At 46.3% G+C, this 141,843-nt stretch overlaps 6 protein-coding genes across 8 annotated transcripts in view; 4 read left to right on the top strand and 2 right to left on the bottom strand.

Moving 5' to 3' along the window:
* The window catches only part of RHEB (Ras homolog, mTORC1 binding), a 29,511-nt gene extending 16,662 nt beyond the window's left edge, over positions 1 to 12,849 (top strand). The window contains exons 4-8 of the mRNA XM_044424718.1: positions 2,585 to 2,667; positions 6,992 to 7,048; positions 7,160 to 7,207; positions 9,196 to 9,277; positions 12,362 to 12,849. Coding sequence (XP_044280653.1) covers positions 2,585 to 2,667; positions 6,992 to 7,048; positions 7,160 to 7,207; positions 9,196 to 9,277; positions 12,362 to 12,454 — 363 coding nt within the window. The 3' untranslated portion in view covers positions 12,455 to 12,849. The remainder of the gene's footprint in view (positions 1 to 2,584; positions 2,668 to 6,991; positions 7,049 to 7,159; positions 7,208 to 9,195; positions 9,278 to 12,361) is intronic.
* A 5,649-nt stretch (positions 12,850 to 18,498) lies between these two features.
* Positions 18,499 to 30,815, top strand: CRYGN (crystallin gamma N). The gene is made up of 4 exons (XM_044425207.1): positions 18,499 to 18,519; positions 19,005 to 19,253; positions 26,940 to 27,085; positions 30,680 to 30,815. The coding sequence occupies exons 1-4, from the start codon at positions 18,499 to 18,501 to the stop codon at positions 30,813 to 30,815; spliced, it is 552 nt and encodes a 183-aa protein (XP_044281142.1).
* Positions 30,816 to 51,798: 20,983 nt separating this feature from the next.
* On the top strand, positions 51,799 to 77,192 carry WDR86 (WD repeat domain 86). The gene is made up of 7 exons (XM_044425316.1): positions 51,799 to 51,820; positions 55,481 to 55,793; positions 58,502 to 58,643; positions 60,254 to 60,686; positions 68,467 to 68,602; positions 72,013 to 72,116; positions 76,945 to 77,192. The coding sequence occupies exons 2-7, from the start codon at positions 55,589 to 55,591 to the stop codon at positions 77,161 to 77,163; spliced, it is 1,239 nt and encodes a 412-aa protein (XP_044281251.1). The 5' UTR covers positions 51,799 to 51,820; positions 55,481 to 55,588; the 3' UTR covers positions 77,164 to 77,192.
* Positions 77,193 to 87,192: 10,000 nt separating this feature from the next.
* NUB1 (negative regulator of ubiquitin like proteins 1) lies at positions 87,193 to 111,920 on the bottom strand. Of its 2 annotated transcripts, XM_044424855.1 has the most exons (16): positions 111,764 to 111,920; positions 107,027 to 107,144; positions 106,764 to 106,931; positions 106,203 to 106,261; positions 105,621 to 105,691; positions 105,259 to 105,453; positions 102,906 to 102,994; positions 102,668 to 102,774; positions 100,840 to 101,026; positions 98,119 to 98,226; positions 97,856 to 98,008; positions 97,155 to 97,301; positions 93,988 to 94,080; positions 92,436 to 92,628; positions 89,525 to 89,578; positions 87,193 to 88,006 (listed from the first exon to the last, which is right to left on the bottom strand). In XM_044424855.1, exons 2-16 carry the CDS (start codon positions 107,141 to 107,143, stop codon positions 87,840 to 87,842), a joined length of 1,908 nt encoding a protein of 635 aa, XP_044280790.1. In that variant the 5' UTR covers position 107,144; positions 111,764 to 111,920; the 3' UTR covers positions 87,193 to 87,839. The 2 variants fall into 2 exon arrangements, with proteins under 2 accessions (XP_044280790.1, XP_044280791.1); XM_044424856.1 differs by lacking the exon at positions 89,525 to 89,578.
* Positions 111,921 to 116,191: 4,271 nt separating this feature from the next.
* Positions 116,192 to 127,799, bottom strand: CUNH9orf152 (chromosome unknown C9orf152 homolog). Its single transcript, XM_044425125.1, has 3 exons — positions 127,685 to 127,799; positions 124,624 to 124,761; positions 116,192 to 118,336 (listed from the first exon to the last, which is right to left on the bottom strand). The coding sequence occupies exons 2-3, from the start codon at positions 124,745 to 124,747 to the stop codon at positions 117,798 to 117,800; spliced, it is 663 nt and encodes a 220-aa protein (XP_044281060.1). The 5' UTR covers positions 124,748 to 124,761; positions 127,685 to 127,799; the 3' UTR covers positions 116,192 to 117,797.
* Positions 127,594 to 141,843, top strand: part of XYLB (xylulokinase) — a 99,793-nt gene continuing 85,543 nt past the window's right edge. For both annotated transcript variants that reach the window (XM_044425123.1, XM_044425124.1), the window contains exons 1-6: positions 127,594 to 127,680; positions 130,590 to 130,672; positions 130,817 to 130,886; positions 137,197 to 137,277; positions 138,997 to 139,083; positions 140,263 to 140,391. In XM_044425123.1, the coding sequence (XP_044281058.1) occupies positions 127,627 to 127,680; positions 130,590 to 130,672; positions 130,817 to 130,886; positions 137,197 to 137,277; positions 138,997 to 139,083; positions 140,263 to 140,391 (504 nt within the window). In that variant the 5' untranslated portion in view covers positions 127,594 to 127,626. The remainder of the gene's footprint in view (positions 127,681 to 130,589; positions 130,673 to 130,816; positions 130,887 to 137,196; positions 137,278 to 138,996; positions 139,084 to 140,262; positions 140,392 to 141,843) is intronic.

The raw sequence follows: 141,843 nt of genomic DNA, 5'->3' as shown, positions 1-141,843 counted from the left end.
TCCTTGCCATTTTGGTGTTTCCAGTGTTGATATCTTAAAACTGCTGTGATGTGGTTAAAGGCACTAGAAACTATTCTTTACCCAGTATGGTCTATTTTTAGATAGCATGAACTCTGCTAAGAAATGGAACATTAGAAGCCTTCTTTTACAGTAATGCAAACACTCGTACAAATGCACTAAAGACTTATATACCTGTTAAATGAATAACATAGACCTTTAAAAATATTTTTAACATGTATTACTTTATTTGCTAAAAGCCGATTGAGATAGCATACAGTTTAAACAATAAGAACAAGAACATTGAAACAGTGTATCATTATTATTATGTTTGTTTATATACTACCTGTTCCCAATGATTGCATCTCAAGGCTGCTCAAAACATTAAAAACTTAAATAATTCATAAAAAATACAAAAGTTTAAAATATATTTAATTAGTTAAGTATTAAAATTATACAAAATACCCAAATTAGAAACTCTAAGACCAATTTAGAAAACTAAAACTAGTTCAGTGCAAACTCACCAGCCTGGACCATTCCCAAATGCCTGCCAGAGCAAACATGTTTCTAAAACAGATAATAATATGGGAAATCTTTTAAAAGATAACTTATGATACAACACTAACACAAGGAAGTTCACAGAACAAAAGTTTCTGTTCCTCTCCTCTCAGCTCCTGGTGCATCCCATATTGTTCAGGAAAGCCATTTCCACTCCTCAGCCTGTCAGAGAAGAATTTTGGGCACAGAAGTGACAGGGGAAGAAAATAGAATGCTTCCCTTCCTTAAGCCTCAGTGAATTAACTTATGGAATCCAAGCCATAGCAAAGATGGAGGAAGTCAAGTCTGGTTTAATGATTTTATTGCGTTGCATAAAACAAAACAATCATTTTTAAATAGTTGGGTATGCTGTTGAAACTGGCCAATTCATTGATCTTTAATCAACACTTTATAATGCCAATGATTATGTGTTAAGTCAGTATTCAGTTTTCAACCTTTTTACAACTGGGGATGGACAAAAATAGGAAAAAAAAATTTCGGGGACTGCAGACTCAGAAATAAAAGCATTATATATATAATATATTATTTTATGTATTAGTTTTTAAATATAATACCAAAAATGATTATTTTTTACCAAAAATGATAATTCTCTAAAATAACCAGAAACCAAGCAGTAAAAATGCTAATAAAAGAATAAAATATTGAAATTAAATGTAATCAAATACAACTGAAAATTTTAGAGAGCAATATTTAATTCAAATAAGGCTAAAGTGAAATCTGCTCCTGCTTCTTTTCAAGAATACTTGATAGTCATGGCTGCAGTGTTGTTTCCGAGAGATGAAGCATTGCGCTGACATCCGTTCTGTTTCTCTGTTTGGTTTTTATCAATGAGAGGCCTGAAAATCTCCTTTCACAAAAATGTTGCAGAAAATACAAGTAACGATTTAATTGCTCTATAACTTAGAGGCAGATATTCTTGCTCCAGTGATATCCAAAATTGCAACAATCGTTGTATTTTATGTTTGGACACCAGAGCGAGGTCAGAGCTCTTTCCCGCCTCCCGCTACCGTCAGCTGGGTTCCCCTGGTGACAGCAGCGGCACTGAGCGAGTGGGAAGAGCAGGCTGAGCGCGGGTTGCTGCCCTGCTGTGTAGCTCTGAGAATGCTCCTGCCCCCTCGGCGCACCGTGCGTGTGGCCCCAAGCTCCCCGGCTCTGGCCTTGCGCTGCCGACAAGGAGCTGCGATCAGCAGCACAGCCTGGGAGAGGGCTGCACCGCTCGCCTTGTCAGACGGTGCGAGACCAGCACCAGGCAGCGTGGAGCCACCCACACAGCACGCCGAGGGGGTAGCGGCAGCGGTGGCATTCTCAGAACTGCATATAAGGGCAGCACCGCCCGCTCAGCCCACCCGCTCACCTGGGGAGCTGAGCTGATCATGGCAAGAGGAGGGAAAGTGCTGCCGTGGATCAGTTCCCCTGGCGACGGCAGCCGTCCTGAGCAAGCAGGGAGAGTGGGCTGAGCTCAGGTCGCTGTTCTTATGTGCTGCCCCTCTGCAGCTCCTCCTCAGGGCTTTTTCGCAGACCGGCGGTTGAAAACCACTGTTTTAAATTATGTAAGCAGGTGGTATGATTTCCTGTTGTTTACAGAAATACAATTGTGATCTATTTAAATACAGGAATAGTCTGTTTTGGCGTAATGTATCAAGTTGGAGAACAGCTTTCAATGACACTGCATTGGAATGATAAATTAACCGTTCTCACATTTCCCAGGAGTCCTACATTAAAGCTGCTACTTACAAACTTACTGAATGCATGGACACATCATGCCAGTAAAATGTCAGCCTTCCTGTATTTTCAGCTGGGTCATTGGTGCTCTTCTAGAGCTTTGTATAGGAAGTGTAATCCTTTAACTATGCAAAGTATCCAGTGGAGTGCAAGACAGAGCCCTGAAAAGTTGTTGGTACGTGCGCATTCGTGCTGGGCATTCTACCAATGTGAGAATTCCATGTGTTTACCCCAACCCATTTCTTCTGACTTATCAATCGGTTTGTGCAGCTACAGAACATTAAAATGTAATCTTATCTTTCAACAGGATGAATACTCCATATTTCCTCAAACGTATTCCATAGACATTAATGGTTACATTCTTGTTTACTCAGTCACGTCAATAAAAAGGTATGTCATTCCACATATTTTGCTGTAAAGACAATATTGTCTTTTTAACATTGAATTATTTCAGTGGAAAACAATGCAGTTATTGATCTGGGTTGCACAATTAAAACAGCCCACTTTGGTGAGCTGTGGCCCGTATGTGCCTGGAGGATATACATATTTACTACCTGACCGCCACTTGTTGTATCATGTAAACCCCTGTTCATTTAACCTTTGCATAACCCATGGTCCCTGGGTTCACATGACATGACAGGCTGCGGGCAGCTGTTCAGTGTTCAAAACAGCCACCTACGTGCATCATAGTGAGCTGTTCGATGACGGAAACTGGCCCAACATGCAACTTCTGTGCAGTTTTAGGAGTCACAAAGCATGGCCTAAATCAACATGTATTATAAAGTATTGCTCCCCATGAATCATAAAACATTAAAACAGGAAGGCCTGGAATGCAAAGGGACTAAATAATATTTCAGGCAGTTTTTGTCCTTTCCCCTGCTTTGCCTTCAGTAGACTAGTAAGCAGCTGGTGGCATGCCATTCTCACAAGCAGTGCAGAGCTATCGGTAGGTTAGTGGTCAGAAAATACATACATTTCTTAGATTATAACCACAACTGTACTCTCCATTACATTTATTTATTACATTTATATCCTGCCTTTTTTCCTGCAAGGAACCCAAGGCAGCTTACATAATCTTCCTCTCCATTTTATTTTCACAACCGCCCTGTGCGCTAGGTTAGCTTGAGAGTCAGAGGCCAGCCCAAAATCATCCAGTGAGCTTCATGGCCAGCTAGAATCTTGATCTTTAGGCCTCCAGTCCAGCTCCAATCACTATTGCACAAAATTCTTACCTTGCCACAAAATTAGAATATAATATGGTACGGCTTGAATAGGGACTTGGCATGACAATAATGGAATGACTTTTTTTCAGTTTCAATTTGTGGCACCTGCCGGTATCACTTTGCCCGCCTGTGCATGGATAGACACCTGTCAGATCTATATTCCTGAAGCATAGGCACCTGCTATTTCTGTAACCAGTATGCAGGTGACCCTCACCTGTTAATGTGCAAGTATGAAGCATTCTGGTGGCTATCCGTTACCTTAATTTCTGAAGTACAGAGCATTTACCTATTGAAAGAGAGTAACGTTCCAATGTGGAACAGGACTTTTTAAACAAAAAACGTTCATGCCTGATAGCTTCTTAAGACTAATACCATTGAGAGGGTATTAAAAGTGGGAGACTAAGGATTTGTTTCAAAGGGGAATTGTCCACTAATTTGATATTGGCTCTTCCTGCCTGCTGCAAGAGAAGCCTTGGCACCATCACAGAGCAATTAGTGCTTGATAACCTAAAGCCTATTACTGTGGGTAGCATATCACCAAAGAGATACAGACTGTTTCACCTTTAGTTTGCTTACATGAGGTTGTCTTTTGGCATTACTAACCTACAACTGTCCATCGGCCTGTGTAAAGTGAGACGGTAGCCTTGTTTAATTTGCAGTACACTATTAGCGCTCAGACAGATCTCTTTACAAGAGGGCAGTACATATGGACACACTGTACAGGGCAGAAGAGGGCAAGATTTTAATGGACTGGGTAACCTTCACTTGGTACTGAGGCATTTTTTTTCTTCATTGGAAATTTCCTTTGCCCGAGCTCCACTTTCTGTGATGGAGTTCAATTATCACTTTCTCATATGTGTGCATTCTTGGCTGCAGGGCGGATAGAAGATCATTTGCTTTTGTTAAAAGGATTTTAAAATAGATGTTATGTATAGCAGGCTTAATAAAAGCATTGATGTTATTTTAAAAGTTTCCAAATTAGTATGCCAAAAACTTTCAGGTACTCTTCTCTTGTACAAATTTCTCATACGTAGATGTCTTTTTTCTGTCTTAGTCTAACTTGATTTTGAGACCGTGTACTATAAACCTCATACCATGCTGATTTTCGTGAACTCTGTTTATGGGTTCTGGAGATTAGCATCGTTAGGATCTCTTGCTAAGCAAGAATGGTTTCCTTTGATCAGCCTGCTGTTCTGTAACTTTACCTTTAAGCTGTCAGAAACAAATTAAATTTCTTCATGGATTTCTTGCTCAGCTTTGCTGAGTTGGCAGCCCTTGAATTTGCTGTGTCATACTCCTAAGTCCAAAGAGGAATGGGAGGAGAGCAAGGTTGTATTCCTCCATTCAAAGTAATTACATGAACTCAGGACTAAGGATGGGGCTATACCAAATGTTATGCGCATTAATGTGGCCCCTTCACCCAGGCACCTGCATGTACAGCATGAACATCTACAATGTACAGTTCTGTTCCCATCTGTTGAGATGACTAGTTTGAATCTCACTCAGATACAACTTATGTAAAATCTATGTTGTGTACAGGGTCTTGGTCACTTGCTTTGAAATGTGGAAATGCTGCTTTTACCCCCCCCCCCCCCCGGCATTCTTAGCATTATTATGTGTAACTTTAGGGACATTAACTTTCCATCTTGTATCTAAAAGGTGGATGAAAAGGGACACAATAATGGGCTGGGGCATGCTGGGAGCTGTAGGCCTTTTTCTATCTAAAAGTGCATAGATTGCACGTTAACGTACTAATACAGCCTCTTATGAAGCAAGCAGTCTTTTTCTATCTTATCTCATCTTGTTCCAGTTTAAGGTCACTGAAGTGTCATAATTTAAAATCAATGACAGTGCAAAGGACCATATATGCAGCTTTGTATACCGTCTCTGCCAAGGGCTTTGGCAGATGAACTGAGCCTTTGCTGGGCTTTACTTCTTGGCTGTGACCCCCAGTTTGGTGTAGGGTGCTGCCTCAGTGAATTTCTCCCCATGTCCAAACCTTCAAGAGTGGGAGTGAGGTTAGGTCTGTAGCCAAGAAGAGACTAAAAAAAATATGGTGGACTTAGGCAAGTTTCCAGATAGCCCTCTGCAGCCTTCCTAGTTTTTCTGAGTAAGCCATGTTTTCACACCAAGGAAAAACATTGATACAAGTTCAAGTTTTATTTGAGCCATACAGTTTCCTGCACATTGATTTTTTGAAGACTGTAGAGAAGGAAATGCATTTTTTCCACTCTGCCCTGTCGAGTCTGACATCCATGTTTCAGACATGGCAGTTGTGCAGGTTGTCACCCTAGAATCAGTCTACAAAATTATTTTACCTTGGTTTCCTTTCTATGTATAAAAGTGTGTATTGGCTGTGAACAAGTTGAGCCTTGCAGGGTGGGGCAGGAATACCCTGAAGCACAGTAACTGGGGAGGAAAGATGACAGGAGATGCAGTTAACATGTTTCCTAGGCCACATCAATGTGGGAAGCGGTGGAAATGGCAGCAAACTGGCTGGTGCAGAGCTGCACACAGCCCAGTTTGGCTGAGAAGGCATAGGACATGTAGGTGAGGGTGCAGTCAGTTAGCTGCCCCTATGCTGTTAGCTCCGGATGTAGATTATGAGTAGGGACTTCAGGGCTCTGTGATATCAAATGCAGAGATTGCGGTGCATATGTAGAAGGCGGGATGACATGAACTTGGCCCATGGATGGGGAGTGAAGGAGTAGGGTGGGTGCAGGAGCTGGCGTGAACATCTCCTTTTTTGGTCAGTGACTGTTTCTTTAGATTGTACCGTCCTGTTTTGGAATTCCACCATTTGTGTTTTATGGGTTGTCTTCCATTTCCATGAATGATCCAACATCGCAGTAGCAGTTCTGCCCTTCTCTGTTTCCGTTTGTCTGTGTCAAAAAGAAGCCTTCCCCTCGTTGACCCAGTGGACTTGCTTTTATCCTTCGTGCTCAAGGCCACACTGTTGGAAATGTCTCTTTCATAAACTCTCCTGTGGTTGTGTAGCTTGCCTTCATTTCAATGAGCCTTGTGCAAGAGAATTTCCCAGTGAATTAGGCCAGTAATTTGCATTGAACGCAACTACTTTGGACATGACCTGGCATGCATTTATTTATTTATAGTGATACTGAGCTCACATCTCATTAGAACAGCCTTCTTACCCCAATTTTGCAATCTTAAATATATAGTTGTCCTTAGAGTTAATGCTCAGCTGGGTCAGTGTTACCTGAAAGAAATATTATTCACATGCAGTTGAGCTGTTTCTCTTGTCATGGATAAGCTGGGAGCTGGGCTTTAATTTCTCGTTTTCAGTTTGAATAAACATGATGAAGAACCATTGGCATTGGGTTTTCACTTACGTTTTCTAGGCAAATAGACTCCCTAAGTGTTAGATAAAATGATGTGGCTTTAATCTATGAAGAATTATTTGTGGGCTGGCTCGAAATGTTAGGGGGTTCAACGTTGGAGGGCGTGTATGATTTCATCCTTTTATTTTGCAGTTTTGAAGTGATTAAAGTTATCCATGGCAAGTTATTGGATATGGTGGGAAAAGTCCAGTAAGTAGTAACACGCTCATTTCATTCCATGTTTCATTTTGCTATCGTATTACCCTAGACATTCTCTCCTGATCTGAAAATGGTTTGTGTGTTGTTTTTTTTCTTCCATAGGATCCCCATTATGTTGGTTGGAAATAAAAAAGACCTGCATATGGAACGGTATGGAATACCTCTGAAAGACAATGACAGTTCTGTTAAAATTAAAATAACTGCAGCACTTACAGAATCATAGTTTACAGACGGCCAATTCAGTTGCATGTACCTTTAAATTACCATCTTCCCCTCTGATGCATCACCCCAAATTCTAGAGTTGGCACCTGTCTAATTCCTATTTCTGACTCTTGTTCGCCTCTGCATGCAAATTCAGCTAAGGCTGGAATCCTGGGCAGTTGGTGACCTACTTAACTGCAGACAAGTATTGCAGGAAGCCAAGAATATACTGCATTTATCACGCTGGTGTCCTACCCTTCTTCTGAGGCTTTCAGGGCAGCCTACATGGGTTATCCCAACAGTCCTGTGAGGACAATTAGATTAGTAGGAGAGGAGGCAACTGGCTCATGGTGAAAGATTTTGTAAATGTTTTTTCCAGGGCATGCCACGTGCGCCCATCAACTTCATTTAGAATCAGGCGAGAGCTGTACCAACCCCTGTAATTTCATAGCTGCAAACTTACTTTAAAATTGAATGGTTATGGTGTGTGTTTAAGCAAATATTTGCAACTGTTTGGGCTGTCCCCAGAGCTCCAGGATAAGAGCCAAGAACAGTTACATGCATTTTCTATTTGCATAACACTTACTATAAATAATACTTGCATAACAGCCAGTGAAGTTATTTTTTAATTAGCATATATTTCTTTGTTGCAGTCATAGTGAATGACTGCCTTAAATGTTTGACTGTTTAATAGCTACTTGATCCAGTAAGCAAGCAATCTTAAATTCACTTTCCTATTTGCACTTCTCCTGGATGTCATAAGAGTTCTGCTGCCTTTAGCTTCTGGCTCTCTTTGCACCATCCCTTTCCTGGTTTTACCCCTTAATGCCCTCTCTGCTCTGCCTCAGTCCCTTGAGGGCCAACCCCGAAGCCTCTTCTCAAGAGCGTACTAAGCCGCCACAGCCTTCTGCGTCTGTTGACCAGGCATGCAGGCCTCCTAAATCCTGAACCCATCCCTAGTCTCAGAGGAGAGGCTGGAAGGCTGCTGGTGAAAGACAGATGTGTAGCTTGCAGACCTGCTTGGGCACAGTGTTTCAAGCATTGCCGTTACTGCAATTTTGGAATTCCGAAAGCTTTCTGATTGTTCATGTAGGGGTGACTTACCGCCCAGCTATTTCTGTGACTAGGTTCATGGTTCTCACTGTCGTCAGGAGCACAGAATGTGGCTTAATTTGGCTAATGTGTTCCCAGGAACAATAAAATTCACCAAACCTTCTAGAAGTCTTATTGCCTAATTGGAAAACAGGAACTTTCTGTCAAAGCATTTCTACTGGAACTCTTAATTGTGGTAATAGACAAAATACTTATATTGGTACACTTTATGAAATGATACTCTTGAAAGAAAGACTTTTCAAATAATAGTCCCTTTCTAGAGTGGTCAGCCATGAGATGCTTTCTAGTCTGTGAATGGAAATGGCCTTTACCTAGTTATTATTCCAAGTGGCTGTACCCAGAATAATACACAGCAGAGTGCTTGTTCAGCTGCTGTAGTGTGTAGTGTAACTGGAGGCACTGGAGCTTGTTCAGCTGCTGTAGTGTGTAACTGGAGGCACTGCTAAGTGCCATGGCCGGGCAGATGTGTTCATTCGTGGGGCTTTAATGTCACTGTGCGGTCTGAATAAGCTTTAGCTTTCATTATGCATCTTCTAGCAATATATTCAGCACCTGTTCCTTCAAAGCTGGGTGTCGGCTGTTTATTTCTCTAATGACGGCAAATGCAAAGCTTTCTCTGTGAAAGAAAGTAATTTGAAATGGTAAAAATGGCATATGTCAAACTTTCATGGTCTGCTGCGCAAGTTCTCATAATGCTGACATGTTGAGCAGTCTGGTGAGTTTTGAGCAGTCAGATTGCTCGAGTCTTGAATTGATTCAGAGATTCTTGCTTGAAGTGTAACTATAGCTTTCTGTGTTGATTGCTCTGCTCTCCCACTCCCCAGGGTGATCAGCTATGAAGAAGGGAAAGCTTTAGCAGAATCCTGGAATGCAGCTTTCTTGGAATCTTCTGCTAAAGAAAACCAGGTAACAAATTCTCTTTAAGTCCTGCTATTGAAACATGTCATTGTTTAACAGTATTTTTGTTCAGAAACATGTGATAGCTAGATAGCTGTGCCCCAGAATTCTGCGCATTTCACAGAATATTTAAACGTTTTCCTCAGCCCCTTGCTGAGTCAGTTTAGCTTTAACTTGCAGCAAAAAGGTGCAACCAGATTGGGGGCTTTTTAACTTTTTGCAAAGACAAGCATTAATTAAAAAGATAAACAGTGGTTTTAGATGTTGACTTATCCTTATCCAGATACAAGCAAAGTTTTCAGAATTCCAGAGAGGATATCAGAATATTTCTCCTTTCCTTTTCAAGTAAAGAAACAGAAACGTGAAGGCCGTTGTTCTGAACAAACAACAGGGACTGGCAACAAATTGTGGGTTAATTAACTCAGAAATTGCAGGGATGTGAGCTATACAAGTGCCTCTTCCTTTTTCCATTAACTCAGAGGTTATTTCTGCAATATTCAAACAGGTACATTTGGAGTTGACCTCATGTTAAACCCAAGAATAAGCCATGGGTTAACGTGGGGTCATTTGACTCATGAATAGCCCCAAGTGTTTACATATCTGCAAAACCACACTTGAATTGAGGCATTTGGAGGTTGCTAATAGAATCAGGAAGTGACTCATGTGTAGCCCTGCAATTAGTCCATGGGTTAATTAACCCACAGTATACCACTGGACAACTGCTGTTACATTTGAATAAAATCAAAGAGGTTAAACATCTGTAGAAGAAGCTGTTGATTGGTTCTCAGTGCTAGAAGGGACTGCGGTAAAACATAATTTGCACAGAGAATATATACTAAGTAGAATAGCTGCTTGGGGGACAATTTGTCCATAGAAAACTGCATTTAACTGGTAAATACCTATTTGATTTGATGTTTAAATATCACGGGAGACACTGTGCACATCTGGTATTAAACAAGACACTGTTCAATTAACTGTCATTGCAGTTTTTAACATGCTGAAGGGACCATTTTTGAGTCCAGTGGCACAGTTTTGGAAATGAGTGCATTTCAGAATTGTACCTTACTGGCAAATAACTCTTGCTAAGCAGAACAAATAAAGAGACAAGCATTGGATTCTCCAGTGTGCCAACCAAAAAATATCATTCTGCACAAATGATCTGGGTCAGTGTCATTAGTGCAGTCAGTATTTTAGTAAATTTTCTATGCAGTTGTTCCTTTTGAAGTCACAAGATATTAGCAGGTTTCAGCGGAAGGGCTTAAAAGCGAAAAATAGAGGATGAACAAGTGAGCTACAACACGCTGACAGTGCTAAGAGACAAAATACTGCAAGGTGCTGAAGAGCAGTGTTTTGGGGGCGTGCTGCCCCCTTGGCCACGGGCAGTTCTCCCTGTTCAGGTCTTAAGTAAGTCTTTCTCTGCTACCTTTTAGCCCAGCAAACAGGCCAGGTGCTCCCAAATAAGCACTGTACCCCCAGTAGCACTATATGTATTTAGGCTAGATTTTCAGAGCACATTTTTTTCAGAGCCATTCTTAGCTCTTCACAGAGGAACGTCCATATCGGAACCATACAAATTTCATGCGATAGAAATCCAATATAAAGCAGGGATAATAAACATACGACCAAAGTAAAGCTGCAAAAGGAATCTAGAAAACCCAAACAAAACAGCAAGGGGGAAAAAGTCTTGCTGCAAAAGAGAAGCCCAAGTGTTGGTGAAGGATGAGGAAAGAGGGCCTAATCCAAGCACTTGGAGCAGTCACGCCCCTATAAACACAGTGCCCTTAAAGGAAAAAGGTCCTATTGTATGTTTCCACCAACCACACTTGAAAAGGCAACGGCACGTGTAAGAGTGCTGGGAGGGATGCTCCTTGTAAGACTCACAGGGAAGGATTCCCCTAGTAAGTTGGCCACAAGCCAGAAAGACCTTCAAAAGTAACCAGAACCTTGAACATCAGTCTGAAGTTAACTGGCAGCTACACCACTGGTTCAGTAAACGCGGCCATATAATACTGATGCCTGGGCATCAGTCAGTATTTGAGCAGCTAAAGTCAGTGTTTGTGTGGGGGGGGTTGTTTTTGTTTTTTTTCTCGAAAGGCAGCCTGCCACCCCACCCAATAACCCCCCATTCCCATTCTACTATCACAATGTAAGTAACGTGTGTGATCACAACCGGGTGTGTCTGTGCCTGGCACTCCAGCCAAAGCTGAATAAAACCAGTCTGAAGTGCAACCAGCACCTCAATATCTCGCAGCAGGTCTTGGTCCAGAAATACCCTAAGCTGCGAAACCTCCTGCTGGAAAGGTGCTTCCTTCTGCTCCGTGGTGCTTGGCCCAGATTTAGTTTTAATTTGGACTTCCAGAGTTTCCTTGGCCCATTGATGCTGCCATCTCTATTTCTCAGAAAGCAGCGTCCATCCAGCATCCACCTCTGGCATCTGCCTTGATCAACTGTGGCTCACATCTCTGAAATCAGCAGGCTGCTTTGCTTTTTTAAATACAGGCACCGAGCGGCACAGTGTGCAGGGAAATAGGGCATTCACACGATGTATAATCCAGCCCGTTGTACCATTCCGCCATAGGAATTCTACCATACAATGAAATATCCGTTTTATTAAGGAAGAGATCTTAGCTGTAGCTTGAAGAGCCGTCTGATTCAGACATCACCTTGAGCTTGGAAGAACATTATGGATCATAAGGGTCTAAGGCAGCTCCGTAAAAGGTGTTAGGCCAGTCTGGGAGCAAGGTAGGCGCCTGGGAAGCTGGTGCTGGTGTGCACGATCTGCCCTTTATGAGCCGAGTATGGACTTGCAAGACTACGCTAGAGAGGGAAGCAGCTTGCTTGGCAGCGAGGGCCAGATAAGAAATGCACCTGGAGCTTGAACATGAGCTTAATTCGGTTTGGGTTTTCTTTGGTTTTTACATGGCATGTAACGAGCACAACATCCCTCTCTCAGCCTCGAGCTCTGGTGGTGCAGGTCCAGAGACAGACATCTTGTTCTTCTCCTTGATTATTGTTCTGAAACAATTGCAGCAGCTGCTGCTGCTGCATGTGCCATGCTTGAGATTCTCGACAGCCCTTCTCTTTTTTTTCCAGACTGCTGTGGATGTTTTCAGGAGGATAATTTTGGAGGCAGAGAAAATTGATGGGGCCTCTTCACAAGGGAAGTCTTCGTGCTCGGTTATGTGATTGCACAGCGGAGGCTGAGCGCTGGGAATCTGTGGTTCTACCTAAAGAAGCAAACTGCCTGTTCCCCTCACAGTGAAACTGCACTGCTTCTTCTGTTAACCTGAACAAGACACAGTCAGTTGGAAACTTTCCCTTTCAGATTATGTTAAACTCTGACTCCTTGGCAAAAAAGGCTTCACTTCCATTTTCAAATTTTAAGCAATCATATTTTCAATTTATATATTGTATTTCTTAATATTATGACCAAGAATTTTATTGGCATTAATTTTTCAGTGTAGTTGGGTTAGAATAATCATTCAGATGATGCATATTGTTACACTACTATTAACTAGGCTTGAATATCAGTGTTTCTTTGTGTTAAATGTATACTTGTAAATAAAATAGCTGCAACCCTTTGTGTGCCATCTGCTTATGTGGGGTTCTTTAATATTGTTCTCCATATCATATTAACAATTTCAGGTTTCCAGAAATATATAAATCTGCACACCATTTCTGAGCTATGTGGTGGTGTGTTTGCATTGAGCAATTCTCAAGGATAGTTCTCAGAAGAGGCTGCAGCATTTGAATTTTAACACGTTTTGGTTGTACTTTACAGGGCTTGAAGAAAAGTGTTATGATTATCCTTGCACTCTGAGCAGTGTACTCTTTGGCTGTAATCATGTTGCTTTAGTAGTTCAGCAATTGAGGTGAACAGAATACCTATTTATTTGTAAATTCAATTTGGAAATTGGATTTTTCCTCCAATATGTCTCAACTCTGGAATAAAAAATGACAAAACCGAAGCTGTGATACTTTGGGCACATCATAAGAGGGCGAGACTCCCTGGAGACAACGATGATGCTAGGGAACCTCGAAGGAAGAAGAGAAGGAAAATCGAATATGAGACGGATGGACTCCATAAGGGAAGCCACAGTCTTGAGTTTGCAGGAGTGGGAGTTCCTTGCTTTCAAACACCGAAATTCGGTTCTGCTCTGACAACAACTTGGACATCACCTCCTCTTGATGCCAGAAGGCAGGGTTGTGTAATCGATAGACTCCAAGTGACATTGGTTCAAACCACAACCTGGCCACGAAGCCTGATCCAGCCACTGTCCTGACAGGCTGGTGGGATAAGATAATGCGGGTAAGGTATCCAGAGCTCCTGGAGAAGGGTGGGCTAAGAATGCATCATGCAGCGTCCTCACACCCTTTTGATACTTAATTTTGGGAGGATATACTAATGCCTTTTCTCACAGGGTTGCTTTCAAGTGAGGAGTTTTTATAACTACAGGCATATTTGAGGTTGCATTTGGTTTGGTTTGTCCTTGTGCTTCACAAATGAAAGTGTGACCCTAGATATTTCTAACAGTTGAGTTTGCTTGCTGTGTTATAATGTAACATTCCCTTTGTTGCCTGTTCACAAGACAGCCGTTGACACCAACCCTGTGCGACTCATGTTGTGCACGGCCTTTGTGTGAGCCTCGCAATCCCCATCACCCCAAACAGAAGCCGAACAGAAACACTAGGAAGTGGGACTGTTGAGGAATGGCGATCAGAGCTCAGCCAGAACCCAGACAATTTTGCCAGTGCCACAACATGTTGCCGTACCACACGCTTTCTCAAGATCCGAACAAGGAGAACCAGCACCCTGAGCAAGCTAATTGCCACCCAGCACTGGAGAGCCCGATTGCAAAGTCTGGGTTTGCCCGACTCCCCACAAGGTCTGGAGCTTCCTGTTGGCCCAATTTCCCCATCTGTGGAAAAGGGATGGCTGTTGCCAACTTCTTCCCCAGTGGGTAATACGAAGATTTAATTAGTTATGTCTCTAGAGTGCACCAAACATATAAAATGTTCTTGCTAATAAATTGTGTGCTAGTGTGAAAATAGCACTTGCTGAGCTGGTTTGATCTCATTCCGTATCTGCTGGTGAACCCTGTAGAATATTTTATGTGTGTGACAGAACTGAAGGTGTGTACAAGCCACGTGGAAGCAAATTTTAAGCTTGACCCTAGGTATGTGTGTATGGATTATTTATTTATTTATTTAGAAAATTTCTATGCTGCCCCATTCGCCAAAGCCTCAGGGTGGCTCACAAACATAAATAACTTTGATAAAATAATATAAATTAACAGTATTATCTTACTCCATTCCAGTGTTCTATCATGAAATTGGCTATATAGCGCAGGACCCTGCAATGAAGTGCTTCTCCAACGATACCAATTCAGTCTTTTACTAGGCCAGGGGGACTTCTTGCTAATGGGACTAAATTGGATGTAGCTGACCAGAAACAGAGGAGCTTGCTGTTCGGAATCTCCTTTAGGAGGCTTCATCTATGTTCATTGCTTCTGGGCTGAAGCTATGGCCCAGTTCAGATACAATGTTAAATCATCGTTTTGCATCATATAAAATATCCTTTCGTGTTCTTGCTGCATTTCAGTGGTAGGTTCAAGAAGGCAGAGCACAAAATAGCGAAAGTGCCAGCATATTTTAGCATAAAAGTCCTATCTGCCAGAAAGGAGATGCATTTCGACCTTTTAGAACAGGGAAAACTGCAAAAGACTAAAAATCTGCAAATAATAGACTGTTGGGAAAAGGGGGTTGGACCCATCTGGTGGGGCCCCTTGGGGCAGATTAGGACTCCAGACTGGATTTAGGTGGTTTTGCACCCCTAATTTATAGGAACAAGCCAGGATTAAATCATTTGTTTCACATTCTGGATTGTTTCAGCAAACTAGCTGAAATTTCCAAAGCAGGCATAACAATACACTGGTTTCTTAGAACTAGGAAGCAGAAGCTTTTACTCTCCTGGCAGCTGAGCCGAAAGAGGGAGTATGTGAGTCCCAGGGTCATTTTGCAGCACTGATTTATGGTCCAACTGTGACCTCCAATCTGGGTCATTCAGTAATGAGCATCACCGCTCTGTGTTCACTTGAGTGCATTGTTACATTATTTGGTTGCTTTCGAAATCCATGAGCACTCGTGCCAGAAGCTGCACACTCAGCAGCACCATTGCGTTGCTGCTGCACCGTTTCGGTTGCAGAATCCTGCTTTTTTCTCAGTGCAGAGTCCCAGGGGTTACTTCTAGCAGGCAAGTATACATGGCAAATCATCCACGAGGTATGTCAAGGTGGTTTCATTTTTAAGCAAAAATTCCCTTTCAGATCAAGTTCCTGAAGATGGGAGTATTTATTTTTTCCTAAGATGAGTTTTGAAAAACGGCCTGACTGTGGGAGTTGGCTGTTTATTATCCTTGCATGGACTAGCCTAAACAATCCCCACATAAATTGCTTAGTGTAGACCAGCCATTGGTGCAAATTTCTCCACTAACACGCAGCAGTTCTTCAGAGTTTGGGGCAGGAACATGTGGAGGTTGAAACAGCTCCAATACTAAGGTACGGCTGCTAAATTCATGCCATTTGTTTTGTGTTGCTTCTTGGGTGTCATCTACTGCTTGAGAGAAGCTGATTCCTTTTACCAGAATTTCATTCTACTTGTGTTAATTCACATTAGCACTAAATAGAATGAAATTCTGGCTAAAGTGGCAGCGGGACAGGTGGGAGTGATTCTGTCAATGACTGGAAGAAGGTAGGAAGAAAGACACCTGGTACTTGTGCTATTTTGCAGTTGTGCAAGTGTGTATTAACATGAATGCAGTTTGTGTGGATGCAAATTAATGTCACACCACCCCCACCACCCCACCCCTGGGAAAGTGGGAAAAAATAAAGTCTGCAGAATTCATGTGGCTCAGAAAAAGCCAGTCCTTGGTGGTATCTGCAGGCTGGATTCATAGAAATTTAGTCTAGGGTGTGACAGTCTTAAGTTCTGAGGAATGATCCTTCTTGGTCACCAGGCCAAGCCTCAAGCTTGAAATGATACAACAGGTTGTTCCTTCTGCTCCTGCCCACACAACAGAAAGGAGTCAAAGCCATCGCTGAAGTCTTGTTGGGGAGCAGAACACCTGCTAAAGATACCTTTGGGAAGAAGGTATTTTTTGACTACCTTGCAGCTACCAAAAAGCAAAGGCTGGGTACCTGTTCAGTAATTCCTTTAGCTTTGCATTCTGGGCTATGAAATTGACCCTGAACAAAGGACACGATCCTATGCAAGATGGCTGGGGGTGAGCTGGGAGATTGTAGGACTTTGTTGGTCTAAGTGGGACTCTGTCCCAATGTAACATAATTCATTAGATGCTGAGAGACCTGCAATTAACGGTATAATCCTGTAAGTGTCTATTCAGGTCCGGTCTGTTTAATTGATACTGGATTGCCTCATGAGTCTGTGCTCTTTCATCTGTCGGTAAACTCCACGGAGTACTTCTGAAGAGGGGAAATTCCACATGGGTCGTAGCTGTTTTATCTTTGTAGAAGCGGTAACTTTGATTTTCCCTGGACAACTATTTCTTCCCCTTTCCGCCTTTTTAACCAGGGACTTGGGCAGTAGAATCTTTGCCACAATATCAAAACTAGGAAAACCAAGGGCATTGTTGGATGTGACCTTTCTTCCACAGTCCATGAAAGTTGGATAGGGAAGAAAGCTGAGAGGAAGAAAATGGATGTGCTTGAAACATGGCACTAGAGGAGAGCTTTGTGAATACCCTGGACCAACCGAAAGACAGATTAGTGGGTTCTAGATCAAATCAAGCTGGAGCTTTCCCTCCAAAAACAAACATGACAAAACTGAGGGCGTGTCATGAGAAGGCAAGACTCCCTCGAGAAGACAACCCTGCTAGGGAAAGTCAAAGGTGGAAGGAGAAGAGGAAGATCAAGCATGGGATGGATTGACTCCATCAAGGAAGTCACAGCCTTGCATTTGGAAGAGCTGAGCAGGGCTGTCCAGGATAGGAAGAGAGCTTTCATTCATAGGGTCACCACAAGTCGGAGTTGACTTGTCAGGACGTAACAACAAGGACTCACTATCAGTTACGGCAGAACATAGCAAGATGGTGTCCTTGTGCTCATGTCCTGCTGGTGGACTTCCCATGGGCAACTGTTGGCCACTGGCTGTCCACAGAATGCTGACAACATAGGCTTTCTTCTGATGTTTTGAGGTCTGGTTGTAGCAGCCGTGTTTTGAACACACCCCATAGAAAAAGAGGTTTGAAAGGTCAAACAACTTCTGTTAAAATTCTGCAACTCATAGATTCTTTGTCCTGCAGGTTTTTTCCCATGTGGCCAGACCGATAGGATGATCTTGTGCAGCCAAGTAGTCTCTGAGGGCAAATTTGGGTTCCCACAGACCGTGCGTGTATGTAGCCTTGGTGCCTCCACTTAAGCTGGATCGGGTGGCACCAGTCCTCTGAGGAAGGACTTCAGGATAATATGTCTCACATGAAGTCATGGGTCAAGTTCGCAGTATCTCAGACAGCAGATACAGGATGGGATTCCACCAGAAGTCCTGCAGTACATCAGTCTGAGGAGTCAGTCCTGAGGTAGACAGACCCATGACCTGACTTGATGCAAATCGACGGTAGATGTTCTAAGGCAACATTTCTCAGTTTGGTGACCAGTGGGCTGGACAGCAGCTTCCATCATTTCTAGGCAGCATCCTTGGCTATGTGGGTTGGGGATGATGGGCCTTTCCATCCGGCAGTTCCAGAGGGCAGCAAATCGGGAAAGGCTACCTCAGAATGTATAAAGCTGTCTAAAATCAAAGGTATCATCTGGGATGCTTCATTGCAAACTTCAGAAAGAGGGCCTTGGACGGAAAATGTGTGATATGACATGGGAAAAACAGATGAAAAGCAGGACATTCCAAGAACTTTCTTACCACCTCTTTTAAATGTAGCTTATCGAAAGGGAGCCATCTATGTACAGCACTCATTGCTCAATTCCCCATCCAGTGATTCTTTTGTTAAAGTGTCTGGATTAAATTAAAACTCCCGTATCAGCAGAGACTGAGCGGCATGCAGTTCTTGCCAGCTAAGCATGAATCGTTCCTGGCGTGTATTGTTTGGCAGGCCTGACAACCCTGACCTGGGCTCCCCATTTGCGATATATAGCAGAACGTCCAGCAAAGGGTTCTGCAAAGCCCACTTGGGAGTCAGCTTCAGCTTTAGCCAGCCAAACATGCCCCAATATTCGGGAAAGGTAAGTAACGTCTTCATTATTATTTGTAACTTCACTGATATTCTAGCTCAGATGTTCTTTTGAAAGATGAGGTTGCATGATGGAAAATGAAACCTCTGTATGCCAGCGGGGGAGAGCATGGTTTACTGTGAGCTTGCGTTGTCTCACAGGGTGGGGTCACACAGCCGGGGTGGTCTGGAATAATGGGACATTTCCTTAAAGTGCAAGAATCTGGCAACTCAAGAGAAGGGATTGGGAAATACGACGATGGAGTGTTTCCTAATCAATCTAAACACACAGTTGCGAACGCCCGAGGGGTGTTTGCAGTGCTGCTCGCTGGGACCAAGCTGCAATATCTCGCCAAGGGTCCTCTTCCCACTTCCACTGCTCCTCTCGTGGGGCACAAATGGAAACCTGCTGCACGTGGCGCTGGATGCCACGGGACTGGGCAGGGACTCCGGCGTGGTGGGCATCCATTGCTCAGCGCAAGGTTCTCTTCGTTCCAGATTGTCTTCTACGAGGGCAAATGCTTCACAGGCAGGAAGCTGCAGCTGAGCGGTCTCTGCGATAACTTCCAGGACTGGGGCTTCCTGAACCGAGTCAATTCCATCTGTGTGCAGAGCGGAGCCTGGGTCTGCTTCAGTCACGTGGACTTCCGCGGCCAGCAGTACGTCCTGGAGCGGGGCGAGTATCCTGGATTCTTCCTCTGGAACGCGCACAGCGACCGGATGGGGTCCTGCAAGCCCATTGGAATGGTTAGTGCTCCCTTTTGCTGGCGGCTGTGCAGGCTGCCTCGCCGGGTGAGGATGGCCTTCGTGTCTCCCCACGTTGCCATGCGGGGAAGTGCCAAGAGCGCCACAAGCAGCCCTGGCGCACGCCTCTTGGGCACGCCTCCGTGTCTCCTGGCTCCAGGGCTTCACTCCCTCGAGGGAATTAAGGCAGCTGCAGTCCAGCCCAGCTGAGGGCACCGGCGGGGGGAAGGCGGCTCTGGGATGGACATCCTAGGGAGGCCTTTTGCCTGCCCCACGCTTGCACATGGGGCAGGCACAAGGGTACCGGACGCTGCTGCCGGCTCCTCTGCCTCCCCTTTGCTTCGCAAATGCCTGCCTTGACTGTCAGCGCAGCCGCTCGGCGTGGGGCACATTCCATGGCGCGATTATTGTACATTTGTAGCGTTTTGTAAAGTGCCATGAAGTAGACCACTCCTACATGTCTGCTCAGGGGGCTTGCTGCGTCTGCCTCCTAGGAAGCTGATCCCCAGCATGCATGTGACCGGCAGCTTAACTCTGCTTCAGAGATCCCTTCTGGACAGGCGCTTGCAAAGTTCGGGGATGCAGCGGGTGGAGGGGAGTGGAGAGTAATATGGCAGGGGTCGGGTGCTTGGACTGGCCCCCAGTCTGGGAGCAGGGTTCTCAGGACTGCCCCAAAGTGTCCCCATTTCTGTCTGTGAAATGGGCATCCCCTCCTTGACCTGCAAGGCTGACTCAGCTTTGCCAGTGCTAGAATTGCAGAATCATACCTTATGGGCTGCCCTAACCTCCTTTTAAGGCAGAAGTGGGGAACCACTGGTCCGTCAAACTCTGGGCTGCTGGCCATGTTTGCCCCCCCGCCCCTTGAGATCGGCAGCAGGGGCTCTCCTCCAGGAGAGGCATCAGGAAGCAAAGTGCCCGGAGGAGGGCCTTCTCTGCGGTGGCGCCCCATCTGTGGAATGCGCTCCCCAGAGAGGTCTGCCTGGCACCGTCGCTATTTGTTTTTCAGCCCCAGGCCAAGACCTTTTTATTCAAAGAGTATTTTAATAAACTTTAGTATTTATAGTTTTAATTGTGCAGCCAGTGTGTTTCCAAGTTGTAATTGTATTGTTTTATTTATTTGTTGATGTGAGCCATCCCGAGGCTATGTAGCAATGGGGACGGCATATAAAAACTTTAAATAAATAACTAATAACCTGGCCGTTGGCCAAGCTGGATGGTGGCTGATGGGAGCTGTAAGCAAGCAAACCTTTGGAGGGTCGCAGGTTCCTCACCATTGTTATAGGTGATCAAACTTCACTGAAGCCATGAGCTCACCAATGGCTGTCAGCCGTGTTGAGTCAGTGCAGCGGTGTGGATGACCTTGGCTTTGGTCTCCAGCAAAGAGCTCTGCATGTGATGATCCTTTCTCGTTACTCCGTTACTGCTCTTCCTAGTATCACTCTTCCTCGAATGTCTTGGCTGCACTCTCCCTTTGAATTGATGACTGAGCCAAGGTATACAAATTCTTTCACAATTCCAATATCCTCACTGTTATTAAAGTTGTGTAATTCTCCCCTAGTCATGATGTTCCCCTTCATGTTCAGCTGCAGTTCAGGGTTTGCGCTTTCATCCGGTGTCGCTTCAAGTCATTGCTTCTTTCTGCCAGTAGCATGGTATCATCTGCATATCTTCAATTATTGATGTGTCTTCCAGCAATTTTCACACTTCCTTCGCCTGATCTTAATCCAGTTCTCCTTATGGTACAGACTGAGGACACAGGGAGATAAGATGCACACCAGCCCGACACTTTGCCCATAGGAAACCGTTCTGTCCCTCCACGTTCTGTCCTAACAGCAGCTTCTTGTCCGTGATGCAGGTTCTTCATCAGGACAATCACAGGATGAGCCGCACTCATTTCTTTCAGGACCATCCAGAGCTTTTTGCGGTCCACACAGCTTTGCCGTAGTCTGTGAAGCAAAGACCGATCTTCTTCTAAAATTCTTTGGTGCCCTCCAGTAAAGCAATCATCCTTCCCAATGTAATCCGGAGTGCGTCTTCCTTTTCGGAATCCAGCATTTGTCGCTCCTTATAAGGGAAAAGTCTGTTGCAACACCCTGAGCATAATTTTGGTTGCATGGGAACTGAATGCCGGGGTCCTATGTTTGGTGCATCCCTCAGCATCTCCTTCCCTGGTTATTGGAGTGTGTATTGGACATTTCTGTGGGCCACTGTTTTGTTTTCCATATTTGTCGGCATATTCTCATTAGGATTTGGATTTCAATCTCTGCGGTTGTTTTGGTTCCCTTTCTCCTCGGATTGCTTTATTCCTTCCAAGTGCCTTCAGAGCAGCTTTCGCTTCACTTTCTAATATCGCAGATTCTACCTCGTAGGATTTCTCATCAAAGGAACCTGTCATCCTTTATTCTCTTTTGTATAGTTCTTTCAAATATTGTTTCTACTTCTCTTTGTCTTCTGATCTGATGATAGTGTTCCCCTGTTGGTCTTTCAGCATTCCTAGCCTAAGACTGAATTTCCTTTTGATTTCTTGTCTCTCTGGAAGAGGTCTTTTGTTTTTCCAATTTTGTTGTTCTTTTCTATTTCTTTGTACTGGCAATTATCATAGTTCTTTTTATCTCTACATGATAATTCATGCAAAGTTACATCCAGGATCCTGTCCCTATTTCTGTCAGCTTTTGCTTTTGCTTCTTACACTGCAACTGTGATCATTTCTTCTGTCATCCATCTAGGATTTTTCTTTCTTTTTGCTACAGGAATGGTATTTTTGCATTCATCTCTAAGATTGTCTCTGTTTTTAGTCCACAGTTCTTCCTGTTTATGGTCAGTTGAGTTCAGCAAAGCTAGTCTGTTCTTTATGTGTACCTTAATTTACTCAGAAATGCTATTTAAGTTGTATTTTGGCACTGTGCTTCTGCTGATCTTTTTCAGCTTTAGTCTGTTTTTTTATATTAAAAGTTCATAGTCACCTCCACAATCTGCTGCCAGGCTTATTTTGGCAGTGAAAATATAGTTTCTTGGTCTTTCCCTTCCAATTATGTAGTTTATTTGACCTTGACATTGGCTATCTGATGATATCTAGCTGTACAGTCATCTGATCGATTGCTTGAAATATATATTTGCAAAAAACATACGGTTGGTATCACAGAATTCTATGAGAGATTTTCCTGTCTCGTTTCATACCCCAAGGCCAAATTCTCCAACAACATTCAGTTTTGCTTTGTTCCATTCTTTTGCATCTGATTCAAATATGATTATCAGCATGTCTTGGTGTTTGTGCATTATCACTTTCCTCTTGCATGCTTGTATAATAGTTTTCAACTTCTTCTTCAGTATCATTGGCGCCTAGTCCTGAATGATGGTTATGTTGATAGGTTTTCCCGACAATTCTGATTTACATGATTCAATCGGATTTGCCTTACAGCCTTGTGCTACAGCTTGACTCATATTAGAACCACTCCTATTCTGCTGAGTTTGTTGGTTTCAGGGTACAACACTTTGTATTTGTCTCACTGAAAATGTCCCGTTCCAGGCCACGTCAAGTTGTTGTTGTTAGTCGCAAAGTTGTGCCCAACCCTTCACGACCCCACAGACAACACTCTTCCAGGCTCTCCTGTCCTCCAGCATCCCTTGGAGTCCACCCAAGCCCACACCCACCACCCCAGTGACCCCATCCAGCCCACTTCAAGAACCACTTTACAATGTGCAGTTTGCCTTGACTTTTATTTCTCACTTTTCTTGTTGCAATTGTATGTGCTGTGCAGCATTGGATTTTCCTTTCACCTCCATGCATGTCAGCACTTCCTTTCTGCTTTGATCTGGTTGCATCATCAGCAACAGTGCTATCTGCTCTTCCCCAGTAGCTCACTGAAGGCCCTCCAACCTGGGGGCATCTCATCTTCTGGCACGATCTCCTTTCTAATTCTGGGTTGTTCCATCATGGAGTTTTCAGGTCAAGAAGATTCAGAAGTGATCTTCCATTGCTTTCTTCTGTGCAATATTAACCAGAGTTAGCTTGAGCATTACTGCTGTTGTCTGTGAAAGATCCAACACCAATATCACCTTCAGCTGCCACTGCCACCCAGCAGCTGCCCCTCAGGAGTTCCTCGCTCCCATCACTGTTGGGCACTTCCAGTCTCTTCTGCTGCTGAAGAGGGTGAAGGCAACTTAGCTGATCTGGTGTCTCTGCTTTGCCCACCTTGGGTGACCTGCGGGGGACCATCCTGGTGAGAGACCCTGGTCTCCTGGCAGGTTTGCTCTCGGCTTCTCTGACACTCAGAGCCCCTCACCACATCAAGAGGGGGGTATTTCAAGCAGGATTTTCGTGCATAGTTCCTGCTGCTTTTAAAAGCAGCTCAATTTATGCTTTTCACAGCTGGTGGCTGTGTGTGTGTGCGTGTGTGTGTGTAAGTCTGTGGTTTTAATACCGTATGTTCTTTCCAGCTGAATCCTACACATGAGTACTGAGTCATAAATCATGTTTTCTATGGGATTTGCTCCCAGATAGCAAACTATATAGGAAGACACACTGACAGTGCAATCCTGCACAATTACCTGGAAATTCAGCCCATTGAAGCCCATGGAGCTGTCTTCTGAAGAGAAATGCCTAGGACTGCATTGCTCTATTTTCCCTTTTTTGTAAGCCACTCTGGTTTTTTATCCGTAGATATGTAGTATGTAAATATTTGTAAGAATATTGCATGTGTATGCCACAAGAACGGGTGCTTTAAGTATTTTCACCTCTTTTACAACAGAGTCATTTCAAAGAGGAACTCCCTCTCTCATTCAAGACTAACTGTGCAGTCTCTTTCTCATTCTCTCTCTCTCTCATTCTCAATCACCTTCTTTCTCTGTGTGTGTGTGTGTGTGTGCGCGCGCGCGCGTGCATGCACACAATCTGGTGCTTCCCCAATCTGGTGCTTTCAAAATCTTATGGGACTCCATCCAATGGTGTCATTTTAACAGAGCTCCACTAAATCTGTCCATTCTGCAAGCTGATTGTGTGTTATGCTTGTGCGACCAATTGCATAAGTGGAACGCTTGGTTGCACAAGTCCATCACGTTGCATCACAAGTTGCTCAATGGCTTTCCCGTTGTGTGCCTGCAGCTGCATTTGCACAACGGCCACTTCAGTTGGATCGGCTCTTGCGTAAAGTTTGGAACATAGGTTCTGCTAGCGCAGCGTCGTTGGCACTGGGGGAATGAAGCAGCTGGATGCTGCCCTTGGATTACAATTCCCAGCGTTCCTGACCATCTAGCTAGGGTTGATGGAAGTTAGAACCCAGAACATCTGGAGGGCACCTGGTTGGGAAAGGCTGTTGTCTATACACATATGCACATGGTTCTTTCTTTCTTTCTTTCTTTCTTTCTTTCTTTCTTTCTTTCTTTCTTTTACCACCGGCAGCTGTTTCAGGCATATCTGAGATTCCACAGGCAAAAGAATGCCGCAAGTTCTCTGGTACTTCAGCCAAGTTTTCTCATGTATAATTCCATTTATAAATATATCAACTGTCCTGTAGCTTATGGGGTTTTAAAGAAGGAGAAAGAATACCTGTCGGCAAACTCCACGCAAAACAAAAGTTAGGCGGGAGGGTATTCTAAAAGTTTACCTCAGTTCACCCTCTGAGATTGTGTATCCAAGCTGCCAGAAACCCAAAAAGGGGGAAAGGGAGGGGCTCTCCCCCCCATTATTAAATAAAGTCACAACATTTCCCTGTGTAAATAACCACAGACTTGACTGAAAACTAAAGGAAAATGTGATTTTGGGTTTGAAGGTTTGTGTATCTTGGAAGGTCTTCGTAATGCTTCATTCCCTCGTGGGGCCCTTAATTAATTCCCCATGTCTGGATGGCTGGACCATCTGCAGATGTCAGAGGTGGCCCCTGTGGTCTTGCTCTGGCTTTGCCTGCGGCCATCGGGTGCCGTGGGCTCCTGCCGAGGGGTCGCGGGAGAAAGGCCAGTCCGTGGTGCCTTCACACTGGGCATTGACCACAGTGTGGCCTTCGTCTCCATCCATTCCCCATCCCACTGAAGTGGGAATGCTGAGTGTGCATTGCACACGGTGATCCAGTGCCTCTCGGGTGCCTCAGGTGGGGGAAAGCTGCCACAAACATCCCATTAACTTGCAGTGTGCAGTCACAAGAGTTTTCCACCCCAGGGGGTCATCCACTGCATCTTCTCTTGGATTTAGCACAGAATTAAGATCTGGGCACTGCACAAAGAGCATTTCCTTTCCTGCTTTTCTGTGCCATAACCTCTAGATGGCACTGTGGTTTGGCAAAGTAGTGCAAACACAGGCAAGGAAAACGAGTTTCTTTCGCTTGTACAATTAAATGCTGCATCCCCCTGCATTCTAAAACAAGTCACTGAAAGAGCTGATTGCGAACAGGAGTGAAACTGGAGGGCTGTGACAGCCTCTGCACAAGGCAGTTCTTGTGACGACTGTGCAGCAGGTGCCTCACACAGAGAAGCTCACAGGCCTCTTTCCCCTCACCTGCCCGGAAGACCATAGTCATTATGCCCATTTTGCAGACTGTGGGGGGCAGGTGAAAACATGTAGATCTGGTTCTTCTTGGGTGGCCCCCTAGATGCTATTGGACTGCAACTCCCATTATTCCTCACCATTGACTATGCTGGCTAAGGCTAATGGGCCTTGCCGTGCAGCAACATTTGAAGGACTACATGTTCCCCTTCGCTGTCTGGGGGCCGTTCAGTGAGTCCTGGCTGAGGGAACTGTGAACCCAGCATCCCTGGTGGACAGCAGCCAATTGTGTGGGCGAGTCTCTCGTTTCCTGCCTTTTCTCCGAGTAGTGCAGAGTCGGGCATGTGGTTCTGCCCCACTGGGTCCTCACAACAAGCCTGCGAGGCAGGTTAGAGGAGGGCACGGCGGGGCCAAGGTTCCCCAGTGAGCGTCATGGCTGAGCACAGATTTGCACCCATGCCTCCGCTGCTCCAGCCTGACACGCTGACCCAGCCCTTCTGTCCCGCTGTCCTCCAGATGTCTTGGACCAAAGCCTATGAGTCCCAGCCAGCACAGCCTGTGGTCAGAAATGATGGCAACTGTACTTGCAAAATCCCTGGAAGGCACTTGGATGAGGAAGACAACTAAGCCCTGCACTGCACTGACATGTTTATATAGCGCCTGGGAGTGGGAGAAGGCCTCGCTTTCAGGTGCTATCCCTGATTAAAAGTTCTGTTTACCTCCGTTCGTGGCCAGTTGTGGAGCCTCTGAAAGCGGGCAGGGAGGCAGGGATCTCAATATCCAGCTCACTTATATGCCAAAGGCCAACTTGAAGAAAACCATCTGTTCTTCCAGAAAAGAACCTTTCCCCCCAAGAAAGGCATCCTGGAGCCTCAAAAACCATTCATGATGTGGCCACCAAGCCATGGGACCTAATGAAGGGCCCCTCCCACAGGACTTGGGAGCTTGACAGGTTCATATGGGAAAAGCTGGGTAGGTGGGTCCAGAAGAAAGTGTTGCCCCACTGATAAAACTGGATAATGTCTACATAACTTGCATAGCCTGTATAACTCCTGTACAGTCTGGCATTTTGGGGGTAGAAGTCAGGCGTGCAAATGTGATCAATAAACACATTTCACTACTTTGTACCACAGGATTCCTTTCTCTCTTGCGTTGGCAAAAGTGATGTGCATTGTTTGGTTCCGTTAAATCTAATTGGGGCTTCTTGTTAACAGCATGGAGAACATTACCGCATTGAAGTGTTCGAGGGGAGGCATTTTAGTGGTCGGAGTCAGGAATTCACGGAGGACTGTGCTTTCCTGAATACTCGCGGCTGCCCCAAGCGCTGGGTTAACTCCATGAGAGTCTACGGGGACGGCGCGTAAGTAGCACAGCCATTCCCTCCCCTCCGGCCTCCACAGGCGGCTCGCTCGCTCTCTGTGGCTTTCACGGGCTCCTGTCCTTCTCTCGAATGTATGAAGCAGAAACCGGTCAGCATCCTCTTCAACAGGCCAGTCCGCACTGCAGCTTCCAGGGAAGCAGAACAACCCTTCCCCTCTTTCAGGAGGGCAGGAACTCGAATTGCTCAACCAAATATGAATAAGGAGATTGCCCAGGGAACCTTCTGTTATGGAGGGGCCTTCAAATGTTGTAAATGCATTAATTAACGAAATCAAAAGACACAGCCTCCAGCAATCCAAGCAACAGAGAACACGGGGACTGGTTATTTATTGAAGTTCCATCCCACCTTTAGCAGAAAGTGCTTCGAGGCACCTCGGAGCATCCTATTATTCAAACAGGAAAGGATTATAGGGTGGGGTGAGAGATGCATGTCTTTGGGTCAGCTGAACAGATGATTGTTATTCTTATTTTTTATTATGCAGTGCCTATTTTTTCTAGAGAGGTTAAAAAACAAGGCAGTCCCTGCCCTGTCCCTGCAACAGAAAAGGGAAGGGAAGATGGGAACTCGTGGACATGCAGAGCTCAGTTTTGAAAGTTCCATGCCTGGTCTTACCAGTGGGATCTGCAACAAAATGTTGCAGTGTGTGTGTGTGAGGGGCTTCTATTCAGAATTCTAGCCTGCCATGCCCTGTTCCATACCCCACTCCATTCTGTTCTCTCCCCATGATTTCCTCATCCTGGAGCAGTCTGCTCAGCCAGACCATACGAACTCCAACTTCCATTTTCAGGACTAAAGAGAAGACTCCTCTGTGGTACCAGCAATTGAGGCTCTCCACTAAAAACAGGAGAGAGACGGATTGCTGCGTGGCGGGTGCTGGGTGCCGGCGTTAAGGTGCACGTGCTCTGGCGGAGGCATCTCGAGGCCCAGGGCCCCGCTTCGGAAACCGATGGACTGGCAAACTGCCCAGGGGCCAAACAAAGAGGACTCTTCCAAAACTCTTGTCTGGCCAAGGCTGGGCTTGCTCCAGCCAGACTGAAACAGCTGGTTCTTCCAGGAATGTCCCCTGGGCAGGGGATGGGGCCACACAGTGGATGTCCCCTCCTGGGGAAGGAAATGCGAGTCCTTTCCTCTGTGCAGGTGCTGGAGTGCGGCCTCCCAGAAAGAGAGGGAGGGCCTGGCACAGGCACGAGAGGAATCCGTGCCTTTTTGCCCCAGTCATGAATAAATCATTTTTTCACCCTGTTTTCAGCAAAAGCCAGACTGCATGGCTTGGGGGCGAAGGCAGAGAGGCTCACACAGGGCGCTGTGTTATTTCAAGCCCGGCTTGCACGCAACGGGCTGAGCACAGCTGTGACTGAAGCAGTGAGGCCTTACGGGGGCTGCCGAGAAGCTCGGGCACAAGTGATGGGAATCTTTGCCAGTCGACCGCAAGGGCCCCAGAGCACGTGTGAGATGGGCTCCTTCTCCTCTCGGTGGAGGCAGCTGGTATCTGCAGGCCCCAGGTGGCCACCCCCACCGGTCTTTCCTTAAACCCCCTCAGCAGGCTCAGTCCGCGGTGGAATCTGTTTTGTCTCTCATCCTTTGAAGGTTTTCCCGTCAATATTTTGTGCACCAGTGTGGGTAGCCCTCTGTGTGTGTGCACCTTTTGACTAGCTCTGGATGCAGGCTCAGGCAGGAGCTCTCCATGGGCGTATCGCACACACGGCGCCCTGGAGTGGCCTCCGGGGTCATAGCCCTGGGAGGGCAGGCGCCAGCGGGACGCTGTGCTTGGGCTGTGCTTCGCTCTCTCCAGCAGGCACAACCAGCCGGCCTGGCAACAGCTGCCGATGGAGCCAAGGACTGAGTTCTGACAACACTCAGAGGTTGGGTGCGAGTTGTCCTGGAACTGTGAGTTGTGACTGAACTGTAGGTTATTGTGTTTTCAGAACCCAGCTGTGGTAATAAGCCATGGTTGTTAACCACAAACAGCCCATAGTTGCTATGAGTTGTGGTTTGTTCATCATGGTGTCTGCTTCTGGCTGGGTTTAGGCTGTTCATTAAGCCATACTGAGCCCTTGGATGACTTACTGCACTGTCTGAACCCAGGCATCCGGACTGGGAGCAACGGGTGCCTTAAACCAGCCTGTCCCAGCTGGTTGAGAGATGTTACGACTTCATTCCCCAACACCACTCAGCCAGCACAGGCTGGCAGCCTCCTGCAGTCCCCGTGGCCATACAGGACTGGGGAGGTGGCTTATTGTTAGCCTGGCTCATGCGAGGCAAAACTCAGCAGGGCATGTGGCAGGATGCAGTCGGCTGAATAAGGGTCGCTTTTTTAACGCCTCCTCCTGCAACGTTGCGTTCTTGCTTTGTGTCCACGTGCGCAGATGAAGGAGCTTCGTTCCAGCCCCTTCTCTCCCTGAAATCTCTCGCTTGACAATGGAGGCTCACGCAGGGCTGCCCTTCCATCATCCCTTTGACCTGAAATGAATGTTCTCAGCATTTGTATCTCTTGTGCTTTTCTGTTTGTACAATGGATGGAGTTGCAGAGCCGATGATGTCATGGGCGAGTCGCTGGTTTCCTCGTACCATGCACTGCCTGTGGAGGAACGAGGCATGCGTGGGGAGAGTGGGCCTGAGACCGAGCGGGGCAGCGAGGAGTGGGGCAGGGAGCTCCGCTGGAGCCAGGGCGTGCTTGGCTTGTGGAAGGCACAGCTGGAGCACAGCCTCGGACATCCTGCTTCTGTGCCAAGGCAGCATTTCTCCAAGGAGTGCAAAAGGCGAAACTTCTAGGCACTCTGGACGAGAGGTCAAGAATGCCTGCCAAGCACCCGTCTGTGGCTAGGGAGGATCCCTCTCTTCTGATGAATTAGCAAAAAGCCATGATGTAGATTTAATTAAAAGCAGAGGGTCGTTGTTGGGTTTTTTAAAAAACGAGGCAGGACGAGGCTTGGAGGTAGAACACGTGCTTTGACGCAGAACGCGCCAAATGCACACTGAGCCGAACCCAGTCGTCGCTGCTGCTTGAATCGGGCGGCTTCCACCTGAGACCCTGGAGGTTCAAAGCATTTGAAATGCCCTCAGAACCACCCGGTGAAAGCAGCAAAGAGCCTTGCAGAGTAGAGCGCGTTCACTCTGGCAATGGGGTTCACGGATGATAGTTCGCTTTATCAGAAACAGGAGTTTCACAGTGGGCAGGTATATGTGGGTGCAGTGGAAGGTGACTCTTTGGAGAATGAGTAAAATTCCACACAGGTCCTCCTGAGGATAGACCCATTTACAGGAATGGGACTTGTTAGTCATGACCAACAGGTCCCTTCCAGGGGTCCAATTTAAGGGCTGTATTCAGGGGGCCACACACCCACAAAATGCAACATCTACAGGCTGGATCACTCTTTATGCCGGTTCAACAGCGCCGATGAAGCGCATGTCCCTGCTCCCCTCCTTCCCACAGCAGCCCCTCAGAAAGGCTACCAGAAGTCCCTGCTGGACATTCCAGCCCCTTGCAGGAAGGAGACTACGCTGGTGTCATACACAACTGGGAATATCACTTGGCATTGTTGGCTACAAACCACCGTTGCGTTTCTGTTTCAGATGGGTGTTGTTTGAGGAGCCCAATTACCGTGGTCCGATGTACGTGGTCGAGCGAGGCGATTACGGTTGCTGCGATGAGTGGCAGGCTCCGGGGGCAAACGTCCAGTCATTGAGAAGAATCATCAATTACTTCTAAGCTGCTTCTCTCGAGCCTTTCTGGGCTCCAGAATGTGGAATAAAGGCTTTGAATCCTGCGCGTTGCACTGGCGTTTCCTCATCTTGGGCAGGCGGATCCTCGGCCCCAGGAAGCCGCATGCATGGCTGCCACACACCAAACCCCTGGTGGTGCTCAGCTGTGGGGCCGATTCTGCTGGTGCTGGTAATGAGGTGCTCTGAGGGCTCCCCATAAATGCAGAGGGAAAAGGCACCTCTCTGGTGGCGTTTTTGAACTCACACAATGTCAAGGTGATTCTGGATGGGGGACCAGTGTTCCTCTGCGCTCTGCATTGTTTCCATCCGCCTTCCTCGATATTGTAACCTCCTGATGAATTGGAGTATGGCTTCTGGCATTTCTGGCCATTGGCCACGGTGGGCACCATGTTGAGACATGCTTGTGTATGCTGAGCCTTTGCTAAGGTTCCGTTTTGAACTGCAGAAACATTGCCACGCTACCTCTACCTGCAAATGTGCAGAATCGCTTTACACCTGCTCTTAGGACAGGATGGTGATTTATTTGGACTGGTAAAAATCGGTGTGAATGGCTATAAGTGACCGTGCGCCTTTCGAAACACCCAACACACCCATGATGTGGAGAGCCCAACTAGAGAATAAGAAGATGTCGAGGTCGTGGGCATGCCACACGCCTCCGTGGCAGGAAAAGCAAGCCCCTCATCCTGAGCAAGAGCAGGGACATACAGTAGCTGCTTTGGAGCACAACTTGGCAAGGCTCACGGGGGCTTGACTCGCGGGAGGGCTGCCCTCTTCCCACCCCTGCCCTACAGCACTTGACTGGCAGGTCCTGTTCGCCAAGGCTCTGCATTCTCTTCCTGCTGCGCCCCCCCCCCCAGGTGAGAGAGCGGCTCGCTGTCCACGGACAGACGCCCGTGGGTGCTGGGGGGTTCCTGCCCTGCTGTACCTTTGGGTGGCTCTGCTCCAAACCACGGCTGAACAAGCACCTTTGAGCTGCCAGTTTACAGGCATCTCCTTACCTAGTCGGCGCTTTGGCTGCTCAGGGCCAGGGCATCTCTGTCCATGTGCCGCTGCCCTGGACTCCACCTCTGTGCGATCACCTGGGAAGGTGGGAGGAGGGTCTGCCTTGGCAGTCTGACTTAAATCAGGAGGCTGGGTGGAAATCCCATCATGCTGCGAATGAAGGGCATGATCCTCACGATGTTTATACAGCAAAGGGAAAAAAGACCTGTAACTCCCAGCAACAGATATGGAGTGTGAGAAGGATGCTGATCTGGGACCGGGGAGAGCCGGGTTCTAGTATTCACACAGCCATGAAACTCACTGGGTGGCTTTGGACCAGTCCCTCCCTCTTAGGGCAGCCTACCTCACAGGGTTGTTGTGAGGAGAAAATGGAGTGTCGTAAGCTGCCTTGGGTTCCTCACAAGAGGAAAAAGCTGGGATATAAATGCACAGTGATGAAGAGGAAGAGGATGGAGTGATATTAATGGTGCAGAAAACGCTAATCTGAACCCAACAGGCCTGGGATGTTCCAGCTGGAAACTGCAAGTGGCATCCCATGGGCTACTTTAAGTAGACCCATTGACATGATTTGGGCATGACTGAGCCATGAGTAACTCAAGTGCCATTGGCTTCAATGGGCCTACTCTACGTAGGACTGACCCTGGCTAGAACCTTAGCAGCTGTTTCTCCTGTCTTCTCTCTGACTGGGTCACTTGGCCTCAGCTAACGGAAAGCAAGTCGGAGCAGCCCTCCTTCTTCGTCTGAGAAGGGAACTCCTTCGTAAAGGAGGAGGCGAATCTGTTGTGGGAAGTGGCTGGGGGAAGAGGAAAGTGACTCATAACCCCGACTGGCGCTGCAGCAATCCAGCACCAGCACTTATCCGGTGGCCTTTTTGTTCTGTGCTATCAAAACAGCTTTCTACGTTTTCTACGGCATTGTGCTGCGGTTCTCTGTGGGCCAGCATTGCCCTTTCCATGAGACATTCGCCTTCTGCAAAGTGCCATTAAGTATTAGCCTCTCAAACTGAATATTCCACCTCTGCCATGACCTCACATCTTGCTAATCTGTCTCCGCATCACAGTTTTGTTTTCAACAAACATGATTTCAATGGAACGGTGACCTTTTCTTTAAAAAAAGGAAGAAAAGAAAAAGAGATTGTCTCTCGAGACTACGAGCAATAACACTGGAGGGACAGTGATTTAAAACGGGAACAATTTGCTCTGAGCTGTTCAAAAACAAACAGTAGTACGCATATTCCGGGTGTTTCACTTAATCGGAGGCATGCATGTCCAGCCCGTTTTGGAATAGGGTCTGTTTCGTCCATCCTGGTTCATCTTAGATTGATTCAGCCTTGCAAGTGAATTCATTACTTGTTGGTATGGTGCAATTGGATAAATTTGGACCCTGGGCATAAGGTACAATCCTGTGCATGTTTACCCACAAAAACCCCTACTGCTCTCAGGCGCCTGAACATGCTCAGGATTGTGGTCATAATGATCTTTTGGGGTGGGGAGTAAGTTTTAAATTGACTCCAATCAAAGCACCAGTGTGACTGTGGGACTACGAGCACAATTGCATTGTGCCCCAAGAGCTTTGGCTATGGGTGGTATAGAAATGAACAACAACAACTTCTGCTGCCTTGATGGGAAATGCATTTACTTGGGCATAAGCAGCCCTTTTTGTAGAAAAGGATACTCAACGGTAATAAATTGTGCACCTGTACCCCTTCACATGCCTGCGAGCTGCCCCTTGCTGCTCCCCCCCTCTCTCATCGCATGGCCCTCATATGGAAGGCCCATCCTCGCCCCAGCGGTGCTGCCAGGTCTTCCTGCTGCTGCCCAGGCACCCGCCACCCTCTGGGGGTCCACAGGAGCTCGCGGGTGTGGTTTGCAAATCAGGTGCCTGACTGATTGCAAGCCCGGTTGCCTTCCTCTGCTCCGTACTTGCATTTTCCCATCAGGAGGCCACTTGGCAGGACCCTGGGAAGCCTCCTCTGAGGGACGGGTGTGGGACCCTGTGGAGAATGTCCTGGAAGAAGCTGCCACACAGTCCCAAGCTGACCCAAAGGACCAGGCCGCATGGGCATACTAGGGAGCCTCCTGACCAATTTGGGCCACATCCTGACCCTTGCCTCGCTGTCCAGTTGCCTCCCTTCAGCCCCTGTGGGGGCAAGTGACCTTGTGGGAAGCCCAATGTTGCTGCAGAAGTGGTTGTTTTGGTCGCCTGGGGTCATTATCACCGGGGTGTTCATCAGAGGAAGACGGGCAGACTCAGCAGGTAGCCAGGAATGGGGCAGGGGTGGGAGACTGACAGTGCGAAGCCAGACCTTCATCTCTTCTGCATCTCTGTGGGCACAAAGATCCTTCATCCAGCTCCTCTTCAAAGACAGAATGCCCGTCATTTCTAAATGAGCCAAATATGGGGAACATGCTTTACCTCTCTGATGCTTTCTCATGCAAACACCCCCCAAAGCCTGAATAGGACAGCTTCTGGGACTTCTCTCCACTCAGAGAAATGGAAAATGTACCAGTGTATGTACACACACACACACACACACACACACACACAGAGGAGAAAACACAATGGTTAATGAGTCATCTTCCGACAATAAAAATGTCATTTTCAGATGCAAACAGAAGAAAAGGAACAGCATTTGAGACTTCGGCTGATAAAAACAAGATCTATAGAGCACAAAAGCCCCTTGAGTTCTGCTGTGATTGCTATTATTACAGGTTCAGATGACCCCATTGTTATTATTCCCTCTTGCCGGCCAAGATAACCATGTCCCACTGTGCGAGAATCAGCACTTTTTGCTCCCCGCTTACTTATATTTCGGAGAAATTGCCATGCTGGAAACTCCAGTCACGTGGTCAAATAGTTCAGTGTTGCATTATAAACAAGACCAGTCTAGGTTAAAAGCGGTTTTCAAAGGAGTTATGTTTTTCCTTTCGTCTTTCTGAAATTAGAATACGTGGGGGATGAACAAAGATGGGGTTCACCACTATCTACCTTTTGAAGAATTAGGTATCTGACCTAGAAAATAACATTATTTCAGAAGGAAACTCGAAATACTTTTGTCAGTTGTTTAGAGCAGGCTGAGAACGGGAAGAGAAAGCTCTTGTATAGCTGTTGGATCGCTAGAATAGCAAGGAACATGAGAACCACCCCAGATCAGACCATGCCTGTCCAAGCCAGTCTTCCGCTCCATAGCAGCCACACACAGGCAGAACATGAGCACGACACCAGCCTCCTACCCATAATCCCCATCAATTGGTGTATGTAGACATACCACCTCCAAAACAGGAGCTGGCACATGGCCATCGGACCAGGAGCCATTGACAACCTTCTCCACAAATTTGTCCAGTTCCCTTTGAAAGCTGTCCAAGCTGGTGGAGATTCATGAGGGGTCTGTCTTGAGGTGTGCATGAAAAACGGATGGATTTTCACAACTGGGTCCCCAGTTCCAGCTCATTAGCCCCCACTGGCAACGATTCACGGTAGTGCAAGCTGCTCCAGCTGTCTCTGGAGAATCAAGCTATCAATGGCAAACACCCATCTGGATTAATAGGCTTCCCCCGCCCCACGAATATGTCTCACCCCCATTTAAAGCCATCATAACACCTTGTGAGGCTGAACCCCATAGTTTAACCACATGCTGTCTGAAGAATTCCCTCCTTTTATCTGACTTGAATTTCCCAACCATTAGCTTCATGGAATCAACGTCCGTGCAGTCCCTGGAGGGTTTTCTCTCTGAGGTGCCTCATTAAAAGACAAATGTATGAAACTGGTGGATTGCCACTAAGTTATTCCCAGAAGAAGAGTGCATTTTTCTGCTCCGTACTTTCCCATTTTGTCCAAATTAATTTAAATTAGTTTTCTGTAGAAACAGGTGGAAGTCTCTGTGGTTCTCTGCTTCGTCCCCATTGTTATTAACTTCAATTTGTGACATTGCATAACCATACGAAGTGCGGCTACCGAACTGTCTGAATCCCAAACAAAACCAATTTACAAGAGGGAACTTTTGCATCCGCTGGCTTGTGTTCACCCCTTGGACAGTATTCTTGGCATTGTCTAGTGAGTTTCACCCCAAATGGAATTCAGCAGCAGCTCGTTTGAGTTGATGTCCTTGAGGATGGATTTCTGGTATGAGGCCACTGAAAACTGGCCATAGTTCTGATGAACTCTGGCACAGAGGTTTATGAGATCTCTGTGTCTAGACCACGATACAAGGCTCGCAAGAGCAGTTTGATCTCAGGAAGAGGAGGTGCGCTGCCCCTTAAGCTAGCCAAGAGGTGACTGCATGGATTTGCCAGAATCTTCAAGATCACACTGCTCCTGAAATGGAGAAGTCATATGGTGAAATGGCATGCAGGGACCGATTTCATGCATCTTTTTGGCATATATCTGTACTGTCTCAGCTTTTTCACTATCCTTGCAATTGTTGCTCTGGGGAAGAAGCTAGGAAATTCTGACATCCAGTCCTGGACACCCTTGCCAAACCAGGGTCATGGCTCTGACAGAATACATGATTGGAATGCAGAAAATCTCAAATCCAGTCCGTGGCAACTCTAAATTGAGCTGGGACAACCAGAGTCACCTCTGTCTGAAGCCTTGAAATGGTGTTTCCAAGTAGCGTTGATAATACAGAGGTAGATCGGCAGATGATCTAAATTTCCCAAGCTCCAGTGGACCTTCAAACCTATGTAAGAAAGATCTACAAACCTTTCCTAACCATAAGCCCCCACTGAGAAACCATCAACTAGCCATGCTGGGCCATTAGCCTAATGAGAGGACTAGCCAGCCATTAAGATGCAGGAGCACAACTAGTGCCAGTGAAAGCTCAGAGAGATCTGAATCCACTCCAGGTTGAACTTTGAAAGAGTTATTGAGAGGCACCCGATGTCGTTGGCTGATTCGCACTGTTTGGTTCTACTTTCCAAAACTCCAGTCATACTCTCGCCCTGGGCAAAGCCTTACTGATTGAGAAGCCCCTGTTTTTAAGAGCTGGGGTCGCCAGCAGCCCTGATTCTGGATGGGAGAAATCTTGGTGGGAGGAATCAGCCATGGTGAAGCAGGGCCTCTCTGCTTGCAGCACAGGGTTTGCAGATATACACCATCCTCCACTGGGGTTCTTGCAGTATACAAGCCCTCCTGGACAGATCTACCAGCCATCAGGATGATTGTCAGGATCTGGGCAGTGCTGGGGCTTCACCTGATGGCCAGGACCTTAGTATTTTCAGGACTGGTCCCAGGCCAGCTGAGAGACCTGGGGAAAGAGCTGCATGCAAGTGAGCCTCAGCTATGCAGGGCTTCCGGTTTCCCGCACTGCTTGCATCCTGCCTTGCTGGCTGTGATGTGGTTCAGCTCCCATTCCTTGCCTGAGCCTTGCTGCACTGGGCCCCTGTTGTGTCCTTCCTTGCTTATTGCCTTGCCTTACTGTGTGCCTGTAATCCTACAGGTAATCCTGTACCAGTGCTTCTGTTTGTCTTCCTGACTGTGACCCTTGGCTTGTTCATGGCCCATCCTTGTTCTGCCCCGATACATATTTCTGGCTCCTGGCCCTGGCTTGCTCTCCGGCTATGACCTGGACTTGCCATTAAACCTTGCTTCTGGACTTCGGACGCTGTTGCCCTGGTCCCAGTGCCTCTGTCTTGTCTCCTGGTGTGCACTTCCTGGCCCAGACAATGATGGACCTATGTGGAAACTGGATCAACACTCCAGAGAGCTTATCAACCTGCTGTACTGAGGAATCCTTGCAATTCCACCAAGAACAGAAACAGGCAAGCTGTTGGCCTCACTCTGTCTCTCATGCTTCAGATAAGGCCTCCCGCCTTCATTAAAATAAAAAAAATAAAATCATGCCACCTCTTTGAATATACTTAGCAAACCCTTTCCCTTGTTTGATTTTCTTGCAATGTTTACAGTTGAGATGAAAGAGATGTTAAAGGCACATGACAACTGGCACCATCCAGAGCCAGCCGATGTTCTACAGAATTTCATCTACCGTCCATGAAGCTGTCATGTCAACATGATGCAAAATTTTTAAATACAGTTTAAACCATGAGATCAAGGATGCTGGCGAATGAGGGTCCCCAACTCAACTCATTGCTTACCGTGTACGCAGTTGTCCTTAAGTTGGTAGGAGTGGCCTGCTATTTCTTGTCTTCGCAAAGAAGTCAGGGGCAGCTGGTGCCCACCGGGCCGATTAGACGGAGAGCAGGGCAGCTCCTCAGTATCCCAGCAAAAGTGCAGCTGGAGGACAAAAGAAGGCCATGCATGGTATTTGCCGCCCGTGTGCTGGGCAATGGGGAAAAATCTTCCTTCTCTGGCACAAGTTGCTTATTGCCCTGTTTGCCCTGGAAGGATGTAAATGATTTGCAGACAAATTTTAATCCATCGATCATCTGTTACTCCAGTGCTTGATCCTGGAGGGGAAAAGGTACTTTGGTATTTAATATGGGGAGGCCATTTCCCATCTACAGCCCTACAAAGCCTTTATTTATGAACAAATGGGCTGAGAGAGAACTGACAGACTGACAGAATGCTTGGACGGGCTGCGGTTCCAAAACATCACTGGCCACCCCAGAATAAGCAACGTTGCTCAGAACTAGAAGGAAAGTTCACTGTGTTATTGAAGTCAGAGTACTTAGTGCCAGAGGTTTTTAACTGTGGAGACAACTTCACCAGGCAGATCAGCAGAGGCGAAGCATGCCGCTCTGGAAAAATGGAAACATCAGGTGCTGAATGTTTGTTCACACCTCCGACGGTTTAGAGCAGAGCTGGAAGGAAGAGTTTGTTCCGGTAGAAATCTGCACACTCTAACAGCCTCGGCTGGTGCTGTTTCTGGGATCAGCAGATTGCTACCATTTTGTGCCTGAAATTTAGTACCAGCCACAATTGCCCTTCTTTCCACTTCATTCCAGTTAGAGCGACCAGGGAACAGGCAAAATCTTTGAACTTGTGTTTCTTATGAATATTGCGTGAGGCTGCCCATGAGCCTGTAGTTTGGCAAGGATCAGATGAGCATCAAATACCTCCTCTAAGGGGGTTGTGTGTAGTCATGGCCGCTCAGAGAACTGCAATTTTGCAGATGCTGTCCTGAACAACACGGCTCAGCTCTGTGCCACATCCTTTACTAAAGGGTTCAGGGTAGATGTTCTGACATTCATCGTGATAGCTTCCAAAACGAGACCCCCAAACAGAGGCCAAAAACTCAGCCAGCAGTGTAGCCCGGTGCTAACAGGAGCCTGGTCACCAGGAATGGGTCTTTTGAAAAACAAAGGGGTCTTAATTGCCCATTTGATACCCCCCACCCCCAAATACTTTGCATTTTAGCAGGAGCAATATATTGTTGCTGGGAACATGTTTCCCCCAGCTAAGCTCAGAGGGAGCAGGGAAAGCTGAGCAGGGTGGCGGATGGTGATTAGCCGCTCTGCTAAGAAGGACTTGGTAGTTATAGGCAGCCTATAAAGACACGTATCAATCAATCAATCAATCAATCTTAAAAAGCACTGGCTCATGAGTCCAAGCTCTGCCACACCAGCCTGGTGCCTTCCAGCTGTTACAGCCCCATCATCCGTGAACATTCAAGCTATGGCTGATGGGATTTGCACTGTACAAGGGCTGGAAGATACCAGGTTGGGGAATGCGGCCGCAAAGATGCGTCCCTGCGTCTTCACTGCCTCTTTTTCTTGTCGTGTTCAAAGAGCACTCGAACATCTGGAGCCCTTGCCCCTCTGAGCTGCCAGAACCTGTGCTTCATGCCTGCGCTCCAAGCATTTCAAAAAAGGAAACCCAGAAGGCCACCCTTTTGCTCGAAAGCATGACCCGGCCTGGAGACTTCCCACAGGAAATGTAAAGTGGCCGCAGAGCTTCATTTCCCAACATCCTGCTGTGTAAAGTGGTACTTGCAGCTTGCTGAGCCATGGAAACGACGCTGCTGTTCCAACGGGCTGGGCTGCAAACTGGCTCATTCAAGTTCGTGTATATCATGAAAACTGGATGCAGGTCACCCACGGCAGTTCTGCAAGCCTATGATAATCTTGCTTCATTTACTTGGCTGGACTTTCAAAATGCCCAATGCCCAAAGACCTCTGAGCAGTGAGCACTGCATAAAACAAGCGCGCGGTGATTAAAGCAAGCAAATAATGCAAACAGTGCAGGCTCAAACCACAGCAGAACCAGCAGGAAAGACTAAAACCGTTGCAGCATCATGATCCGAAATTAAAGCCAGCAATAGAAGGTGCTAAAACAGCTCTTACAGAGCCTGGGAGAATGAAATGATGGACATACTGTCACGTAGGCGCCAGGCATGCCTGTCTGGGGAGAAAGTTCTGCATGCAGGTGTGCCGTCACCAAAAAGGTCCTTTCTGCTTGGCCTCCTTGAACAGAAGAGAACCTCAGGTGAAGATTTTAACGTTCAGGTAGAGACGATGTTCCTTCAAGTAACATGGCCTCAAGACATCGAGGTCTTTAAAGGTTAAAACCAACACTTTGAGTGGGACTAGTGCTGATGGAGAATTACTGGCATAATATGAACACATCCACTAGTCCCAGTTAGCAGTTTTGCTGCAACTCTGCTTGGACTAACTGGGCCATTTCTGGAGAAAGTTTCTGGACCGTTTGCAAGGGCAGGACTACATATAATGAACTGCAGTAATCCCAAAGGGGCATTACCAGAGTGCGAATGTCGCCTGGCCATCGCTGCCCAGGTACAGCTCGTCTATCAGTCTAAGTTGATAAAAAGTGCTCCAAGCGTCTTGTCATTCCCCTTCTTTGCTTTCTCTACTTTCAGTAAAGGAGGGATGCTGCACACATTTTCGTGCACTCCCTTTCCTCCTAAATTAATCATGCCACTGATTGGAAAACCTCAGACTATACTTTGGCTTAGCACAGCTCCCAGCGATGGAGATGACCTGCATCCTCCAAGCAACTAGGGTTCCCCCGGGCTTGCAGTCGGCGGTTTTCACAGATCATTTCAGAGTGGAATTTCCCCATCCGAGAGGCACCCAGGCACCTTCCCGCCCTCCCTGGCCTTAGTAACCCCCACCTCCCCCAAGCCCTCAGGTGACTCGGACACTAGTTGTGGCTGGCTGTCGACTGGACTCCCTGGCAACAAGGTTTGCTTTTGGATCTGCTCTTGGCCTCTCATGTGGCCACCCTGGAAGCTGAAACAGCCGTGGGACGGCTTGCACAGGCCAGGTCGGGGATGCCTCGTGTGGGTTCACCCAGCCCCTTCTGCCCATCTACTCGACGAGATGGAAGGAGCACCAAACGTCATTCGCACGATGCCTTGTGGTGCAGACGGTTCAACCCCAAACTATGCCACCCAGTTCGCTGCACATCTGTCTGGGGTGTGTGGTACAGCCGTGCCTGCCACTAGACAGAAGTGTGTGCGTGCATTTATTTAAAGCATTTCTAACCCGTCCACCACTGGCATCTTGGGGCAGCTCACAATAAAAGGACAAATAAAACCCCATGGACTGCAGTACGTCCGGCTCCCATCTTCCACTGCCCCCCGAGACTCCCCCAGCCTCACTCGCCACACCAGTGACTCCGGCCATCCTCTGCCACCCCCTTCTCCTTTTGTCTCCAAGCATCCCCAGCGTGAGGGGCTTTGCAAGGCGTCCTTGCAACCAAAGCTGCCTTGGGTGAAGAGGAGGCCCGTGTTCAGGACGCCTTATCTGTGCAAACTCTCGCAGGTGGAGAGGGCAGCCTAGTAGCCCAGGGTGCAGCAGCTCAGCTCCAGGGGCCAAATCTGGCCCTTCGACTTCCCCGTCTGGCTTTCCAGGATCGCTGAGATGGCCCTGCACTTTTGTCTGAGCTTTGGGAGGTGTCTGGGCTTTTGCTCAGTTTCCTCCCCCGTTCCCCAAGAAATTGGGGAACCAGCGTGGCATAATGGTTAAGAACACAGGTCTGGGACTCGGGGAATCTGGGTTCTAGTCCCTGCTCAGCCATGGATCCAGCTAGGTGACTTTGGGCCAGTCAGAGACTCTCAGCCCTACCTCACAGGGCTGTTGTTAAGATTGAGAGCAAGAGGAAAATTATGTAAACCAGTCAGAGATCCTTTCAGCTATTGGGCAGTATAGAAGTGGAATAAATAAACCTTCTCCTAAGGTTTGGCTACTGGAAGTAGGAGCTTTGAGCTAAAATAGGCTGATATTACCCTCTCATTATTGTTGCATCATGTCTATAGCCTTCCTTTTTCTTCCTCTTGCCAGGAACCCAAGGCAGGTTCCATAGATCCGTTTCATCTTCACAACAACCATCAGGCTGAGAGCAGGTGACTGGCCCAAGGTCACCCAGTGAGCTTCATGGCTGAGTGGGGATGAGAACCCGGATTTCTCAGGTCCTTAGTCCAGTGCTCTAACCATTGGGCCATGCTGCCTCCCAACCTTTCACCCTTGGCTCTACCACCTTTGCCTTTGTCCAGTCACCACGGGAAGGCAGAGCCACCACTCCAAAATGGAACTCAGACCCGGAGTGAAAGAGTGTCAAGACAGTGTTTCCACATAGGAGAGTTTGAGCTGCCCTAAATGAACACTGTCACGCTGGAAGAATTTGGCTCAGTCATCCACCACATGCAAAGGAGTAAGCAAGCAAACGGCAAGAATTGGTTACCAGGATGTGTTAAATTACAGATTATGAGCACTTTTTCTGCAACAGTTTAGTTAGTGCTGCAGCGGTTTAGAGCTGTACAGAACCCCAAAGCTTAAATATTGTTCCTACCTCGGTTGAACACGTCCCGTGAACGGTATCCTTCCATCTGCAACCGCAGACCCTTCCCTCTTTCTCCTATGGAATACTTTGCGTTGAAATGCTGATCTTGCTATGGGAGGTGGGGGGGGGGTGCTATGGAATTGTGTGATAGTCAAGCTTCAGAATTGGGTGATAGTCAAGGTGCTCATTCCCCATAACGGCAACTTTACAGGATCGGGGCCAAAATAATACCACTGAGAAACAAGAGGGAAGTTTCAGGATACTAGGAAGAACCCTGTGCTTTGTAAAGGATGCATACAAAACGATAATAAGGGGGACCTTCCCCCACCCAAATGCAGCTCAATGAGGTTCGCGCAATCTTTGTAGCCATGGGATACTCAGCTTTGTTTGGGAAAAGAACATTGTAAAAGCAGTTGGAGGTGATGGAGTGGAGTCTCCTGGAAGAAGAGGTGAGCTCCAGTGCAGGAAACGAAATAGGAGCATTCCTACTTTTTAGAAGATAAAAGACACCAGGCTGTGCAACTTTGGGCAGGTTCACACAGCTGGCCAGAGCATGCTGGGAGTTGTAGGCCCTCTTTCTCCCTAAACTCGCATGGGATGGCACCCAAAGGCACATCACCATATTCTGTGGCAGGCCCAACCTGCTGGATATAAAACCAGGTTTCGGGGGATATATGTGGAAGAGTTATACTAAGTGCTCTGCGTTTGAATCGATTTTGCTCAGCGGATCCCGCTAGAACAAGGTGGCTGCTTGTGTACGCACAATAAAGCACACCTATTAAATGTGCAGATTTTGTTGGTGATATTTATGGGGTTTTCCTCTGGCCCAGGCACTCAAATTTCAGAGTTTTGCTTAAATTATAGACTGTACGTTCTGAAGGTGAAGGAATGTCATGGACAAAATGTAGGCAACTGTGACGATCCATTCTAGATACACAAAGTGTATGTATATTCCAAAGTTTAGCAGTACACAGTGTAATGCCCAATTTATTAGGATCAGCAGGATAAGGAAACTGGTGCTTTGCTCTCCACCGCCATTCCTGCTTTACAACTGGTTATTGACATGAATAATATATATTTCTGAGGAAAATATGCACAGAAAAGCTCACTTTCTCCATCTGAAACATGCACTTTTTCTGCTCAAACCAGCTGAAGAACAGGTCAAAAGTGAAAATGGAAGTGAGCCAAAACGAGCTCTAAAGCCAATTTCAGATCATTTTGGCAAGCGCAAAAGCCTTCAGTCCTTCGAGTTAGCCCCTGTGTCTTCTGGGAAGCTGGAGCCATATTCTCGCTTCGCCTTCCTGGCTTTCTGCCCTCCAGATGTTAGACTACAATGCCTACTATCCCCGTCCAGCAAACTAACACATCAGAAGGGCACGAGGCTGGGGGAGACTACGGCTGGCCATCTGCATGGAGGAGGAAACCACGGTCAAGGTTTCGAGAAGGGGCACCGACTACTTGGTCAGAGAAAAGCAGTGACTCTATTTCACTTGGAACAAGAATGGACGGATGCACAGTCTGTTGCCAAAGCAAACCCACTGATCATAATGAGTAAGCGGAGTCGGAGGACTGTCTGTAAAAGCCAATGAGCAAAGGAAGTTCGTACAGGGCTCTTTCCCTCATTCATCCATATTATTCTGACCAAGTCATCCTGGGTGTGTGTATACACACACCACATTTCGCAAAAAAAACCACTCCTTGGCCCCCTAGTCTGTGCTGGAAAAGAATCGAGCAGTGTCAAGGCCTGCAGTCAGGAATGAATGGAAACAGATGGTTGTGAATCAGGGAACTGCAATTCTTCACCAGAGAAAGGAATGATCATTTTTCACATTGACACATTCTACTTTTTCTCCCTCGTTTTTGCACACGAGCTTCTGTGGCAGGTTGTTATGATACATATTTCTGTGGGACGGTGGCCCAAGGATGAGGTGAGATGATCTGATGAAAGCTATTCAGCAAGTCAGTAGAGATGAACTCGACTCAAGGTCTTGCTCAACCACTGTGCCAACCCGCAAGACCACATGAACGCTCGCTGAGAAGAATTCAATTTAATAGAAGAATCTGACTTTTAATCTCTCATTGATCCTCCTTTAAAACTAAAGGCCAAACAGCTCATGCCACCAGGAATGACTTCCTATTGCTGCACCAACCTTCCTCTCTGTTGTCATTTGAACACCTTTGCTCGGGTCTGGCATTCTGGAGAGGTGGAGAAGAAATTTGCTCCATCAGCCATGCGGCAGCCCCTCAAATGGTTGAAGGTGGTTGTTGTATTGCCTCTTAATTATCTCTTGTCCAGACAAGGCATGTCCAGCCCATTGAGGGCATGCTGGGAGATTGAAGCCCTTTTCTGCCTCAGCTTGAACAGGACTGCATCCTAAAAGGCCTTATAATAATGGGTATTATGGGTTAGGTTTATGAGTAAGTTTGTTGGATCACAACTCAGACACTTGCTCTTTCCTTAAAAAATCCACCGATAATCTAGGCAAGATTTTTTATCAATATTTTTTGCTCACATTTCTTTTCCAAAAGACCCAAGACAACTGGCAAAAAATCATTAAGGCATGCTATTTCAGAAGAGGCTAAACATATTTCCATTAATAAGACCAGAACACAACAAAACAACTCAATCTTTGTTCAGGCCATACAAAAACAACCGACATATTAGAGCCCATTCTATGCTTCTAAGTCTTTGCCAGGCACCAAAAAGAGAGCAACATTGGCACCGAGCAGGCTTCACTGGGGGAAATATTGGATTTTTGGGGCCACCCCATTTCAAGAGCTGCTGTATACAATGCTGGGATTTCTAAACAGGAGGTGGCATGTACATATTCCAAAATAAATGTCAATTTAAAATCATTGTCCAGAATGTCTGTTTGAAAATGCCTCCTTCCATAGCGGACTCAAGATATTTTGCCGCTCACGACAAAAATGGAAAGGCGCATATCTCCCATTCCAGGTCCAAAAGCTGGCCAGACAAGCAGATGAATTTCCTTTCAACACCGACAGTGGGACAACATCCTCTCCCACACCCTAGGACAAAAGCCAGCTCAGGAGGCAACGAGAAGGCTACATAGCAAGCTGTTCTCTCCCCCAGTTCCTCCTGCCGCTTCCCAGCACCTGCTGCCTGAGAGGGGCACCTCATTCTGCCTCTGGGAAGGGCTGGCTTTTCCCTTTCCCTTCTTGAAGAAAGAGCACGTGCTAACATAAAGCTCGTAATAGGGGTTGAACTGTGATGCAAACACTGCATCTGAAAATACCCTCCAATATAAATGTGGTGACATGAAAAACTTCTCAATGTAATTGATTTTTATTCAGGAATGCAATTCAGTGGATGCAAATCTGAACATATCTGATTTCTTCATGTAACATCCATTTCCTGGCTAAAGTTGCACAGGTGGGGCTTTGGGATTTCACAGTCGGAAGGCAAGTTTCTCATTTCTGGATTTTCAAAAATTGACAGGTATGTTAATAAGAGCCATCTGTCTTGCAAAGATTTAGGGTGCAATCCAGTTCAGGTTTTCAGAGAAAAACAGTCTATTACTCTCAGCCAACATACCAGAACATAGAGTTGTAGGCCTTTTGTCTGCGTAAAGTTGCATAGGATTGCACCATTAAGTTTCCCTCCTCTTCATGAATGCAAGAAGCTAAGCTGCGATTGCTCAGATGGGGGTTAAGACAATTTTTCAGAGGTTTTCTTGAGTTTGTTACAAGGCTTTAGAATCTTCCTTGAATTAGTTTGCAGGATTCAGAGGCTAGGCAAGACTGCATTTAGAGAAGGGAAAGATCACCACTGGTTTCATTCATTGGTTCCTTCATTCTGTTTCAAATTTCACAACAGTAGGGCCCATTTCTCCATTTCTCCCTGGTGCAACTAGGAGTGATCTATTTATACTGGTGTGTGTGGGTGTGTGGTGCCTCTGCTACACTTCCGAGTGGTGAAAGGTTTCAGGAATCCCTGCTTACCCAGGATTCTATTTCCTTAGAAGGAATTCACTGGAGATTGAGTTCATTGATTTATATTTACACACATATATAGGCTGAACCAAAGAAGGTTCACAGTATTAACAGGCCTACAAATTCCTGTTCTCCACCAGCTTTCTAGGACAAATTTCCGGGGCTGCAGGGTTCCTGCAGAGAGCAAAGATTAGCTCTCTGCCTCCTTTCAAGGCCTGTTCCTGCATCGACTAGCTTCTTGGTACATCCAATGACCTTACTTATCCCCTCTTCTTGTCTGGTGTGGGATAAGAATTAGGAGGAAGGAGTGAAGTGGCCAAGTCTGCTGATGCCACTAAACTATTTGGGATGGGTAAGAACAAGGGTTTGCAAGGAGCTCCAAAGGGATCTTTCCAAGCTGGGAGAATAGGCATCAAAATGGCAAATGCAGCTAAATGTAAGTAAATGTAAAGAAATACATGTTGGGGCAAAATATCCCAACTTCAAGTACCGTATTTTTTGCTCTATAAGATGCGCTCCCCCCCCCCCAAAAGGGGAAATGTCTGTGCGTCTTATAGAGCGAATGTGTGTGTGCAGTAAGTCTGTCAGATGTGCAGCCCATGGGGAACTGATGGGGAATGTGCCTGTGATTATGTGCCCATTTGATTCAGAATATTTTTTTTCTTGTTTTCCTTCTCTAAAAACTAGGTGCGTCTTAAGGTCAGGCGCGTCTCATGGAGCAAAAAATACGGTATACACTGATGAGATCCGAGCTGGCAATGACTGCGCAAGAAAGGGATCTTGGAGTGGGAGTGGACAGGTCAGTGAAAAGGTCAGCCCAGTGCACAGCTGCTGTGAAAAAGGCAAACTCCATGCTAGGCATAATTAGGAGGCACAGAAAATAGAACTGTTAACATCTTACTTCCCTTATACAAATCTTCCGTATGCCCCGCTTAGAATATGGGTGTTCAGTTCTGCTTGCCTTACCTGGAAAAGGACATTAATGAGTTGGAAAAGGTACTGAGAAATCAACAAAATTGATCAGGGGGTTGAAGCCGCTCTCCATGAGGAAGCAGTGGCTATGATAATTGGGATTGTTCAGCTTAGAAAAAAGGCAAGCAAGGCGAGTCACAATAAGGTTAAAGGTAAAGGTTTCCCCTTGGTGTTGAGTCCAGCCATGCCTGACTCTAGGGGCGGTGCTCATCTCCATTTCCTAGTCGAGGGAGCCACCGTTTGTCCGCAGACAGTCTCCGTGCTCATGTGGCCGGCATGGCTAAACACCGAAGTGCACGGGACGCTGTTACCTGCCCACTGAAGTGGTACCTTTTTATCTACTTGTATTTGCATGCTTTCGAACTGCAAGATTGGCAGGAGCTGGGACGGAGCAACGGGAACTTGCCCCGTTGTGCAGATTCGAACCGGTGACCTTTCGATCAACCAGCCCAGCTGCAGAGATTTAAACAACTGCGCCACCTGCAGTCCCTTGAGTCACAATAGAAGGGTCTAAAATAATTCATGATGTGGAGAATCTGGGATCATCCAATGAAGCTGATTGCTGATTTAGAACAGATAAAAGTACTTCTTCATACAATGTATAAAAACTATGGAATTAGTTGTGACAGGAAGTGATGATGAGACCCATTTGGATGGCCTTCAAAGGGGGCTGGACAGATTCATGGAGGAGAAGGAGGTGGCTCTCCGTGGCTACTAGCCTTGCTGGCCATATGCTAGCTCAGAGTTGGCATGTGTGCCCACCAGCTGCTGAGGAATCTATGCAGGCAGAGATCTTGCATCCATCCTGCTTGAGGGATCCTGTGGGCAGCTGGTTGGCCACTGTGTGTCTGGAGTGCTTGACTGGATAGACCTTTGGTTCGGCATGGCTTTTCTTATTCTTAATAAAAATGGGTTGCCTCTGTTCTCTTGGACCATGTCAGCTCCCATGGAAATACATCACCAGAATGTTACCAGTGATCCATGGTCTTTAAAGAGAACCAAAATATCTTCAGAGGGATCCTGGATCTCTTTGAAATCTTACTGGGTTAGAAGGAACGCCTGAAGTCATTTCAACATATCATTTTACACATTTCCTTGAGCCCTTGCTTAGAGTTAGCCCTTCGGGAATACATGGCAAAGATATACAAGTTGGGAAAGAAGTCAAGTCACTGTTTGGAAATGAAGGAAGGGCTTCTGCCGAGTAGGGAGCGGGTTAGAGAATGAGAGTGTGCTTAATCCCAACTGTACAACAGCATCCAAGCAACATTTGCTGACTTGACTGCTGTACAACAGCTGCTGCGGCAGCAATGCTCGTCTTGCTGAAAAGGGTGCCTTCCAAGGGGGAGGTGCCAAATGCCTTCTCCCAGCCCAGTGAGGAAGATGCAGGCACTGAAAGCAGCTGCCGCTTTGTGACGGACACACCATTAGATGCTCCTGAGAACAAGAACCCTCGTGCCCGTGACTCTATCTGGGGTTCTCTAACCCAGTCACTGCTTCGTTAAAGAGCCAGTGAATGCTGCTTGCTGACAACATAGTTAGGCCTGCAAGGTGCCGATAGTTTAATAGGAACAGTGGGGATTGGGATCACGCTTGATCATGGCTTTTGGCCATTTAAGGCGCTTCCTGAACACAGGGAAGCAGTTGTGTACTAAAGGGGGCTCTGTCTAGATCAGCCAACCTGGTACCGTCCAGGTGTGCTGGTCTGCAATTCCCATCATTCCCCGCTGGCATGGAATAGAATGAGGCAGCACAGAAGACGAATCCTCAAGGACAGTGGATTTATATGGTTGGACATACCTTTTTTTCATTTGGTCAAGAAAGGTCTTCAGCTTGAACAACCAAGCCTTCAGTGTTGGAGCTTTCCTAATTCCACTTCCCAGAAAGAACAAGAGAGACTTTCTTGTCCTCAGCAGGCCACAAATCCCACTCATTTCGGATTTGGCCCCATAAAACAAAAGTCAGAAACAGTTTTATCTCTCTGTTTTAAACTAATACAGTTTCACTTGCTATTAAATATAAACTTTGTTCAAAATCTTTTGCTGAAGAACAAAACAACATAGGATCAAATGCCCCCCACCCTCTTTTGCTTTTCTTTTATTTCGTTCCAATCCAAATTGAAACTTGCTGTGGGAATCTGAATGCTTATTTGACCAGTTAAAGAGAAGCCAGATGCGCCAGCAGTAAGGTTTGCTCCATCAAAACTTCAGATACAAGCACACTGCTCTTTATATTGTTATGGCTGTCAAGTGAGGGATAACATCTCAAGGCTTTTTAACATCAGTTGCTAAACATGTTTCTGTGCAGAGTACTGTTGCCTGGAACCTGCTTGTTGAAATGAGTATCAATGGCCTTCTATAACTGGTGGCTACAAGCTAGAGTAATGTTATATTTTTTGGAGCAGAAATTCAAGCAAAATTGTTTAGAAGCTGGATTGTGACCAGCAAAGGAGGCCAGAAAATAGCTTTGGTTTTTGTCTGTGTCTTGCAGCTACGTGGAAGAAAATCCTTGTGGTTGTGAAATGGGTTCACAGGGTATTTTTATTTATTTATTTATTTATTTATTTATCAAAACATTTCTATGCCGCCCCTTGCCGAAGCCTCGGGGCGGCTTACAACATCTAATAAATGTATTCCTTACTTTGTTTTGTAGGAAATTAATATGAAGTTTATGAATAGCACTCTCAGGTTCTTGCCTTCTATTTCTCCCTGTGCCAAATGGAATTCTGCACTAGGACAGACTCACGCTACCTATGAACAGGTTGGAGGCAGAGGAACCATCAGAAATTGATCATAATTCTTAGCATGAACCAATAGGGCTCCAAGCAAGCAAAATGGAACACAGAAGTCGCGGCCAGGGCTTTGCTTACCAGGAGCTTAAATCCTAAGAATAACTCACTAAAATAGCCTCCAGTGTTAGCATCCTGGGGCTCCACTTCATGGAGGAATCAGTGCATTACTTCCCAGTCCAAGGAAGGAGAACAAGCTGCACCTACGTTGGAACCTCACCTAAAAGTTCAGGATTACAACATGTGTGGATTGTAAGTCTTTCATAGGCCCAGACACAAACATTCTGCTCCCAGCTGAGTTTACAGTAACTGGTGCATTTTGCTCAAGTTGTAAGCAGCACGCATCTTTCCACCGAAGTTGCTTTCCTGCTCTTCTCAGTCTTGCCTGTTTATTGGCCGCCCTCGGGCTTGGGGCTTAGCTCAGTGGCAGAAAGCCCGCTGCCAGCATGGGAGAGGTCTTCAGTTTACTCCCCAGAAATTCCCGGAGAGCCATGTACATTCAATGCTGATAGTATGGAACTCAATGGGCAAATACACTGCCATATTAGGTTAACTTCCCAGGCCAAGGCACAATCCTGACCTGCCTCTACTCAGGGTTAGAGTCTTTGTGCACCAGCTGCCGTGGGCCTGAACTGGCCTCAGGTTGCCCTCTGAGAGGCCCCTGCGACGGTGCAGGCAGACAGTCCAAGCACAGTCCCTTCGCCCTTCGGTTACGACATTTTTGTATCCTAGAACCACCATGCGGCTTAAAGTCTTTTTGCTGTTTAATTCTGCCTTCTTTAGGACCTTGTAGAAATTTGATCCCCCGCAGAGCGTGAATAGACGGACAAGTTATGCTCAGCACAACTCTATTAATGTACGAAGCAATGGAAAAAAGTTTTGGGAGAGAACTGGGGAAGGAGAGGCTTGGATTCCTGCAGAGCTCTCCGCGTGCTCTGTAGATGAATCTCCTCCAGGCAGAGCCGAAGGGGGTAAAAGCAGGAGACAAAGGCTGCAACCCTCTCTAAACAGGAAGACTTTAAAATCCAGCTTCTTTCCTGCGGTGCTGCAACAGCCACCACAGTGACTTCCACAAAACTCCGGCTGGAGATCAATATCAGCATCTTTTGGGGGATGCAAAAACCGCTGGAGAAAGTTACGCTTTCCGAACTGCAGAGAGCGGAGGTGTTTTGCTCAGGCTACCCAGCAAAGCGCGGTGTCCCCCGCTCACTCTTGCATCTTTTCCTTGCCCCTTATCATGGAAGGAAATGAGATCTGCCTGGAAGCGAATCCTGCCGTTACGAGATTGGTTTCCTCTCAGCAGTTTGTGCCCTTGAGGATTTTCCTTCCCCCAACCACGCGCAGCAATGCGAGGAAGAGCCCTGAGCTTACCATGTGGATCTCCGCACTTTCTCCTTTTTAATTTTTGGTGCGCCAGGACGAAGTTCGTGCTATCGCTCGCAGATGCTTCTTGGAAGGCGAGAGGGGGTGCGTGTCGCGGGTCTGGCGCTCTGCAACGACGGCTGCCCCCCGCCCCACCCCAGCAGAGCCCGTGAGCAGCAGCGGAGCCCCCTCCCTCGGGATGGGGGGGCTGCAGTGAAGTAAGCAACTGCGTGTGGCTTGCGCTCATGTTAACATCGGAGGGATTGCTGTGGAGGCGACGTGGGAATTGCGTGCTTGCTGGCTGGCGGGGCGCGGGGGGGCATGGAGGTTTACAGGCATGGAGGTTTTTGTTGCAACTGTGTTGTAAACCGCACAGCGAGCTTCGGCTCTTGGACGGTACAGGAATAGTAATCAACTAATAATGCTTATACCTATTTGGCGATGCAAGAGAAAAGTGCAGGCGAGCAACCGTGGGTGCCTCTCTGGGGATAAGGCAGCACCCGCACGTGCCACCCTGGCCGGGGAGCAGGAGCGGAGGAGCGCGGTTGTCGAGGGGGAAATTCTGCGGGACGAAGGCTGGGGCGGGCACGTCGTGGGGATGGCGCGCGTCTGGCAATGCTGCCTCGTGGAGGTCGACCCGTGGAGAACGCGGGAGATGGGCCGGGATCCCCTGCTTGGCCCCATCCCAGGGCGCGGGGATCGGACGCCAGAGGGTCGTGGGTAAAGGGAGTGGGGTCCCCGCTCCCTCCTTAGGGGGTTTCCGCGTGGAAGCAAAGCAGACGCGCGTTGGGGGAGGGGAGGCTCGCGGAGCCGTCGAGCAGAGCACGGGGCGGCTTCGCTGCGCGGGGGGCGTCCGCGTGGCCGGGCGGCAGGCGAGGACTGCGCTCGGCTCTGCGCGCGGGTGGCGGCGGGCGAGGCTTCGGCTGTGGGGAAGGAAGCGTGAGGCACCCGCTGGGTGCGTGTGGGCGCGCTGGAGAAAGCAGGAATGTGGGGGGCGAGCAGACAAAGCGGGGGCCGCGGCTGTGCGCGGGGCGCTCCATTGTGCGCGCTGGAAGGAAGCGGGAGAGACGTGGGGGGCGGAGGGGGAGGCGGCGGCGCGAGGGGGGCGCGGGGAGGGGGCTGCTCCTCTGGGGCGGGCGGGAAGCGGCGGGGGCTTCCCACACGCCCCGGGGGGGGGGCGGGGCGGGGCGGAGGCCTGTCTGCTGGAGGGAAGGGGCAGCGGAGGCGAGGCGGGCGAGGCATGGCTCGCCAGACGTGGGGGGTGGGCGGGCCGGCGAGCGGCGGCGCGAGGGAAGCGGTGCAGACACGGGGGCAGGGCGGGCCCGGCGCTGCCTTCCCGGTTGGAGGCCCCCCCGGCCTTCCCCGCCCCTGCTCGCCCCCTCACGCCTCCGGGAGAGGACTCGGAAGCGCGGGGCGCGCCGGCTCCCTCCGCGCGCCTCCCCGTTGCGCTTTGTGGCGCCGTCCCGCACTGCCCTGCTCGCCTCGGCTGCAGAGGTGCTCTGCACACCTGGGGTCCGACTGGAACCCGTCTTTCCCCCAGATGTGCTGGCCGGGGACAGCGTCGCAGTCCGGCACACGGGCGGGCGCCGGGTTGGCGGGAAGCGGTTGCAGCCCACTTGCCTAGGTCGCGAGCGCCATGGGGTAGCCCCACGGATGAAGCTCTGTTGTTAAACCTGCTGGGGGGGGGCGGGCGGGTGAGTATTTCCTGGCTTGCAACGTGATAACAACACGTTGCACTGGCGTTCCAGGATTTTTGCCGATTCTTGCCATGATTTCGCTCATTTCTATGCCACCCAGTAGCTGGTGCTCCATGGGCAGTCCGCAGCAACAAGGGAAACCATAAAATGCAACGTGAAATACACCGGAAGAGTTTCGATCTTTGGCGAGAAATAGAAGGAAAGTCAAAGTGAGCAGAAATACAAGCACTTAATGTAGGGTGAGGGTGCTTATCCTGGCCTCCACCCGCACCACAGCCCTGGAGATCCGCACTGTGCCACATACCTTGTGCTGGATGCATGCAACCCTCTGAGTTGAGACCTTTACGTGCATGAAGAGGTGGCAACATAGGACAGTCCTGTGCATATTTACTAATGGGGAATTGTAGGGCTTTTTTCCTGCCTGAACTTGCATGGGATTTCACCTTCAAGGATTTAAAATAAATACTTTTATTTTTTAAAAAGTGTGACGTAGATTTAGATTTGGGGTCATTTCTTTGCCTGTCTTGGGAAAACAACTGTCCTTCTGCTGGTCAGTCTGTATGACTGTTGCTGCTTCACTTGCCTCACAGGAGGATAAAATCAGATACCCACTGTGGTGGAAATGGACACACACACACACACACACGGAGCATGAAAGGGAAAGAATTATGGCAGTGCACGTGAAAATGCTGTTCAAATATGAATATTTTCCCAGTTTCTGTTTCAATGCCGACTACAGGATCCAGTGATGAGAAGAATTAGAGACAGGCTATAGTTTAGATTTTTGGGGTGTATAAATTTGGAACAGCTTTAACGTATTACTATAAATTATCTTGTGGGTTGCTTCATTAACAAAAAAGCATGCTATAACTGAGTTATAAGCGTGCAATCCTATGCAGGCTGTGCTGGCTGGGGCATGCTGGGAGTTGGAGGCCTTTTTCCTGTCTAAACTTGCATAGGATTGTGCCTTAAGTAAATGAGAACAATATAAAACCTCTCACTCCATTTCCGTCTCTGCAACATATTCCACTCGTCTTGGGATTCCTTCCTCGCTGTACATGGAGCTTTGCATTGGCAGTAACAGAGCCCACTCCTATCCATTTCTACTTCTGGGTCATTTCCTGCAGATCCCTTTGGATCTCTTTATCTCCTGTGATTCTTCCTGGAGCTGATGTGGCTTCCAGTGGCCATTCTTGTCCCTCATTTGAGTGTGTTGCTGGCCTGAGAGAGACCACACAGATATTAACATGTAGTTCATAGCACGTACATTGACTCAGGCTGCGTTTCCTCATGACAGAGTAAGCTGTTCACTCCTGTGGTAAGGAAAGAAAGACATACCATATGTGGGAAGGGGAAAACAGACCACGGTTGCTTTCACACAACAGTAAGCAACCCTGTATGGTATACAGGGTTGTTTTCCACCTTGATCTACCTGACAGACAACCAAGTAGTCCCTACTTTAGCATGGTTTCCATTCTCCCTGCTCAGTCCTCCCACCATCAGTCACTGTGCCTGAAAGTCAATCCCAAAGTGTATCACTGCCTGCCTCTTTCTCATTGGTCCACCCATAGAGGAGGATGGCTAGAGTGGCTGCTGCAGTGGCTGTGCTTTCCAGGTGGCTCTGTGGTAGTAGCATACCAGCACAGTGGAAACCACGATTCTGGGTCTAGGCAATATGACAAGCCGCAGTGGTAGAGAGAAACCACAGAACAAACTGGTTTGTTATCACACAGATAGTAGATACCATCTGCATATGGAGAAATATAGGAATATTTGGTTTGCCTTTGTTGAAACTTATGCAGAACTACTTATCCTGATAGTGCAGTATTTCCTTATATGCAGGTGATACACAGGCATATAATTTCCATATAAATTTATTGCAACTGTTATACCTAGCCTTTCCGCAAAGTAAATGTTCTTCATTTTTGGTTTTGTTACAACCATAGAAAATTCCCAATAGCACATTTTTAAAAAGTATTTTTCTGAACCATCCAGAGAGTTTTGGTTGAATGGCAATATAGAAATGCAAGAAATGACTACAATGTGTAATTAGTTGCATTCATCAGAAGGCACAGGAACTGGCAAACTCAATGACAGAGCTTTGGCCTGGTGCAATACAGCAGCGCGCTGGTGTATTCTGGGAATCACATGGCATTGCTTCGCTCTTCTTCTTTTGCAAAGGTCAGCTGACCTCGGCTGTTTGTCTGCACTACAGATGATGGCTGAAATTAGCACGATGCAGCCTGCCTTCTCCAGGCCTCCTCTCAGGCCCAGCGTGGCCCGGGGTTTATGAGCCGTCTCGTCCAAGCTCTGCCTCGTGGACACTGCAGAATGGGGAGCAGCGGCTCAGCACTGAAAGTTTGCGCGGAACACCAGGGAGGCATTAACTGGCTCAGCCTCAGTCCCGACGGGCAGTGGCTTCTGACAGGCAGCGAGGATGGCACTGCTCGGCTCTGGAGCACTGCCGACAGCCAGTGCCGGGCCCACTTTCAAGGTACGTAGCCAGCCTTTCGCCAGGACTGGTGTCAAGGGAAGACACGGGGGGACCTGGCAAGAATTCAGCCAGAAGTCAGTCTGCCCCAGGCAATGGTGGCCGTGGGAAGGTGGCGTAGGAGATGCTGTGGCCGACTTGTTCACAGGCTTCTGCCTCTCAGGCAATGAAGGGGTTATAATAACGTGAAGAAAGACGAGAAGCAAGAGCAGCTGGTGTCAATAGCCGTGAGAAGGTGCACACAAGGACCCAGGGGGCCTGTTGTGGTCTCTTGCCTGAGGGACCTCAAAAATCTGGACATGGCCTTCTCCTCCAGTGCTAATGCTGCGATACAGCCCCTTCCGAGTCCCGGTTAAATTTTATTGATCTCTGTATGGTGGTGGAAGCTGCATCATAGAATATAGCCTGTTGCACCCCTTTGTCAGAATCCTAAGACTAATGCTCGGATCAGTGGAAGTTTCTGCCCTTCTTAAATTCCTGCAAGTTGCCTTCTAATAGTTGAGGCTCAGAAATTGAGGCATTGCAGGTACAGAAGGGAAAAGGATAATGATAAACTTGAAAGTTTTTGAAAGCAGGCATGGTGCAAAAGCTAAGCGTGCATTTTAACAGAATATAAGATCTACCAGTGGGGAGGCAGGGCTGGTCCATCAGGAAAAGTTGGAGTGAAAAGGTGTCGAAAACAGGTGTGTGAATGTGGTCATGGAAAATAATACATGGATCCTGGATGAAGAACATTCCAGTAGGAGGGAGAAGCAAGGGCAAAGAGGTTCGGGAGGGTACCAGGTTCCAGACAGGTGTGGCCTTCATACAAGGTCTACTTAGCAATGCTATGAAGAGCAGGATCATAGACCTGGATCAGATTTCTCTTAGGCTCGGGATGGGCAACTTAGGCTCTCTAAATTTCGTGTCCACCTTTGGCAAGGTCAGCAGAAGAGCGAACAGGAAGAGTTTGGAGGTAGGACTGCACTGAAAGGTTAGTTCAATGTGCCTGAACTACACAGAGAGAACAGAGCAGCCTTGGAGATGGGTCTCCGAAAAGAAAGACGTACAAGTGTTTTGGAGGCATGAGACCATGGAGGTGATGCTGCTGCCCTGCACAGATTCTTGTCCTGTGACTTTACACAGTGGGTCAGTTCTGTGATGTCATCGTTTGCATGTTTCCCACCTTCCATAGGTTAATCTGGACATTAGAATGCACATACATGAGTAGCCCGTCATGAGTAACACAAGCATTTCTCTTTGTAAAATTCCAGGGAATATTAATGTGGGGTTTCAGACAGTGGCCATCCAAGTTCCTATGGGGTGCCTGTAAGCTGAAAATAATGACGGCAGCCATTCACAGTGGTGGGAATTTTCCTCCTCCTGCAAATAGGAAGTATGCCAGAGAGGGGCTACTCTGATTAGAACCACCATAGGAGCAACAGCTTACAGCCCCCTCCCTTCACGTGGCAGTCCCAATCCAACTATTTGCTAAAGAAAAATCAATTACATATGGGCAGACTAAATGCCAAAGAACGTGTCTTGTTTGGCTCTTAGAAGGAGCTAAGAAGTTGACTGATCTTAGAAGGCCAGGAGAACGTGGGGGAGAGAAATGCAGCCAGATGCTTGCTGCGACCATCAGTTTGCCCTGGGACATTGTGACTTGCTCCAGATTGAAAATGTGCAAATGCAAATTGAGCTATGTGGAAATGCTGCCAGAGGTAGCAGCGTCTTTCCCTGCACGGCTGCATGGTTTTCATCTGAAGTATCTTTTTCATTGCCCTCCTGGAGTCTCTTCGTACCTCAGTCCATCAGATAAACTGTTCTACTGAACAACAGAAGTTTATGCAGCTGAGTAAATACAACCCCACTGAGCTGGCACAGCCACTTAACTGCTGACTCTCAGGTTGTTTTCATCTTTAGAATAATAAATGTTGCTTTAAATACAATCCCCATACAGTTTAACCTCAAAATCATTTAAGAATGAAGAGGCCTTCATCTTTGCACAGAAGGAAATGCCCATTAAACAAGGAGCTTGTGGGCTTGAAAAGAAAAATCATAATGGAAGCAACGAAAGCGTTCCTTTCCTTGATTCTGAAAAAGCTTGAATTTCTGAAGTGTTAGTCATCTTTCACATAGCATGTGTTCTTCCCACCCACCTGTTAAATATAGAGAATAAGTATAGGAGAATTTAATCCATACCTCTTTTTAGCAGCTAAAGAGCGTTTAGCTTCTACTGATCTCTGTAAGGCTTATTCTCAAAAATACATAGGTTATGCTTATGTGTCAATTCTGAGATACAGGTTTGTGGTGAGTTTATGTTAGACAGTAGGAAAAATGTTCTCAGAGCAGCGATTTTATGACTCCTTCCTTTAAGAAGAAGCTAAATAAATGTATAAATGTAGACAAGCTTTAAGCAGAATTAGTAATGCCTTCCCCTTTCTGGTACACTGCCGTTCTTTGAGTTAAATTGGATGTTTAGGGAACGGAAGAGAATTTCAAACACCCACCATTAACTACAGTTTCTAGGGATGCATGGATGGAAACTGTGACAGACAGGCTGTTGGAGAATTGATATACCCTTTTGGTGTATCTCTGAGAACCCTTTGAGTTCTGTGACAGTCATGAGGCTTTAAACCCCCTTTTTTGGATAGGTCACCAAACGAAGAATTCTGATTTGTAATGTTCAGCAACTCGTACTGACCATTTTCAGTTCTGTGTATTCTTCCTAGGGCACGAAAGCTACATTACCTTTTGCCACTTAGAAAATGAAGTAGCGTTCACATGCAGTGCAGATCACACCATCAGAAAATGGGATGTGATGACAGGTCAGTGCCTCACTGTTTATAGAGGTCACACATCCATTGTGAATAGGTAAGTACTCCGGAACCTCTGCTCAGAGCTGCCGAGCTTCTCTCCCTCTATCCATCCCATCAGCAGCTGACTTCCTGACCCTCCTTCACCATTTATTGTTGTTTTAAAACTGTTCGTATGCCCTGCGTTGTATTGCACAAGCAGATTGTCTGAATTTCTGCTACACGTGCTTCTTGGCTGCCTGGTTAGCTTATTCTAGCAACATGCTGACACAGCTCCAGTCTGGGGACAAGAGACCGGCAGAAAAGCAAAGAGGAACTGAACCAAATCCACTGCTGGAAATTCCAGCTCAATTGGTAACAGATGCACCTGATAAAGAGATCAAAAGGAGTTGTGTTAAGCATAGTCTTAGTAGTAAAAAAAGAGAAAAGAAAAGATACAGACATGGGTTTGTTTAAAGAGTTGGAGTCTTGCCTTTCTGCTGATTACCCCCAGAGAAGCTTAAAGCTGGAAGCTGTTTTCATTACACTGAATGTGCGCTTTATTCATAAGCTGTAGGAGATCCTTTCTGGGGGCTGTTGCCAAATGTATTTCAAAGAAACAAATTATCTAGATAAATTAGTGACATTTGCTGGATACAGATGATCACTGCTGTGTGATGACCACCTATCAGCTCACCCCGGGCTTCTGTAAAAATTTTGAGGGGTTTGGTCACCTGCAAGCAGTGGAACATTAGTGGAACTGGAACCGCATGATTCAGCTTGCTTTGCTCTGTGGTGAAGGGCTTGGGCTAAGCAACCGCCTGCAGCCACGGGTATTGGGGATGGTGTCCTTCCCCCACTCCTGGAAATATGGCAAATGCTCTACTGAAAAAGGACAAATTCCAGGAACTAGTACGAATTTCCTGTGGAACCCTGTATTTTGTCAGGCATACTATAAATCAGTTAAAAAGTCTGAGAAGAAAACTACAGTGGTGATTAAGACTGCAATTCCCTACATGCTTACCTGAGAGTAAGCCTCATTTAATTCAGACTTCTGAGTGTCCTGCATGGTAATGCACTGAAAGGGTCTAAAAAGCAAATCCTGTAAGATAGGCTTAAGGAGCTGAAAAACACTCTGAAAAGAGATCACTGTGTGTCTGGGCACCCATTGGCAATATTATTATTTTATACCACTATTATAAAACATTAACTAATGTTATAATACTAAAATATTCTAAACTGTTTCAAAAAATTGAAGCATCTGATTATAATTATCATCACCCTATGCAGAGAGGCTGTGTCTTTGGACTCACAGGTAGCTGAGTCAGGTGAAACATCACAAAGAGAAGCTAATGGTAAAAGCAATTTGGCAGTGGAAAAGCAGTCTCAGGGGGCTGCAGGTGGGCTCAGCAGTCCTGCTTGCGTGATCAGTTTATCTGGCGACATGCTGACGCAGGCGCAGCCTATGTGCCTCCCCTTGTTAAGTTCTTCTGGACCAGCGGAGACTCTAATTGGGACTTCAGAGGGGCTGTGGAGGGGGCTGAACCCTGAGCCCCGATGGGGCAGCGCCATGGAGAGTTCCTTAAAGTTCAGCCGCCACCCGGAATGGCTGCACAGCCGGCTCAGTGGAGATGCTCAGAACCCCCTTCCTTAGGGCACCATGTGGACATGTGGCTGTTTTCCCAACAGGATCCTGGTGTCCAAGGATTATCTCTTCAGTGGCTCTTATGACAGGACCGCGCGTTGCTGGAGCGTGGATAAGGAGAAGCCCCTGCAGGAGTTCCGGGGCCATCGCAACTGCGTTGTGACGTTGGCGCTCTACTCCTCGCGGGATGTCCTTGAAGATTCGGAAGAGGAAGAATCGGAGGAGGAGAGGCTCAGCAGGGACTTCCTGGTGACCGGGAGCACAGACTGCACGGTCAAGGTCTGGTGGGTGTCCAGTGGGCGCTGCCACCAGACCCTCTTGGGGCACACGGGGGCCGTCTTATGCCTTATCCTTGATGCTCCGAACAGGGAGCTCTTTTCCGGCAGCACGGATTACACCATCCGGACATGGAACATTGTGACGGGCGAGCAACTGAGGGTGTTCCGGGAGCATCAAGGATCTGTCATTTGCCTGGAGGTAAGACGTCGATCGTGTTTCTGTGGGAGGTGCCTTGCTGCTTAAAGCGCTTGAGCAACTGCCCGGACCAGCTTTGCTGGGAAGAGAAAAGCAGGAGGAGAAAACAACGTAGATAAGAAACCGCTGTATGAAGGGGAGTCAGAGATGAGCTGGTGGGTGGTCACAGCTGAGAAGGCATGTGGAAATGTCTGTGTTTTTGGGAGAAGACTGCCAGTATGAACGCCATGCCGCTGTATTATATCCATCATAAGACAGAAGAGTTGAGAGTTACCACTTCTGCAGTTTGCATTCAGCAGATTCCAGGACAGGTAATAAGTTGTGGTCAAAGTCAGGGACAGGGATAAGACAACAGGTTGAAAGTGCATTGCTGTTGAATGGCAGGTTCTTGTTCAAATGCAGGTTCTCGTGTTGTTAGAGCCCAGCCAAGATAACAAGCCATGGTGAGCAACCCACGTTCTATAACCCAAGAATACACCATGGGTTCCCTTCAAAGGCTGTTTGTGGTTAAGAAACCTAGTCCCCGCTAGTTCAGACAGCATGATTTGTTGTTGTTAGTTGCGAAGTTGCGTCCGACCCATCACAACCCCATGGACAACATGACCTGTCCGTCTTGGGTGGCCCTGCTCGACATAGCTCATAGTTTCATTGAGCTACACAAGCCCCTTCGCCACGACAAGGCAGTGATCCATGAAGGAGGACAGCATGATAACCCACAACAATTCACACTTTAGCAGCAATCTGCACTAACTCACATTCTTGTGTTGACTGAACCCAGCCGATATGAGGCAGGGCCTGGAAGAAGCAAAGCTCGCTTAGTCGTCTGGTGGGCAGAATGAAGGACTGCAAACATTGATTTCTTGATGTCATTTCACTGCATTCCATTATTGTTGTCATTAATGCATTGTTTGATAGATTCAAAGCCCAAATACCTCCTCTGGTAGAAAGAAGGAGCAGGTGCTCTCTGGTGAGGAATCTGAAAGATAAAATAAATCCTAGCCTATTTTTCTGCGGAGAATGTATTGCAGCCTCCCGCTCAGGAAAAGAAGGGATGGTGAGCAGTCTTGGCCAGACTGAGGGAACTTTCTCTTAGCTGAGGACTTTCCTGCCTTTTCTAGGGATTTGGGGGAGGTGTTTCTTCTTCTGGCCCTTTGATGCCGCTGAAACATCTTCACAGGTTTGCCAAAAGGAGCACCTGCCAAAGACTTGAAATGTATGCTCCATATCCATGTTAGTCTGATCACATCTGCTTGCAGAAAAAGTGCATCGCTTCTAAGCTGGTAGCTGCCAGCCTGGCTAGAAACCTTGCACAGCTTTCCCAGACTACACAGAGGACTGAATTCCACCGTGCTAATGCTCCAGATGTTCCCTAGCCAGAGGAAGAAACAGTGGGAGAACATGGGCAGCTTGCAAGTGGAAGACAAAGTTGTGTGTACCTGCTGTGAAGGAGCAGGACAGCTGCACAACAGAGGCTTTGTCTGGGCAGCAAAAGACATACAGCCTGACTTAAATCCACAGTTTTGAAACCAGAATGGCAGGATAATGTCACTGTCCATTAGGGCAGGGGTGAGGGTGAAGTCGCTAGACTACAGCTCCCATCTTTCCCGCTCATTGGCCATGCTGGTTGGGGCTGATAGGGCATGGAGTCCAATTTCTGGAGGGAGGCTGTGAGCACCAGCTAGGGAAGCCACATAAGCCAGAGGTAAGGAAAGGAATGCGGGAAAGCTTCCCTTATCTCTCAACTCACTTCAGCTGCTCGCAGGAGCTGGAAAAGCCCTTTCGTGTATCTTCAGTCTCTTCAGTTTCAGGAGAGATTGAAGATAAGGAGAGTTGTTTCCAGCCTGTCTGTGTTTTTCCCTGAGGAAGCCATGGGCCTGTTCACAGATATCCCTGGCGAAAACCGCATGGCGCCCTTTCCCACAGGGTTTCCTGTAAGGCTCTCGCTGCTCCTATGGGGTCACTGTGCCCAAGCTCACTGGCCTGTTTTTGAGGAGCTGTTTTCCCCGTTGCTGTGAAAAATCCCCTCTACTGTTTTCCTTCCTGAACTTTATCACACATATTCATTCTCATTGCAGGAGCTTTATTCTGTGTTGGGTTTTGCCCAAAGCAGGGAAGGGGCATTGCTCTTTGATGCCCCTTTGCTGGTTGCCACCTTTAAAGGTTCAGGGGAGGGGAATCCAGGAACTGGGATTTTAATGCCTCAGTGGACTGCATGCGACAACTCCCTGCAAAAAGGGAGACGGGCATCTCTAATGACCCCGTTTGCCCTCCAAGCTCTGAATACAGTCCAAGATCTGTCAACTGGCCCCTGCTAGGCTGCATGGACCTGGGTAAGAATTGCTGCTTTGGGCATGGAGCGACTCTAGTCTGGCTGCCCCAAAGCACATTTCTTGCTGTGGAGAGAGATGTCGGCACCACAAAGACGCAGGGGCTTGTTGTGCCAGGTCGAAATTGCAGCTTGATCAGAGAGCCCTTGATTCTGAAATTAGGGCGGTGATCTTACGCACACATACCTGGGAGCCAGTCCCATTGTGCTCGGTAGGACTTAATGCTGAGCTAGACGTGCAAAGCTTATGCTATATAGAAGTGGTGCGAGTGGCAGCGGTTAACCTGTCAGTGCCATAGGTATGAATGAAGGTTTTGCTGACAGATTGCTGGATTGCTGCCCATGGAAGTGTGGAGAGATTTGAGGAAAGTAAAGCTGCTCTCAATGTGTGTACATATGAGGTTATTTGAACAATTGACCAGGAAAAGCACTGGGTTTTGCTGTTGGCTGTGAGTGGAGCATGTACCTGTGAGCCAAAGGATCTCCTGAGCACTTCTGTTCCAGGTACCGCTGGTGCTTATACAAAAGAGCACAGACACAATCTTTAACAGCCACATATAGGCAGAACAGATCTAACGGCCGAGCCAGAATGGTACGGTTTGAAATGTGGGTGCCATCTAGACATTTCCCAGGGCCACATGCCCAGGGAGAGGCTAAGAGGTGCAGGCAGCTGTGTGGATCCATCGCAGGAGACCAGCACTCGCAATTTTATCTCTACTGGCCTTTTGTAAAGCCAGTGGGTCTATTGCCCATCCAGAGCCAAGCCATGCCAAAAAATGTTGCTTTATAAAAAGCAGTATTACTCGGACCCAGTTCTCACTGCAAGGTAAGCCGTGGTAGTATGTTAAATATCTGTGGAACCTGTTCCCTGTTTTAGGGTTGTGACAGCTTCCTAGCCACATGAATAACCCATCCTGAGCCAGTTGGTATATGGCAGTGATGGTGAACCTTTTAGAGACCGAGTGCCCAAACTGCAACCCAAAACCCACTTATCACGAAGTGCCAGCACTGCAATAAAACCTGAAAACTGGTTTTAGTTTAGAAAAAACAGCTCACAGCCAGTCCAATTAAGCAAATGTCTGTCTGTCTGTCTATCTGTCTATCTGTCTGTCTATCTCTCTCTCTCCTTGGCAGCACACTGACCAGCCATGAGAAAGCTCAGACGAGTCATGCCTAATGAGTCGTGGCCCGTGAGATCATCGCCGACACTCCTTTCCGAGCATGCGCATGGCCCCTATGTACGCTGTTATGCGATGCTTGGCTGCTGGGCGATGCTGGGTTCACTTAGCTCATGTTCCGACAGAGAGGGCTCTGCGTGGCCGCTGTGGCACACGCGCCGTAGGTTTGCCACCACTGGTATAGGACAAGCTGCGACAGCCTCCTGCCATGTTTACATATGAAAAATGCTGGCTGGTCGGTATGCTTCCCAGATCTCCATACCGATGGGGCTGTCATGATGTGCAAACGGGCCCATTTCTTTTCTTTCACAGCTGATGGAAGGGCTGCAGCTAAGCTGAGAGGAAACGGGGGAGCCGGAGTGGGGTGCTGATCAGAGGGTGCGCATGCTGTAGCTGTGCCAACCTGGGCTGCGCTCCCCCACTGCCTTTCAGCTGCTCCAGCTCCCCTGCAGAACTCCATTATTCGCTTTAATTTGGGGAGGGGTCCATGCCCCGTGGGCTGCACTGGCCCTCTAGATGGCGTCCTAGGTCCGAGCCGTGGTATTTCTGTGTAAAAGGATCTCAGAGGCAGGTTTAGTTGGGTTCCCTCTTGGGGTTGCGAATAACCAGCTAAACGCAGTGGCTGAGTTCACACAACATGACCACCACCCTGGCAATGGTGGGTTGGTTGTTTTGCAGTGAGCCAGGCACCTTGTGGGGACGTCCCTCCTCCTCTTCCTCCTCCAGGCAGGGGGCATCACAAGCGGGAACACGTCTCCCCTCTCCTAAGCCACCATTGCAAGCGAGTTACAGCTTGTGTCCTGAAGCCCAGCCGGCTAAACACCTAGGCCAGGCTAGATCCCTCCCCCTTGCCCGCTCCAGTGCCCAGCAGGAGGGATGGGAGACACACACCTCCTTCCCTGTAGGAGGAAGTGAAGGGTCCTGATCCGCTTGGCCACACAGCCTCAAGCATGGCGCAGGCCACTGAGCGGATTGCCGGGTTCTGCCACCCTGGGCTGGGGAAGGCAGGCTTGCCTGGGGAAGCCGCCCTTAGCGGCAGCAACTCGAGCCCGAGGCAGGGCGGTGGAACGGATCCCCTCCTGCCTCTTGCACGAAAGGCCTCCTCTCAGGCAGGAGGTGGGGAGGCCCGATCAGCTTGGCGGCCCTGCCTCAAGCACAGGCTGGTGCCTCTGAGCAGAGAGCCAGTTCCTCGCTCCTGCTCTGGGGCTGGAGGCAGCGAGGGGCCTGATCCATTCTGTGCTGCGGCTCCGAAGCTGGGGCAGAGTACCGGAGAGCGGCTCCCTCGTGGGGGCTTGGTGAGGAGGAGGGGGTTCCAGCCATCCTCACCGATGGCTGGGGAAGTCTGCTCCGCCCTGCCCCACAGTTCTGACAGCAGAGACGGCTCCGCGCCCCGAGTTTGAGTTTCACGGACCACAGCTGGCTTCGGGATGGCAGTATGGGCATATGCCAGGAGAATGCCCGTCCCTTCCAGGAGCAGTTCTGCTTTGGTTGCTAACGGAGAAAATAGGTGATCGCCACCAGGCATACATGCCCCAAGAGGTCCGAGTGAGTTCGGTTGTGCTCGCTGCTTTCCAAGACCGGCTGTGCTTTTCTCGAACAGCCGCTCTGCTGGGAAATCAGCCAGAGGGAACAAAGCCTTTCCAAAGGCAGCCAAGAAACACGCAGCCACAGAGTCCGTGTGGCTCCTTCAGCCACAGGCAGATTATAATTGGGAATTGTGTCTCCCCAGTCATTTTTTTGAACTGGCCATTGCTCGGATGGGGCTGTGTTCGGAAAAGCTCTGGCCGAACGGCTCCCCCCGCTCTTCCCGGCCCCCGACCTTCCTAATCACGGAAAATTAATCTCTGTTCTTGTTGAGGAAAGGCAGCCAGCCTGTCTCTCTAATGAAAGAAATTAAAAGCACGTTTTGCAGTGATCGACTACTTAATTTTATCTTGACATTAATGCGGGGAAGGTCTTGCATAGGCCTTCCTGTCACATTCTTGGTCTGTGCCTCACGATACAGGATACCTTAACTTTTTCCATTCCATTAGCCAAATGAATGTTGTGGGAAACATTTTTTATTAAAATAATGGATCATTTCTGGAGGCAAGCATTCCTTCCGGGGGATTTGGGCTGGGGGGCAACAGATTGAGGCTGTGTGACTGAGCAAGTTAAACGGCTCTGCGGGGCGGAGGGCGGGGGGTGTTGGTCCATGTAGGCTTTTGGTGGGGGAAAATAGCTTAAAAACAGCAAGTGGTGGCGGTGGAGGGGTGATAATGCAAGACCTTGGCAAAGGGATGTCCAGCTTCTTGGGGTCTGTAACTGGACTTACACTTTTATATTTCAGCAAATCCCCTTTTCTGCTTACCTCCTGGCTTGCTGAATTGCCTCCACCTGTCCAGGTTTGCCCAGGTTAGCCATGAGTTAAACTTGCCCAGTCTGGCAAGTCTTCTTTTATATCAGAAATGCCCCCAGAAAAGATTGTCTGTATCTCTAGTCGCACTGGAGATGTAAACTCCAGTTGTCCGGCTTTGTTAGCACCTGCTTTGGGCAGTTGGAGGGTGGACTGGTAGACCTTCTGTGTGGTCCAGGCAATTTCTTAGGTTCCTGCTCGCTTGTTCTCCACATGCATCTGAAATTGACTGCAGTGTCTCATTCATCTACATAAAAATAGGTGGACTGTGTAACCTCTGGAGTTGCATGTTCTAATTAATTATCAACAACAAGCATTAAGAAGACTTAGGAAGCTTGGAAGGGATCCACATACATCAGAAATATAACTGAGATAATCTTTAGCAAAGGCCCCTTGTCCCATCCCAAAAGTTCAAGGCACATGAAGCTGAAGCCAAGAAGGTGCAGTTGTCCAGTCTATGCTTTGACGGGCGACCGTGTGGGAAGCTTGGATTCCGTAAGAAGGAGCACCAATGTAGTGAACAAATATCTGGCTGAGGAGCCTGCAAGCCATGGGTTGTCCGTTCTGATATCATAGCTGAGGTGAGAGGTGGAGAGTTCCATTTCTCAGGTCATGCGCAATAGCCAAACAATTCTATGGTAGCTGGGCTATACCAGCTCTATTCTGCTCTAACATCTGGATCAATAAACACAACCTCTGGACCAACAGATCTGCTGGTTCAAAGGAGTAGAGAGCTTCGGTTGCTTTAAAGGTAGGGGTGGGGACCAGCTTTGAACCTGGGGGGCAAAAGTAAAGGGAGAAGAAGTGGCACATGTAGCTTAAAGTTCTTAGCCAGTAATTAAACCTTAGAAGAAGCATTTTGGCCATTTAGAATGGGGAAGAATCCCCCAAAGCCGGGCAAGGACTAAGTGATGGATGACTGGGGAAATGGGGAAGGCAATGGCCTTCTGGGGAATGTGGGAACTGTGGGGGAAGTGAGGTTGGTCCTTTGGCCTGCGTTTTCCTGCTCTGAGGGACCTTCTCCCACCTGCAGTGGGCAGAGTGAGCATTGTTTTTAATGTTCCACTTACGTATTTCCAGGATGTATAGAGCATTCCATATTCCAGTATGGTGATGGCTGAGTGATGAACCATAAAAATAAAGCCAGTGAAAGAATAAAACAATAAGAAAATTACTACAACCGGGAGCTTAGGGAGGCATTGCAAAAAATAAGTCTTTGCAGGAGTTGCCAAAAACAGCGCCATGTTGGCACCTGCCTGACCTGCAGTTTCAGGGAGTGCCAAGGAAATGGAGCTGCTACCTGGAAGACTTGGTGCTGGGAAATGTCCAGCCAGGTCTCGGGTCTCTATGGATAGGCCACCTGGTGGCCTCAGTGACTGGGCAGGTTGGTAAGGCGGAAGGCACTCGGGTCTCCTTGTCCCAGGTTGCTTCGGATTATATGCACCTTTAACCTGGCATGGTAGTGAATAAAGCAGCCAGTGCAGGAGTTTTCTGCTGAAACGGGGCAGCTCCTGATAACAGCCAAGCTCCTGGGCTGCAGCTTCCCACCCCATTCAGGGCAACCTCACACAAGCTACATTGCAGCAGTCCAGTCTCGATGTCACCGGCACCTATCTGATTGTGCCGGAAGCTCTCCGTGCCCAGCATATGCCACCGCTGGTGAACCCACTGAAGCTGATCAAAGGCCATGGTCTTTTTGATCTCAGAGCCTTCCGCTGCATGTCGAACCTAAAGCCAAACGACTGCATTACAGGTGTAACGGCAGCGTGGCTTTCGGCTTTTCAGCAGCTGTTTGCCTCGTTGTGTTTTTTTCCCATGGACCTGAACATCACGGTGGCTTCCAAGGACTGTCCTTCACCGAAGTGCCCTCTCTTCTCTTTTCAGCTTGTGAATCGATGGCTTTATTCAGGGAGTGCAGACCGGACAGTGAAATGCTGGTTGGCTGATACAGGAGAGCGAATCCGGACATACAAGCCTCACAAGCACAGCGTCAGCACTTTGAAATATCACGCGGGCATCTGTAAGTTCCAGCAGATGCTCCAGTATTTTTTCCATCCGGCTTCCTCTCAGGTTAGGACCCGGGATCGCCTGCTTCAGATCCCCACTTGGGCACTCTTCCTCACTGGAGATGTCCAAAAAGCGTTTGGACAGTTATCTAAATGGGATGGTGTAACTTCGTGTCCTGCAGTAGCAGAGGACTGGACCCGATGGCCCTCTGACCCCTTCCAACTCTGCTCTTCTACGATTCTATGATCTTATTCACGTGATCTTCTTTCCTGGTGGAAAACATGCTTATATCTAGACAACCCTGTGGAAAAGTGCCACCTCCGTAAAAAAGGCTACATCTCTCTCTGAGAAATACATGCTATTTACAAATATGTTTTTTCTTTAATTTACTCCCTATGCTCTTAAGTGGAATTGGCTATCTCAAACTGTACCGGAGTGGGGTCTCATGTACTTCACCTTTATGTTTGCTTGTGTAGAACTTGGGAAAGTGAAGATTGCTGGGGCGCTCAGGCAGTTTCCTTGCACTCTCCTCATCCTCCTTTCCCTACTGTATTTCTTCAGTTATTGGCGTATTAATTAGCAGTGCTGGTGAGAAGGAAGTGCTTTTATTTCCAGACAGAGGAAACTCTTTTCATGCAGACATCAGATGCTGAACAGGGAACAAAGATGGAAGGAGTAGACATAATGAACTTGCAGTGGCGGTCATGGTGCTTTGAAGGAAACCGACTCTGCACATCATATATTTCATTATTATTTCCAAATAATAGAAATGGGACATATGACAGTATTTTGCCCTAAAGGACTTCCATCCATTTCCAGTCAAGGGTGTTTCCAGATAAGGCTTTCATCTTGTCCCACACATGGGATTGTATGGTGTGACCAGAGGCCGATGTGTTCCCTTCGTTACCCTGTGGTGTTTTGTTCACTGCGTCTTCCATCTTTTTTTTTCATACCAGAAGACAGTCCGTCAGGGAAAAAAACGCAGAACAGGCGCACGGTCCTGTTTCGATCGGAAGAGCAAGAAGCTCTTCAAGTGCGGCATCAAAATGAATTATTCATGAGGATGGTGTCATTTCATAGATGGCTCCATTCCTCTTGGTCTTAACTGCCCTGGAATGAGTATTATATATTACACTTAAAGTAGCTCATGACATCAGAATTAACCTTCGAGTAGGCAGGTATTTACATTTAACCAGTAGGTCATCTGGCAGACTGATGGCCTCATCTTGGATCTGCCCACTTGCCCAGGGCTTTTTCCACAAAACCTTCTTGCATCCATTTCCCCTACGGAACTAATATCTTGGTTTATGCAGCAGGCAATCCAATAACTGAAAGACCTGGAGAAACAATCACACCGTATGTAAACCAGCAATACTATAATAGTGTGACAGTTACTGCGTAGGTCAAACTGGCTGTGTTCTTGAGCAGGAATGTCTTTCCCCCTTTATAAAACAGCCCTACAAAGCAGAGGTAGGAAAAGCCCATGAGAGAAACTTCAGAGAGAACTCCTGCTGACCTTAAGAAGTTTCCAAACAGAGTTGGCTTCCCTCGAAAAATCCATCCAGTCTGGTGTCCCCAATGTCACTCGTACAGCCCAGTGGGCTGCCTGGGTGTTGCTGTTCTTGTCGTGTGCCATCAAGTCACCTTTGAGAACCCTTTGAATGGAAGTCCTCCAAAAAGTTCCATCCATGACGGCCCCGTTCAGCTCCTGCAAGTTCCAGGCTGCAGCTTCCCTAACGTAGTCAATCCATCTCATATTTGGTCTTCTTTTTCTTTGTCTGTCTTCAGCTTTCCCTGGCATGATCGTCTCCTCCAGGGAGTCTTGCCTAAATTATTTCCCCTGGAACAAGCGTGCACTGAGGGTGCTTTTTAAATGCATATATAAAAATGCATCGAAGCACAACTGAGGATTTTGAAGTATTGGTAAAAATGTGAAGCTTCTCTTTGGTTGTCTGCTTGGTGAATTAGTGAGATACAAAACCCAACAACAACCAAAAAACAGTCTCAAATTTTGAGTGGTTATATTACAGCTCTGGATAAATGACTTCGGAAAGATGATGAAGAGTGATTCAGCTCCCACATCCAACTTAGAAGATGGAAATAAATTAATGGTTTATTGGTAACAGTATTCGAAACAATTCGGTAGTTGCAGAGCTAATGTGCATGGCACCATTTGAGTTATTTGAAAGTGTTCTTGTGTAAGGAACAGTCACAGCTGTTCAGATCTTAAAGGCAACAGCAGCTGTTTGTCAGATACTTCTGTAGTAAGTTTAGGTAGTGCAGCAGCCTCTTTTCATAGTACATAAAGCCTCAAGTCAGTTGAACAAAGAAGGAGAACCAAAACGTTCTGAATGGCTCTTTTTGGAAAACGTTAAGTTAAAAAGTGACTTGCTTTGTTATTCAGACAATTAAACTTGTGCTCAGAAGAGGAACTATCAGCCTGCTTGCTAAGCTGTGGTTCATTGTGTGCGTTACTTCCAGTGGCATATTTCTCTGCTGGGCCCAACTTACAGGAAAGTGAATTGCACAGGTCTGGATGATCCTGTTTTCTTCTTGCTTAGGTTGCAAACCTGTCCTCACTTATCTGGGAGTAAATTCTGTTGAACTCACTCGGGCTTATTTTTGAGAAGACATGGATATGGATGCACTGTCAGTTTACAATCAATGTCATAATTCTGGGGTTTATTTTGCAAGCGCAGTGCACATACTTTTGGTATCTGGCAAGCACTGAAGAGTGGAGTGGTGCAGCGGATAGAGCAGGACCGGGCGACGTGTGACCTGCCAGATCTTTTGGCCTACAACTTCCATCCAGCCTAGCCAGCTAAGCCATTGGTGAGGGATCATGGGAGTGGTAGGTGAAAACATCTGGAGTGCCGCAAGGTATCCATGCTCATCATAGCTCCTGGTTTAGGTTCTCCTCCTAATGAAGGTATCATATTTTACGTTTTCTAGGCATTTTGCATGATTGCTGTGATGATAAAAAAGAAACAGAATATATTAGAACTTGTCTGATATTTTTTTAAAAATTGAGACAGCTGTTCCTTTTGACCCTGATGTTGGATTACCAGTTCAAACAACTGACAATTCTTCCTAAAGGACTATCATTCCAAATTCCATAACCTTCTCCCCCCACCCCCCCACCCCCAAGCACCAGCATTCTTCCTCCCTAAAAGACAAAACTGAATCCTTGCTGATCTTCCCAGTCATACCTTTTAAAGTTCCTAATCTTGATGTTCCAGTAGGTTGAGAAAGGAACCAAAATACATATATGTGTTCGCTGCTGTTTTTCTTGTCATTTTGCATCTTAGCTGACTGGAAAATCTTTTTTTTTTTGGTTCAAAAGAGCAGGAAATAAATATTTGCACAAATGAATGCAAGAAGATATTAAAATGACCCGCCACTATTATCTCATTTTTGTTGCAGTGTTTACAGGAAGTGGAGATGCCTGTGCCCGAGCCTTTAACACAAAATCCGGCATCCTTCAAAGAGTGTTTCGAGGACACAAGCTGGTTATTAACTGCATCCAGGTGAGCTGCCGTCTTTTCTGAACTTCGTCATCTGCAGATGGAAAGCATTTTGTACAGCTTTGTGCAGCAGGATGGTTGGAAGCTATTTATATTACAAGCACCTTACTAAGGGTTCTGGCTGCTAACTGTTGAAGGCAGATTACTGTGCAGAGTGGGAATAGGAGATGAAAAACATCACTGAATGAAGACAATTTGCTTAGATGGCCAACAGCAACACAGGCACATGGCAATCCCGGAGTTCATTTTAGGACTCGGGGACTTGCATTATCCTGCTGCTTCGGAATACGCTCGGGCCACAGGTCCTTCATGCGTTCAGGCACAGGAAAAAGTTCCTTTAAGTCTTCCCTTTCCCAGTTGGGCTAAACTGCCCATTTCGGTTCCTCCTACCTTCACATGTGCAAAATCTTAAGTTCTTTCTCTGCCCAGTATAAGCAACTTTGAGAACCATGGTGAATTCTTTTCAAAACTGGAAATTTCAAGCTGAAACAAAATTCTTTGCCCATCTGCACCAGCTAAATTCAATAGGTACAACTATTCCCAGTAAAGAGATGACCATGTTGTACCTGCCTGTCATCCAGGTGTTAAAAATGAAGCTCTTGTCAGAATAAAAGAAGTGACAATGCTAAAGATTGAGTTCATCGGAATTCAGATACAAACTTTTGAGAGGAAAGCACGCAAGGCCTGGGTGGATGCATCTGTCCGTTTCAGTTTTCTCCTACATTTGGGATTTTTTTACAAAAAAATCTTGAGTCCTTTTTGTTGTGATGAACTTTGCTAATATTGGTAATTTCTTATCAAAACTAAATTGAAATGAAAATCTCCTCCTTCCCTAACATAAATGTAAATTTTGTTGCTTAGTCTTTGCTTTATTTTGCACCTCAACTACAGACTGTGAACTCATCAGCTCTTTTGCCCTCTGGCTTTTCTACATGAGACTGTTGATTTCTTGTATGTTTGTGCGTTCACTGCAGAATTGAGATCAGAGCATGTTTACTTTCTTGTTTTTCTGCTATATATCCTCTAGGTGGCACTGTGATATAGTGGAAAGTGCAAATAGACAAGAAGAAATCACATTTTCTTTTACTTTTAAAATAAATGTCATATTTTTCCTGCTCTTTACAAAAAAATCATCATGTAGGTTAGACGCAGCAAGCTGGAGGGTCACCATACCTTCTAAAGAACCCATAATGTGTGAGTCAGGAGTGGCAAGTGCCCCATAAATGCTTCCTGTAGAAATGCCCACAAAGGCACTGGCAGATTTAGCCTATTATGTGTTTGCATTTGAGGTGGGACACAGCAGGTTTTAAGCACGTTGGATCCAGAGTTGCTCATGCGTAGAGCAGACATATCAAAATAAATGGGGTTTGAGTTAGTTACGACTGACTTTTCCTTTTGATTTGATTGGATCTACTATAAACATGACACTTCCGCATCCAGCCCAGCATAAATACAAGCAGAACTCTATCGGCAGTTGTCGCTAGCGTCTAAGCAAGACTGACTTGGGATGCGATGCTTTGCACCTTTGCCTAGGAGGCACCTTTGCTGGAACAGACCCATTCAGGGATGTGCTCTCAGAACTGCTTCCTCACTTCCCGAGAAGCACTTTGTGCCTAGGCTGCGCCTGCACAGATCCTGCCCACCAACGACCTTGTGGGCGTCTCACCAGCCAGCCGTGTAGGAGCTCTGTGAATCGTGGCCAGGGAGTGATTCTGCAATGAACTTCCACTTGGAAGCGTGCATCGTAACATCTGCTATATTCTGGGAAGAGAAATGCTCTTCCTTGTTACAGGGAAAGGGGAACGTGCAGGGGCCGTGTTGTGGGAGGAGAAGGGTGAAAGGAAGCCAAGACACCCACAGTGCTCCTCGTCATATTGAAGGGTCCTTCCTCTCCTCCAGTCTGCAGAGAGCAGCTGCTTCCAGGCCACCAAGCCATGCGATTCTGGGCTTTGGTTCCTCTACAGGACTTGACTCGGTACCTGGAATAGTCGGAGGGCTTAATTTGAGCCAGGCTTGAGCTCTGGCCGTTGCTTCTGTGTTGGAAGTGAGGCTGAGCAGATGCATGCATGTTGGACTGTACCACTTCAGACTGCAGGAGGGAAAACATCATACTGGCATCCTGTCCAAGCTAAAACAAAAACCCCACTTCCGTCTCATCAGACACATGCTGCATCACCCCAGGGAGAACGGTCCGAGCCCAGTCCCTCTCTGCTGTGGAGGTTTGCGGGTCGGTTAGCGCTGAAATGGCTGAGCTGCTCTTCCTGCTAAATTCTGCAGTGACGTGGTTCCTTCCAGCACTCGGAGTCCTTGACCCCGGAGGGTCGCTAGCACTGCCAGTGAAACTCCTTACAGCTCCTTGGTCTTCTGAATGGCTGAAGTGCCTTTGCAGGGGTTTAGTCTCTGGCAGCAGAACTTTGAAGCTAACGTGCGATGGCATTTAGGCTTCTTCCCTTGCCTTTGCCACACCCTCCACTGGAATCCTCCCTCCTGAGCTGCTCTGGAGCAGAATTTGGCCTTCGGGCGGAGAGGTCGGGCACCCTTGGCCTACCTACGGCAGCGGAACGTAGAGGATTAGCATTCCTGCAGACTAATCATTCTGTTTATGAGGACAGGCGGACTAAAAGCAACACTTTGGCACAGCTGAGCCGCATGCGGAGGGCGGGGTGGCGGGAGAGCTCCTGGTGGCGAGGAGGAGTAGGGAGGTGGATGTGGGAACGGCGCAAGAGAGGAAGGCACGGGGTGACGGACGGAGCTGCGCTGGTGAACAGAGAGAGACCATCAGCTGCCCGCTCGTCTCCGGGAGCCGCACAGGAACTTGGCCAAAGTTGGAGGAAGCAACAAGGAGAGCCGATGGGAAGAGTTTAGAAAGGAGGGGTAGCTTTCTGTCCTTCTGGAAAAGGAAGGAAATAGGAAAACTGCACAGTCCTAGGTGTGATGAAGGTGGAGGCAACCAGTGGGCTTCTCAGGAGCTCCTTCTCTAAGTGCTCCTCTGAGGGAGGATCAGAGGATGGCAGCAAAAACGGGGCCTTCTCAGTGGCAGCCCCCTGTAATGGAACACGCTCCCCAACAAGGTCCCCTGGCCACCCACGGTCCTCAATTCCCAGGCATTTGGCCGCATGGGGATTAAAAGAGGCAGGACAGGGTTCGAATTGCGGGCAGCTAGCAAGCTTACGTCATCATGGAAGGAGAAAAGGGGGGCACGAGACATGCCGAGGGGGTGGGGGTGGGGAATCACACAGAGCACTCCTTTGGGCTGCCTTCTTCTCATCCAAGAGGACAAGTGGGAAGGGAGAATCCACAGAACTCTAATAACCTTGATTGCAGCAAGTCCTGAAAGCATGTGGAAATCCATGCCTCTGCATAGCCAACTCACGAAAGCAAAGGCCTCCACTCCAGGAGGGCAGTGAAAATCCCAGATTGCATGTGCCCTGTAACAAGTCATGGCTGAATCGATCAGGAGACAGTATAGATGCCTGTGTGCATTTTACAATCATCGAGGCGTCCACTGAGGAATGAAGGGCATGTGGATTCCGCTTGGGAGGCCAACAGGGGGCACTTGCAAAAAGACACAGCCCCCCCTCCACACATCCCCAGGCACCCCCATTTACCTGCCCCCAGAGGATGAACACCCACACAAGCACACGCACAAATCACTCGGAGTACGTGTTCCCCTCAGCTCGGCACTGGTCAGGCCTCATTCAGAGTCCTGTGCCCAGTGCTGGGCACCAGTTTAAGAACAATGTGGATGAGCTGGGAAGGGTTCAGAGGAGGGAACAGGGATGATCCGGGGACTGGAACAAAGTGGTTGAAAGAACTGGGCATGTTCAGCCTTGAGAAGAGAAGATTGGGGGAGGTGGGAGAGCGCTCCACAAGTATTTGCGCAGCCGTCGCCAAGAGGAAGGCCAGGATCTCTTCTTACTCATCCCAGAGTGCAGGGCATGCAATCACAGGCTCACGTAGCGGGAAGCCAGGTTCCAGCTAGACATCAGGAAAAATCCCCTGGCTCTTAGAGCAATTTGACGGGGGAACCAAGCCCTAGGGGCCTGAGTTGTGGACTCCCAGACTTAGAGGCATGCAAGACGCCTCTGGACCATCCTCTGAGAGGGATGGTTTAACTTGGGGGTTGCCCCCTCTGCCCCGGCAACTCTGCTGTTCCATGTGATTCTATGTGTGGGAGTTCATACATGTGAATTGGAAGCTGCCATACTTCTCAGCAAAGAAATGTTTTATTTGTAAAGGCATGGTGGATGGGAGAGGGTGCGACACCTGAACCGCCCTCAGACTGGGATGCCGCTGTGCTGTATTTGACTGCAGTCCCTGAAAGAGATGGAGACAGGGGGGGTTTCTCTAAGCTTCCTCTTGCGGAATAGAAAGAGGTTTCTTTGGTTCAAGAGAGTCCCAGCTTTAGACTGACAGGATGCAGCAATGTACCCCAAAGCCGAGTTTAATTATTACAGTTTGGTCTCTCCGGGAAGCTAAGGCGAGATGTTGGGGGTGAAGTCTGGTGGGCTGTGGGTGTGTCGGGGTGCTGCGCACACACGGCTCTGCTTTGATGCCAGGCATCTCCTGCGCTTTCCCAAGCTGGGATGAGGCTTCCTTTTCCATGTCCAAAATAGCTGAATATCAGAGAGAGAGAGTGCCTCCCCATCCCTTTAATCAGCCCACTCACACATCTGGCACTGGATGCAGGAGGGAGGGAGAAAAGCCTTCCCTACAGAGGTTGAGCAACCAGAAGAAAAGGGGGCGACCGCCTCCGCTTCTCTGCAAGGGCGCGATTGTTGTGCTGCCAAACTGCTCACGACAGCCTTTACGTATTGCCCTGTTGTTCCAGGTTCACAATGAAGTGCTGTACACCGCTTCCCATGACGGCACGCTGAGGGTCTGGGACATACGGCAGATCTGCAAGCGGAACAAGCGTCGCTTGAAGGACAGGACTACGCAGAGCCGGCACTCCCAGAAGGGAAGCTTGTCTCGCCTCTTCAACAACAAAGTGGGCTGCATGGTGCCCCAGGAGAACGGCGGCGAGCAGGAGGAGGTGGAGCTGATGTGACTGCGGGGCTGGGCGAGGGGACGGGACGCTCGCTGGCATCCACGCGGGACAAGCCCGAGCCGCACCACTGCAGAGGCAGCAAGCAGCTCCGTAGGCGTGAGCAGGTCTCCCCGTCCAGCTGCATCGCATTGCTGGTCACCTGCAGGGTTGGTGGGCTGCACTCGTCGTGAGTCGCATAGGCCGTGCCAGCGAATACCGAGCAATGAGCTTCTCTGCGGCCCTCTGGGAGCGAACTCTGGTAAAAACTCTTCACCCTCTTGAATGGAAGACCTCCCAGTTCTCGTGGGAGCCAGTGGAAACCTCCCCGCGTTGCAGCGCTTGGTGTTGTCGCCCGCAGGGCTGCCTCAGAACATCCTTGGCACAGCCCGCTCCAGGAAGCGACCAGCCCCGTGACGGCTGCACGGCTGCGAGGTTCTGTGCAAGCTCGCACTGGGCCTGCGGAACCAGCACCTCTGGGAACGGCCGAGGGAGACAAGGGACAATTGAATGGCCAGGGCTGAGGTGGAAACGGGCAGAGCTTCCCTTGAGAGAGGCTGGGGAGCATGATAAGTGGCTCAAATGACTTATCGGGAGACAGAGTCACACCACAAAACATTGCTTCATGCCCACATTGGAAGTGTAGTTAGGGGAACGCACAGGAAAAAGGCCGTCGCTATTGATCTTGATGTCTTGCTTACTGGTGAACTTATTTCCTCGCCAGGACTGAGCTTCATGAAACCATTTCTGTGAGTTTTGCACAGCTGTGCAGAGCCCTGATTGGCTGAAGGGTGGCTGTGCGGGGCACTGATTCGATAATAGCCCATAGTCCCTCCTCCCTCCTCTCAGAGCAGTTTTAGAGTTTTGCAAGTGGGCCCAGTTAATGCAATTGCACGGTGGGAAAGAGGCTTAAGCCCTGATGCTTTCTGACCAAGCTGTGTGTGCCAGCCAGGATTACACAATTTCTACTTGCCAGTGGGACCTGTTGTGATGTTTAAGCCCAGCATGGGTGCGCAGTTGGGGTGCTTCACCAACCAGAGCCTACAGCCTGGTTTAGCGTGGTTGGGCATTCTGTTAACCACCTGAATCATCCACCCTCTCCAGGTTCAAACATCAAACAAGCCACGGCAGTCAAGGTACTCATTTAAGTCCAGCCGGCAAACAACCCACACCCTGCAATTGTGTGAGCCTGGTGATTAAATGAGCAGATGTGTAGAGATATACATGTGGCACTTTGGCGGGGGGAAGGCATAAAAGCAGGGTCCATATGCAGAACATATTATTACTCCCAGGAGGGATCAGAGCTTTCTAGCCAGCAGCACATTTTGCAGCAACCTTTGTTGGAAAACCACAGAAGGCAGGCCTTTCTGCAAGCAAATATCTTGGCATCACAGAGTCTGTCAGCAGGAAATGTCCAGGGAAAGCTGCATTTCAGGACAGCAACTCTCAATTCAATTTTCCTTAGCTTGGTGCTAATCTCTTTTCCCTGTGGATTGGCTTGAATACAGGAAGTTGTATGTAGCACTCCGTCTTCTCATGATGTGCCTGAAGGATGACAACCTCGGCTTTGTATAGTCTGGTGGGTTTGCTGTAAGATAAAGTGACTTTTCTGGGACTCTGGATGCCAGGGATGAAGCAAGCAACTAGAAAATACTGCAGCCCAGTTCTTAAAGCGGCCCTGGATTTTGCGATTTAATTTGAAGTTTGGTGTGGGACCTGTTCTTAACACATCTACCCTGGAATGTGAAAAATGATCTTAGGAGGTACCTGTCATTGTGTGTAGAGTGCTTTCTCTCTCCAGTGATGGGCTCAGGTACACCTATCTAGAAGCAAAGCAGAAGAAATGCAGACATGGTACCCAGGCAGGACTATCTAAGCAACTTCTCTTTAGCATCTTACAAACTCGGTGCGGGCTTCTGGCCCAGAGGAGTGGCTCCTTTTCTCTCAGCAAATGAACTGGCTCAGCATCCTGTCGCCTTTGATCTTCCCAGCACTTCCCTGATCAGGTGCAGCTGTGCCTTTGGTCCCAGTGCGCCATCTGGACCAGGCGGGCGACTGTTCGAATGCCTTCCCCCTCCTACAATACCACTGGTGTTTCACAGCTGCAGTAGCTTTGTGGGATCGCAGAGGGGTGTAGAAGAATCACACTTTTTGTGAAGATGCTGAAGATTCCTCAGTGGAGAGGAGACAGGCTGATGTACCTTGTGACCTTGAGTTGAATGCATACCTTGAGTAGGCCTGCTAAAATGTATGGACTTGGGTTATTTGTGACTGATTGACTCGTCCCATGAATTTCAATGGATCCAGTCCAAACATGACTCAATTCTCTGGTTCAGTTTTTTCTCTAGGGACAAACCTTTGCAGCCAGGATTCACAATGTGCATTGCCCAGAAGCTTTGCTGTAGGGACTGAGCAATATCTATTTCCACAGAGTGACAACGAACTGGCTGGGCTTTGCGATCGGTTTTCAGGAACGGAAGCAGAGAGGCAGCCCTGCCGAGAACTTTTCTGTTCAAGAAAAAGGAAAGACAGAGTCTAGCGTGACGCTTTGGAAGACCTCTTGTGCCTTGCTCAGCTGGGCTTTTTGACCTGGAGATGAACCTTTTTTCAGTTTTCATTCTGCATTTGTTTAGATAATCACTGAGCCATAAATATATAACTGCTGCATTGTGGACTCCAGTGTAGTACAGTGTATAATTGAAACAAATAGTTTAATCATTTATTTGTGCATTGTGAGTGCGTGTGTGTGTGTGGGTAGGTGGGGTTTTATTTCTTTGTTGTGTACCCTAACCCAGGAAACTTTGTAAAAGGGGCTGGATCATAAAAAGTAGTTAGAAGGCAACACAGAATTGCTTGCTTTGGACTGGCTGTCGTCATGATGGAGGGAGAAAGGCTTCTGTGCAGCTGGGACCCAGCCAAAGTTTAAGAGAAGTAAAGAGAGATGAGGAAGGCAAGCGACAATTTTGTACATATGCATTGCTTACAAAATAACACCCAGTGCCAGGGATGGGCGGCAGATAGATCACCTGACAGCTTGAACTTCTGTTCCTAGAACCAACTTCCAGCAAGGCCAATGGTCAAGAATGCCGGAAGCGGAAGTTCAAAACGTGTGGAGACTTGGATTTATTGCCCAACTCGGATCTCTGCCCTGCAGGACATTTTGCTAGCCTGCCCCTCCAGGAAGGCAGTGCTGTGCCGGCAGAAGGCAGACAGCCATCCCTGCCCTCGCAAACCCTCCAGCTGGCGCAGGGGCTCGGAGACTCGGGGCTGCCCCAGGAGGCTGCCGCTTCAGATCTCTCAGCCACAAACATACAAGGTTGCCTGAAGTTGCCTTCTGGCCTACTTTGCAGGGCTGTTATGAAAGGTCCGGTAGAAGAGGCGGCACTGGAAAACTTTGAACACTGGAAGAACTATAAAATAGGAACTCCTCACCTCTAGATTAATCGGCAGTTATTAATTGGGTGCCAGCAGCTGAATGGTTTTATGGTTGTCTTCCTTTAAGGCATTGAGAATGAATGAGACCTGACTTCTGGTCAAACACACGATGTTATACTGACACCAGAATTTGGCACACTACTGCCTAGATACTGGGCCCCATAACCATCCGTCTGTCCGTCCATCCGTCCATCCATCCATTTTTATCCTGATCAATAGGTTTAGTCAGTTAACAAAAGTTAAAATTAAACATTAAAATACACACACATTAATTTAAATAATCAAACCACAATAGCAATTATAGTTGCTATGATTCAGCATAAAAGCATAGCAGTGGTTTAGAATAAAATGGAATACAGAAAAACAAAGTAAAAAAGTTTGGCTATTAAAACATCAGAAAAAAAGAGGTATTCATCTGGTACTGTAAAGGGGCTCCAGGCGCAGCTGTTTGGGGAGCTCATTCCAAAATTGAGATGCCGCAACCTTCTTTCTCCCCATAATTATTTTCTCGGCAAAGGACGGTCGAATGAATTTTGATGTGACGCACTTTAGGGGTGGCCACAACCTATTCGTTTTTTTAAAAAACAAGTTTTATTATTTTCTCTATAAATCCAAAACTAAAAACAACAATTATTCAGGACATCAGACAGACTGGGTTGACATTGTGCTTTTTTTTTTTACATTCAACAACCATATTCAGTTCTACGCATAGTCCCGTTTCTCTAACCAATGACGGAAAATATTCCAAGTTTGATAGAAGTATGTATCTTCCTTCTCCTTCAAAGACAAAGTCAATCTGTCCATCTCGCTCAATCCAAAATCTTTTTTAAGATCACCTCTTCAGTAGGTGGCTCTTCGCTTCTCCAGTGTCGGGCACATGCAATCCTCGCTGCAGTAGTTATATGTAAAGCCAAATACAGAGCTTGTTTATCAAAATCATCAGGAACAATACCTAATAAAAAGACTTCAGGTTTAAATGTGCCACAACCCAAGCACTCAGAGGTCAGGACCCAGCTGGGTGTGCAGTTTGTCCTGTCTCGTCTGACCTTAATAAGCCTCCCCATTTTAATAGGAATGCAGGCCCTGTGTGACAGTTGGCATGGGACCGAATGGAACCACTGAGAAACAAGAACATTTGGGGGAACCCTGAAGTACAAAAAGGCTTGACAGAAGAATCCCGAAAGGGGCACTCCATCCTGAACAAACTGCCTCCTGAGGATTGCACATGCCAAGTAGCCATGCGCTGCTGACCTCTGACTGGGTTCAAAGATAGGCTGGACGTGCACATGGTGGGCATGTCGTGAGTGAAGCCAGCTGGAGCCAGGGGTCAGACTAGATGACCCAGGTGGCCCCTTCTGACTCGCTCTGTTTCTATGTTTCCAAGATGCTCAACAGGGCACCTAAGGAACAGGTAGGGGCTGTGCAGTGCCTCACCTGAGCTTACAGCTTAAAGGATCCTGGAGGAGAGCATGTCTGGTGGGCAGGACCCTAGAGCCAGGACGCTCCTTCCAGGACATGAAAATATACTGCAACATTTTGTTGCAGGCCCTACTGCTTCCCCTTTATTCCCATATCCAATTCTTCTCAAGGAATCTTAATTTTGTCTGAAGATGATGGGATCATTATTATTTAAAGGTATCCTTGATGGCTTCCTGCCTTTTTAGCTCCTAAGCACGGTTGATGGACATTGCATTGAAGTGGGTGATGGTAATAGAAAGAAAAAAAGTCATTGTAGCTTCAGCCCTGGAGTAAGAGACAGAATGGATGGGTAGTTGCTTTTGAAGAATTTCAGCCAGTTCTGCCTGCTTGTTTGGGGTGGATGAATACATCTTTTATTTGCTTTCCTGTTCCTGGACAGATTACAGAATTCTCATGCTACTGCCAGTTCCTCTTGCTGTGCAGTTTTGAATTGCAAATGCTCACACAATTCTTTCCTGCTGCTTGAGGGGCAGCTTTTGGGGTGCTTCCATTCAGGGAAGAGATGCAAAGCTAACGGCTTCTCCACTAATTAGCTTTCACAGGACTCATAAACCTGACATCTCCCCAGAATCATGGCATTCTTAAGAAAGGACGGTAAGTGGCAAACCGCATGAGCGCCACTGCTGCGTCGTCATAATGAAAGCGGATGTCTTCGTTAGGATAAAGCAACCAGTTTATACCATGCAAATTGTGGAGCCAGGAGGGGATTTCCCAGTCATCCCGACAAGGTCTTTGTACAGCTGGGGAGCAGTGCTGCCTTCCTGCCTAAGCTCACCTAGCGAGCTTGTGACAGCTGCGGTTCGCCACTTGCATTTTGGGGCAAAGCTAGGTGTGATGCTCTTCACACGGAGTCCGCTCACACAACCAGCTGTGTTTCCCATGTGTGCCACCCTGAGCATCGAACCCCCAGTTATGGTTTGCCTTGCGAAGCTGGGAAACGGGAGTTATGTGAGGGTTAAGCAGGCAGTTCAACCACTGGAGCTGGCGCCCCAACGTGCCAGGAAGACATTTGCCCCACTGCCCTGAAATCAAGTGGTTCCTCTCCCGTCCCTACAGCCCTGTTTACAAACGGGTGTCCTCAGGGGACAAGGTCCTCTAGTCACTCAGAGACCTTGCAGCACATGTATATTGGCATAAGCAAGTGTGTGGGCCGGAGCCCTGGATGTTTTCTGGCAGCGCCTCCTGGGATGAACCACCATTGGTCTGTTCTAGATGCTGCAAGGATTGAGAATTAAGCAGCCCATGTAGACCTGCGGCCAGCGAGGTTCTCATGCCAGGACAACCCACAGTTGGTGGTTGGATACTCAGGATGCCATATATGTGTCCTGCAGCTTGTCATGGTTTAAAAAGGTGTGGCATGCTGAAACACACGCGCACATGCGCAGAAGAATAAATTACGTGAATATGGCGACATCTAGTTGGGCCATGGTAGCCTGGAACAATTCCTGTATTTTCTGGTTTTACATAATTTATTCTGCTTTTCCAAGGGGGAAAGAGCTATGCAGGACCTGATGTTTCCCGTTGGCACACCCACTCGCCTCTGAGATTTCAGCAGGCTCTGTCCACGTTAATTTCAATCTCAAGGTTGTCTTCATTGTCCTGAGGACTAGCCCCTCCAAATAATAATAAAATATGAGATGTTCAGGAGATTGGGCTTTGGTCCCAACATCGAATGGAACGTGCACGCAATCCTGGCCTTACGGAAGGCACTAGGCACAGCCAGCAAAATCAGAACAATCCAGAGAAAAGTGAGCACAGCTGAATGCACTCCATAGTTGAATGTACAGAAAGTAGGAAATCGATTTGATAGCAGTGACCGGTAGCTCCAATAGCAGAGGGGTAGCAAAGCTGCTCCGGCTTTCAGACTCAACTTTAAAGTTGCTATCTGTGGGACTCAATCCCACCCCAATCCCCAAATGGGTTCCCCACTATGGACTGCTTGGCCTGAATGCCGGAGTGGATACACTGCCCCTTTGGCCTTGCAGTGCCACCACAACCATCACACGCCTCCTTGTGTGGATGGGCAAACGACCAGCCCGACTAGGTATGTGGCTACCGTAAGCGTGGGGTGGGGTGGGATGGGATGGGACGGGAACAGTGGTACGGCAAAGCCGGAAGCTCACAGGGCTGCACACCAACTCTCGGGTTTGCAGGAATGCTGGCAACTGCCCCATTCCATCCCAACTCTCCTATCTGAATTCCATTAGTTTTCCAAAAAGCTCCTTCTGCCCGCACCTTGGCCTCTCCCTGGGGCAGGGGTGCAGGGTTTCTCATGATGAGTGTCCACATGACCTAATTTCCCTCGACAACCCTGCATGGGAACGAAGGACCTACGGTGCTTGTTCCTCGTGAAGGCCTCCAGAGCAGTTTTAAGATTTGCACCGTGAGGTTCAGGCTAGTGTGGAAAGGGTTATAGTGGCCTAAAAGGCTTTTAGGGCACAGCATGGCGGCCACTCCTGCCCTTACGTCCAGCCGGGGTGCAGTGCCGCAGCTCAGGTTAGGGGCCCCAATTCAGCAGGGTAGCCACAGTGCCGGGCAAGGGCCGAAGGGGCATGGGAAGGCCTGCTTAGGGTGCACACTGGACAGCAGGGGCATTCCTCCTGTCCAAATCCCTGTTCTAGAAGATTCCAAGCTGAGGCTCGCATAGGTGCAGAGCTCCTATGGGTGATGGACAGAGACCGTGAAGAAGAGGCAGGCGACAAGGCACTTCTTTCCTTATTCACAAATCTGCCTCTCCGAAGGCTTAGTAAAAGCACGAGGCACGAGGTCAGCTGGCATTTGTGGCCACACCCCTTTTATTTTGGCTGTGCCCACGACTGGGATGCGTCCCGAGGAGCATTTCAGGATTGAAACTTGGCAGTTGGGCCAGACAAGGGTCAACTCCCCTTTGGAAAGCTGACAGGTGGGCGACAGACGGAGGACTCTCTAGTCCCATTTCTCTGCAGAGGAAATTCCAAGTGTCATCAGCTAAATGACCGGCTTCAGCTGTAAACAGGATGTAGCACTCAAAATGCTTTAGCACTGTTTGGGACCTTTGGGGGCAACTGACTCTATAGTTTTTTTCTGCAGTCTCTTGAAAAGCCAAGAATGCACAAGATTATAGAGTTGGGCCCAGTATCTGTGTGGACTTCCTCTGGTGGCTGGTGTGTTTTAGGCTGGCCATGGATGGCACCCGGATCTGGCTCTCCACCCTGAGCTTAAGTAAGACAATAGGTGAAGCCCCACATACCCATGAAGAAACTTTTCTTTCAGGCTACTCCCACCAGTCCACAAAGCCAGTCCGACATACTGGGTTCTGGGTGCCCTCTAGTGGCCAGACAAGCTCATTTCTACATTTGGGCCGTCTTGGTACAGCAATTTCCCCCCACCTCATTTTCACATGGGCTGTGCTATCCAGTGACAAAGTTACTGTATTAAAGACAATGCTTGCAATGCATTTTTAAGATGCAGGAGTTAATTCTGATCGATTATATAAAAGCTGTGTTAGCTTATAAGGCTTGGAAACTTACTGGCAGAGATGGAAATGTCACATACTGGATGCTGTCTAGGGAAGGCCCCCTTCCCTCCCCACCCAAGCTGGGATGCTTCTGCTACATTTGGAGTACTGATTCCTTGACCGATGTTTACAGCTGCATGCACTGTGCTCAGTAAGGCAGGCCAATATCACTGTTCTTACTACGGGTTTGGGGAGAATGGGAAAGGATGCTTACCGGAGGCTTGGGCTTACCTGATGCAGATAAATACTTGTCCTGTTAGACCACAAGTGGTTTTACAGCAGAAAACATACTGGCATTTTTCCCCACGTGAGGATCCCAAGGCAGCTTACATAGGTCCCATTATATCCTCACGATGACCACCTTGTGAGGTAGACATTAGGCTGAAAGGGAGAGACTGGCCCAAGTCACCCAGTGAGCCTCGAAGAAAGAGTGAGTCAGAAGAGGCCTCCTGGGCCATCTAGTCTGACCCCAGGCTCCAGCTGGCGCCGCTCATGAAACCCCCAGCACGTGGTTGCCCAGCCTTCATGGATGCACGAGGACCAGAACTCCCGTTTCCCAGGAGCACCCTTGCCACCACACCATGCTGGCACATCCAACACTTCTGAATCATGCAACGTCTACACGCACCAGTACTAAAGGAGGCCATTTGCTGTCTGGGCCCGAAGAAGCCCAAGGTCAGTTCCTCTGTGGGGTATGGCTCGAGTGGAAGCCAGGCTGAAAATGAGTTCTGAAGATACAGTGCCGTCTGCCCAGTTCACGACAGGCCCGTCAACAGCCGCTGGCTTGCAACTTGCCGCACTTCATGCCAACCTCAGTCCAGATCCAGTTTGTGCACAGCGTCACTGTGCTGGATCACTTGTGCAAGCTGGCCGGCTGCTGGGTGGCTGTTCAGGAGCGGCGAGAGGCCCGCAAACGGCCACCCCACAGCCTGTTGTCGCGGCAGTCAGGGCTTCTAGAAATGAAAACTGGGGAAAATCTGTGCTGGGGAATCCCAGACGGCCTCACTGTTGATTTGAATTATCATTACTGCACTAGATGGACTAGGAGGTTTGTGGTGCCTTCGCTTTAACCCTGCCCCCCGAAAAAAATCTCAGTGCTATTTAGCAGAGACAATGTACTCGAACATGATAGAAAGCTGTAATTTTTGAACAGAATAAGCAAAGTAGCTAAGTAGATCAAAGGAGTCTGTCAGCAAATTTCTACCTTTAAACAGTATTCCCCATATTCTTTGTATGTGCATCCCAAATACATGTTGATGGAGGAAGCCACAAAATGGCAGCAGCAGGACATCTTCACAAGAAAATTCTGCATCTTCTCCTTCTGATATGCTGAAAACATGCTCAAACAGATGTCTGGCTATTCCTATAGTCGGTCGCTGCATCCGGGGGCTCTTTTCAAGACTATTTCCTTTAAAGAGCATCGGTTGAGAAAAGCACAGAGAAAGTTGCTCAAATGGCACTTCCATTAAATGCCACAGGCACTAAGGGCACTTCCTGCATAGTGGTCCAGAAGAGGCAGTTCTCAGAGAGTTAAGAAAACAAGAAACTGAAGAGGTTTTGGTACTTTTATAATCTTCACTACAGCAGCATCCAGTACTTCATCTCCAAACGGACAGGCCTTAGCTCCCCAGAAGAACTGCAACAAATGTTATTACTTTTTATTGGTTATTAATGCATTATGTAAAACAGACACTGAAAAAAGGAGATCGACACAAACTGGTTTACAGCTGACTTCAGACTACTGGATTAGATCAGAAAAACTGAAAGATCTACAGACTTGAGATTATATTCCAAAGGTCTGAAAATACCAAAATGCTAGTCCTAGAGAGATCCTATGTTTAATGCTCCAATAATTGGATCTTTTGTTTTTTAAAAAAAGAAATCTGGGTATTGTAAAAGAAGTAAAGAGATGTAAAATGGATTTCATTTGCTTACTAAATAGGTTTATCTCACATCAATATATATTGCCTCTCTATAAAAATATGTTTTGTAAATACTTTTGTATTACAATTGGTATTACTCTCCAGTGTTGCTCTAGATTACAATTAAATACAGATTTTACACATACCAAGATTTAAAAACTATGCAACTGACTGAACATAAGGCATATGGCAAACAATAGGGTCAGACACATTTCCACTCCTAATATTAAAATCCAAAGTTCTGATCTAGACTAACTTAGTCATGACTCGTGTGACCCACTGGCTTCAGGACTAACATGCAATTAATTTTATCTGGAGTCCAAAAGTTGCTGGTCCATGTGGCTGAGACCACAGCCTTTTAAGTTTGTCTACTGCATCTGCACGTGGCTTATGTAGGAGAGATATTCGTTAATTATATGTTCTTCCTCTTCTAGAGTTAGGTCCAAATAATCTTCTTCATGTTCTGGGATATCTTCTAAGATTTCATTGACAGCATCTACTTCCATGTCATCATCTGTTGAGGCCCCTGAAGTACCTAAAATTAATGAGAAATGTAGTATACAGTGAATGCAAGTCTCTTATTCCCAGCCTCAATAATTTAACTAAACCTCTCGCCATAAAACTGGCTGCATTCCAACAGTACTTTATTATCAAGAGTTGGATTCGGGCTTGCGGAGGCATGAGACGTTAAAGCAAGGCAGTCTTTACTTGTGCTTAAGCCAAATCCAGATTTTATCATGTAGTATATCAATGAGGGACAGACCCAAATCTACTTCTCCTCATATTAGTGTCATGAACATGGAAAACAAGAAATCCAACTCTACAGTGCTGCTAATCTAGGCTGAAGGCTATTCAAAGTGTTAGTGTGCAAGAGCTGTTAAAAAAAAAAAGACCAAAAGGTAATATAATTTAACTGCAACATTATAAAATGCAGACATGAAGCTGAAGCACGAAAGTGAAGTGAGTTTTGGATTTAGGGAAAACAAATAAATCAAATTCAGTTTTAGAGCTCAGTGTGGTTAGAACCAAAGAAATACAGTTAAGAACGACTAAGCCAGAAGAAGCCTTTCACGTATCAGAGAAGGGGGTAAAGAGGGCAGATGGGTTATCTAATCCCAAAGGATGCAAGTGGAAGGCGAAGGAATACCAGAATGAAAGGGTTTCAGCACTGAGAAGATGACCTGCTTCTCCACAGAACCCGAATTCAGTTAAAGGAACTGCTCAAGGCATAAACAGGATCACATGCAAAGGCCAAAGTAAAAATTGGTCGTTTTCAAAGAGCAATACTAAGTATGATTTACTGAAAATAAGGCCCAGTCAGGGAAGCATATTTCCAGGAAAATGGACACAGGACAGCAGGCTTATACCCGCAAAGAGGCATCATGAAAAGGCCACACAGAACAGGACAACCATGTGGACCCTCACTCAGCCTGCCCCCACTTGGCATCAGGTAGATGTGGTGAAGTAAAACTCCCAGCATCCTCTAGCCAGGACGGCTGGGTGAGGCTGCCAAGGGTTGTAGCTGAACACACCTGCAGGGCACCAACCTGGGGAAGGCTGGACCAAACTGATGCCAGAAGCTGCAGTTTATTCCCTCTGTAGGCGGATGCTGCCTTTCAGATGTTTCGGACTACAAATCCCGCAACCTGGCCATGTCGCGAAGACTGGTGGCAGTTGCAGCCCAAAGCATCCGAGGCTCAAGGTCACCCATCCACGGCTCATTCGGATGCACCCCCCCCCTTACTCTGCAGAGAAGGAAGGAATGGCTTTTCTAACCAGCATTAAACAAACCCAAACTGGTAAGCAGATTTTTCCTTTAAATTAATGGTAGGTTATCATGGAGTTATCAAAAGAAGAAATAATTCTGGAGTGATGTAAGATCAAAGGAAGCTGAGGGTCGAGTTTAAATAAGAAGGCAACGTGGGATACAAGAAATAAAGGAGGTGGTGCAGACTGCATGGCTGCCTTTAGCGGGTTAGAACCTTCAGCATGTGCTGAGAAGTTTCCTCTCCTTCTGGCAAACCATTAGTGATAAGAGGAAGCCCATTATTACCTTGTGGGTTTTTCCTTCTTTGTTTTCCTTCTTTGTTTTTCGTTCTCCTCTTATCTTTTTTGGACAAAAAAGGGAATCATTTCAAATTTGGAAAGCTGGTTTGAACAACCCATTTAAAAAGTTACGAAAAGTGTTATTTTAAAAAGAGTAATCTGATCTAGCATTTCAAAGTGCCAGAGGAAAAGACCGACTGAAGAGCTCTGCAAAGAAGAGCTCCCCCATCCCTCTGCTGAAACAAACAGAAAACAGGCAGCAATTGGCATAACTAATCATACTCCTCCCCTTAATGAACATGTAAAGGGGGCAGGAAGAACATACATTATTTTAAGAAGTGCTTCAGATGAAGCTCAAAGTTATTCTGAGTGTCTGGGCCATGTGATTACACTGTGCCTGCTAGCACCCCCACCAAACTAGGATTCCTAGTATGAGGTGGCAGTCAGAACTTGCCTCTTTACAGAGCAGTATTGGCAAGGCTGGGCCCTGACCATTTTAATATTCCATATATTAGAGTTAAGTTCTAGCCTATTTGGTCAGATTAGATCTTGGTGTCCATGCAGTGTGTCTGGGTAGCGACACAGAACATGGCACTGCAGTAAATCCTGGCTCTTTCTCCCCAAAAAAGTCCAGAATTTCACTGCTGTATTTAAATACCCCTCAAAATATTTTGAGACTCGGCTCGTTACATAGTTAATCAGACAAAACCTAAGTAAACGTAAACCCAACAACTAAGTGGAAACTAAATGAAACTAAATTTTAAAAAGAGAACCAGCTTAATCTGACGGCCATTAGACAAAGTCTAGATGGCCGGAGGAGAATCTGAAGTCCCAACCCTGACCTCAGGAACTTGCTCTGAGGTTGGCGCTGGGACACTGAACACACAGCACGCTCCCGGAAAGAAATGCAGCCGCTGCTTCGCCAAGGCCACTCCAACGCAAAGCTGGAGATGGGGTGCCGCAGGCACAGGCTCCGCCTGCATATGGAACATTCTGGTCAGCTCAGGCACACACTGCAAGGCACCACAGGGAGGTGGCTGGAATCAGGGTGGGAGGAACAGAGGCAACCCGCCTTCACCGCCACGCACAAGAGACCTGCAACCCTTGAAGTCCGGAAGGTTAAACGCAGTGTCAGCAGATTTCACCCTAACGCTACCTGTGATCAAGGTGCTTTCTTCATGGGACCTAAAAGTCCTCTTTGATATTAAACCTCAGATAATGCAGCTGAAATGGCACCGGAGTGGTCAAAATCAAAACTTTCCTGCCTTACCCCAGGATCACTGTAATAGAAATGTTATAGCTTGTATTTCCCCCGAAAATGGAGCTTAATGTCTTCTCTTGCCTTTATTTCTTAAAATAACATTGTTTCAGAAAAGGGCTGAACCCTTTTTTGAAATTATGGTTATGAAATCTCCAGGAGAAATGCTGCCGTTCCGCAATGCAGGGGTGGGCAGTTCACATCAGTATAAAATATGCTAGTCTACTGAAAAGCTGGGAGTAGAAATCCCTCTGAAGACCAGAAGTTCCTAATTTTTTAAATTAAAAAAGAGAATATTATTAATTTTGTCTAAGGAGATCACTGATGCTGGTACAAAACAAGGCTGGTTTAGATGCCGCTCCTACAGTGTCAATGATTTTTCATAAAAACGTCACAGGGGACACGAAAATCTCAGGCTCTGAGAGCTGGGAAAAAATCAAGAGAACCAGGTTTTCTGAGTTATTCATGGCAGGAAGGCTGATGGCATTTACAGGCATTAAGGACACTATTCAAACTACCCACCATGGTGCAGTCAAGACTTTTAAATTCAGAATTTATTTTGAAATGTCCAGAAAGTGCATGTAAAGACTTGCCAAGCAACCATGTTTTACTCTCTGCTTGAGACGTATGAAATACTTCAGGTGGCAACGCATCATCTGTTTATGAGTTGTATACCAGCAGAAAATAAATAGCGTACGTTTTAGAAAGGCCAATTGAAGATACTTTTTGGAATATCCCAGTGGTATAGCTGGTACTGTAATTTCAACCAACCATGAAATAATAAAAAAAAGTCTGTAACAGTTTGGGATTATATTATTAGAAGTGCCTAAGGGTATTACATTACACTGTAACATCATGATGCCATTGTAATGACAACAAAGTATCTCTGGAAAGTTGCTGAGGAAAGATAATAGGCTGCGGGTAGAGGACGTTTTGTCAGAAGCATAACTGTGAATTTGCAGAACGCTGGAAAAATCCAGAAGTTGTCCTCAATCAAGAAACGGTGTAGGAAAATCTTGCACACAATGGTTAAGACGAAGTTATTAACCACTGTGAATATAAAGGCAGGTCAGGATGATGGCATGTTTCTGCTTAAGACACAATGAAGAAAATTGTTGTGTTTTGGTACAACAAATACCCCCGTGGAAAATGCCTCTGGAAAGGTCAGTATTATGAAGGCAGTCAACATAACTGTAATTGTTCCAAAGTGGTTAATTAGTAGCCCATTTTAATATGATAGTGTCACGTTTGTCTTTTCCCCATTATTACTAGTAATCTCTCAGTATCACAAAGGGAATGTAATTCAGAATTACAACACATGTCACAGTAAGTTATCATTTGAAAAGTTGTGGGTTATTTTTCCAGTGTTACACCAGTGTGTATGAAGAAACAGGCATTCTGAGAAGTTAGGACCGGCCTCCACGCGCACGCTTATTACATGATCAAAAACACTGCCTGCATGCAGCGCACTGACTGCATGGCCAAGTCATGCGGGCAAGGCCCCTCTTTCATGGTACAGTCCAACAGGTGAGGATCACGCATGTGTGGCCCCTCCCCATGGAGACTGGACCTCCCATGCAGCTTTTGCACCCTGTCTCGGCTGGCACCATGGGAGCAAACGCCTTGCCTTTAGACGTCACAGCCCCAGGTCCCCCTTTACCTGCAGAATCAGTAGGAGAGTCTTTGGATGAACTGGAGTCGTCTGAACGAGGGAGGCTGTCCAGAGCGGTCTGCAGTTCTGCAGGAAGGGATCCCCCGTGATGTACAAGGATCTGTGCAGCCAGCTGAACGTTGCCTTTGAATAATTTCAGAGCCTGCTCCACGTCCTTGGGCTTAAAGCCCATATATACCAACTAGACCATAAAAACACAAAGATGAGGCATGTGTTATAATTAGCGAGGTTTTTGTTTTATTTATTTATTTATTTATTTTACTTACATCCAAGGAGCTCAGAATGTGACTTTCACCTCAGAACAGCTCTGTGAGTGAGTTGAGCTGGGTTGGTTGGAGTGGGAGGGGAGATGGCCCAAGATCACTTGCAGTTACAGGGCTGAGCAGGGAATTCCAGGTAGGGTTCTTACCCTTGTACTACACTAAACGCGGTGCAATTTGGGGAAAGTGTACTTCTTATTGTAAATATATCCCAGAGTTGAAGGCCATATCATTGGCTCACAATAACGGCTCAGCTTTTGGTCCTGTCTCTGGAACAACACACTTTTCTGTAACATATGGTGAAATGTGGGTTAACTATTATTACAAGAAGTAAAGGATACAGATGGCCCATCCAAGTTTTGCATAAGAAGAAATGCAGAGATGGGCCCGGGCACTTTACATATGGATATCCCCAAGCACAATGCTTCCCATTTATACCAGCTGGCCTGCTGCACATGTTTGAACTTACTCTACTGCTTTAGCTCTGGGCCTGGTTCTGACACAATGGATGTTGGAATGATTCCTGTGGTTATCTGTGCCTGGAAATATTTAGTTAGAATGGACCATCTTTGCTGCACAATGAAAAACACACTCAAAGACACAGCTTGCAGCTTATCAAATGAAGTTTTAATATGTCTGTGTCTACTGGAATAATTGTAACATCCATCCAACAGATGCAAAATCAAGTAAGTCGTTCAAAATATGAAAATTATTCTCATATGATCTGTGCAAAGAATGCTAACCAATACACATGCACAAAAAGTGAGTCTCACAAGGTTGTGAGACATTCCTGACTGCAACCTGAGTTGATGCGCACTCTGGCAGGTGGCTTGATGTGATCCGCACATTGCTTACACTGTCAGTACTTTGCCTTGTTATATGAGGAGATGCCCCAGCTCTCTTTCGGCTACAGCTATATCACATGAGCTACCCATAGATTTCAGTGCAGACTGCAGCAAAGTGGCAGTGGAAATTAACGAGACATTGGAGCAGTGGTAACAGGACACCCTCCAGATGCTGCCTGAGAGGAGCTCCCATCAGCTTTAGACAGCGATGTCAACGGAGTGGGGTGCTGAGAGCTCCAGCCCAGCAACATCTGGAGGGTCACTTTCCCCCCATCTCTGCCTTAGAGAAAGAAAAAAAAAAACATTAAGGATTTTACTGGCCCCTAAGTGGTAATGTAAAACAGCAAGCTAAAAATTGCTAAGGCAACGAATGGGACCGTCAGCCTCAAAGAGATTGGAGGAATTTGAATCCCCCCCAGGATAAATGCAACTTACTTGATCAATACTTTCCTGGGTAACATTGAACTCTTCCCCTGGCATGGGATCCTCCTCATCTGGCAGGAGTAGCAGTGGGTTGTCCAATATAATCTGGAACAGACAGCAAACACGAGTGTACACACAGACCAAGAGCCTCCCCCACGCCGTTCACGCAGAAGTGCAAGCTCACAAACGGCATGTGAAAAGACCATTTGGACTTCACAAGCTATTTTTCCCACACTGCTGTCAGCACATTCTCAGGTAGCCAGGTGTGCCTCCCACAGTGCACAAGGCCTTCAACAGCTGGCAGACCGCAGGCTGTGTTTTTCCTTTAATGCCTACTCAAAATAATTCTATTTTATTTATCAAGACCTTTGCTAGTATTTAATTTTGAATTGTCTTTCCATGATATTGGGCATGGAAGGCTGCTTTTACGTTTGTTGGAGGTTTGCTTGATGTGTTACAGCAGTTTTAAAAATAGAATAAATACATTCTTAGGCCAGGATCCAAAGGGCTATTTTAGGAATGTTTAAAGTATATTGGTTTAAATGAAGGGAATTTAAACCAATCATTTAAATCTCAAGTTTCCTATTCTGAAATCTATACTTCTTGAGTCAGCTTGAAACATATTGATTTATAAATAAAGAGAACATTCATGTAACGAAAGGGCATAATTCAAAACTGTCTATGCTAGTTCACATGCTCTTTATATTGTAGATTTGTGTCTGCTCATAGACACGTATCTTACAAAGGTTTCTTTAAACATACAAGGATATTAGGCACAATAGCTCATTTGAGAATTACAGCTTCAATCTTCCACATCCTTGTTTGGGAAACATGCATAAGGATAGGCATTAAGAAGTACCCAGAACTTTGCAGAAGCGAGAGACGGCAGTTACCGAGGAACGCCATTTCCCCCCATAAGTTGGAAAGTGACGGCACAGCCTTTTCTGGCGGTGTCATAAACAACAGTAATTTTAGAATTGAACCAACTGCAGCCACAAGGCAGGAATTTAATACATGATCATCCACACATGTAGATAAGGGTGATTCTGATAAGATACAGAATAGCATCACCTGGATTACGGAGCCTGCGATGGCCCATTAATTGCAAGTCCCCTGTGTCAAACTGTAACGTAGGAGCGTGAACTGTACAGGTGCTATGAAGATGTTTTCCCCAACCTAACTTGATGAAACAAAGCATTTTAGGAATGATCTAGGGGGCCCCAGGGATCTCAGATCTCCAGATCCAGCTTGACAAAGAGCCCTCATCTCACAGCTGGGATTCTGTGCTCCGATACCTCCTGCACACCTTGCAGCCATCATGGAAACAACCATGCTGGCGGTCTCTTCGAGGTGGGGAACGCAACCTTGGAGGAGGTAAAGCGGGGAGGAGACAGCAGGGGTCAGGGTGTGAGGTATCCTTTGTCCTCTGCTGCCCCTTCCCTTCCCTTCCCCTGCAAAGAGTCCCAGACGAATGGCTGAAAAAGCTACTGAAAAAGCAACGCAGAGCAGAGGGGGAAGCAAGGCAAAAAGCAGCCACTCTGCACAGGATGCCTGCAGCCCTCCTAGGCTTATAGGCATCTTGACTGGATTGCACCCGTAACAAGCAACAGCCCACTTACCAACGTTTCTTAAGCTCCGGGATGGACCATGAGCCCAGTTTTCGTTTATATGAAACCATTAAGTTCCAGTTTCATTTTAAGCCAGGTTATTTTAAAAACTATTATTGCCCAGAATATTTGTTTTAAATAATCTGGTTTTTGTCCACCCTGGGCAAATCCAAGGATGGGCTTTGGCTTGCTTTGTGGGATGTTTGACTTTTTTCTTTGAATGGCAGGTTCCTGTGCCATATGAGACAAAGCTATGGCTACCCATCATGCAGCACTGGGGGCGGGTGCTTGAGAAACACACTGCCATACAATAGCAAGGCATGTGAACTGTACGGATCTTAGGAATCCAGCCTCTAACTACAGGAGCAAAACTTTCTGCAGGGAAGTGCTGAGTTAAAGTTCTCCACATGAAACCTACCAGAGGAAACCAAGTATGGGTGAGAATGTCATGGTTATAGTAAACTTAAAAAAATAAAATGTTTGCAGCTTAGAAAATTTCCCCTACACATACGTACACATTTTCGAGTTGAGCAAGTCATTAAAATTCCATGAAATTCTTACTCAAAGTATTCTGACCCATTTCTAATTCTTATTTTTCCTTGTGTAACACAAGGTCATGTGGTGCCAGTGTGGTGTAGTGGTTAAGAGCATGGGACTGGGACTCAGATGATCGGGGTCCTAGTCCCCGCTCAGCCATGGAGCCCACTGGGTGACTCTGGGCCAGTCACAGACTCTCAGCCCAACCAACCTCACAGGGTTGTTGTTGTGGGGATAAGATGGAGGAGGAGAATAATGTAAGCTGCCTTGAGCCCTTTGTAGGAAAAAGGCAGGATATAAATCCAAAAATAAAAAAATAAAAAAATTAAATAATTCCTGATTATATGAGGGTACATTTGAGCTTTCAATATGCAAAATAATCTGGAATTTTTTCACCTGACATTTGTGCAACTAATGGACAGAGTCTCAGCTGGGGTGCCAAAGCCAGAAACCTGTCTCTAACGGCCCAGGTGTGCCTGCTCCAAGGTATGTTCTACTGAATTAAATGGGGCTGCCTGGCAAGTGTGCGCTGCACTGCAGCCTAAACGAAACTGTGCAATTCCTTTTGATAACTGAGAATAACTTGAATTTGAATGGTTCTGGAGGTGCCCCTTTCTTTTTGACAACTGGAGGCATCCACATTCTACTTCTCTCGCTGGCCATCTTGAAACTGTAACTGCTTAGAAAGGAGTCTCTAATTTAACAGCTATTAGGGAAAAAAAACAGCACAGGGACCCTGTCTAAATGGAACTTTTCACCTCCTCTTCCAGGTCTGCTAAGTGAGCATTATAGCAAAAATCCATTTTGCTTTCTAGGTCCGGCAGCAGGAAGACTTAGTGGGAAGCATGGCTGGTGTTCTGCAGAGCAGTAGCACACCTGTAGGGAATCCTGATTCACCAGTTTAGAGATCACATATTTGACAGACAAAGGAAGCAATAATATTTGCTGTCTGTTACCTGAAACCATATGGAGCCCACAAGGTATTTCCCAGCAGGCTTTTCTGCAGTATTGTCAAAGGTTTGGAAACACACTTACCTTAGTTGCCAGCACAATGTCTCCCTTCGCCTTATGAAGAGCTTCCCTAGCAGCTCGCTCAGGATAGCCCAGACTCTTCAAGGAGTTTATGTCCTCTAGTCGCTTTCTCCTTTTGGCTTTTTCCTCTCTCCTGATTTGAGCCTTTTCCTGTTTGAGAAGAGCCATAAGAGAAGGTGCATTGCCTCAGCCTGAAAGCATCTCTCTTGCTGCTTTGATGCCTTCATTCTGTTCTGATGCATTTCTTCCTGTGATACAACTATTTCAAGCAAAAACTCCTGCTTCCTCATTCTTTATGAAGGACTTGACTAAAATGGTAGTCTTCAAACTACCTCTCAAGGAGGACTATTTTCTCCCAGAAAGCTCCCCTCAAGTATGTCTCTACTACTCCTGAAGCTCACAAGTATGGAAACTTCATGGAGATTTAGCACAATATGTTTTAATTGGTGGAAAAACAACAGGTAACTAATATTAATACTGCCCCACATAATAGGGGGATCCAGCTCTTTGGCCACTGAGACAAATGCCACGTTTTAAAATTAGGGGGTTTGTGACATACAGCAACACACACACATACCAATAATCATGTCAAACTGGATGGTGGCAGCTTGCATTGCTTGGTGCCCACATCACAACATTTACTGCATCACAACAATACGCAACACAACCTGATGGTATAGCATGGCAGCCTCCCGGCATTATACCTCTCTCCGGTTGGAAATGTGACTAGCAGCATGATCCACATTTCCATCACAGGCTCGGAGACCCAGACGAGCTTCCTGAGCAGAGAAACCCAGAAGTAACAAGCTACTGATCTTCTCAGGATCTATGCACAATTCTTGAACTAAGCCATGGGCCTGTATAGGAAAGAAGTGGGCAAAGAAATAAACTTTTACTAAATGGAGCACACGCAAACTTGTGCCTAGGGGAGGGATTGTAAGGTCTGAAGCTCAACACAAAAACGTACCTTCTGAAGATGTTCAGCAGCCTCCCCTTCTCTGCCATTATGGTACTGGGTGATTCCTTGAAGTAAATAAAGCCTTAAAAATAAAGCCTTCTCTCGGCCAGAACTTCCCTAAAGAAACACAAGTATTTACCAATGGGTCAATTTACATGTTAGAACATAAGGACAATGTATGGATTTTAACTTTATTTACCAGAAGTCATTGGAACAATTTAGAGAGAAAGCGCAAGAGTCAGCGTACAAGCACGAGACAACAAAACAGATCATAGGGGGTGGGGTGGAAAGAGAAGGGACCCACAGCCACAGGAAAAGGAGAAAGTTTGCATACGGGACAGCAAACAAACTCTGGCCCTGCTCTGACCTCTTGAAACTTTGCAGAGCTGATGTAAGGCACTTGCATTTACTAGAGGGGCAAGAATCCACTCAAACAGAGCCCAGTAACACAACAGGCCTGAATATCAGTATCAGTTATCAGATGTAATGGGGAGGGGGGAAATAAGAGGCTGGAAATCTAACAGCTGAGTATATCACCAGTAATCAAACAGGGGAAAAAGCTTACCATGAATGTCAATCAATAAAGCACAGAGAGACTTGCCCAAGGCTAACGAACACCTGCAGCGCCGCAACAAGCTGGGCTGCATCCCCTCACTTACATCAGTCACCCTCTCAAAAAGGCCTCAAGGAAAGAATGCACCACAAGCCCGGTTAATTTAGAACGAGCCAAGTGCCAGCGACAGGGTCACCTCCAGACAGGGCTCTTCCTGGCTGCTTTCCCCCCACACTATTCACTTGGGATCAGGCACACAATGCATTGGGAATTGCTCCTGGACAGAGCCCATGGAAATGGAGAGCAGCTAGGAACGAGTTCCTGTGAAGTGTCCGTTCACTATGATTTTATTTTTCTACAGCTAAATGTTGTGTCTGGTTTAATATTGAGAAGCATCTTCCCAGCAGATCACATGGGATTAGATTTTACTGGTTTGGCTAAGTTACTTGAGAGAGCAAACCTGGCTCTCGCTGGCAGAGGACAGGGCTAGTCCCTTCCCTGTTGTGCCCAGGCAACCTATCAAACACCAGGGGAATTACCAGCTCTGAATCTCGGCGTGCTATTGCACCCTGTGTGTGTGTCCATGTGGGGAGGGACTGGAATTGGCCAGGGGACCTTTTCCACATGGTCAGCAGCCAGCTATGCAGTCGCTAGACCCACACCAGGTGCTTCTGGGCACAGGACCTTGGAGTGGAACTTATCCACTCAATTCCACTCCTAAGCTATAAATATGGACTTGGCCTGCTGTCGCCGGTTTCTCCACCACCTGCTCCAGAGCTAATCCCTGTTATCTTGCTAAAGAAAAAGATTATCAGACAGGTGATGTATATGGGAAGGAATTTTCCTTCTACTTATGACAGGTTTGTGAGGTGTGTTTTTTGCCTCCCCCTCAGGAATATATGCTGCTCGTAGTTTAAACTGCATTTTAACGGTCTCTGTCAAAACTTCCTACTGCAGGTAAGTGCTTGTGGTGGTAAGTGTGGGTGGGAGCTCAGCTGACCACTGGATTCTTTTAAGTGATACTGCAGTGCCACAGTCCAGTTCAAGGCGGAGGCCGGTGGGCTGCGTCTGTGACACGCTCAGCTCACAGACGCAGCCCATGGTCTTGTTTCACACCCTGCTGTGCTGAGAACCGCCGTCACCATCCATGTTCTCTCAGCATGAGGGCCGGTGAGAGAGAGACAGCCTGCTGGCCAACACCAATACTGGAATCCTCTGGATGCTCTGCCTAGACTGGTACAAAGCACACACACACACGTATACTGACAACCGGCCCAGAGCTGTAGTCTCAATGGTCACACAGGTGTGTGCATTTTAATGAGCATCCAAACAAGCACATTAGGTTGTGGATAGGCAGCAGTCAGTTCCAGGCTTCCTCCCTTCAGAAATGCTTTCCCAGACTGTGGCATTGATGGGCCAAGGCCCCCTTTCCATCCAGCTTCTACCACAAAACCCCGGAACATGGCAAAAAGGGTTCTGGGTGCTGGATGGGTACATATTCTGTTTCTATGGGCATCAGCCAGGCTCGCAGGCTGCACTAGTGCTTCACATGATCTGAGAATGCTGCAACTGTTCCACAGAACCGAGACTGTGCCCTAGAGCAAACCTAACACCCCCAATGCAGGGGAAAATTAGGGGTGGGCACACCATCTTGTAGGGAAGTCTGAAAAGCTTCTGAGGAACCTCATGGCTCTCCAGTGTTAGATACAGGATAAAAAGCGACTGTGGTCAAGTAAAATGCATTCATGAACAGCTCCCTGCTATGATATCATCCCCTAGCAGTGCATTATACTAAGGTACTGAAATGCGGAAGCTTGTTTTCTATTTGAATTTCCTGCTAGTCTGTGTAGAGGTTTAATTGGAATTCATTGTATCTCTGTTGCACGGGCGAAAAAAGGTGGCAGAGGAAAAATAAGTGTCAGAGAGATAACTGAGCTTACAGTCTTGAAATAGATGCATCCTCTGTGTACATATTAGCTTTATGAAGTTACATATTCACACATTTAATCTGCAAAGGCATCTACTTCCTAGGGAAAGGCAAGAAGCATTTCCTGAATGCCAAGGGTATTTGGCCACATCGGGAGAGTTCAGACTCCCAAAGCAAAGGAAGCTGTAAAGGACGAGGAAAGACCATAGAAGCATCCACATGGGCATGCCCTTCCATCTCTTTTGCCTACTTTTATAGTGACCAGTCTTTCGTGGTTCTCTCCGTAGCACCTTCTGAAGCAGTCGTGGGCTATTGTGAGCTTTTTCTCAGCATCGTCAAGGCACTCCAGCTGCCCCAGGTGGAAGTAACACCAGACTATGTCCAGTTGCAGCACTGCGTAATTATCAACAGTGTGCAGGAGCTCTGAGCCACAATCGCTGAAAAACAAGAAAATTCCATGCAATGACTTCCAAAAGCCACCAGTAAAATTTGTCAATAAAAAGTGTACATAATTTCCCTCAAAACTCTGCAAATTAGTGGTTGGAGGTGCAATTCTATTCTGCTGGCTTAAGGTTTGTTGAATGCTCCACTGAGGCCAAGATTTGGCAGTGGCGCTGCACGAACAGAGTGAGTTATGCAAAGGCTACGGACAAGATCTGATCTTGTCAGAGCTCATGTCCCTTCACGGCTGTCAATTGCACAACTTTGCACCCACCTTCCACTGATTCCAATGGAAGGAGGACAGCAACCTTGTGCCAATGCTCCCTTTTGCCTTACCGAAGGGGCAGGCAACACCTCCCCAGGCTCCCCAAATTCCAGCCCTGCTGAGTCTGCCTGCTTCTGGATGCACAAAGCGCAACATACAGCCAATGCACATGGGGCTCCACAACAGGTGTCTGTGTCCTGAAGGGGAGGCTACTGTTGGTAGCAAGGAGAGGCATGTCCAGGGCGGCACCACTCCTTCAGGTGCTCCTGTTGACCGCCTGGCCACGCGACCTCTCTTTGGGCTCTCACGGCCAGTGCCGGGCTAACCAGAAGGGTAGTCCAACCGGAGAGCAGGTGACTTCCAGCTGCTCCCCTGGTCTGCACAACAGACCTGCGGGAAGGCTGGATGGCTCTTGGCAGCATCCACTCCGCCTCAGGAGTGGTTTCCAAACTGATGGCATCTTGTGGACAGGGCTCCAGCTCCCCCCCTCCAGTGCAATGAGTTTCACTTAGCCTCAGGACAGGACCCAGGTGGGTGGGAGCCTGGTTCTACCTGGGCTCCTTTGCTTTCTTTCAGAGCTGGGCTTCTCAGGGTGTTCAAGGGGGATGGGTGCTGCTGTCATGGTGGGTGAGGCAATTAGTGGGAGGCAGCTGGGGAGGCTGGTGATTGGCCACATAGGTGGCCAGGAGGAGGAGGAGGAGTGTGTCTCAAAGATGGAGGGCTTATTTATTAGATTTATGTCCTGCCGTTTTTCTTAGAAGGCACTCAAAGCGGGTTATATCACTCTCCTCCTCCTGCTCACGCTCTTATCCTCACAATAACAACCCTGTGAGGTAGGCTGGGCTGAGTGTCTGTGACTGGCCCAAAGTGTCCCAGTTTGCTCCATGCCTGAGTAGGGCTAGAACCCAGACTGCTCAAGTCCCAAACTCCCTGCTCTTAACCAGGACACCACAATGACTCTCTTTCTTAGTACAGAAGCTGTCATTCTGGGCATCAGAGCCCCTCTTCAGAGGTGCCTGCAGTCTCCAGGGAGTAACCGCACTACTGGGACTTCCCTGCTGGGAATTGTGGCACTGCCACCCCTAGGCAGTCCAGTGTGAGCTGGCTCCATCTCTGCTGCCTCCTGGGACCTGTGGACAGTGGCAGTGCGGCCCAAAGCACAGAGGAAACGGGTAGAGTTTCTGCAACATTTGCTCCCGTTCCTCTCTACCACGTTTCTTCCGCCTGCTGTGGGCTAAGCACATGCTGGATACAACGGCCTCTCTGCTGGCAGAGCGGCAGCATTACCTCTAGCCCTGCTGGATCGGCCGCACAGGGCTGCTTTGTAAAGCACTGCAATTATATCAGAAGAGAAAACACCAAAGATTCTTACCAGAAATGTTTATCCGCATCCAACAGGAATGGCAATGCCATGGCATATTCCTTCTTCTTCAACAACGCTCTTCCCTTTTCATGATGGCCCATTGCTAACAAGAGAGCCTGCAGAGGAGGAAAAGGAAACAGCATGTTAATATGAAACCTTAATGCTTAACTGCATTTAAAACTAAGCCTGCTCATCCTTCACTCCCCATCTCCTCCCCTGCCCAAACTGCCCCAGAGCTTTCCCTCACTTTTTTGGCTTCTGGGGGAATCTTGATGGATCTTCCGGTTTGGTTTGCAATGTCGAGGTAAGGCATCGTCTCTGGATCCATTGAATCCTCTGCAACAAACCATACAGATAAATTCAGGAATAAACTCACTCTCAGATATTTGCTTTATGCACCAAAACATTTGCTTTGTAAAACTGGAAGTCCACTAGCCCACTTCACTGGCCCATTCTCTCTTGTATGCAAGATTAAGTAGTCAGGTTAAACTGTTTGTCCTAAGAGCTAAATGGTATTATGGTATATCTACTCTTTTCAGCACCAGGTGAAAACCTTTTTATTTGCCCAGTATTTTAATAGTTAACTTTTTAATCTTAGTTTTTATGCTGTGTTCTTTGTCCTATTGTTCCACCTGTGCACCTACTTGCTTGCAACTGCTATGGTTTTATTGGTTTTTTCTTGTTTTAGTGTTGTATTGTTTTACAGGTTATTCTCTTTGTTTGTAATGTTAACTTCTGTTAACCACTCAGAGAACCTTGGGCTATTGGATGGTGTAAAACTGAAATAAATATTGTATCTAAAGTGTAGGGTGCTGCCAAATGTAGTTCTGTCATACAATCAGCTTGCCTCATTTTATGCAGTGTCCCAATAAAATATTCTTCCATACGAAGCTTGCTTCTGTTTGCCTACCTCCTATTCCTTTCCACAAAAAAATCCATTAAGAAGGAAAAAACAGAAGAGCTGCACAATGTTTTTTGCTCAGAAGCACTATAAGCCCTGCATTTGAAAGCATCTGTAAACATCTTGTGGTTCCTGAATAAGTTCTTCATAAATACACACTTCTGGCAAAATGAAGTCTCAGCCTCTGTCCAGTTTTCATATTGTATCCTCCAAAATTTCTGGTGATATTTTCCGGGAGGGTGAAGATCACCCAAATTATTCTCAAAGGGTTTGTGGGAAGGCCCTATGAAGGAATGAATAGTGGCCATCCACGGATTCATCTGAACCTTCTCGTAGTTTCAGTGAATGTCATGAAAATGAAAAGGTGTTTGGTTATCCTCCCTTTGGTTCTTGGGTCTCAACTTGCCTGATTTGTACAGATGAGAGCGATGTTTACAGACCACCTCAGTATGTCTCTCTTCAAGTAAGTGCTTTAAAAAAAGGGGGCCACTTTTATTAAAAAATACCTCTGGTCATTCTATGTCAGTTTCCAACTTTCCTCAGAAGAGATCAAATTTCAGGAACGTAAGATGGTCAGGAGGTAAATTTCATGATATGATACTCGCAGCCTCTCGTACTGGCAGGCTTCCAGCCGACTGAAATGCATGGGCTGCTCCACTTGCATGGTGCCATATAGACAGTTCTAAATCCTCGAACCACGATCAAAGAGATATTGGGGCGGAAGTAACTGGGGCTTTATTTGCGCTGGTGCCAAAAGAGTTCTCTGTGCAAATCTGACAGGTTTTTTTAAAGCCCTGGCCACCCATATGATTTTGCTGTGTATGTGTATTATTTCTTTGTTTCAAAACTGATCTCCCTCAGGTCAATAAATCACCATTTTCCCCAGACTGTTCAAGGCTTGAGCATATTTGGTGATTTAGGGTGAATTTAAGTGCACCCAGCTGCCAGGATCATTGGCTCTTTCAGTACCTGTGGTTCTGAAAACCGGATGTTACAACTTGCCAGCATGGTTCAGCTTGAACTGAGGAAAAGTCACTGGACTGGCTATCACCATCAGCTCCTAATTCCCACGTTACTTTTGTAACTGTTTTGTAAAGGTTTGCAGTATACTTTAATACTGTAGATGAGTGAACATATGTACATTGCTTGAAGTGCAAAGGAAAAGGCCAGACTGATGGATGAAGACTGCTGGTGTGTCTTGTGGAAAAAGCAAAGCTAGCCACACACCACAGTTGAAAAACTGGCTGTCACTGTTTTTTTTAAGTAGTACTACCTGGCTTGCATGCAATGAACGCAAGTTAAGTATGGGCTGTTACTGAATCTTGGATTGCTGTTGAATCATTGGATGTTGTTTCATGTGAACACTAGATTTAACTGTAAGTTGTTAATCACAAACAACCCAGAACTCAAAAGTCAACAACAAACCATGGGTTCTCTTCCATAACAACCTAGAGTTAAATCACAGGACTGAGCTCAAATATAATGGCAATCCACAAAAAACCTATCAATTCAACAACCCACACCTAACTCATACTATGGATTGTTGCGAATGTAAACCTCAGGCCAACACCTACCTTCTTCTGATGCGTAATACAAAGTGAGACGCTACCTTCTCCTTAGGCATAATACACACTGGCCTTTCTAGTTTCTCCTTTATTCAGTATTGCTAACAGCAACATTTAAGTAAAATGTTCTCTACCTCTTTCTGCGAGTATTTCTATGCCTTTCTTCGTTCTTTGCATCCGTTTATTCATTTCTTTGTTCTTCGCTACCTCTTCCTCATGCTGCATTTCTTCTTCATGGACTTTTCTTCTAGTTTCCTCTTCACTCAGTTTCAGCTCAAGCACCATGACCTTGATGTTATGTGTTATACCTTGTTCTTCGAGGGTTTTTCCTGTAATATATAGAGAGATGTATATGCCAGACAAAGTCATTTGGAAGAATTTTGAAATAAACATCCTAAAATCAAAGTTTCCTAGGGAACAAGGAATTAGTTCCAATTTGACCTCTGAATGTAGATGCATAACTTCTCACATGATATTTTAAAATACAGATACATACCTAGGTCAAGTTGCTTCTTATTTGCAATTATTTTAATGCAATTTTCTTCAAAGCCATAGGTTTGTGCTATTCTGTGAACCAAAGTAAGAGACAGTAAAAGCTATTCAGTTTTAAGAGGCTAACATATCATTTTTACTCGTTATGATGCATAAACCCACCATGACTACAAGGAGTGAAATTCAGGAATCTCACCATTTTACAAGCTAGAAGGAGAAGATATAACGGTAAGAAGGGGAAATGAAAGCCTTTTGAACTGCAGTACTCAAAACATGTATGTAAGGATACTACAAATTCAACTGCTTAAGATAGTTTCTTCCTGTTTCTCTTGATAATCACATCAATGTAAGCCACTATGAATTTATAAAGACTTAAAAAAATAAATACAGCCGCTCCTTTCCATATAAATGTTTATTCTCTTTCTCTATGTACTTAGATGTAAAATATGACATTCCTATGCCGAGCGTAAGGAACATAACTAAACTAAACCCAGAGTATATACTACAAAAAAAAAAAAAAACTTTACAGAAGTGCCAAACAAAGCAATTCAGAAAATTTTTAAAAAGATAATGTGATAGGACTTACTGAGATCTGAGCTCCTTGCCTGTGATGACCAATTTTGTCTCCAGAGCATTTTTTCTTGTCTATAAAATAGAGATATAAATACCGAGTTACAGCAAACTGCAGTTCACCAAAGGAGGCTTATGAAATTCTACCAATCCAAATTCTGCCATGGATTTGCAGGTTCAGAATCACTTGTTCTCATTTGCTGAGCAGGAATAATATGTCAGGAACCCTCTATTGTCTAAATAATAATCATAGACAAATAATAATAATAACCACAGACAAAATAATATGTCTATTTTGATTTTTGATCTGTGTAGAGGCCACTGCAATTGTACAATTCGCTGTAGTTGTACAGTTGCATGTTCTACAACTGTCAGCTTTACCCAGCTGCACTTACTGTATGAACTGAACTTTCTACTGAAGCAGTTTTGAGGATGTGACCATGCACTAATCACTGTCTTAAATTAGCATAAACTGAAGACTCTTTTCAGCTAGCATATTTTCCTGCTCTGAATGAAATACTTCCATTCATTGCAAAATTTATATATGCTTCTTTAGATAACATTAGCAATTGCTTACTTTACCCATCCTTTTAGGCAAAGCTACTTCAAGCGTTGCAATTCCTGTTGTCTTAAAAGCTTCATTTCCTGTTCCCCGCTCAATTGCTTTACAGCGTATTTCTTCCAGAATGGCTTCTATTTCACAGTCATTATAATTTAGCCTGGCTGAATATTGCAATGCGAGTTCCTAGAACAATAAAATGAATTTGTTAGTGTCATGAAAGTCGCGCAAATATTCAGCAACTAAAAGCAGCCACACCAGGGCAGCCACGGTGTACATGCCTTCAGCTCCGCACCAGCCTCTTTCTGGTTGTTTGTATACGGAGGTTTCCACAGATGAATTTTGTCTTCTCGCAAATAGTTTATCAGCTTTGCCGCAAGATACTTGTTCTGAGCCATCCTTGCAGAAAAAACAAAATTAAAATGTTTACTCCTGTGTATAACAGCTGCTACTTAGAGTAGTGTAACCTTGTTCTGACCTCAATCAAAATGCTTGTTCTACTTTCTTAGATCCCTATAGGAAAATGCTTATGAATGTGATCTTTTATGCTGAAACCAATGCAATGGGGGAAATGCTCTATGTATGGTGCTTCAATTACATGTACATTCAGTCCTTTCTTTTTAAAATAAATATCTAAAGGACTTACCTACCCACCCCCTCAGATCAGCTCAGGAGACCCTCCTACGAGATCTACCCCTCAGGGAGATAAGAGGAGAGGCAATGAGGCGAAGGGCCTTTTCTGCTGCTGCTCCCCATCTCTGGAACTCCCTCCCTAGGGAAATTCGCCTGGCACCATCTTTACTTTCCTTTTGGAACCAGGCGAAGACATGTCTTTTTAGGAAATTTTTTAACACTTAGCCTGAACGCTGTGGCCCTTTTTATATTGCTTTCATAGATGTTTTAATTTGTTGTGTTTAAATAGCTTTTAATGTGTTTTATTTTAATATATTTTATGTACTGTAAGCCACCTAGGAAGGCTTCGGCAGTTATAAGCGGCCTATAAATACATGCATAAATAAATAAATACCACTTTTTAAATGTAGAAAAACCCTTTTGGGAAGTGAGGGAAGAAAAAGAGGATCTGACCTCAGAAATTCCCAGCTACTTTGAATTCAGAACAGGCAGTTCTGCTGCAAGTAGAAGGAAGATGCTTCTGGGGATAAATTCATACCCCTGTGGCAGAGTATGCATCTGTCACATCAGCCTCACCACTAAAGGTACAAACTTATGAACATTTAGACAAAAAAGTCTTATAACAGTTTAGACAGAGAAAGTTCCGCATGGCTGGCCAGGTACACTGAGAGTAGATGAAAGGCAGACCATGCACAATGCCCTCAACTCCCTAGAAGAAAGGAAGGATCAGAATAAAAATACTAGTGATATTAGCATTTTTTGTTAAGACACACACATTTACACATTTTAGTATTCCTTCCTGACACAGGAATTGATTCTAGAATCTCTTACTACTCGTGGTAAATAAGGTGTGGAAAACAGTGCAATTATGTTCAAACAGTTTGCCTTGTGCATATGACAATATTAAATTATGATACATACTCTTCTGATATCAATAAACTATCAGTTCTGGGCTGCCAGCAATGCATAGTTTTTAATAAAATAAAAGTTGTAAAGAACGGCAGGCAAGCAAGCAACAAACAAAAATGTTCAGCAAAGGCTGAGTAACATACAGCCAATAAATTTGGAAGAAATATTTAATGATTTATCACAATGTTTTTATTTGCTCATAGAGCTATATTCCTCTTGTAAACCAATTTTTATAAGAATCTATTGACAGGTTAAAATTGTATGCCAGCTACTACTAAAAGACTGTAGACGCTTGCTCAAACACAGGTATTTTCCTATGATATTACAGTTCTTCATAAATCTAAGCAAACTAAAATCTGAATAGGAGGAACTCTAGCTAAACTTGGAGAACGTTAGGATTGTCAACGGACTGAAAAAGAAAGCCTGGCCTGATCCTATGCCTTTAAGAGCAGTTTGATTTGTAGAAGTTAGCAAATGAAGCCTTTCAAAGGAGAGGGAGACATGGCCACTTGCAATGGTCTGCAGACTAAACTGCTATTAAGGGTTCAGCTACAAGGGCCAGTTGAAAAGCTGGCAGGAACAATGGCAGAACATAAGCTTCCAAGCCTGCAATCTTTAAATCACTTTTCCTACCAAAATGAAGTGGTCTGAGAACTGCAGCTGCCACTACTACTTTTTGCCATTTCTGCTGTGCTTTCCACATTTTAGTATCTGCCAATGAGCCTAAGCATAGCCACAAATGATGCCAGATTTTACAGATGCAGCCAATAAAAGTCTGCCAAAATTTTGGTATTTTTGGAATTGTGATGCAAGCAGGAAGCCAGAGGAAAGCAACTGCTGATTCCTGCACAGAATTTCTTTTTCAATCACCATATGGATGAACAGAAGGTCAGTGGTTTAGCTTCCATTCTTTTCATCCATTCATCCAGATCTGTGGTCTTCTTGCCTGGCATTGCCATTACTGCTTGAGCCAGATCAAGAAAACAAAACTTTGTGGAAAGACTCCCAGGCAGCTGGTGGGGAAAGACAAGAAATCTTAAAAGTGAGGAAAAGATGAAAGGAGACAAACCAATATCACTGTGTGAAACAAATCTATATGCAAGGCCTCTTAATGATTCAAGACATTGCAAAAGGATCTGGCAAAGATCTTAAAATGCTACCATCTGCTACTTGGGACGAGGCAGCAAAACAGATAAATTAGTTTTGCTTTCGATAGTATTTAGTTCACATGCATCGAGCACAGTGCTGCAGAAGCTCCAAAAGAAACTAAAAGAAAAACATTTTTATTGAAGTGTTGTTTTGTAAACAACTTGCTTCCCAGAAAAAACCTACTCTGAAGAGCAAATTAAATGGTACTTCCATAAGACAACTAGTGAAGGATGGAGAACAACAGTGCCTTTTCAGGCCTGACAGGGAGACCTTGCTGCAATCATGTGGCAAACAGCCACAGGAAAAGTGGGAGTCCTCGCTCCAACCTGCAAAATGTACTCTAAGGTTGGAGATGGTCTCCAGAACTGGAATATCTTCTCCCTTCTTTCCCAGGCAGTGCCCCTCCATCCATGCTGGCTCAAGCTCCGAGGGGATAAGAGGGCTGATTAAGGGCATTCCTTGGGGAGCAGCAGCTTGACCACAGTATAATTATCATCAGTCTATCTTGATCATGAGCCGGCACAGAAGACTTCATCAGCCTCAAAAGGCCATCGATGTCTTTTTTTAAGCCAGAGACAGTTCGTTTCTACACCCCTTCTCTCTTCAACAGGATGCCCATAATCGCTCATGTTCTGAGGGGCTGTGGGCATCGCCATTGGATTGTGCCATGAGTCACTGATCTAGTATCTCTGCACTTTGCCAGAGATGTCTTTCTCCAATGACTACCCATATTTAGTCTTACAGTTCTCTCCGGTGTCACAACCATTAATACCTGCATGACAGGCAGAAACCCAAAAGGCGAAGACTGAATCTCTACAGGGAGAAAGTCTGCTCTGGTCAACCTCTGATCTCTCACATGACTTCTGAAAGGCAATTACCAGAAACAAGAACTCCTACCCTTGAGGGTCCAGGGATCCAGCTACAATTCTGCAGCCATCTAAGACTATGAAGCTGGAGCAGTCTGCCTTGGCCTGATGCCCCTTAGATATGGGGGACTACAAGTTCCAGCATTCCCTCAGCCAACACAGGTGAAATAATGCAGTTACTATTTTCTCTCCCGCTTCGCTGTCTTCTACCAGCAATGACATAAAAGCTGGAACTTTTCTTGACACAGATCTAAATGACAGAAACAGCTTTGCCTGTTTAATCTCTCTTTGTCCCATTTTGGTTAAATTGCATGGAGGTCACGGGGAGAAGCAGCAGCAAGTCTGGCTTGTACTTTATCTTCTTCAGGCACTGGAAAAACACAGTTTTTTTTTTCCAGTTTTTAGAGCAGCCCTTGTTCTATCTGTTCATTTTCTTGTGATAACACCATTTATTTCCTAGCTGCTTTTTAAAACTAAGCCAGGCTCCCATTTTAACCATTATATTTCTTCTCTTTGCAACACTTTTAATTGTTCTGTAAGCCACCTTGGAGGTGAATGTGCAGAAAGGACAAGGTATAAACTTCCCAAAATTACTAAGATCTAAACTGTGTAGGTCTTGGCACCCAACAGTAAATTCTGGATGAAGCTCCTCACACCAGAAATCCAAAAAGAACAGCACATCTATTCCACTTCTTCTTCCTCAATGGATTTCCCCCATTTTCGCTAAGCAAATATGGAAGCAGCAGAGGGGAAGGAAGACTAAAACTGAAAGCAAGCTCTTGTGGACCGCAAACAATTCTTGAACGAGGCAGGGCAATGGCAGGGTACAAACTTCATCGAGAAGCCCACAGTGTTTCCTTGGCATTTGCTTTCTTCTGCTATTCAGCAAGCCTTTTCGCCAGTGAGTGGGCCAGGTGCAATTTCTATTCTGTCGCTATTATCACTTTATTATCTTTGCTTTCCAAGGTCTCAGGACGCAATCCTGCTTGCACCTAGACAGGCTAACGGGCTGGCAGGGGCTGGCAGGGGCAGACCCTTTCTTCTGTCCAGCCTTGCACAGGCCTGCACCTGTTCTTCATATAAGCCGCCTCGAGTGCCAGATTGGGCAGGAAGGCGAGGTAGAGAATCCGGGCACATACACAAGTGGCGCCGGCACCTGCAGGGTTCTCGCCCTTCCATCGCCTTGGCAGAAACGGGGCCTGGCGCAACGCAGCCGACCAACCAGGCGCACCACGGCATTCAATCCGGGGGGCGGCGTCTCCCCAGTCAGCCTGGGGTCTCTAGGGCCGCGGCTGGGCTCCCTTCCGCCCCCCCCCGGTACGGAGGTCTCCCCTGCCCTGTAAAGTGAGCCTCGGGGATGGTTATCCGCAAGGGGCTGTGAAGGCCCGACCCCGCGAGACTGGCGAGGGGGAGGGGGGCCCCCGGGCTTCCTCCGCCGGGGCGCTGCCCACGGCCACTCACCTGCGCACTTCTTTTTCTCCCCACCCGCAGGATCCAGCTGTGAAGGAGGGGCCGCGCGTGCGCGCTGGAGCCGTTTGGTGCCCCCCACCCCACGTTCGAAGGAGGCCGAGGCGCCCACCGGCCCACTCGCCAAAGTTCGCCCGCTCGGAACTGAAAGCAAAAACACGGCGATCTCCGCCCCTCGCGAACGCAGCGCAGACGCGCCGTCACGTGACCGCACGGGGCGCTCGCCGCGGCCCGAGCCGCCGCCATCTTGGGTCCGCTTTCGTTTGTGGCGTCAGCGCCGGAGCGGCTTCTCTCCTCCCCGCTCCGCTTCGCTCCCTGGGCGGGGCGGCCTCCGCGCCTCGGGCTCCCTGAGGCTTGATCTCGCCTCGCAGTCCTAATAGGGGCCGATGGCGACAAAGGGTGCGGAGCAGCGAGATGGGGACGGATCTGCTCGCCGCCTCCTCAGAGTGGATGGATTTAACCTAGGATGTTAGCCGCAGTGTACAGCGCTGGGACGGACGGAACGTGGTATCCTCAGACCCCTTGGAAAATTAAGGGCGCCGCCTTGTGGGGTGCAGGCGGGAAAGTAAAAGCTCTTCAAATCCCAGCATTCCTATGTTGGAGGACATCATTCCCCCTGTAGCTGGGGCATGCTGGGAGTTGGAGGACATTTCCCCCCCTGTGGCTGGGGCATGCTGGGAGTTGGTAGACTCTTTGTTTTGTTTGATCAGTCGGAGGATTGTACTGTAGTTAAATCACCCTAAAGTAGCAGTATCCACTTATGTGGGTCAGGACCAATTTTGTCAGAAACATACAAGAGTATCATAAGTAGAAAGTTACACATGATGAGTAACAAGGAGAAAAGGAAGAAAACAATAGCAGGACCCTAACACTATAAAATGCAAGGTTCATGGAATTCCTTGCTTCTGTCTCCACTTTGTAAATCCTTATTACTCTTTACCTGTGCTCAAAAGTGTGTGCATTGCCACTTAATGATTCTGACAAGATGTATCTTGGCTTACAGAAGGTTCTATTACAATATACAAAAAGCAAAGGAAACCAAGTTGATTCAAAAAATTGCATCCAAATCTAAGATTGCCCAATACTCAACTAGGACCAAACAGAATTTCACAAATAAACCGACTCGATGGCTTGAAAGTTTGCAGTTTTGATGGATTCTAATACAGATATTTCCCAATTCTGGAAATACAGTATTGTCTTTGAAATCCAGTAGACACATTTAGGGTTTAGTTCTTTGTATGCCAGTGGGAAATATCTGGCTGGGGAATACTGAGAGTTTATAGGACTATTTTTGCCTAAATTTAGAAAGTACTAACAATGGCAATCACATTAACAGTTGCCCTTCACAAAATGTGATTGTCACTGTTATTATTTCTGGCATTCAATTTCCTGACCCCACTAATTCTGCCTACATCCACACCATTAGTACCGCATATATTACCTTAAATTCTTGGTAACACTTCATGCATCTGAGTTATACTTCATGAAAGCTCATGCCAGAAAAAATACCATCTGTAAACTGCCACAAAACTCTTGGGTTTTTTTGCTGCAATATATACAAATGCAGTTATCTTTTTAAGTTCAGTAGCACTGGGGACAATTGCCTTGATCCACACTTATGAAAGGGGCCTCAGACATGGTGTGAGCCGCATCGCTATTGGCATTGCTATATTCTCGCGCTTTTCTTTAGGAATCTCATTAACTTGAGCTCCGTGAACCACACACACATACACACAAACACAAAACAGACCACAAACTACTGGTGATAGACTCTTTTGCCATGACGGTATGAACAAAGTAGTCGAACATGCACTTTGAAGGGACTGTCAGGGTCTGTCAAAATGAAGATCATAAAAAATGGCTGCCAAGTTAGAGGTTTTGATCTCCAGGAAAAAAAGGTTGAAAGAGCTAAAAAAAAGAACCTTTTAGAGACAGAGTGCCCAAACTGCAACCCAAAACCCACTTATTTATCGCAAAGTGCCAACACTGCAAGAAAACCTGAATATGGAGGTTTTCGTTTAGAAAAAACACCTCACAGCCAGTCCAACCAAAGATATATATATCCTCGGCACCGCACTGACATGCCACGTGAAAGCTTGGACAAGATGCGGCTAATGAGTCACGGCTTGAAATGACACTGCCTGGTGCTGCTACTCCTTTCTGAGCATGCGCATGGCCCCTATGTGCGCTATAATTCGATGCTCAGCTGCTGGGGTGATGCTGGGGTGACTTGGCTCACATGCCAGCAGAGGGCTCTGCCCTAATATAGGGCTAAAGTTCCATTAAAAAGAGGATGATTTTGAAAAAGCCTTCCTTGAGTAGCTTTTCTGCACAGCTCAACATTTCTGCCAATTCTAAGCACATTCCAACCATCAAAATCATGCCAGGACACCTCCCTTTTCCAACTCTAACCCAGTGATGGTGAACCTTTTAGAGACCGATTGCCCAAACTGCAACCCAAAGCTCACTTATTTATCACAAAGTGCCAACACTGCAATAAAACCTGAAAACTGAGGTTTTAGTTTAGAAAAAACAGCTCACAGCCAGTCCAAGCAAATATATCCTTGACACCGCATTGACTGGCCATGTGAAAGCTCGGATGAGTTACAATTAACGAGTTGCAGCTTGTGATGTCATTGCCTGGCACCGCTACTCCTTTCCGAGCATGAGCGTGGCCCCTCTGTGCGCTGTTATCCGATGCTCGGCTGCTGGGGTGTTGCTGGGGCGACTTGGCTTGCATGCCCACAGAGAGGGCTCTGTGTGCCAGCTGTGGCATGGGTGTCATAGGTTTGCCACCACTGCTCTAGCCCATTGTAGGTGAAAACCCTCCTAAAGGGAGCTATAGGTTGTGAGGCTGCTCTGTTTCCCATAAACAAACCAACCTGTAGAAATCCATCTGGGTTTATCTGACACAAGAATGTATTGTGACTTTTCTCCCATGATGAGTTAGTGTATTGTGCAAACCCAGTCAATGATTCAATAGAGTAGTATTAAGTCCAAGACACAGTATTTGGTTAAAAAAAGGAACAGATTTTAATAGTTTTTAGGGCAGTATTTCTGCATAAAACCCCATAGATTCCACAGTGTCATCAAAATCCTACAAAAAACAGTCCCTGAAGTTGGGTGAGACGCAAAAAGGCTTCCCTTATTCCCTTTATCCATGACATATGGAACAACTTTGAAGAAATTGAAAAAGCAGCAAATACCTTATTTTTCCATCTATAAGATGCCCCTATGTATAGGATGCCCCCCCCCACTTTTCTTACCAATCTCTGCGTGAGCAAGCTGCTGCCTCGCTGCGCGCCCTCGATCGCGCCCATCTCCCCCTGGTGTGCGCCCGTGCCTGCCACTGCCGCCTTTCAACTGGTCCCACTGTTGGAAAAGTTGGAGGACCCCCAAGTACACACTTTCTGCAGCATCAGCTGACGTCAGTTACACAAGGCTCATGACTGGAGGAAACCTGTTAGCTTGTCTCTGCAATTGGGAAGTTTTGCTCGTGAGGCTAGTTTGCAGAGATAAGGTACTGGCAGTTTCGCAAACGTGGTTCTCTTCTTGGGCCCCCGTGTATAAGACATCCCTCCATTTTTTGGTAAATATTTTAAAGAAAAAGTAATGTCTGATACACGGAATAATACGGTAAATTTAGTGGAAACCACATATCAGATGAAAGATCAACAGCTTGGAGACACAAATCAATTTTCAAAAGTGATGGCAAACTACTAAATACAAGTTCAGGATGGAAACAGTGTCTTAGATAAATATCTCATGGGAAAGAAGAAAATGTTCTTTGCTTAGAAGAAGCTGTGATCTGTTTGGATTTCTGGCAAGACCAGATCCTTCTTCCAAAACTCCTACCCCCACACAGCTGGTGTGAGAACTACTCCAAGTTAGTTAGAGTGACCTCAAAGATGAGCTTTTGGGGATGAGGAAGGGAGGAGACCAGTGCCACTAAGATATACATTATCCTGATGGCATCTTGGGTTCCTTCCCTCCAACGCCAAGGTGCCACACTTTGATAGTCTAAGCCTTTTTCAGGGTGGGAGGAATGCACTCCTTCTGGCTGACATAGGATGCCCTGTAATTCTCTGGGTGGGCATCTGGATTGGCTCTGAAAAATATCCCCTGGAAACTGTTGTAATTAGTTTGTTATGAGACTTTCAGAAGCTCCTGCGTGTGTAAGGGAAAGAAATTTGAGGCTTCCATTTGTTGATTGTATCAAGATGAAGAGGAGGTAGAATCCAAATCTGGCCACAATGCATTCTTGTAACTACAAGCTATTGCTGATACATCTGAATGTGGCCTATGCATCCTTACATCAAACATTAATTTATACATGGAAAAGCAAAATCTTTCAGAATTTTAGATCAGCATTGGTTCTCCAAGTAAATCATTCAAACAAATCAAAACCAAAGAAATCAAAACTGTGGTCTGGATGTAATGTATTTCTGTCTATTTCACAAAACAGTAACATTTCCATGAATTAAAAAATGATTCTATACTCATTGCAAAATGTGTTACATGGACATTTATTTAACTGATATGAAAAAGAAAATGAGCTTTCGACCTGCTTCTGAGAAAATTATGCTTAAAAAGGAAGTAGGGAACAAATTTAGATATTTATTATATTGAACCCCAGGAATGATAGAAAAGGATGGTTATCTGAAGGTTTCACTTACTGATTTTGACAAGTACCTAAGGAAAATAATTTATTTCAGTAAAAGTATCACCAAAGCGGTATATTAGGCACCCTGGTTAATATTGTCAAAACCGGCATCACATATTGCCAGTTTCAAATTAATTAGCAGTATAACTCTCTACATCTCTATTCAGAAAGAAGTTCCATTGAAATTCCATACTTACCTAGGCTACTCCTAGGTAAGTATGAATAGGAGTGAAAAAATTATTTGCAGATCAACATTAGGTTTAGCTCAGTTCAGATACCACCAATATATTTTGGAAATACTCAGCTTTGTGATAGGAATTTTCATTGCTTTCAAACAGGCTGGTAATTGAATTCCAGTTCTGAAAAATCTGTTGTTGGCTGAAAAAAGATTACTGTAGCACCACCACATAGAAAACTGCATTTAATAATTGTATTTATACTTGGGTAACATCAAGAAGACACCTAGAAAATCATTTTGGATTTGTTTATATAGTCCAGATTAATAAGAACTGCCTAATTGAATTAGACCAAAGCTGCAGCTACTCTACCATTCTGTTTCCAGTAGCATCCATCTAGATAATAATAAAGATATTTTCTTTACTGCATTGGAAAACATGGGAAATTATGAATGCTACTGGGTCGAAAACATCCCCCCCTGCCTTCAAAACACATTTCTAAATTAGTCTGGATACAACAGTCCAAAGCAGGTTTCAGGAGTCACTTTTAGCAAGTAAATCACAGTTATGTTGCAACAGGTAAGAGAAAGTTCACAGTTAGTTTCTCCTGTTTCAGAGCCAGAAGAACCTGATAGGCAGTATGCGTGATTGACCGGGGAGTAGAATTTCCAACCTAAGAAGGAAAATCCGGTAGAAGAATACACCACACATCTCTGGATCAGCAAGGTCTGGTAGGCCTCTCTGAAAAAAGGGGCTTTAGTTACAGGATGAGTAACTATTCTGGAAAGTCCCTCTTTCCAAAATAAGGACACTGAGCTGAGTTAGAAAAACCTCAGCAACGTAAACATAGCTTCGCCACTCTCTTTCACCAGACATTACATACCAGGTGTGGGAAGAGCGGGGCAGCAAGTACATTTTTTTCTGTTGAAATCTGAAACTAGCATGGACAGTTCCTCTACACATGAGAAATTCTGGTGGCCTTTCCTCAATCATACATGTATCTACTGGGGAGATATCTGTGTAAACTAAATTATACATGAATGCACACACAACGATTTCCTTGGTCATGGGTACTGGAATAGTTCCATGATGCCCTATGCAAACACAAATATACATGTGTTCAGAAGGAACATGTAGTTGTTTACACAGAGGGAAATCTGGCTGTGTGAACCTTCCTTTCTGAATATTCCTAGTGGGAAACATACAGTCCAAGTCTTCTTGCAGCTTCAGAAATCTTGGGAGCTTTTTTCTGAGGAAAAGGGTAATAGGGCAGCTTACTGGATGCTGACACCAATTTTGAGGTTGAAATTTGTGAGTGGATCCAAACTGGTGAAGCAATGGATGCCGAAGGTGAAGCAGAACGGTCTGTATTTTCAGGATAGCTGGCATTTTCCTGTTTGCTGAGTAATGCAATAGACTGTTCACTTCTTTCCAATAGTTCTTCACTTGACATCGTGCTTTCCTTCTGAGACAATATTCTGCTGTCCATGCTAACCTCTTCATTCTTGTTTTGGATCACATCACCTTTCTGGCAATCTCCTTGTGCAAGTCGGTGGATCCCTAGATGTATCCGCCATGGTGAAATCTCTTGTGTATTTCCACTGCAGGGCAACTCTAGGCTGACTTCTTTGACAGGAACACATTCCTCAAATGCTTTTGCTTTTCTCATTTTCTTGTTAATTAAAACAGTGCTGATCATGGATTCTCGGGAAAATGTTTCATTCACACCTGTGAAGAAAAAATGATGATGGTAATTACTAGTGCTTTTATTATTCTCATTTCTGTACTGCCTAACAGCTGAAGCTCTCTGGGCAGTTCACAACATGTTTCCATCCATGGAAAATACATCTTTCCCTATTATTACAAGTGACAAAAATTAAAGCCAAATGAAGTCCCTCATATTTTGAGCTAATGGGGCAATAATAATGATGGAATGAAGCAAGAAATTATTTTTTGAAAATCCACAATCTGATGTAATAATATGATGAATGAAGAAGAACAAGTTTACAGAATGCAGATATATAATGCCCCACTAAGTACCTATCACAAACAAATCCCTATTTGGAAAACGTTGGGCAAGCCAAACACAGGTTGGTTCCTCATTAGATGGGAATAATATATTTGCATGTCCTCCTTGAATGCTCTCTGAGGCAAATGGAAACAAAAGGCATAATAAGGTGGTGGCACAGAAAACTCTGTAGTGGCAAGGAGTATGGTTTGGAAAACCCCAGTCAAAATGCTGCTAGTCCATAAATTGGGCAATGAAAGAGGGAGTGTTGTGGTGAACCTGTCTGTGGGTGGATTTACCCACTGGGATAGGAGGGGAAAATAGCAAAAATGAGAGATAAAGTCTAATTACCTTGAAATGCTTTATTATCCTTGACATTTCAAGAAGAAGACTGGTTAGGTATAAAAAGAAATCTATCAACTATTCTGTACTATTTCTTTAATCTTTTTTACAATCTTCCCACTACATAAATTCTACACTTTTGATAAACCTCTCTTGTTTTCTGGGACTAATTCCAAAGGGAGTAAACACATTATCTTGTGATCTACCACAGAATCGAATGGTCATATTGCACTCAAGTAGGCATTGTTAGACCCTAAAATTTGCATCCACAACATTAAAAAAAAGTGAAAAAAGGCATCTGGAAATAGCTTTACAAATTAAACAAGAAAACCTGCTTCCAAGCACAAGGAGCCCCAATTACAAAGTGTTTCAGCCCAGTGTCAAAGTGTTAGCACACAAGTTAAGCACCTGTACGAGTTTAGCAACAGGCAAAAAAGGCTAAGGCAGTTGACTCTTCCCTCACTACTCATAGTAAGTAAATATCCATCAATAAATATAAATATAACATCTATTTAACACCTATATGAAGTCACTTGGGACATCATTGGGGGTTGAGGGTGAGGTGTCACCAGTATGCTGATGACATCCAGCTATTTCTCCATTCATTTGAGTCAGATGATGCTCTAAATGAGCTGCAGCAGTGCTTTGACACAATGGTGGAGGAGGGCCAGAAAGTTGAGTAAGACAGAAGCACTACGGGTGAATAATTTCCGGATCTGGGAATTAGGGAATTTGCCTGTTTGAACCTAGCTTTCCTGCTTTCCGAAGGAAAAGTACTCCCTTTGGATGTGCTCTTAGATTCATCATAGTCATTGGTGGTGAAAGAATGCCTTTTACCAACTTCTACTGGTACATGAGCTGCACCCATTCCTGAACAAAGGTAGCTTAGCCACTGTGATCCATGAACGGGTAACCTTGACACTGGACTGCTGTAATATACTCTATGTGAGGATGCCCTTGAAGCTAGTTTAGAAGCTTTGCAGAAGAGTACAGCAAGGTTGTGAAGTGCCTTACTGGGCACATCTGTGTAGAAAGAGCTGAGCTGGCTGCCAGCTTGCTACCAAGTCAAGCTCAAGTTGGTATTATTGATAAATAGCACTTTGTGCTAAGGGAAGCTTTGTCTTTGTAACATCCCACATTTCATCTTATGGGAACATAGCAATGGGCCTTCTCTATGGTTTATCCACCCTCTCAAATGACTGCCCCTCTTTGATGCATCAGGCAGAGACAATCATATGCTTCCGATATTTCTTTAAAATGTTCTTATTTACCATGGCTTTTCCCAACCATTAAGTAGTTAAGTCTGCAATCCTATTATAATGATAGTAAGTCCAGAAGGCACGTAAGGCCCTGTTGAAGCTCAGTAGATCTGGGGCTGGCCTGAGATTGGAGGGGAGACCACTTGGGAAATACTTGTAGCAACCTTGAATTCCACAATGGGAGAGAGGTGGGATGTAAATATAATAAACCAACAAACTTAGAGGCTTATGCTTATCCTACGTAGAACAGGAGCAGCAGCAGGATCTCCTCCTCCTCCGTTTTCTTGTGCCCTGCATGCATCTTTGCTAGGCAGACTTTCTTTGCAAGTCTAGCAAAAGCATTTCGGAGGGGTGAAGGAACCTGGACATGTCCCAGCATAGCTCAGAGAGGTAGTCAGTGTGGCTTGTTCTGCACCAGCTGGGAGGGCAAAGGACTGGAGCTTCCTGTCCAAGGTCAGAGCCTAATTTGGGAATCTAAAGTACCCTATGGCACCTCAGTTGCTGTCCAAGGATCATTGGGTTGTTTCCCAAGTCATTTCCAGCTTTGCTTAATGGAGCACTGTAGTTTCAATATTGATCTTTTACTGTCTTATAATTTCTTGTAAATTGCTTGAGAATTTTGTAAATGGGAAGTAGTAGTTAAGAAGATGAAATAAATAGATGTTATGGGGAATCCTTGTGCAATGCATTTCATAAGCCAACCAACCAGAATTTCTTCTAGGCTCAAAGACAGCAATGTTGTCAATATGACACACAAGCTAACAGGTGCTCAGACACCCAAGAACAATTTTAGGGCTGCCTGTGGCTATGCCTATGTCCCACTGGGAGTAAGTTTTCCTGAATTCAGTAGGGCCTCCTGCAGGCATGTAGGGTTGTAAACCAGTTTCCTGAGGTATGAGATGGGGGTTCCATACATTAAAGTAATTCTAGTAATACGTCTCATCGATTTGAGAATGTAAGCCACCTTGGGAAGACTATGATCTAGAAAATCCTGCCCTGGTGTAACCAACTTTCTCAGCTTGTGTGTGACCTGATTGGGCTGAGATAGATTGCTAAAAACCAAGATGGAGATGGCAGTTCCCTTTTGACTGATATGGCTAGTTGATGCAGGGACTCATTTGCTGGGATCAGAAGTAGGAACCCGTGGCTCTGTGCACAGCTAATCTGCAAGGCCAAGCCACAAGTTGGAGCATCTCTTTGGCCAAGAGAAAGATGCCAGAGTGGCTCCTGCCGCTCAGGCCAACTGTTGGCTTTCTGCAGGATGAAGTCAAGGTTTGCTGTTCAGGATGGGATTTCTTTCAGCTTCGTCTTGATCTCGCTCTTGGTATGCCTGCCTTGCTTTGGCTGCTGGAATGGCTCCCAGTTCTTACCATTTTCTCTCAACACCTTCCTATAGCTCAGCCCTGACACCACGGAGCTGCTTCACCTGTTTCTGGATCCTACGGTGGGGGCTTGACATCATAACACAAATGTACAAGGATATGCTTTCTGCAGTTTTACAAATGCAGCTAAAAAAAGTTTAAACATTCAGAAAATGTTTGTGCATACTGTGAACATCACTGTACTCGTTTGCCCACGAAAGGTTCAAGAGCCAAAAAATGCTTAAAGGGAAGGAAAAGGGCCAGACAGGGTGCAGTGAGCAAAAAAGTACTCACAATTGCACTGGGGCTGGATCAGGCAAGTCAGCCGTGCCACAGAGTGCTCAGGGAAGCTCAAAGGAGCACCAAGGGGGGAAAGGGAGAGGGCAAACAACCCGCAGAGCCCAACCATCTGTCGGGGGTGCTGTGGCTTAGCACCAGGCTGGGCTGTTGTGACGTGCAAACTTGCCTTATGCTTCAGGAGGCCTGAACAAGTTGGTTAGCAAGGCTCAAGATGACATGAATCGATAACCAGCAATACAAAATAACACATTCTTTTCTAGTTACATATTAAAACAGTGGCTCGTTCTGTTTTCACATGGTTGCCTTTCACATTAACATTCAGGAGAATTTCAAGGTGAGCTTTATCCAGAAGCAAAGCTATCAAAGCAACTTCTTGTCTCTAGCACATTTGAGCTCATTTTTATTTCTAGTCTCCTCTTATGAATCCAGAGTGACAATTCAGAGATCACAGAATGCCAGTGAAAGCCTGATTCTTATGCATGCTTACTGAGAAGTACGTTCTACTGAGCTCAGTTGGGCTTACTGACAAAGCTGTATTCATAGCGCTGCAACTTAAAATGGTTTGACGCTGCAGATACAATGATCAATAATCCCTACATCAGGGTGGGCAACTAGAACAGGGAAGAATGAATTTGGGCTGAAACGGCTTTGGCGTGTGGCCACCTGACTTCAAATGCTACACACCCTGGCATTATTTGGTCCCCAGGTGAATATTGGGAGAAGCATCTTTCCAGCATGTCTGCTAGGAACCCACATGGAGGTTTTCCCCAAGAGGGCTTGGGTGCAGCAAAATCAACTTCCCCCACTGGCAAGTTTGGGATGCAGGGGAATTCCTATATCATCTCTGAGCACAAATAGGAGATAAGCGGATGCCTTTCCTGTTTCAAAAACCTTTACCCAGTCTGGGAGCCTGTGGGTCAGGCAGTGGGGCCCATGGAGGGAGCCCAACCCTCTGAGGGTTGGCAGATGTTTCCCTCCCCTGCTCTATAGCAATGGTATCCCAGATAATTAACAGTTCTCTTAGATTGATGTGGGCAAACTTCAGACTTACAGGATATGCTTTAAGAGACTTGGAAGTCTCACTAAGACACAAAGTAACAGCAGTGGTTGTGATGGGGAAACAGGCAAACACAATGAATTGCACACTGGAATCTTCAACTGTATTACCATAGATCAGAGACCTAATTTTGGGGGCAAGGAGTTGGATGGGGAGATCTTTGCTGTTGCTGTTGTTAATGAGAAATCGTAGTTTGTGCAGATCAGCTAGTAATTTGCCAGTAGATTCAGATCAAATAGCTGCCCATTTTTGCATTAAGAAATTCCTTGTTAGCAAACTAACTTGAACTATTTGGAACAACTGTGGTTAGCGGGGGGAAACTCCAGCATAGCTCCTTTGTTCTGAAACTAAGTCTTATTGAGTTATCAGCCTTAGTGATAAAGGAGTTTATCCCCAAGAAAACATACTGCTTTTCATGGACTTTTCTTCTACAATGGCAGCCTATCTGTCACTCAAAGGTAAGTTATTTTAGCAGGATCATTTAATTTAACAAATCTTACTTTTGCCACATGCCTTACTTTCTGGAACTATCACAACAATTCTCTTTATATCTGATGGCCCAAATCCAGATAAAGTTAATCACACGTATCAGTAGAAGTAACTTGCATGTTCCAGTTAATACTTGAGACAAATCTGCATAACTGCTGTTTATACTTTTTAAAAAATGCAAACACCACCCATTGGTATTTATTTGTCCCAAAAGACCTTGGTGCAACCTGAAATCTGCTTTGCACCTCATACAGTCTAATATAAAGACTATCACTAAGTTAACTAACTTAACTGAAGACTAAGCTGTGGTGTAGTGGTTAGAGAGTTGGACCAAGACTTGGGAGATCCAGGTTTTAGTCCTCTCTTAGCCACGGAGTTCACTGGGTGACTTTGGACCAGTCATAGACACTCAGCCTAACCCATCTCAAAGGGCTGTTGTGAGGATAAAAATAGAGAGGAGGAGAACCGTGTAGGTGGCCACCTTGGGTTGCTTGCAAGAGGAAGAAAGGCAGGGTATAAATGCAATGTAATAACAGCAGGAGGTTTGGGCTTTTTCTCCTTGCCCAGCTCTTTCTCCCCCACTCTCTTGCTTTCCTTAACATCCTGCCTGAAAAAGAGTTCTGGAGAATGCAAAAGCTTGTTCACATTGGTCCCGATAAAGGAATGACTTATCGGGAAGCTTGAAAGTGCTACAGCAAGGCCTACATTTAATAAGACCATTTGAGAGGCCATGAATCTTAAAAGACATTTATCCCCCACACACATAGAAGAAAGTTCCACATTTTGATTTCTGGTTTGTGAACTACTGAAACTGCATTTCATGATATGAAAACAATCCCAAAGATGTAGGATGTGTTAGCCTGCAATTCCACACACACGTACCAGGAAGAAACCCTCATTTAACATGGAGGGGCTTTCTTCCGAGTTAAACATGTACAGCACTGAGCTGTCTGTTACACAGTAAACACAATAAAGATTCGTATGGCAACTTAAAGACTAACAGATGGTACCGTATGTACGGCAAGACATCTGTTAGTCTTTAAGGTGCCACGAGGCTGTTTATGATGAAAACAATTGACTTTGTATTCTGTTTTCAGTTGTGTGTATAAATTGCATGGCATTTAAAAATCAATGCAGGTTCTCAAGAGTTGCACCGACCCCTGATTTTCGAAGTTTCAGTCTACAAATTTAAAACATACCTGTTTTAAAAACAATAATGTGTGTCTGCAGCTTTTGCTTCTGTTTGAGACAGTCATATTGCTCTTCAAGTTTGCTTACGTCCATCTTGGTTGGCTGCCCGGAACAGTCTGAGGCTCTTTGCATTGACAGATGAGTCACTATGAAAATACCACTCATATATTTATAAGCCTTCACCATCTGTTCCCACAAGAAAGACAAAATCAGGCAGAAGCATAGCATTTCCCTCATTCTGCTTGCCAAAAAGCAAGGGTGTTGGTAACATCTGAAACAGTCACAAGCAAGGCAAAGGCTTCCTTGAATCGAACAAATTCTCTTCACTGCCTGGTGCAGAGCTGCTGATTTCAATCAAGTTGAAATAACAACTTTGCTTCAATTACATCCAGTGTGTCCTGAACCTTTGAATGCAGACTTAATGACAAGAACTGTTCAACTGGAACTGGTATTGACTTAAGGCCAAACATTCGAAGCCTTGCCAAAACCCACAGTGAAATACAAAACCTTATTTTAGCCCAGCCAAGAACACAAAAGGCTGGAAGATGCTAGCTGATGTGGCAATTGTAATTTTTAAAGCAACACTGTTATATGTTGGCAACATTTGATTTTGGTTGTGGTTGTATTTAATTTTCCTACATTTATTTTCCAGTATTTTATTATTGTGGCAAGTGCTGCGTTAACTATTTTGCTGCCTTTTGTACTCTTCTTCAGTTTTCCCTAGATAGTAACATGATAAAAAGAAAACTAACACAGAGGTGAATGGAAGGTACCTGGTTTTTTTCTTTGACACAAGCATGATTCAATTGTGCTGTACAGATTACTGAATTTGTGCCACTTTCACCCTACCTATATTGCACAAATGTCACAACACTTCCACATTTTCTGAGAAAATTTCCCCAGAGGACTATTGGCCCTTCTTTTACCTCATGCAGAATGTAAGAAAATGAGATTTTTTTTAAAGTAATCTCACAGATGAGTGGATTTTCATGAACGCTCTGTATAGATTTCCCAATTTTAGTTATGTAAAATTGTGTAAACACAATTGGCAGAAAACCTTTGGCCTGACCAAGACCAACACTTGTATCTCTTGACCCTACAAAGAATTCTCTCCCTGCTTGTTTTTCCCTTTTTTTCCAAATAAAAATAGTGTATGGATTATCAAGGTGTGACATCAGGAATATTAGTTAAGGTATTTCAAAATATCTGCCTAGAAGATATATGAAATTGCAGGCCTAAGAACGTGATCAAAGAGTAAAGCCAAAAGGCCCATTTGCACTGCATAAGTTCTAATCAATCAGTCAACATTCATTTTCAAGTGGAACTCGATAAGACTCACTTGTATAATGAAAAGACCTGCTCAGGCTGTTAGTATGTTGCTAGCTATATTGCTATCTAGATAACAGTAAAATACCACTGAGACATTTTCTGGAGGCCAGAGGACATCCTGGTCAAACGTTGAGGACCCATGTGAAGAAGCAGTGATCAGGTGAACAGGACTTGTGGGTGTTAAGTGTTAAAAGTTGCAAGACATTTGCAACAATAGAGTTGTCACAATGGCTTCATAAATCCATTGTGAAGAGTCTTTTCCATGAGGCTGTTCTCACTCAGGCTACACGCAAATTGCAGATTTCCTCAGCTCTGCATCTTGGGGTTAGTGGCGAAAAGAACACGTGTTAAATTTCAACATGCCAGGTATGTTGCCAAAGAAGTGCAAGGACTTTGGGAGCAGAGCAGAGCAGAGCAGAGCAGAGAGAGCAGAGAGAAGAGAAGAGAAGAGAAGAGCAGAGCAGAGCAGAGCAGAGCAGAGCAGAGCAGAGGGGTTAGCATACTGATTACAGAATGAACTAGGAACTATGACATATCCAATTCAGCTATAAGCCACAAAGCGATTACCTGGTCAGGGGGACAAATGCAGTTGAGGGCAGGTCTTTGGGATTGGATAGTAGGTTCTGCACTGGAACTCTACAAGTTTTGCTGGGTTTGAGGATTATTAAAAAACAAAACCATTTTTAATAGCTTCCTAGTTCACAGTTTATCTAACACACCCATTAACAGAAACGTGTAAATCTGAATCATGCCTTTTTAGATCGCAGTTTGTCTTAGAGAGCAATCCTGCGTGGCAAAGCCCTAAAAGTCTCATGCTGGCTGGGGATGCTGGACGTTGTACGCCTATTTCCTGCCTAAACAACCGTTCTTCTGTGTTGTTTCTCATTATCTCTGTTCCATTTCCCATCTCATTATTACAGATTTGAAAAAGCACACACACTTTCTTGCATTTTTCTTCTTGTTGTAAGTCTCCTGGGGGGCTATTTATGGGAAAGCAGGATATATATTGCCATAAATACCATAAATATTGATCTGGAGGGCAAAGGCCATGGTGCGTGTTTAATAAAAAAAAAAGCCCGAGTCAGGCTTTCGGGGAGTTGCATGCACCTTACATCCTTTTGTCATATCCGAGCTTTTTGTTTTTACTCTGGCAGGTGTTTCTTTACTCAGGGGAGCCTCTGATGAGCGTTTTTAGTTTAAATGAGGCAGGCTAAACACCCGAGCTTGGGAGCAACTCTGAACCTTCCATGAGGACCCTGAACGTTCAGGCGCGGGGGAAAGTGCCCCCACTTTTTCTCTGCCCGCCATGTATACTTACAAACCAAGAATGACAAAGGAGTTTATAACCTCCTTTTTACAAAGACCGCAAACCAGAGGAACTTCCCCCTGCTCTTGTCTTTTTTGCTCAGCCCGCCGTACGCAAGGCAGCTAACGCGGCCCCCTCGGGCCTGGGCGGCCCGGAGGCGGTTCTTCCCGCCGCCCCGAGGGCGCCAGGGACGCGGGTTAATGTTAACCCGGTGCCCGCGGCCGTGCGCGCGTCGAGGGGCAGCGGCGTTGCTCGTGTGCGCGGCGAGCGCTGCGCTGCGCTGCCGCGGCCGCCCTCGCGTTCGTCTTGCCCTGCGCGCCGCGCGGGGAGAGGAAGCGGCGCGGCCGGGCGGGCGGGCGCGCGGGCTCGGGCCGCCATGGCTGCGCCCGCCGAGCCCTGCTTCTTGGGATGGGACTTCAGCACGCAGCAGGTACCTCGGCCCGGGCGGCGGCGGCGGCGTCCTTCCCCTGCTGCAGCCGAGAGCCAGCGGAAGAGGCCGAGCCAGGGCTCGGCTGCCGCCTCCTGCCTGCGCTTCACGGGGCGGGGAGGGACGAAAGGCCGCCGCTTCTGGCCGCCTTCTGTTTCAAGCACCGAGAGGGCTGCGGCGCGGGCCCCATTGGATGGAAGGCGCGCCGCCCCTCTCGGAAGGCCTTTCTGCGCGCCCTCTTCCTCCTCGCTGCCGTTCAAGTCAGCGGCGAGGAAAGGGCACTCTGCACATGCCCAGAGGGGAATCATTTTCTGTCGTCCTCTGAGACTCGGTCCTGCGCTGCTGGGGTCGGGCTTAGGGGAAATCCTGGCAAGTTTATAGGAGCTGGGAAAGAGGCCGTCCTTTCTCCCTGCATCGCCCTGTACCCGCCCTCTACCCCTTTTCTTCCTCGTCGTCCTCCTCCTGGAACGAGTTGAGCCGCTTGCGATGGCTGACGGCTTCTTGGGTTAATCAGAGTACAGATTTACACGCAGTCCTGAGCGGGAGTGTCCACGGTGTAAAAGTTATGAGTTCAAAGTGCGCAGGATGGCAACCATCATTAGGACTTAGCCGAAGGTTGGTCTCAATAGTGAGGCTTAGTCTGCAATTCTACTCCCATACTTACCTGGAAGTAGGCTCCATTGAACGTCGTGGAGCTTACTTCTGAGTAAATATGTATCGGATGGGTTGTTCTGGAATCTCTGCAGACACAAGCCAGCCGCTCCCCGCTCTGAAATGCACAGATGCGATGCCATTGTGCAAAAGAACAGCATGGTGTGTTTTTGCCCTTCCTCTCTTGCCATTTGAACCTTTCTAGAACTGATTGTTAGAAATGTATTTTTGCACTTCTATATTCTGGTAATAAAAATGTCTTGGTTGTAATAAATCTTGGCAAATAATTTCAGTTCCAGAGCATCATCTTCTATGAGGAAGCGAATTCTTCAGGAAGTTGCTGATTTCAAGCACATTAAATGAAAAACCAAAGGTTCATATGTGATGTTCAGTCATGTCCTGTAGATTTTAAAATTATCTACTTCCCAACCAAATAGAAGGAGTGGGACGATATTCCTGCATGGTTTTTCCTTTGGATAAGTGCTGCATCTTTGGATTCTTGCTGCCATTCTTCACTATAGCATACAAATATTTATTTTAAAGATTATACATCTTGTTCATTTCTTTCGGGAAAAGTGAAGCTTGCCCTCTTCCAAGGGTAGCAGGTGCAGTCTGCAAGAGGCCCCAAGTGTTAGAAAACAGGGATAAACTGATTTTGCAAAGTGCGGCACTGCCGCTAGCAGTCCAATGCGTTATCTGTTGGACAAATTCCAGGAGAAGAAGGCTATTCATGGCTACTAGTTTTGATAGCTGAGTGCCGCCTCCTTTTTCAGAGGCAGTATGCCCATGTACACCTCTTGCCGGGGAACTTGGGCAAGGGGGTGCTTGAACAAGAGAATGGCACCTTACTCCCTGCTACTGTGGTGCAGTGAATGGTTTAGGCACCCTGATAGGGAGGCAGTTCTTAATTTCTCCAGCACAAGAATCCATTAACTGGGTTCAGTATCACTATCCTGTCCCCTGTATGCACTTGCTTGCGGTGTTTGGCGGGCTGCTCTTAGACCCCATATACTAAGCCCGTATAGGTCTTTCCCAAGGTGAAGAGATTGCTCATTTAAATTAATTGCTGTAATGTGTGTATGGCCTCCCCTAAATTGCCCTGGGAACTGGAAGTTTGGCGAGTGCTGAGTATTCTCTTTACAGACCGTATGCTCTGTTTCCCCTTCTGTTTCAATAGCTCCCTGGGGAGAGGAAATGCCCATTAAAGCAATTTAAGCCTGCACTTTTATGCATGTTTCCATAGGAGAAAGTCCCAAAGGACTCATTCCTATCTGAGTAAACATGTAGGATTGTGGTGTGGAGGTTTATTTGATTTTTATTCCCTCTTTCCCTGTGAGGACCTGAAGGAGGCATTGATGTACATTTACCTTCTTTTATCCCCACACAACCCTCTGAAGGCAAATAGACTGAGATGGTATAGTCCTCTCAGGTCATGAACTTGGGGGCTGAACACAGCAGCTTTCCCCAACCTGGGGCTCTCTAGAAGTTCTGATCTACAACTCCCAGAATTCCTTAATAGTAGCCATGCTAGCTGGGAGCTAATGCAAAGCGAAGCCCAAAACATCTGGACAGGACTGGGTTGGGGAAGGCTGGAGTACTGACTGGATCTTTTTTCTGAGAACGGTTCTAAACCTGAGATGCTCACATGCAGCCTGCTGGCTTTCAGCAGGGGTATGTGCTTTGAAACGGAGTTGCCAGAAATCCCAAGTTATTTGTTGTAAGAACATTTAAAAAGCCATGTTTGGGCAATACCTTTATGAGGCCAATTCAAAGGTCACAAAAACTGTGCAAGCTTTAGAGTTCTCTTGGGAAAATGTTGCAAAAAGCATGAGGAGGCGGGAGGGAAAAAAAAGAAGGTGCTTACTAGCCTAAATGATCTCCCTCGATCTCTTCCCAAGACAGCAGGGAAACTAGCAAGGAGTCTGTGATGAATGGACAGAATTGTATAAGAACCAGCTTGGTTAAAAAAAATCATGAAAAGGAAGGCCCACATTCATTATGAGGCAGGCTGGGGACACTGATGAGATATTGCGAGACATTTTCTGCACAGATAATCAGTTCTCCGGGCCTCTTTAGTGAGGTTCTAATTTGCACCATAGAAGTAGCGGAATAATCAGATGGCTAATCGCTTTCCGAATGTGGCATGAAGGCAAAATGAACCAGCTCTTTCCTATTCCCAGCACTTGATCCTGTGAAAATGATTGATTCTTTCAAACAGAGGCACACTTTCTACAGTTAATGATCTTTTCTTCTATTTTCAGCTGAAAGTAGTCATTCTGGATGAACAACTGAGAGTCATCCATGAAGACAATGTTAATTTTGACAAAGACCTTCCAGAATTTGGGTATGTTTCTCCCCTTTTGTAATATCCATAAGAGAACATCATGAGCTACCTTGTTCCCAGTGATCATAAAACAAAGATATTATTTAGGGAAATGCAAAGCAGAGTAAGTACATTTTATTTGCTTAAATATTGTGTTTCCTGCAGCACTCATGGTGGGGTCCATGTTCATAATGACAGACTAACAGTGACTTCTCCTGTACTGATGTGGGTCAAGGTAAGTATGTACTGTTTGATCCGTGTGCAATTAATTTGCAGCACTGTCTGTGTTAATGGACAGTTAAGATCCCTTTGCTTTGCAAAATGTTTGCTTCTGATGGACATGAAAATGACTAGAACTGGTTTGTTGATAAAGATTGACACCACTGCCTGATTATTTGGCCCTCCTTGGGGTCAGGGCCATGGACACTGTGACGAGGAGTGCTTGTGCTCCAGAATTCACTGTTGCACAAACTTTTATTGATCTGTAATAATTTAATAATTTTATAAATTTTGTAAAAGCTGCAAAATTAAGTGCTGGATGCAGCCTGTGCTGGAAAAGGAACCCTGGTGGGCTTCTGGGGTGCTCCTGTCTTCCTTCTGTCTCTCCGATTATCTCCATTTATACCCCGGTCTGTTGCCCTCTTGTGCATGCGCCATGTTCCTGATTTGTCCGCATGTATGTTGCAGCGTTCTGCTTGACTCCCTGGGCCAGCGTGCCTGAGGAAGGTGCTCTGATCTTGTGTTAGGTCCATGCCTCACCATAGTCCCTGCTTTGGGAGAATGTGTGATGCAGTGGATGTGGGGTACTCAGTTTAGACAGCTTCACATACCTGCTCAGACAAGAATCTCCTCTGGGGACCTTGGGAAAATCTCAGCCCCACTTCACAGGCATGTTGTGCAGGGCCAGTGAGAGCACAGCTGGAACGATCTGGACGTTCTTGTACTTAACTTATGAATTTTACAGTACATATATGGACATTTTGGCTCCCCATCGATCTACCCTGCCTTGACGAGTCTATATCAGAAATGGGGATTAAATCAGTATTAGCAGGGAGATCCCTGCTAATAGGTATTAGCCCCTTGAGATCTGCGGGAGAGGCCCTTCTCCGGGAACACTCCGTGAAAGAAATTAGGAGGGTAGGTACTCGGAGGAGGGCCTTCTCTGCGGTGGCGCCCCACCTATGGAATGCGCTCCCCAGAGAGGTCCGTCTGGCGCCGTTGTTATTTGTTTTTCAGCGCCAGGCGAAGACCTTTTTATTTAAACGTCATTTTAATTGTTAATATTATTTGCTTATTTTATCTGGCCAGGGCGACTTATTTTATGTTGTTAATTCGTATGTATATTTGAATGTTTTATATTTTAATTTTATGTTGTGAGCCGCCCCAAGGCTTCGGCGAATGGGGCGGCATAGAAATGTTTTAAATACATAAATAAATAAATACAGAACCTCTTTCAGTGGGAGGGCTGCATTGTGTGTTGGATACGCTCTCGTGGACTGCATTCCAGTGGTGGAGGCCAGAGGCAAATAGTGTATCCCAAACATCTCATCTTGCTGCTCAAAGCTATCATCGCTAGTAATAAAGTCTTAGAAGAAGCTTAGAAGTCTTTTAGAATGGCGGGGGTGTGGGGGTGGGGGACTTGTCAAAAGTCAGGAAGCCAGAAAATGATTGTTCATTGACGGGAAAGGGGCAGGGCTAGGGGAAGGGGTGTAGCTATCTAAGTAAGCCAGGTGGCCAGATCTGGTGTCCAGGAGGCCTGCATTTGACCCCTGGCCTGGAGGTTTTGGGCTCTTACCTTGTAGTATCAGGGTTAGCTTTCTGCTGTGAAAGCCATGAAAAATCACCCTTTTGCTTTTGGAAATACTTGCTGCATAACTTGAAAATAATTGCCACATGCTTCTGGATTAGTTCTAAATGCAGAACATAGTGTAATAGGAAATTGGCATGGAGTTCTCTCCAAAGGTGAGGACTAGCCTATGCATTTGATTTCCCTCCATGCTGAATGCAGTCAGACTGGCTAGCTATGTTCAGCAACCCACTGGGACCTTGATAAACTTTCTGGTTTTGCTGCCTCCCTTTGAATGCAGAAACCAGGGGATTTGCCAAGCATCCAGCAGGCTGCTGCTTTGGGCTGCTCCTTGAACCATCTTTGTCGCTTGAGGTTCAGGTGGCTTGGAGTGCTTTCTCCCAGCTTCAGATGGAGGCCCAGCTGCACCTCTACCTGGACAGGGATGGCTTGGCTTCAGTAATCTATGCTCTGGTAATCGCTAGATTAGGTAACAGCAATGCACTCTACATGGGGCTGCCCTTGAAGATGGTTCAGAAGCTGCAGCTGCTGCAGAATGCAGCAGTTAGATTAATTACTGGGACCTGTAGGTCTGACCAGTTCTGACCCAGTTGCACTGGCTGCCTGTATGCTTCCGGTTCCAATTCAAGGTTCTGGTTTCAGCCTATGAACTGTGGCTTGGAACAGCAATATCTTTTGGAGCAGCTATATCTTTTGCTACCTGGACTCTACGCTCAGCCTCTGGGTGCCAATCCCGCAAGGGGCTTGGAGGGTGGCAACGAGGGGAAGGGCCTTTTCAGTGGTGGCTCCCCCATCTTTGGAACAACTTCCCTGCTGTGGCCTGCCTGGTGCCATATTTACCATCTTTTCAGTGCCAGGGTAAGACAGCCTTCTTTGCAGAGGCCTTTAAAGACTTCTGTGTTCATTCAGAGGCCTGGTGCGATTGGCCAGGGGCCTTCCATTTACTCTTGAGGTCTTTTAATTGTTTTTTTTAATTGTCCTTTAACAGTCTATGTTATTTTAAATTAATGTTTAATTCTTAATAGTTTTATCTGTTGTATTTTATTGTTTTTATACTTTGTTGTAAACCTCCTGGAAAGCATCAACTATGGGCAGTATAGAAATGGAACAAACAAACATTAATAATAAATGCTAACATTTGGCTAGTGATCTCTGTTCAGCTTGGTAAGTCACAGGCTGTGCAGACCCAAAAAAGGAATAGGTTCTTATCCATGAGAAGGAAACCCAACTCAGTAAAGGTGTTCTTTTATCCTTGGATGGGAAAGGTAACCCTGTAAGCACACCTGGGGCCTTCCTTGTACTCCTTTCTTTACTTTGGCAACCAGGCAAGCAGGAGCTTGAAGTAATTTTTTAGTGCAGACTGGAATTGAGGTTGGAGGGATGGCCATGCTTAATTAGCAGCTGCCATTACTTTTAATATTGGCCGCTTGGCTCTCTCCGTGTCATTAGATGATTCAGCTTCTTAGCTCAGCAGTATTAAAATTGGGTTATGCGAGACAGCATTTTACACTTGCCAGACAATTTTTAATTCGTTTGTTTCCTACTTCTGTTTGATTGTTGTTAAGGTTTCCTTTGACACTGCAGTTTCCTGCACTGTGTTGTTTTGGTTTTTTGGTAGTCCCAATTTGCTCTATTGTTTACAATGACAGATACATTAATTTAAAAATGATGCCAACATTGTTTAGGATTACAGTGAGTTGTGGCATAATTATACTCGCTCATCGCTTGCTTAATTCCTATCAAAGCTGCATTGCTTTTCCCATTTTTTAAATAGTAAGTCTCTCTCTGTCTCTTTGTTGTTCTGAGAGAGAAACCAGTTTGGCTCCACTTCTTCCTTGTTTAGGCAACACTGGAGGGTTTGGTAGCCATCTTAACACTTCCATTCCCGTCCTAAGCACATTTATCTGGAATTAAGACCAGCTGAGAGAAGAAATCCTTGTAAATTATCTACTGTAGTTCAGTCCTGGATATATGCATTCAGAGGTAAATGTGGTTGAGAAAGTCTGTACTAGCCTGCAACCTTGAACACTTTTAAATGCACTTCCTTATGGCAAAACAGAAATATATCCATAGATCTCCCGTGAGAAACAAACCAACAAACAGAAAACCTCAGAAGATGTATCCTTGCTTTGCTGCACAGGACTACTCTTACACGTTTAAGAATGCATTGGGGGTGGGGTGGGGGGTGGATAGGATTTCTCACCTTGTGGTGAGCTTTCTCCTTTAAAAGTGGCCATGGCCCAATGGCAACTGAGAAGGAAGAACATTTCCATGCTGTTTCTATGCTGCTGCAAATCATTTAGTTGTTCCTACACGAGTTGTGCTCAACTTAGTCTAGCAGATGGTTGAACATGGGCCATGTGCCATGCAACACTGCGCAGCAAAACCACATGGAAGTTGGTGTGGCTGTGTTCCCAGAACGCGCTTGCTTTCCAGAGCTGTGCTGGCACGGGATGGTTCAAGGTATCCTTGACATCTAATGCCAGGGCTTGGCAGCCTGGCAGTTCTGCCTGGTCCAAAGCTCTGCAAAAGCTTTGGTGAGCAAGCGCTTTCCCATCTGGTGGGGATGAATATTTGGAGCTGGCTGCAGCATGACAAGGAACAGGGAAGGCCCAGCCTCATGAGTGCAAGGGGAGGCATTGCCAATGCAGCATGGTCTTGGAAGACTGTTTCCCCGAGAAGACCCGTCAGATAAAACACATCTATTCAGGGTTGACACTTCTGCTCTTCTTTCACCGTTGACAACGTGTCTTCTATATCTCGCTGTGCTTTGAAGATGGACGCAAGCGAGGCTATCGCTAAGCAAGAAGGAAACAATGGCAAGGGGGGACTTTAGCCTTTTCTGTGTTCTCTCGTTTCCACCCAAGCTCAACATGTCCACCCTCGCCTGTGTCTGTGTGTGAGCTGCAGGCCTGTGAACTGCTGGAGCTGCGCTTGGTGAGAGATTCTGGGGGAAAGGCAATGACTGGGAAAGTGTTAAGGAGTCCTTCAGCTCTTGCCTCTTTCGTGGCTTCAAAGCACCCTTTTCCAAGGATGCTTTGCAAGGGAGAAGAACCGCGGGGCTAATACTACACACACCTGCAGTGCAGTAATGCTGTAGTGTTTCATTTATTCAGGAGTGGCCAACTTGTGGCTGTCCAGGTGTTTTGGTCGGCTGCTCTCATGCTCTGTCACCATGGGCAGTTTTGGCATGAGCTGCAGGGAGTGGTTAGCCAAAACATCCAGGGGACTACAGGTTACCCATCCCTGGTTTACCTGGTTAAGGTGTGAGTCTATCAGTTGTGCCCTTGCTGCTTGGAAGCCTCTAAACCTCTGAAATTCTTATGCCCCGCCAGGCTGAAGCCAGCAGGTTGGGATGAATGGCAGGAGTGACCTTTGCTTCCTTGTTCCTTGTCTGTGGCCATTTTCTCCAGGTGGAAAGGGTGCTTTGGAGGGGGCTGGGGGACGGTCAGGAGATCCCACATCCTGGCCTTTCCAGTCTCTTCCTGGTCTACTGAATGTCCTCTTTTGTCCTCCTCTGAAGTTCCTTTGCTAGCCTTGGAAGGAAGTTGCCATGGTTCTTTTTTGTACTGGCTGTGAAGGGTTGGGCAGATATCCAACACCACCGTCTAAGGTCAGAATGCTTTCTCCAGCGTGAGTGAATCTGAGAAATCGTGGAGTCCCTGGGATATTCTTCTGGGGGTCATAGGACTGCTATCTTAGAAACTGTTTGACTGTAAAAGGGCAGAAGGTGTGAATTTCTCTCGTTCTTGGTCTGTATAACTTTCAGTATAAATAGACTTAGGGGGAAGATGAACAGCATGTTCAGAGAAGAGGCATGTATTCCTGTGTGCCCTCCAGATGCTGCTAGAGAATTATGGGAGGTGCAGTGCTCCACATCTGGGGGGCACTGGGTTGGGGATGGATGTCCCATGTGATTCTGGCCTACAGTTTTCATATCTCTGGAAAACGGGTCTTGCTGTTTGGGCCTGATGGGGGTTGGAATCCAGAGACGTCAGGAGGACTGCAGGTGGCCCACCCCACTTGACAATCATGCCTGCAGCAAAATAACCCCATTTTATCTAAAGACAAAAGCATGCTTTTTGCTTCAGTGCTTTTATTTTCAGCCATAGGCAAACTTAACTGATTAATCTTTAAAACCAATATGAATAATTATGATTTATTTACTCAAATGATAGTCCTATCTGTAATGTTTAGTTTGGTCCCAAAGATGAATGTTTGTGCCCAAACTTGTTTGAAGTTCTTTTCCTCTCTCTAATTTTTAAAATGTGTTTTTCTTAGCAAGTTAATTTGTTCACGGTCTCAAGATACCTTCTGGTTATTAACTGATTTTTCCATCTTTTTTCTTCTGAGATTTTGTCATTAATGGGAGGCATTCCTTCCTTGTGGGAATCTAGTGGCTGGGGAGGAAAAACCTGCCACATGCTGTGCCGTTTGCTTGTCCTCGTGGTGTTTGGTTTGTTGTTGACTGGGCCGCACAGTAAACATGGTTCTGGGACCACCTGGACCCTATGGCTGCAGGTCACAGGGTCCTGGAATGGTTTGAAGCCACCCCTGCAGCACACCTGGCCCGGCTTTGTGTGCCAAAAAGGTAATTTGGCAAATGGGGTGGTATGCAGTAGGTGGGGAAAAGAAACCTCTGGGCTTCTTTTCTTCCTGCAATGTTGTGCATTCAGCCAACCTCTGAGGACTCAAATTTCTACAGGATTGCAGTTACCCTTGTTCATGTTTGTTCTAGGCCCTGGATCTGGCTTTGGAAAAGATGAAGTCTTCTGGATTTAACTTCTTCAGGGTGAACTCTCTATCTGGAGCTGGACAGGTGGGTTATCTAAAGGAACGCTTGTGTCCATATCTGCCCTCCCGCCCCTTGAGATCAGCAACGGATGCCCTTCTCCGGGAACCCTCTGTGAATGATATTAGGAGGGTGAGTACTCGGAGGAGGGCCTTCTCTGCGGTGGCTCCCCACCTATGGAATGCGCTCCCCAGAGAGGTCCGCCTGGCGCCGTCATTATTTGTTTTTCGGCACCAGGCTAAGTCCTTTTTATTTAAAACTTATTTTAATTGCTAAATTATTGTATTTATTAGGATTTTAAATTAGCCGAGAATGCACCGGGGGTTTTAAATTTTTTTTTATCTTTTAAATTGTTATATTGTTATTGTTTATGTATGTTTTTTTGTATTTTTTGTGAGCCGCCCCCATCGCAACAAAGCCTCGGGGCGGCTCACAAAAAATACAAAAAAACATACATAAACAATAACAATATAACAATTTAAAAGATATAAAAAAATTTAAAACCCCCGGTGCATTCTTGACTTAAAACATTTCTATGCCGCCCCCATCGCAACAAAGCCTCGGGGCGGCATAGAAATGTTTTAAATAAAATAAATAAATAAATAAATAAATAAATAAATAAATGAGGAAGGGCGAGAGCAGGGAGAAATCCTACAGGGAAAAAGAGACCTTTAATCATGAAAGTAAATACAAACACAGTTTCTTCTTGTGTTTTTGTACCAGACTGCCATGCCCCTGAGGGTTTTGTATTAGAATAGCAGGGAAGAAAACACACCTTGTGTGAAGCTCAACCCTGTGACAAAACTGCATGCTGATATACAGTCAAATAACCACCCCATATTATCATATAGTTAATAAATAAATCTGTGCACTGAGAATCAAAACGATGAAACCTAGATAAAGTATGCAAGTTAACTTATTTTGCATAACATCTGCAGTCTTGGATTGCATTAATCTGCTTTTGATATGGAAGCACAGAAGTAACTGTGCAACTTGCTTCAACAGGCACTTCCTTGCATTTGCTAGAATATCGTTTCATCTATAAGGACTGGAAAGTTTCTTCATTTAAATAAGAAAAGAAAAAACCCCTGAGATTCTCAAATAGCTCAATTCTGTGCCTAAAGCTACGTTTCTCAGTATTGTATACTCTGGATGGGTTGGACTGTAATTCTACCATAAGTCAGCCACCATGGCTGGCCGATGGGAGCTGATGTCCAACACATCTACAGTGTGTAGATGGGGAGGGCTACCCCTTACTACATTTTGTGCTGTCCTTGTGCGGTTGTCGAATCAGAGTGTTTTTGCTGCCATGATTTTCGAACTATGCTTTAGTGGGCGATTCAGATTTTTGAAGTGAGGGAAAAAACACTGCTCAGACTGCACAGATCTCAAATGGCTTTCTTTCTTTCTATCTGTGCTGCCAACGTTAATTGTTAACACTTGATTAATCAGTGATGGCAGCTTTTCATTGGCAGGACCGAGAGTTAACAGCAAACGTGTGTTCTTTCTTTGAGGTTATATTGATCCTAATATACAACTGTAATAGGAAGTGGGAAAAAATGTTTGAAGTGGCCTTTCCTTAAAACAACAAGTAATGGTTTCTTATCCTATATTACTTCAGCATCCTTAGAAGGCAGCTATATGGATCTGTCAATAAGTATATTTATTCATATTCAATGGAAATGATAATAATCTAAAAGTCATCCTATTTTGGTTTCCCCTGTTTTTGTTCTTTTTACTTACCAGCAACATGGCAGTGTCTACTGGAAAGAAGGTGCAAATTCTGTTCTGCAGAACTTACCACCTGATCTTCCTTTACATCAGTCACTGAAGGTAACCCTTTCTCAGGAGTTTTAAAAGGAAGTTCAACCCAGCTTTTAGCTTGTTGAACCACAATATAGCTGTTTGTTGACATTAGAATTAATTGAAGCATGCCCTGCCTTTTTCTTACCTAAAGGCAAACACGGATGATAATACGGACAAGATGTTTCTCTCTCTTCCCTTGGAAGAAATCTTTTAACAGTTGGTCCTTGAGAGAGCAAGAAAAGAGTGGGTGTTTCATTCTTTCCATAGGAGAATGGGAGTCAGTTTGGGAGGGATGACATATGAGGAGCGATTGGGGGAACTGGGTGTTTTCAGTCTGAAGAAGAGGAGACTCCAAGGGGATCTTTCAGCAACTTCTAGGCATGTGGGGGGATCTCATGTGGAGGAGAGCCGTGACTTATTCTTCCCTGCAGTGGAGGACAGGATGTGATCCAGTGGAGCAAAGCTCAAGGAACCAGGCTTCGCGTTAGGTGTCAGGAAGTACTTCCTGATGGTTAGGACCCCTAGGATGTGGAATGGGCCTCCAAGGGAGGTGGTTGATGGCCTATCAGTGAGGGCATGCAAGGAAAGATTGGACAACCGCATGTTGGGGATTGCATGAGCGGAGCCGGCTGTAGCCAGGGGTCAGACTAGATGGCCTGGGAGACCCTTTTGGACTCGCTTTATTTCTGTGTTTCTATGAGTGGGGGGCAGGTTTGAACCCAGGTCTCCCCATCTTTGTAGTCCATATGCAGCATTCTCTTTTGAGCCAATGTATGCCGCCTAGGGGGGAACACACGTGCATATCCTTTCTGTGCTGCTTGGGACTCCCCAAACCTTGGATGGCAACCTTCCAACAGCCCCAGCTCATGGTGAGAGCTGGCTGGGTTTGCATTTCAACAGCAGCTGTAGGGTGACGTGTCGCCTCCCCTGCTCCGCTGATAGTGGCAAGGAAGATGGCGGAAGACCTTTCCTTTCCCCATCCTTGCTTCATTTGCAGTGTCTCAAGCGATGCAGGGAAGCCATCATGGCCTAATTCTGTTCACCTCAAACCAGAGACTGGTGGAGTAGATGGATGAACTTTCCAGCTGTTCTTGCCCCTTAAAGCCAGAGCTGATATACAGAAGCTGTGTGTGCTCATCTTCCTAAATCAGCCTGCCAGTTCGGCATTGGCTAGCTTTCTAACACTCTTTTTTTCACCCCCAATAGTCCTGCTTTTCTATCGGCAACAGTCCTGTTTGGATGGATTCCAGTACAGCTCCCCAGTGCTCCTCCCTAGAAAAAGCTGTTGGAGGGGCTCAGAAACTTGCTGAGACCACTGGCTCACGAGCCTACATGGTGAGAACTGTCTGAAGATAAAGGCTTGACACTTGTGGAGCTCCAGGGCCAACTTGGATGATGAGCAGAAGTTAATCTCCTGTGAATATACTAGACTAGCCTTTGCTGATGTTTCTCTCCTGGCCCTGCTCCTATGAAGACTGGCTGTAGCTTAACAAATTATTGATATTCTTTTGTGGTGAGGATGAAATGAGGTGAGCTGCAGGAGGAAATTCTGCCTTGTGCTCCTTGGAGAAAAGTTGAGAAGGATGGAAATACCGTTCTCACGGAAGGATGAGTGAACATGGGGGACAGAATCAAAAGTATGGCATTTTTCTAAAACGGAATATATACCCCAGGTCTTTGTTCTTAATGCCATCAAATGAGAACTTCTGCTTATGACTGTGTCCTGTCTAGAAAGTGGAGCAGAGAAGAACTCTGGAATCTTTCTGTCTCGCTTCTTCCACTTCACTTCATCTTTCCTCTGTGCAGGGAAAAAGCAGGGCGCATAGATTGTTTTGCAAGTGAAACACTGTGAACAGTATAGAAGTCAGGCACGTGCTCTTGAGTAAACATCATTCAAATATTTAATATTTGTTTTTGTGGATGTGGTTTTAGGCTCACTGGATGTAGTCCGATGTAAGTTCAGCAAAAGTCCCCAACAAGTATAATCAGGAGCATCCTTCTTGCAATGTCCATCCCTGAAACTGCTCCCCAAAATGGGTTCATTCATTTGAACAATGAAATTGCTTATCCTAAAATATCTTGATGTAGTTTACAACACAACCACGAGAACTCGAGTTATGTTAAAATACAAAGCATGTATATAGTTTCTCTGAATTAGTCAGTACCTGTTTCCCTAGGGATGCTCCTTCATTGTTCACACTTTCTCACTTTTTTCTGTTGTTTATTTACAGAACACCGCTATTTTGCAATTTAAGAAGACAAGATAAAAGAGAGAGAAAACCACTAATTAAAACTCATCCCCTCCTTGTAGGGAATAGGAACTGACAAGCAGGCATTTAAAAAGCCATTCAACTGTAGTGTCACTGCCACACTGAACAGGAATCAATTCCAGGGACAGACATTGCTAAGAAGTATAGAGGTCTTTAAAAATCTTCAGAAGTGCTTTCCAAGTCCAGCTTGGACAATCTGGTATTGTAATTTAAGTTTTAGTGAAAAAATAGCCAGAAATGGGGACTGGAAAGACACAGGGAGGGCAACAGAGAAACCATGGGAATGCAATGAATTTGCGACACTGTCTGGATTAATAAGTGAAGAAACAAAGGATGGCATATCTGTCTAAAGAGCTAGTATGGAAGTAACTAGTCTTCTGAACTGTATGGATTGGGTAATGATTCCTCCATTATGCTAGAATCCTGCTTAAGTAATCACAACTGCTCATTTCCTTGATCTGCAATTACTGAAATGTAAATTGTGGCCAGGAATATTCTTGTGCAGCTTTCCCTTGTT

This window comes from Varanus komodoensis, unplaced genomic scaffold (assembly GCF_004798865.1).
Source record: "Varanus komodoensis strain SLA01 unplaced genomic scaffold, ASM479886v1 scaffold15, whole genome shotgun sequence".
Taxonomy (NCBI): Eukaryota; Metazoa; Chordata; class Lepidosauria; order Squamata; family Varanidae; genus Varanus; species Varanus komodoensis.
The sequence above is the reverse complement of the archived record's forward strand: the minus strand, read 5'-3'. Positions and strand labels throughout refer to the sequence as shown.

Excerpts from the sequence above, each read along its gene's own strand:
- CRYGN (XM_044425207.1), top strand. The coding sequence starts at position 18,499 with ATGCCCCAATATTCGGGAAAG. Across the intron at positions 19,254-26,939 it reads CCTGCAAGCCCATTGGAATG|CATGGAGAACATTACCGCAT; the intron begins GTTAGTGCTCCC and ends TCTTGTTAACAG. Across the intron at positions 27,086-30,679 it reads AGAGTCTACGGGGACGGCGC|ATGGGTGTTGTTTGAGGAGC; the intron begins GTAAGTAGCACA and ends TTTCTGTTTCAG.
- WDR86 (XM_044425316.1), top strand. The coding sequence starts at position 55,589 with ATGAGCCGTCTCGTCCAAGCTCTGCCTCGTGGACACTGCAGAATGGGG. Across the intron at positions 58,644-60,253 it reads CACACATCCATTGTGAATAG|GATCCTGGTGTCCAAGGATT; the intron begins GTAAGTACTCCG and ends TTTTCCCAACAG. Across the intron at positions 72,117-76,944 it reads TGGTTATTAACTGCATCCAG|GTTCACAATGAAGTGCTGTA; the intron begins GTGAGCTGCCGT and ends CTGTTGTTCCAG.
- NUB1 (XM_044424855.1), bottom strand. The coding sequence starts at position 107,143 with ATGGCTCAGAACAAGTATCTTGCGGCAAAGCTGATAAACTATTTGCGA. Across the intron at positions 101,027-102,667 it reads GATGCGGATAAACATTTCTG|CGATTGTGGCTCAGAGCTCC; the intron begins GTAAGAATCTTT and ends CTTGTTTTTCAG. Across the intron at positions 98,227-100,839 it reads AAAGACTGGTCACTATAAAA|GGAAGTTCTGGCCGAGAGAA; the intron begins GTAGGCAAAAGA and ends GTGTTTCTTTAG.
- CUNH9orf152 (XM_044425125.1), bottom strand. The coding sequence starts at position 124,747 with ATGCAAAGAGCCTCAGACTGTTCCGGGCAGCCAACCAAGATGGACGTA. Across the intron at positions 118,337-124,623 it reads CATTATTGTTTTTAAAACAG|GTGTGAATGAAACATTTTCC; the intron begins GTATGTTTTAAA and ends TTTTCTTCACAG.